Source organism: Natator depressus, chromosome 6 (assembly GCF_965152275.1).
Source record: "Natator depressus isolate rNatDep1 chromosome 6, rNatDep2.hap1, whole genome shotgun sequence".
In the NCBI taxonomy this organism is placed as follows: domain Eukaryota; kingdom Metazoa; phylum Chordata; order Testudines; family Cheloniidae; genus Natator; species Natator depressus.
This window is the reverse complement of record NC_134239.1, coordinates 34,552,527-34,669,929: the sequence shown is the minus strand read 5'-3', so window position 1 is coordinate 34,669,929 and position 117,403 is coordinate 34,552,527. Positions and strand designations below refer to the sequence as shown.

Below are 117,403 nucleotides of genomic sequence, written 5' to 3'. Positions count from 1 at the left end.
CACCTGCAAGAAGGCCCTAGCAATGAGTTTGCCTTCCTCCACCAAGGCAGTAAATTCAGCACAGGAGTCTGGTAGTAGCAGCTCAGCAAACTTGGCCATCACTCCACAGGTGTTAAAGGAGTATCTGCGAATGATGGCTTGTTGGTTTGCAATGCAGAACTGCAAACCACCAGTGGAGTAAACTTACCTGCTGAACAAGTCTACCTTTCTCACCTCCTGGCTTTTAGGGGAGGGTCCCTGAAACCCCTAGCTCTCTCTTTGGTTTGCCACATCCATCACCAAGGAGTCAGGTGGAGGAGGAGTATAGAGATCCTCATACCCCTTTGAGGGGACAAAATAGCATCTTATACCTTTTTCACTGTAGGGGGCAAAGAGGCCGGAGTCTGCCACAACATTTTTGTGGTCTCATTTATAGTTTTAATGAGTGGCAGTGCAATATGCAAGGGCCCATAGGGAGCGAGGATGTCCACCATGGGATCAGCATCCTCTACCACTTCCTCTGCCTGGATCCCCAGGTTCTGGGCCACCCCGTACAACAACTGTTGCAGGACCCTGCTATCCTCCAAGGCCAGGGCCGTTTAAGTGCCCACAATGGCCTCATCTGGGGAGGACAAGAGCACCGACACACAGCCTTGGTCACTGCCCTCAGCGCCACGGTGGTCATGTTGTTCATGGGGCCAGCGTAGAGATTGCCAGTGCTGAGGTCAGAGCAGTAGGCGGAGGCACATGTGTCATCACCGGAGATAGTCCTGGAGCCAGCTGCTGTGCAGGGGCAAAGGATGCAGAAACAACTGACACCGACCTGGATCTCGATGCCTGGCTCAGATCCTGGGCCTGATGGTAAGGCCAGGGAGCCCAAAAGGGCCACTGAGCTGGTGGCCGCCATTGAGATAGGTGGCCACGATGCCAGAGAAGGCTGGAGGTGTTGCCTGGAAGTAGACATTCTGCTGCTGGATCTATTTGAGTGATAGGACTCCGCCTCAGACTCCAAAAAAGGCCACAGAGGAGCAGTACTGTTTGGTGCAGATGAGCAGTGCCAAGCTTCTAAGTACTGGTGCGGTTCCCCCATGTGGGCAGCTGGCACTGGGGAGTGGTGCACCAGAGATGAGGAGTGGCATGACATCATCGCTGGCTTGCCCCTAGATGGAATAGGCGGTTGGGTTATCACCAGTACCTCATCCCTCCTTGTAGAAGGCAAATAAAGTCCTGCGCTGTCTCAAAGGTCTCTGGAGTGGAGTTAGTGTCCCGGCCATGACGGTCCGGAGAATGGTTTCCTTAATGGTTCTCGGCCGAAACCTTTTACAAATGAGAGTCATCTTTTTGGCCAGCACTTCAAGCAAGAAGCATGCAGGTCACTCTTGGGCATAAGTTTTCACAGTCTTCACAAGATTTGAACCCCTGAGACCAGGGCATAACAACCTTTTGCAGACCCCTTAGGCATTGTCTGCAGAACCCCAGGTTGAAAACCACTGCCCTAGACGATTCTAAGACCATGTCTACATTATAGGGACTATAGTGGCGTGCCAGCATAACCTCTATAGCATAGACACAGACGACAAAAACAAAAGAGGTTTGTCTGTTCCTGCAGGAACTCCACCTCCCTGAGTGACATTCTTCTGTTGACCTAGCTGCATCTACACAGGGGATTAGGTCATCATAGTTATGTCACTCAGGGGTGTGGATTTTTTACACCCCTTGGTGCTGTAGCTATGTCAACCTAAGTTTTAAGTGTAGACCACCAGACCTAAGTTATATCTCAGACTGAATTAGCCCCCAGATCAGGAAAGTAGAAAGGTAGCTTCGGATTGTCTCTTCCCCCCTGCCAGCTGGAGTCAAGAATGAGGGTTCTGTATTTTAACCTGGACTTCTCTCATACCAATCTTTCCACTTGCCTTTGATTTACTCCTGCCACTCATACCTCACTCTCCTCTTGAGCAGTGGCTGTAGATCAAGTGTAGTTAAAGGAATATTCCTGGGGGGGGAAAATCCATAAAACATTTAGTTTGTATGCAAGTCCACATAAATGGTGTAATCTTATATTACCCGTTACCTCCTATCCACATTAGAAACTGACCCCCTTGTCATTGAGTCCCCCAACCTGGTACTGAAAAAAGTTTAACTGCTGTTGTAAACAGGACAAAACCATTTCAACATGCTATATAAAGTCTCCTGTCTCAAGCCCATAAATGCTGTTTAGTGTTTCCTTTAGAGAGAAAAAGAAAAACCTTATTCTAGTTCAGCCCAAATCCTCTGCAGTCTTTCGTTAACCAAATGTACTGCTTTGACCAGCAGGTGTTGCTGCAGGCTTTTTGTGTGTGTGTGTGTGCATGCGTGCGTGCGTTAGTTAGGTTTTGTGTTGCTGATTGAACTGGCTCATGGTTATTATATGTTATGAGTGACCATGTACCTGCATATCTTCCTTTATTTCCTTGTGTTTGGGATTGCTAGTCTGGGGTGCAAGAGAGAATAATGCGAAAAAGTCACAGTGGTCTCTAGTTCTTTTGTCCCACATACAATATTTGTGGTTTCAGTTTCGTAGGAGGATTAGAGTGACGGTCAATTTAAAAAAACATTCCTATCTGAAAAATTGTACGTGGTGCTGTATCCTTCTGTGCCATACCTTAAGGGGAAGCAAGGCTGGTGCTGACCTTCTGTGTGTAGCCTTCTTTGGTGCCGTGGGTGCCGTCTGAGCAGTTCTGCAGGTGGCGCAGATGAGCTTGGTGCTGGAGGGGGAGCCATCACAGGTGGTCGAGGTACCGTGCCCTTCGTAGGTGTAGTCAGTACCGTGGAGGAGGCCACTTTGGGCCTGCTCCTTGACTCCTTGCTTTTGCCGGCAGAGGTCCCTGAACGGATGGTGCTGGAAGTGACCAGTGCGTCAAAGGTACTCACTCTGGAAGAGGCTGGCACCGTGGGCAGCAATCTTGCTGGAGACCGTTTCTTTTTTAACAGTTATCGGCTTGGTAGAGGCGTGGTCCATTTCTTCCATTTTGTAGAGGAATTGGCACTTAGTCTGTCCATGGAGAAAATGCCTAAGAAGGCCCATGTTGCCGGTGGATTCTCCATTAGAATAAGTTTTAAATTGTTGCAGTGAGCGCACTTCTGCAGTATGTGTGACACACCTAAGCATCGGACACGTAAGGATTGGCCATCAGAAACTGGCATTACATCCTTACATGAAGTACATCTTTTAAAGCCTGGGGAACGAAAAATAGCTATTAAAAAACCCCTACGTTTAACTAACACTAACTATACTAATTAAAGTAACAAATGACTAATAACTAAGCTACCGTCTAATTTTATTTGAAGGTTTGTAGAGATACTGCTAACGGACTTCATCTCAAGCGTAGGATGGTTGAGAAGGAACTGAAGGGGTCAGGGCGTGCGCATGCTAGAGGAGGCACCCGTGGCATTGCAAGACTGCTACTGCACACATGTGCCGACCAGACCCTGCTACCAAAATCCTCCCATCTACAGCGCCGGGATGCACGGACACCTGAAGCAGAGCACCCACAGGGACAGAACTCGCAGAAGAACAAAGCCTGTGATTAGTCAATTTCATTATTTCCTCTGGACGGGTCATTCACAAAGTAATACTGAACCAAAAAACCCCACCATCACATTTTAAATATAGGAAAGTTTTCTTAAAAAACCCACAAAAATTGGCACAGAGACTCAAGACCAGCCGAAATACTTGACACCTTTCTTAATTGATGTTTTGAAGTAGTCTAGATTGAGGGTGTCCCTTTTAAGGCAGGATACTTGGAACCCAGGCCCTGTAATTGGTGGTGGCTGCCCATGGCAGCAAACACCAAGAGACATGGTGCACAGCTGATGGGCGCTAACTGGCTACCCACTGATGCCACAATACCCACTGAGATCGATCCATATAGGTCCTGGCCACTCCTTTTTAGGACATTCAACAAAACACGGTAACTATTGTGGGAGGGTTCTGTCATTTTTGTAGGAGAAAGAGGATTTAGAAAGGTTTGGTTGATTCCAACCCAGTATAATCTTTTGCTTGAAAATTCTAATTTACTTAATTTACAATTGTTTAAATGAACATACTTTTTTGGGAGGGGACTCATATGTAGCACAATGAAATTCTGTTTTTGCAGTAAAGATACAACAAAAAGAACTTAATTCTCCTCCACATGTAATTAACCCCGCCCCCAAACAAACAATAAAATACCACAGTGCTTCTTTACAGAGCTTTACACAAAGACAGCTTCATTTGTTAAAGACACACAATGATGTAATCCAGGATATGTATGCTGATATTTTTCTACTTAGCAGGTCCTACTCTTAAGTTCAAGTAAAATGAATATGTTTGTGCCTTTTTATGACAAAAGTTGTCAAAGGCTTGTCAACTTATTGTTCTTTGCATTAGAAAGTCAAGATTTCTGTAATCTGATTTTCCTACAAGGGTAGACAAATAAATAAATACAAGCATTTGCTGCCCGGACTGTGGAATCTGACTGTATAAAAATAATTAGCTCTCAGATTTAAGAACTCTTTCTTGTTAATACCCATTTAACTCAAACACCCTAATAGATGGGATTGTTAAAGATTGTCACCCGTGACTCCTTAAAATTAAGGCAGTTTCAGAGTTGTCCAGAAAGGCTTATCGTCCTATGCTAAAGTCTATTACCTGATCCTTAACCATACACATACAAAATACCCTCTTCTCTCCGCTCCTCACCACACACCCCTTGGGATTGAGACTCCTGTCTCACAAAGAATCCCATCCTACCTTTCATTCAACTATTCTCTTACCCTTCCCTCTCCTCCCCACCCAATTAACCTGAATGATTCTCATTCATTCTTCCCCCAATCAATCAATCCTCATCCTTACCCCACTAGATCTACTACCTAAGAAGCAGCTCTTTCAAAATTGAAGTAATTACCTCAGCACTTGTTGCTCAGACCAGCTTCACAGCTGCAAAAGTCACCTCAGCCTCTCTCCATCCATCCTGGCTGCACTGCTTACAGACACCATTTCTCAAATTATAGTGGGCTGCAGAGAGGTGGATAGCATTGCTGTACTCCTCCCCTGTGATAAGCATCCATAGCCATAGGCTTTCCGTAAGTGAGGTAGGACCATTGAAGTAGGTAGTAGCCATGATATACTACAGTATAGATATTTTATTTCCACAACTTTAAAGCCAAACAAATATTAGACACTATTAAGCTCAACCTTTGACTTTTAATATTCCAATTAAATACTAATACAAATAAGTGAAACACAAACGGGGAACATTGTTTAAATCAAAGTTAATGAGTAGAGACATGCCAGTAACAAACAAATTCCATTTTTGGCAATATCTGTCAGCTTTTAACTAGTAACAGAAAAAGTGATTACACAGCCAAATTGTATTCAGTTCAGAACTTATACTGGAATAGATTCAATTCAGTCTTCTGGCATCCCAGACTGCAGTTTAGTATGGTATACTATGAGCAAGATCAAACTGTTATGTACATGAACATTGAACAGCCAAAATACGTACACTAAACAGCACAAGTATGTACAGGTACTCCAACAAAAATATGCAATAGCCATACAAACATGAAACTGAAGGGAGGGAGAAGAGGAAAACCCCAACATTCAGAGAACTTTATTAAAAAATTACAAAAACATTAATAGCTGAGACATTAACAATTGCACTACACTAATACAAAGTTCAAATATAAAATTGGTGCATTTAGTTCACAATGCACTAGCTTTAAAGAAAAATGCTGCTTTCACTAAAGGCAGCTTAGATATTTTTCACATAATTGTTTTAACAGAAAGCCTATTAACACAACAATGATTGTTTTAATGCTACAGTTTACAGCAAGGACAAAAAACTAAAATAGCAGCAGTTTCACATGGCATATACTTCCACAGGCTTATTTATCCATGGTTTAAGTTATGCCGACAAAGTGCTCCCAGTTGAACAGACAAGTAAAATTCACAATAAAAAGTTTCCTGACACCAGGTATATTGAATGGCCTTAAACCAGTCTCCTCAGCGTTCCTTCCCTGTTCCAAGGACAGTCTAATTTCAATAAAGCCCTTTTAAGATTATTAGGGAAAATATATTTTGTTACAATGTAGTAACACTAAAAAGCAGCACACCACTATAGTGGTTAACCCTGGGATGATGTAACATTTAACAGTGTAACTGAAAGGCTTATGGATTAACATCCAACATTTTCAATAGACCAGATATTAGAGTCCATATCTCAATTGTTAATACAGCTAATTTGCTGTATTTTGCAATTAAAAATCCTAAAAGTTATTTCTGTAAAACTAGAGACACTGATTGAAGACTGGGCAAGAAACCAGAAATTGAATTCTTCCTTCAACTCCTGAAAAATTCAATCCATTAAGAAGATTTCATAGTCTCTCCTCAGGTTTTTTTGGAATGGATATTTCAGTATATAGTAAGACTAACTGAGCGGTTCATTTTCTTTCCGATGAGTCGAGATGTTCTATTCTGTGTTGTAGATCTAGTTGCCATTCGGTCGGTGAACAGTGCCCTCTCTTCTGCTGCAGCTTTTGCCATTTGTGCCTTCTTCAGTTCTCTGAAAGAGAAGAATCAAGAAATTTCCATCCAATATAAGACTCTTGATCAGTCTCAGGCCACAACCTATCTGGATTTGCATAGGCAGCATTATAAAGCAATTTGCAGAACCGCCCAGTTGGTGTCTCCATTCATTTCAGGAGATAACAGGGAAAGTTCAAGATCCAATTTTTGCATCATGTTTAAATTTTCTTACTTGGAGGGAGAAACAGGAAGGAAGTTCCAGAACCATGTATATTGTTGATGCTCAAATAAAATACCCACGGATTTTTTAAAATTTATATGCAACTGTAAATCAGTAGCTATTAAAACCTTTAAAAACACATTTCTGTAAATGCCAACACTCCAATATAGCTATGACAGCAAGTACCACTACATACACAGAAGCTAAACAATAGAGTTAATTAACATAAAGGCCTTTTATTAACCTAATGAGATGTGTCAGTTCAACTGCTTGTTGGTCACCAATGATAACTAAGAGATGGAACAAATTACTTAATCTTACCATGGAAAAGGGTAACCAAAAGAAACCCATAATACTGATGGTTAATTGGATTGGTAGAATAAAGAATGTATCTAATTCTTCCTTGTATCCCAGTTAAAATAATACAGACTAATAGTTAATTGCCAGTACAAGGTGACCTTAAAATGTCCACAACTAGCCAACTTTTAGAGTGCTAAGTGTAGAGACTTCATCCTCAAGACTAGCTACCCTTGTTAAGCTATCTTTGTGGTCTGAAGTTTTCCAAAGTTTTTTCTTTTCAACAGACTGCCCCCCAAAAGAATGGCATCAGTGACAAACAGCCCAAAAATGCCACCAATGTCCTTTTCCTTCTATAGGCCAATATAGGCACTATACCTGAATCTCTAGTTTGCTTAACATGTCCAACTTGAGTTGGCTGAAAGACTGAGTTGAGGAGAAAGCAGAAACTGCCATGCTGGATAAGACTGGTAGTCTGTCTCGTATCTCATCTCTGACACTGGCCAGTACCAAATGCTTTGGAAGAAGTTACAAAAATGTGTGTGTGTGTGTATATACCCCACACACCCCACCCCCATCCACCCAAGTAGGTAGTTGTAGAATAACCTGACCACAGGGAAAATTCTCTCTAAAATTACATTAGTTAGAGGTTGGTCCATGCCATGAAGGATGAAAATTTCCAACTTCCTAAAAAGGTAACTGGTGTTTTTCCACTATCCATATAAAACGTCCAACACTTTTGAATCCTGCTATGTTCTCAGCCTAAATGAGTTCCACAGGCTAATTGTGCATTGTGTGGAAGTACTTATCAGTTTTGAGGCATATCCCCATATTATATTGCAAGAAAAAAATAGCAGCAGCTCTCCATCTACTTTCTCTATTTCCTTTGTTTAATCATTATCTTTCATATAAAATTATAATGTCCATAGTCATTACTTTCAACCATCGCTGAATCTCCTCTATTTCTGCTGTATCCTCTTTAGACAGGGTGGCAAAAACTCAAATGCTCTAGCTCAGCAATTCTCAAACAGTGGGTCACGACCTTGTCTTAACTGGGTCGCCAGAGCAGGTGTTGGATTTGCTGTAGCCCAAGGCCAAAGCCTGAAGCCTTCAGCCCTGCGTGGTGCTGTTCAGGCTTCGGCTTCAGCTCTGGGCAGTGGGGCTGAGGTTACATGCTCCCTGCCCCCGCGGCCAATGGGAAGCTCTGGGGGCAGAGCCTGGGGGCAGCAGCGTGTGGAGGCCCCCTGGCCTGCCCCGCCTTGGAGGCAGGTAAGTGCCGCCCACCCCGCTCCCCTCCCAGAGCCTGCGCCCCCACCCCCAAACTTCCTCTCAGAGCCTGCACCCCCTTCCCACACCCCCTCAACCTCCTCCCCGAGCCTGCACCCCTGCCCCAGGGCCCACACCCAGCACCCAAACTCCCTCCCAGATCCCCTCCTGCACCCAAACTCCCTCCCAGAGCCCAACCTCTCACCCCTTCTGTACCCAAACTCCCTGCCAGAGCCTGCATCCCAATACCCTACCCCAGACCTCCTCCCCCACGCAAACTCCCTCCCAGAGCCTTAGGCAGTTGGAGGGTGGAGCTTCAGGGGGTGGAGTTTTTGGGGGCAGGTTCTGGGCAGCATGAGTGACATTACTGGCCCGCTGGGAGGATTTGAGGACTGGCATTGGCCCTAAGGTAAATTGAGTTTGAGACCCCTGCTTTAAAAGAATATCAAGGACACCATAGGACTTTAAACTTTTAAAAAAAAAGTTGCATCCAGGAAGGGTGAGGGAAGGATGTGAAAGACAACTAATATTCCCCATTACTGATAATACTTTGAGAATTTTGGAACATGCTTCAAATGCTCCCCTGAAGCCATACTTTGAATCTGGAGAAGTGAACCCCTTCCCCTCTTTAAGGGAGAGGCCAGGGACAAGAGGGTTTGGGTGCGTCCCTCAAATGGGTTCCCTCCACTTAAGCCTGCTTTTGTATAGTACAAAGTAATATCCACAAGGTGACGATTGAGTGTTTTGAGTCATGGAAGAAGTAATTAAGAGTTGGACCACAAACATTTTGCCAAGTATTTTTCCTGATCAGATTTCAAAAAAGTTTGCCTTGTGAGGGAATTCCTCTAAAGTAGTCATCTATGTTCTAGTTAAGCTTCCCTCCATTTCAGAATGATGGACATGACATGCTTGTTCCTAGATCCAGAAGTCCTTCCCAGCAACCGCTGACTCGGTGAAAGCTTGCCTCCTCTCCCCACTTGCCTGTCTGCATGAAAGTCTCAGTGCTCAGAATTTGTCTTTCAGCAAAAGCCTGCAGACTGCTAGACTGACTGCAGAAAGGAGGAAGTAAGTGTCATTCATCAGGAGACTGTATGAGTGTAACCAACCAAAAGAGCAAGTCTGCCTCTAGCTGTACCAGCTATAGCAGAGGCTAGAGGAACAACTGCAAGAGGGACTGGTGGAAGGCATGAAAAATGGAAGGCATGGGAAAAAGTGACTAAGGGCATCTATATTAATCGCTGTGTTTCTGCGCATCATTTGCAACACACCACCTTAAGATTTCTAGCCTTTAGAGGTTCAGATGTCGACAGTCACCATAATTCTTCCATCTCTTGTCTATAATTTAGAGACTGACTTAACAGCCAGCTCAAAGGGATTAAGGGGGTTAATACTCTTCCTAAAGGGAATCTCAGTTTCTAAGTCACACTTACACACACACCCACCCCTTACTAAAACCCTTTGATTATTACAATTGAAAAACTTGCCCAATGTGCTATGCACTATTTATGCTATTTACAATTTCATCAGCAAAAAATAAAACCAAATGTAAAAGACACTTCATTATATCAAAATATTGCAAAGGAAATTTTTCTTTAAAAAACAATTAGTTTTTTAGGATGTTATGCAAACATTGCTATTGTTCTTAGGTTTCTATGATATATTTGGCCCCTTAAGAGTCTCCTTAAAGGCTCTAAGACAGAGGTGGGCAAACTATGGCAGATGTGGCCCACGGGACTGTCCTGCCCAGCCTTTGAGCTCCGGGCTGGGGAGGCTAGGCCTCAGCCCTCCCCTGCTGTCCCCCCTCCCCCGCAGCCTCAGCTCACCATGCCACCAGCGCTCTGGGTGGCAGGGCTGGCTCTGGCCAGGCAGTGCGGCTGCGAGCTCCTGTTGTTCTGAACTGCATGGTAAGGGGCGGGAGGTCCCAGGGGGCAGTTAGGGGACAGGGAGCAGGGGTCGGTTGAATGGGTCAAGAGTTCTGAGGGGGGCAGTCAGGGGGCAGGAAGTGGCAGATAGGGGCAGGGGCCAGGCTGTTTGGGGAGGCACAGCCTCCCCTACCCTCCATACATTTTTGGAGCCCCAATGTAGCCCTCAGGCCAAAAAAAGGTTTGCCCACCCCTGCTTTAAGAGTAGACTTAGGTTTATTGCAAGTATAGTTACTGTGCTCTTATGTCCTATCTTTAGTAATCTTAAAATTTGAAATAAGGGTATAAATTTCATCACCCTAAAACACAAATTGTCACAAATATAATTATGCCTGATAATCAAGGAACCTTTGCACTCACTTTTGCAAGAGTGAATTTTTGAACTTCTCAGCATTCAGCTCTATCCGAAGTTGCTCTGCACTCTTTTTGGCAGCAGATAGTAGCACTGAATGCTTGCCCAGAGCCACTGCTGTAGGTCTTCTCTCTGGATCTGGACTAATCATAACCTTGAAGAAAAGGGATTCATGTTTAAAAACACTAACTACTTACAGTATCAGAATAAGCAAGGAGCCATTTGCATACAACAATTCTTACTTTTAATAACTCCAATAATTCTTGAGAAAGAACTTGTGGTATTCTAGGCAGTTTTCCTTGTCGAATTTCATGCCATTGGTCTCCATTAGTCGGAAGTGGTTCAGCACCAGCAGCACACACAACAGTTAGAGCAAGAGCAAAAATATCAGCTTTCGGCAAGTGAGTATAGTTCTGCAAAGAAAAAGTTAAACTTTCTGTGAATATCCACACCAGAACAGAAACTGGACATACGACTAATTTGGAAATAGAGACATCCCAAGCATCTATCCTCTCACATTCCAAAAGGTGAGCCATTTAGAAAAAAAACCTCACGTTTTACAAAACTGAAATAGTTATTTCTACTTGTGGGTGATTAAATAAAAAAACTGCAAAGACATCATGCAGACTTAAACCTTATTTTAGCTTCAATTAGCAAAACAATGCTGTTACCTCTTGTAAAACTTCATTTGCAAGAAAACGGCTATCTCCTTCCTCTACTTGTGGACTAGATACTCTAGTTACATGACCAAGATCACCTAAAAGGAATAGTTAAGGGGAAAAGTTATTATTCAGAAACCAAATGAATTGTATCATCTGATCTTTAAGCGTGCAGCATTTGCCTTACCTATTTTAAATACAACTTTGTCAGAAGACCAGTCATCATCATCACCTTCCTCTGATGTCATACTTGGAACTGATGTCCTAGATATGAAGATATTACCTGCAAAGAAGAAGAACTGTAAGGAACAACTCCAGATCTAAATTTTACCTCATCTGATTTCTCAGACAACTGTATTTATAAAGAAACTGGGTTCATTATATACCATTTCCTAGAGTAAGACAAACTAGAGAGCAGAAACCACCAAATGGGACAGAAGCGAATTTTTTGGCAAGTCAACAAACTTGGTTCCACAGAAATGATGCAGGATAAACTTAAAAGCACTTTAATTATGCTAGCCAATTTTAAAATTGATCTCTTTGATGGTCTGTGTACCACCACAAAGAATTTACAGTTATTGAGGTGTGGCTGACTGCTTATTTTTCTGCAACAGACTAAACCATCTAAAGAAATTGTAAATATAATTTCAATAGAGTACAATAGTTTACATACTTACTAGGCTTTATATCCATGTGTACCAGTGACATTGAATGAATATACTTTAAGCCACGAGCCACCTGAAGTAGAAGATCTTTCAGCTCGGGTTCAGTAAAATAGCGCATATTTCTGTAGTTTTCACTTATGGCATCAGCTAAACTGCCACCTAAAACAAAGCCAAAATATGTCAACTACCTTCTTCCACAAGTGTTTTACGTAAAACGAAGAAGGTTTCCCATACAGCAGAGATTCCCAAAACGTGGTTCGTGGACCACCAAACATTGCTGGTGGTCTAGAGCAGGGGTTCTCAAACTGGGGGTCGGGACCCCTCAGGGGGTCACAAGGTTCTTACATGGGGGGGGGGGGTCACAAGCTGTCAGCCTCCACCCCAAACCCCGCTTTGCCACCAGCATTTATAATGGTGTTAAATATATAAAAAAAGTGTTTTTAATTTATAAGAAGGGGTCACACTCAGAGGCTATGTGAAAGGGGTCACCAGTACAAAAGTTTGAGAAACACTGGTCTAAAGAGAGCTGGATGGTCCCATGGTATACCTCTTTCCTCTTATTCCCAGCTTCTACACTGAAATACACGTAAAGTAATTGTAAGCAATCACTGTAGTTGCCATGGGATCCCAAGTGAGGAAACTGCCCCAAACAGCCACGAACTAGAGGCCATGCCACCCATATAATCTGTATTAGAATGTTTTCTTCAGCGTAAGAGCTCTGGAAGATATGGCCATGTTAATATTGTGGTAAAAACAGAGAGGGAAACAGTTATCTGCAAAAGGAAAACCAAAAGGCACTGAATATCTAACCCTAAAGCACAAAGATTTAGATTTAGTCTGTGCTGGTGAGTTGACACACACAAGAACAGTATTAAATTCAAATAAGGAGAACTGAGTATGTCCTCCTTAAGCATGACCTTTCTTGAACGCTGTCCACTTTTTCTTTGCATGAAGTCACTTAATCTAATTTTTTGTTTTAAACCCATTTAAGGGACTTTGGTAAGACACCACAGAATTTTCCTGAGAAAAAGTTCTTTAAGTTGGCTTTTTCACATTTAGGAAGTCAGCTCATGGCACTGAGCCAACGTAATTGTTTTATTGTGCTTCAGCATGTATGGGCCTAGTAGTATAATAGCAGTATATGTCCAAAGTAAATTAAAAAAAATGTTTTCCCCATAAGGAATACATTAATTTGCTTAGAAAAAATGGTTATGCTCTGCAATATTTACTTTGTCAACCAGGGAGTAGTCAAGCAGCCCCATGGCTCACCAACTGTTATGTGCAAGGGGAGGAACCTTTTGCTATGTCCTCTCTTTTAGAGAGTTTTGTTTTATTGGAGTATTTTTTTTGATCAAATTTAGTGATTCAGGTTTTTAGATATATAAAATAGTCCTACCAAAGGGACTGCACATGTGTATAACTCCATCTCTTTCACATTTAGAAAAGAGTATCTCCTACAACCAGTGCCATCCACCCCAGGCTAATGCCCCTGAGAGACCTGCCAGTTCAAACCCTACAGGCAACTTTTGCTATGAACCGTAGGTCTTCTAGTTGACTGATAACAGGTTTTTCTTACCATTACAATATTCATTCTGTATAAGCATGTGATCATCTTCTGCCCAGGCAGAGTAGTATCTGACTACATGAGAATGCTGCCCCAAAACTGCATGTGCATAGACCTCTCTTAAAGCATTCTGCCTATTATAAATAAATTTAAAAAAACAAAACAAAAACACAAATATTTAGTGATAGTCTAAATTTATTTCAGAATATCTAAATTTAGGTCTGCTAGAAGTTGCTATTATATGTTACATACACACACACGCCCCCCCCCATGTGATCTTTATACAGTGGTCACATGGCTACTGCCTTAAAGACACGTTAACACGGAGCCTGAAAAAGGGTATTCATCTGTCAATACTGCTTTGTTATCAAGCAACTGATCTAACACCACTCACCACTGAAAAGAAGAAACAATTCACCTTGCCATTATAAACTTAAGGCTGATGTCTTTTAATGAATGTACAGATTTAATTGGGCGGTATCTGAAGTTACATTTGCATTGACGTCAGTGACTGAGTATTTAAGTTTTAAAATAATTTATATTATACTATAAAAAGATTAACCATGGTAAAATACTAAAATACAAGCTTTTGTTGTAGATCAGGTTGTATGGTTCCACTTCAAGAACAACCAAGCCTTCACCACTGGTAGAGACTAGAGAGGCTGGAAGAAGTGGCTGCAAATTCACTATGCTTTTAAAACACCATTGACATAATTTCTAAAGGCCTGCCATTGAACAGTTTCAGAAAAGGCTCCTGATGATACAATCTTTTGGTCCAAAGTTTAAAAGGGAACTAAACATTTATCGGTTAGATGAAAGAATTAAGATTGTGAACAAACAGTACCATAAATTTATGTTTTAAAGACTTCAGTATTTTGGATTTAAGCATTCCCTTGGAGTGGTGTAAACTAAATAGCATTGTGCAAGTGCACAAGAACCAGAAAAAGAAACTAGCCTACTTTACTTTATCCCTCACTCAAAACTGGACACAGAGCAATACTTAACATTTTGCACTTCTGTGAAGCCTTCCCAGCAGGGGTCACAAAGGGCTTTACAGACATCAGTGTAACATATATAGCATTAATGGAAGGAAGTATTATCCCTACTTTATAGATGACTAGAGTGATTTACTTAAGATCATACAGGATGCCTGTGGCAGAGCTGGGAATAGAACCCAAGTCTCTCTTCCCACTTCACATAAACCACAATACTACCCTTTAACTTCAGAAAGACTGATGAAAAGTTAGTTTTAGATTTCTATTTTAAGGTGTTAGTTGTAAAGCAGATAAACACATGCAAACTTATATTCATCCTGAAAGTCTCATTTTAATGTGTACACCGGAACCCTTCATGTGTGAGAAGCAAAAAAGTAAAAAGGCAACCAAGAGTTAGTATCTAGCTTTTAGTAAAATCACACACATACTCACTCATCAACTGAGCCAGCTAAGGGCTTCTTGGACCGTTTTATAGCATAGATACAGCCATCAAGTCTTTTTACACATTTAAACACGGAACCAAATTCTCCAGACCCAATCTTCTCCAATTCATGAAATTCTGTTTCATACCGTGACTTCATATTACTTTCTGTTATTGTGATCCGCTGCAGCGATTAAAAAAGAAAAAAGACAGACTTAGGTTTGCAAATACACACTACTAATTAAACACAAAGCTATAAGCGTGTTACCTTGGCAGGTCTGATAGTTTCATCTTCAAGCTCTCCGTCACTTGCTTCCATGTCCTCCCCACAAGAGCTGAAATATATTTATTTATTGAAAAAATAAGTCTTGATGATCTTAAAGACAGACAATAAGAATTCCAATTTTTACATTCTATCAAAGCCAAGCTAATGGAATACCAAACCAAAAAGTCTGGAATGTGAAATCACACAAGGTAATACCCACCTAAAAAATGTAGCTTTCTTGCTTATATTTGTCTGTTGTTTCTAGAAGATTAACAACTGCTGCAGCTGATGCCCACTGCTAAATGTCCATCCTATCACCCCCCCTTTCTGCTTTCTATCTAGCAGAATCAAGACAACCATTACTACTACTTGACTCATTGTACAGTTCCTGGTTTCCCATCCTAACTCAAATCCGTGTCTGGACAACATGGTTCACCTGTTAATTCTTCTCCTAATCCAAGGATTCTCTAAACCGATTTTACCTTCCATCTGACAAATCCCACTGCAGATTATGGTCATGCACATCACACTGTACCCCAGCGCAACCCAGAAAATATATTTCTGGGTGTCATTCACCTTGAAGATACCTATTGCTATTAAATTCAGAATGTAAAATTTTGCATCTGTTGATTTTAGGGAAAAAACTAACGAGATTTCCTAGGAAATTTAGCAATACAATATTTTTTTTTTTTTACAACTAAAAATAGTTTAAAATAAGCTTGATAAAGAAGTATGAGTTACTCACTCATTCCAATGTGTTCTCTTTCTTCTACGACACTGTCCAGCTGAAGTCTGAAGGAACAGTGAGTCTGGAGTAAAGGGATTAATGTTCACATGAGGTGTCCGTCTCATAACAGCATCCTGCTTTTCGGACTTCCCAACATTCATGAAGAGGGATCCTACACGGAGTTTAACTGAGCTGGAGCCCATTCCTTGAGCTTTGGAAAGCAAACTCTACAAAAAAACAAAAAGGCTCATCAGTACTTTAGATACTCATAACTAGGACCCTACCAAATTCACCACCACAAAAAACACATCACAGGCTGTGAAATCTGGTCTCCCCCCATGAAATCTGGTCTTTTATTCTATACAGATTTCACAGGGAAGACTGGCATTTCTCAAACTGGGGGTCACGTCACAGTATTGCCACCTTTACTTCTGCGCTGCCTTCAGGGCTGGGTGACTGGAGAGCGGCATATGCTGGCCGCCCACCCAGCTCTGATGGCAGTGCTGCAGCCAGCAGCAGTGCAGAAGTAAAAGTGGCAATACCATACCATAATACCCTTATGTCTGCACTGCTGCTGGCGGCAGCATTGCCTTCAAAGCTGGGGTCCCAGTCAGCAGCCGCAGAGCTTCCTGAAGCTGGGGGATGTTCCTGGAGATGGGTCTGACCCAGCCCCGGGAGCAGCCCATGCAGGGGAAGAGGAAGTCCCTTCTTTCACCAACCCAACCAGAACCAGCAGCTGGAGCCTGGCATACAGTAGGAGCCCTTGGCCAGGGCACCACCATCCCTGCCCATCCCTGACTCCAGGCACATCGCTCTGGCGCTCAGGAGTTAAAAGGACCTTGGGCCTGCTGTGTGTGGAGGCGGGTGTATGACCACAGAAACCTCCCCAACAACCACAGCACCCATAAGTCTGGCCCTGCCCTCCCCCCACCCCAAGGCCCTCCCATACCATGCCAACTCTCTTCTGCATTGCTAGTGGTAGCAGTGCTGCCTTCAGAGCTGGGCGCCTGGCCAGCAGCCACTGTTCACCGGCCACCCAGCTCTGAAGACAGTGCCGCCGCCAGCAATAGCACAAAAGGGTGGCAAAAATGCAACCCACTATAACCACCTTTCGACTCCCCTATGACTCCCTTTTGGGTCAGGACCCCCCCGGTTATAACAAATCTGAAATTTCACAGTAAATATCTTAAGCCCTGATTTTTATTTTTTTAAATCCTATGACCGAAGTTGACCAAGATTGACTGCGAATTTGGTAGGGCCCTACTCATAACTGGGCACGTTTAGCTATGTTTTCCAGAAAGTTGTTATTAATGATGACTACTGTTTAATTAGCATAAGAGCTGCTTAATAGGAATGAATTTGTCCAATGTAAATCATATGGATATGAATTTTTAAGCTTTAGTACTGACATAGTGTTTATCTTTATTCTGGCAATTGCTAACATTTTAATCATTTTTAAGGCTGGCAACTAAAAGTGACCACATTTTAGTCAGGATAAGACCATACAGAAGGATGGAACAATTAACACGATTCTCTTTCAACAGAAAAAACCATGAAGCATGACTATATAGAAACATGCTAAACTCTGAGCCACTAAACACTAAATTACCACACATTATTGGCTCAGCTACACAGCAGCACAATAAAGCCCTGTTATGACTTGCCTATAAAATTCTCATGTTCTTCTGCCTTCTATAAAAAAGTTAGTCCCTATACATCTAAGATTAGCAGTACTAGTGCTCAGTTCTATACTGATGGGGCACTAGAAATGCACAAAATATATGGGTGTCCTCTAAATATTCAGAATTGAAAAGTTCATATTATACACAAATACCGTAACAGAATTTACTTCAATCCAAGAGAGGTTTTCACTATGAAGAAAGGTCACCTATTGAAAATGAAGTAAAACCAATCTCTCCATAACCCCAACTCTAATATTTTTGGAAGCTGAGGGCAATCTACCAGTCAAATATATTAATCAAGCCTCCTTTGCAGGGGAGAGGTGGGAAGATGAAAGACTGGAGAACAGGTTATAGCCAAGTTGCCAAGGCTTCAACCAGCGCCTGTCATGACCTGCAATCCCTAGAATTGACCTGGGCAGGCACATGCATGCTCTCTCTCTCATTCTGAGTTTTCAAACACGTTAGAGTTCAATGGCATATATCACCCACTAACCATGTTTCCTGTTGTATTGGATACAAGCAAGCATTGACACTTAAGTCACACTTACATGCTATGTAATCGTATTAATTACATGATTGATCAATCTACTGTTACCATTAGAGACATTTTCAGATTAAAAGTGTTTTTTCCCCAAGTGTACTTTTATCAATAATTAATAAATCAAGTAAGACTATTTACTTTTAATTACTTATATACATTAGTTTTTAGCACAGAAAATTAGAAGACTAGCCAATTTCATACTTATATAGTATGTTTCCAAATAAATAGTTTTCAGATTTCCATGTATTGAAGCAGCAACAGCTGGTTTGGAAGTCTGGCATGGGAATAATTGTTTTAAAAGTTTGAAACAGCTTACATATTCTTTTGAAATTGATCATATTTCAGCAGTCCAGTGTCCCCCTAGCCATTTGTAGTTTATAAATTCTAGGTCTTCCCCTTTCACCCCCCACAAGCAAAGTTTCGCTCATGTGTCAAATACCCACAAAACAGAAACAATGGAAACAAACTACATGGTGCTGTCTAACAAACATGGAGACAAGCTGATAGAACATTTAAATGCATCAACAGATAAAATTCAGATAACCATGATAGAAAGATTCAGTGTCACTTCAATATATATGTCCACTGCAGTGTTTAGAAGTACTGGAAATATGCCTTTTACTCTTAGAACTTGTTTTACAAAAACTACTTTTTAAAAAAATCCACATTGGATTAAACTGGATCCATTTAACAGCTCATACATATTTATAATGACAAAGTCAGTTACTGAACTACAATTCTAAGATCAAAAAGTGAGACTGGAAAACTCTTCTGATGTTTAATAAAATAGTGGCAAACCAACAGGCAAGGCTGATCACCTACTTTAAAATATGAATTTTAAAAAGTACCAAACAGACCAGATTAATCTGTTACATAATCTTAACGGACAATTTGTGGGCAGGACCTGGAAAAGACGCCAACTTTTTTTTTTTTTGTTACAGGCAAACCAAGTATGTTATGTAAGGATTGCTCTAGAATGGGCAGTGGCACTGGAAACATAGATGACAACTTTGTTTTTAATCCCAGACAGAGGAATGACATGGGGCATTATGTTTTGTTCGTTTATTTTTGTTTAGGTTCCCTGTCAAATTGCATCAGCTATCCTCTGCTGGTGCAGTTCTATATTTAAGGAGCCAGATGTTGCTGGAAGAGTTTGTAAAACACCATTTTCTGTTCTAATTCACTCCTTACGCTTAAAAGGAAACAAATCTATCATTATCCTTACCCCAACTGTATTATACGGAGTGACTGTAGCCATGTCGGTCTCAGCATATTACAGAGAAAGGTGGGTGAGGTGTCTTATTGAACCAACTTTTGCTGGCGAGAGAGACCAAGCTTTCCAGCTACACGGAACTCCTCTTCAGGTCTGGGAAAGGTACTCTGAACATCACAGCTAAATGCAAGGTGATGGAAAGCAACGTTCCCTCGAATTTTTGACAGGCCGTGTGTGCAAAAAATTTCTTCTGTGCAAATTGCTGTGCTTCTGTGCATATTTTTGTGCGCGCGAGTTTTGCCATGTGCGTGCGCACAGCTTAGAGGGAACAGTGGTGGAAAGGATTGTTTAGCTTTAAGTAGTTAGCACATATTCAAGGTAGAATAATTCTTCAGAACAATCTTTTCCACCTTGCATTTAGCTCAGAGTACCTTTCCCAGACCTGAAGAGGAGTTCTGTGAGGCTAGAAAACTTCTCTCACTCACCAACAGAAGTTGGTCCAATAAAGGATATTACTTTGCCCACCTGGTCTCTGTTGTGAGTATTGTTAGTTCTTATTACAAATCTACCAAACAAGACCAACAAGTTTGAAATAAGTGGAAGTGTAACGCAAATGTATTAATACTTCTAACCCACCACCCTCCTGACATCCAACATGTTGTGCCTGCCAACAACATTGCTCTTCCAGTAAATAGAGTTCTAGTGCCCTAGAGCAGTGCTTCTCAAGCTATCTGATGTGGGGGACTGGCATTTTTTCCCCCAATGTGCGCACAGACTGGCAGCCGACGGCTCGTGGACTGGCACCGGTCCGCGGACCACCACTTTGAGTAGCACTGCCCTAGAGTATTTTCTCTCAGGGAGGTGGGCTGGTTCTAGCCCGTATTAGGCAGGGATCTTTACTGTAATACAAGGTCCAAATTTCTTGGTCAAGGTATAGTCAAGATCCAGGCTCGAGAGAAGAAGTACTTGTGGCACCTTAGAGACTAAGGAATTTATTTGAGCATAAGCTTTCGTGAGCTACAGCTCACTTCATCGGATGCATTCCAATGAAGTGAGCTGTAGCTCACGAAAACTTATGCTCAAATAAATTGGTTAGTCTCTAAGGTGCCACAAGTACTCCTTTTCTTTTTGCGAATACAGACTAACACGGCTGAAATCAGACTCTAGAGAAACAATTTTTCACACCACCACCACAACGATAATAAGTGAATAAAGAGGTTTCACAACCCATTCAAAAGCATCTGGAAGTCATGCCCATGATCCGCCTACTACAGGGGTGGGCAAACTTTTTGGCCCGAAGGCCACATCTGGGTATGGAAATTGTATGGTGGGCCATGAATGGTCACGAAATTGCGGTAGGGGAGGGGGTGAGGGCTCCGGCTAGAGGTGCAGGCTCTGGGGTAGGGCCAAAAATGAGTTCAGGGTGTGGGAGAGGATTCCAGGCTAGAGAAGAGAGTTGGGGTGTATTGGGGGGCAGGTTGGGGGGGAGATGCAGCTGACGGGTTGGGTGTGAAGTAGGGTGCTCTGGGGTGGGACCGAGGGGTTCAGAGGACAGATGGGGGTTCAGGGCTGGAGCAGGGGATTGGGGTGTAGCAGGGGTGCAGACTCTGGGTGGCGCTTACTTCAAGCAGCTCCCAGAAGCAGCAGCATGTCCCCTCTCCATCTCCTGTGCAGAGGGAGCAGCCAGGCAGCTCTGGGCGCCGCCTCTACAGCCTGCCCATTAGCTGCAGTTCCAGGCAAATGGGAGCTGCAGGGGCAGCGTGCAGAGCCCCTGGATGCCCCTATGTGTAGGGGACAAGGGGGAACATGCCAGCTGCTTCCAGGAGCCGTGCAGGACCGGATCAGGGCAAGCCCTGGACCCTACTCCACGGTGGGAGCTCAAGGGACAGATTAAAATGTCTGAAGATCCGGATGCATCCCCCGGGGCCATAGTTTACCCACCCCTGGCCTACTGACTACCCCTCCTGTACAAAGAGCCACAAAGCCAGGCCCCTCACTACCCTTCCACCATATCGCACAGATACCACAAGCAATGGAGTGGATACTGCAGCTCTGGCCCACAGCAAGGGGCGTGCGGGACCCCATGTGCCCAGTGCTTTGACGAGCTGGGGGACCAGGCGAGACCCAGCACCGCAGGCAGCTCCTCCGGGAATCCTGTGCACAGACCGCGCCACGCCCTGTGTTGGAGCACGGGGCACACACGTGCTACAAGTTACAACCAGCCGCCCTTTAAGGGACCAAGAACCAAAGGGGAGCTGTGCCACGAGCAGCCCCAGCCGCTCCGCAGGGCACCATCCCCACCCCGAGCCCGGCCCCTCACCTTGGGCGTGTGCGGTGTGTCGAAGAGGCGCAGCTTGCGGAAGGTCTTGTGGGGCGGGGTGCCGGGGCACTCGAGCAGGGGGGAGCGGGGCTCCTCGCTGCGGACCCGGTACCCGCCTGCAGTGAAATGCGTCGGCGACTCCCCGCAACACCGGCGGCCCTTGAGTGGCGGCGAGGGCGAGCCGGCCATGAAGTAGGCTCCAGGCGACTTGACCGGGGACGAGCCGAAGCCCTCCTCCTCCCATGAGTCCTCCTCCTCCCCAGGCAGCGCGGACCCCGCCGGCTCCATCTCCTCCTCTTCCAGCGGCGGCGGCTCGCCCCGCGCCGGAGTGCGGGCTGCCGAGAGCGGCGAGTCCGCCTCCTGGAAGGCTGAGTCCTCGCCGGTGCTGTTGCCGCTGCTGCCCCCTTCCTCCTCCTCGTCCTCCTCCTCGCAGTCGCTGCTGCCGGCCGGGAACAGCAGCTTCTGCCGGATCGGGGCGGCCGCCCGCCGGACCGAGACGCGCCGCGCCGCGGCCTGCTGCAAGCTCACGAAGCTCATGGCGGGACCAGGGCTCCGGGCCGCTCCCGGCTCCGAACGGGCCCCGCTCACGGGGAGACGCGGCCGCTCCCACACCGACCGCTCCCCAGCTCTGCCACTATCGGCGCAGAGTAGGCGCCACCCCAGGCTCCTCCGGGCCCCGCACCACTGCGGGCTCCGCGCGGACCCACTCGCTAGCGCTGCCCAGGGTAGCCCAGCTCTTGCCGTTCAGACTCCGCGGCTTTCCCGCGACCGTTAGTCTCGTGGCCCCCACGCCAACCAATCACACACGCCCACTCAGTTTGAAAACAAGGAAGACGGAGGCCGGGCCACGCAGAACATACGTCATACGTTCGTTTGGCGCGAATGGGGCGCTGGAAAGGGTGGGGCTGGAGACGTCTCCTTCCGTTGGGGGGGGGGGTGTGGAGGCGCCGACGGCGGTAGCCAGGTGCCTCCGTTCTGGCGAGCGGCAGAGCTGGGCGGCCGCAGGGGGCGGCGATGGCTTTGGGGTAGAGCGAACAGCGGAATGACCCGAACAGGGCGCTAGGACAAGTATGAGCTCTGACCCCGGCAGTGAGTCGCCAGAGCTGCTCCTCCGACCGCACTATCCGGGGGGCGGGCCCCTCGCCCCGGGGGGCGCCGTTCTCTCCAGGCTCGTGTAGGAAGGGTGGAGAGGGGCTTGCTGCCAGTGCGAGCGCGGGGTGGCCAGGCAGGCTGCCAGGCTCCTCCCGCGCCGCTGGGATACGGCTCCAGTTCTCCATCGCACAGCCCCGCGCATCGAGCGGGAACTGCCCCTTTCGCTGTACAACACGCCGCGGGCAGGGAGTGGAAAGCCGCTCTGCTGTGGCGCTGGAGGCAGGGCACAGCCCCGGCCGGCGGCCTGCACCCCACTAGCCCCGCTGCACAGGCAGTTCATTGCGGTGGCGCTACTGTGAGCAGAGGCGTGACGTGCTGCTGGTCAGTGCGCTCCTGCCCCGGCGCCCTGCAGAAAGGAATCCGTTTGCCCTGCAGTGAGTTGAGCCCGTCGCGGTTGCAAGGAGGAGACGAGCTGCCCACACCCTGGCGGGAATCGCCTCCAGCCAGCCAAACCTGCGTGTCTCACGCGAGGGCAAACAAAAAATATATTGCTCGCTCCCCTTTTCTAGAGAGCGCTTCCAAGTGAGCTGCTCGGCTCTCCGCACACGTGGCAGGATCGGAAGTCGAAGAAGGCCGACAGACACCCCCAGCCCCAAGTAAAATGCCACTTTGCTGATAGCCGTTAGCGGCGGGGAGTTTCATCTCTGCCTCGTTAAGAACAAAGACAGTGTATGAGCCCCTTTAATTCTTCTTTTAAAGTCTGTCACTGCACGACTGCTTGTAAAGACTGGCAGCGTTGAGAAGGCTAAAATCTAAGCAGACTTTTTTTTTTAAAAAAAAGCTTCTCTTATCTTCTGTTAATACCAGAAGAAACGGAAGATTGACGCTAGATCATCTTTTCTACTAACGCTCGAAATCGACAAATCCAATATACTGGTTCCCTCTACCCCAGATATGCATATTTGGTTGACGTATACATTGGTAACTTTTGTGATGGTGATTTCAGGTCCAGCAGTAATGTGATATATTTTTTTTTTTTTTTTTTTTTTTTAGTTTCAGCACAGAGTAAGTATGTTTATTGTTTTACAGCAAAATGCCCCACATTAAAAAGAACATAATTGCTAGATCTTCAGCTGTGCAAAATGGTACAGAGTGCTTAAGTACAAGTGGAACAGACATCTGTTAAACAAATACTAAATTTTATGGTCCTATAAGACAAGATGTGAAACTACAGCATGATCTGAGAGCAAGTGATATGTAACAATCTCAGCTTTTTTTAAAAAAAAATTGTTTGCAGTAAAAACATTACAAATGATTTGTAAACTTTTCTCATGATATTTGAGACCTGATTCATGAATTTGAACATTTGAGGTTGGCAATACAGCAGAGCCACTCAACCCATTTCCACTTGTGGCGTAAGTAAACCTTTGAATTAAGGATGGCCTATCAGGGAGGGAAAATGGTAGGCTTGTGCCCTGTTTTGCTCTTTTAGGGTGCATCATGAAGGGCTAGTGGCTCTTAGCCCAATTTTAAAAAAAATCCATTTTTTTTTAAAATTTAAGCTTAACTATTTAAAGAAATGCAAATTACTTTGACTTATAAATATTGCAAACCTCTCAGAACACTGGGACATCAGGCACAGTATTCTGATTGGTTGACTTGCAGCCCTTGTTTAGTAAGAACTTCTTACTCATAAACCAGAGAATCACCTCACAATGAACGTGTTATATACTCTGCATTCCGTTTGACACAGACTGACCTCTCTATGACCGTTTTGACTTTGGCCTCCACTTCATCTCTATCAGCCCTTGCTGGACTGATAATGCAATCAAGTATCGGTCCTTTATCACTTAATGAAATTATATTAACTAAAACTAATCTTTTGAGCAAAGCTGTACTGACCAACTTCGTTTTCCAGTCAGAGAAAGCTAGAATAATCCAGAGCTGGCTTAGTCTAGGTCCCATGACCTATCATCAACTTCTCCTTATTTTCAAGACAATACACATATCTTCCCCCCCATCCTTCAGGTTAAAGAGTCATTCTGTGGCTGATGCTAATGGCTAGAGTAGCTGTGACAGTCCCAGTGCCCCTGCATCCTTTTGGTAAGGTGAAAAGCATACAGAATTTATCTAGCAGATCTTTTGGCCCTTATCCAGTTCCACATGATAGCATGTAGACAGCCCCCATTAGAATTGATGTCTGTCTGTGTTTTTTACCCCTCAAGTGGCATCCCCAAATCCTGCTTTCGTTATCCCTGGAAGAGCAAAATCAAACCTATTCTGCTGCATGAGGGACCTCTACACCCAGAGAAATAGGGGAAGGATTTGCTTCTAAAAGTTTAGGAGACAATGAATTAAACACACCAGACCCAGCCTACAGAGAAAAGGGAAATTAAAATGTGTACTTATCCAGATGCTCCAGTTGTTTGCTGTTTGATATGATTCCAGGCAATGGTGGATCCTAGTAACAGAAACCTTAACTTAAAACCATAAACTTTAAACACTTTTCTACCTCTCATTTTCACTCCCAAAGAGCCATTTCACTGGTACATTGGAGCTGGCTCCTTTAACAACTCTTACTCATCCTGTTTCCCCTTCCCCCTGCCACACCAACTGGGGGTGCCATTGTTACTTTGTCATATAAGTGGGAGCATAACAGAGAGAGCAGGAAGGCTTTGCTCCGACTTCTCCATCTGGAAGCCACCACCATTTCACCTGGCTGCCCTGTGAAAGGAAAGTAAACAGCTGTCTAATCTCCTAGGTAAGAACCATGGCCACTGCAAGAACGGGATTGTCTGCAGGCTCTGCTGCCTCACAAGCTCTCGAAAGCCAGATAACACTTGGCAACTTTACTGGATCCATTCACAGAAATGGGACAGCCATTGTCACCTCTCCTGGGACTGTCACTCTTGGACCCTCTTCACACACACGCACAGGATTAAATACATCTCTTACCACCGCTCTTTTCAGCAATTAGGAAATTCAACTACATTACTTGTAAGTAGTTTTCTATTTTACCAATTATAATAATTTCACCTTTCACTAGGCTAGGAGCTGGTGATATAGAGCGAGGTGGTCTGAGGAAGATATCTTAGGCCTTGTCTACACTGGCACTTCACAGCACTGCAGCTTTCTCGCTCGGATTGTGAAAGACCGCCCCTGAGTGCTGCAAGTTTCAGCGCTGTAAAGTAGCAGTGTAGACAGTGCACCAGCAAGCTATTCCCCTTGCAGAGCTGGTTTTTTTACAGTGCTGGGAGAGCTCTCTCCCAGCGCTGGTGCCATGACTACCACAGCACCGCTTTAACGTTGCTAATGAAGCGTTGCTTTAAAGCAGCAGCACCGCTTTAACGTTGCTAGTGAAGACATACCCTTATGGTGTGAGTTCCTCCAACTGTATGTGAGCTTCTTTGGTTACTTTCAGCACTGCTCTCCCTAACAGCAAGAGACCTCCACCACAAACCAACCAGCTTCCCTCCCTCCTTCCCCATGCACATTCTCTTACATGTAGTCCAGTCCCACCCATTTCAGTTTCAGCTCAGTAGGCCCCCTATCAGACTCCTGCCCCTGCTCTGCTTGGCTTCCCACTTTGACATCCCCGCATTGCCTGCCATTTCCTGTGTCAGGCCCCTCTCCCACTGCAGCCCCTCCTGGTTTGGCCTGACCTGAGGATGTGGGCTTGATAAGCAGACAGTCTTGGTGATCAGCTCTAAGTTATGTGCAGCAAGCGCTGCTGCCTTCCTGGCAGCTTCCCCCTCAGCAGAGGCGGCCAGCAAGTGGAAGGTGGGAAGACTTACTATAGCACAAACTACTGGCTGGATTGGGGCTTTGCAGGAAGCCATTTCAGCAGTAGGGAGCAGGCCCAAAGAGGCACCATATACAAGCACATTTGAATGCCCCTAGGATGCACCTACGCACAGTGAAAAATTTAAAAGCCTGAGATTTCCATCATGCCTGCACCCTGCAGTTCTGTCCCCAAGGTTTCCCTTTATTATGTGACCAAAAAATAGCATAAAGAAAACGTGTCTTTTTAAAACCAGGAATATAGTATATTCCCTGACTTTAAATGATAGGACAACAGCAGATCTCAAAGGCTCAAGAACTCTTTTTTTCTAAACAGGACCTATCCTTCTATGCTATGTATCTATCCATATCCAGGTTCTCATTGGGCGCCTATCAGCGTAGGATCTGAGCCCCTATTCCTTTTCTATTCAGTATCACCTGTGATTGTGGAGGCCTGAGATCCCACAAAAGTCAGTGGTGAGGCCACTGTATCCTAGAGCCAGCACTGGTCAATGTACATGGCTTCTTTCTTCCTTCTCTTTTCTTACATCTTTCTTCTATTTCTTCTTTTCCTTTAATTGCTGTTTCTTCTCTCTAGAGATGTTCTGAACCTCTCTCCCCTTTGGGCCAAAACAACTGCCACTAACTGCCGACTCCAAGAACAGAGGCTTCCCATTGGAGCATCAGTTTGTCAATCAACCAGCTCAGGAAGTGGGACTCTCTTTCCCATGCAGAGCTGCACAGGTCAAACAAAATGTGTGATTTTTTTCTCCCGTTTAGATAAATGGGTGCAACTTTGTGCGGATCACCATTATATCAGTTTTAGAGCATCTTAAAGCAGTTCATCTTATGCCATTTTGTAACTGACATAAACTAAACCAATTTAAGACACATAAACCAATTTAAGTGTGTCCATGTTAGGGAGGGAGTTGCTTCAATTTAATTAAATAGTTTTAGAAACCGATTTAGTTAAATGGTGCACAAAATGTGTGTAGACAAAGCCTCCTTTGCCAGTAGAGCAGATAAATTCACTAGAATATGAGAGGGTAATTATTCCTTTTGTAAATCATAAACAGGAACACTTCCATAAAATATCAAACCTTTACATACTTCTCATGTTCTTCAGTGTGCTGAGAGCTGAAGTACTCCTTTTATTTACCAAAAGGTACAGTACAGGTGGTGTTAAACCACAGAGAGCCTCCAGAGGACAATCTTTGGGCTATGGAAACTTTGGGCTAATATGAAGGTAAACTATCAACGACAACAAAATGAAAATTGCCTGATAACATATATATATTTAAAGTACTATTAAAAGGGAAAATCCTGTGCTAGGAAGTGAGGTAGCATTGTCTCCATTCATTAGGCCATTAGTTTAATCTGTTCTTGATAGGTGGGGGGTATTGCGTGCTGATATTTGTGTTTAAAACAGCCTACCTTCCTGCCTACAGCTCCTATGCCACACCCTCCTGTAGATAGCATAGGGGCCTGATGATCCCTGGCTGCTGGAGTATCCTTTTAGGGCTGCTGGCACTGGTGCAAATTGGAGCATGCTAATGGTCCCAAGACTGGGGGAGTTCAAAGTTGGTTTACAGCCACCTGTGTACCGTCCCCCACTCCTAACTTGTATCAAGTGTTCCTCAGCCAGATCCCAGGATCCAACCCAACATATTTACATTCCCTTATGCCTGTAGATCAGTGAATGATTTTATTAATTTTTTTTAAAGCAATCACTTTTTCATTTGTTTCTTTGCCAAGCAAAGAATCTCATCTTCTCATTTTCACTGACAATGTTTTTTTCTTTTTTTCTTTCTTTTTTTTTTTGGGGGGGGGGGTTGTTTGGTGTAAATTGTGAGAAATGTAATCACTTTCCAAAGTCCAGTTTCACTAAGACTAGAATCATTTTATCAAATTAAAAAAATACACTGCAAATCAACACAATTCCCCTTGCTTCACTTTCTCATCCTGTTTCTGCCCATCCTGTTGGTATTACCTTCTCAAAGTAAATGGAAGTTTTAAAAAATAATCTATATTAACTGCTAAGAAACCTTTAGCAGTATTGGATTAAACAGCTTTTAAATCATCACAATACTGGATAAAACAAAGATTGATATAAACAATAACATCTTAGTAAATTCTTCTCCACATGCTTCCTAGATCATGGCTTTGCTGTCATTACTAAGAAGTTTGCTCATCCACTTTAAAAGTTCAGCCACAAGCATGATCTTATGTTCTAAGATTTTCCCCCACAGAGAATGCAGAAAAACCTGTAACTGCAAAGAAAGAAGTGAAGAGTTCGTCAAATGGGTGTAAAACACAAGCTCTTTGGATTTTTGGATGTCAGAGTGAAAAAACAACAACAACAATATGCTTAAATAGAACAGCATTGTTTCTCCATATGATGATACCTTTGTTAAACTGAAGAATCCCATAAAAAGTCTCGTATTTTTCTTTCCCATTCTTTATTCATGCTCCAGTCAATAAAGACTGTTCTTGCCACAAATAGCCAGTGCATTGTATTAAAATAGTGCAAAATTACACTGTAATAACTTTGAACAAGATATTCAAATTCACTTTACAGAAAAGGTCTGATCATCATGACTCACAAGGGCCAAAGGAAAGGGCAAGTCATGTAGGCTCTTTTTTGAGGGAAAAATAAGAAATAGGAGGTGCAGTGCAGTTCTTTGTGCAGAGGCCAAACACCTAGCCCATAAGCCAGATCTTACCTGCATGACATTTTCAGATTCTGCAGAATTTAAGTTTTTGATTAAAATAAGAAATAAGTTTATAGCCCTCACAGTTGCAAAGTTCCCCTTCCAAATTTGGCCCAAGTGTAACCAATGCAGTGTTGCCTTCCTGAGTCTGCAGGCAGTCTGGAATAATGGCTTGTAGAGGTATAAATGGTCTCAAACCCCATCAGTTCCACTGAGGTATTTTTAATTTAAAACCTAATTACAATACTTTAATGTAAGCATTAACTATTTAATTGCTGAATAGTAGAGGGAATGTGGTGAATAATTGGCAATTGCTGCAGGAAAAACAGAGGGGAGACCCCAAAAAATATGGATGGGTGAGAGGGAAAAGATAAAGAATGGTGAGAAAGGGAGAGAAATAAAGGGGGGAAATAGCAGTGGTCCTAAAAGAAAGCTTATTTTTCCACTGAGTGAGGCTGAATGAGACAATGATGTACTAATCAAATACTGATAATGGAAGGTTCGTTACTACATGTTAGTCATATATAGAGACACTGTACTTTGTGCAGACCTCCCCTTCCAGTGAGACTCAGGAGACTATGTAGTCCTAAATTTATATACCTTGGCCCATGAATCATAATTCAGAATGGAATTTGGCCTTCTCCACAGAATAAATTTTGACACTCTTGCCCTAGTGGATACATTCCACATCAAAAAAGCTACTGCCACTGTTTGCACCCCTGTTGACAGCCTCAGCAAAGGCACCATAGAGTGAATGGCCTAAACTAGTGGTTTTCAAACTTTTTTTCTGGCGACCCAGTTGAAGAAAATTGTTGATGCCCACGACTCAATGGAGCTGGGGATGAGGGGTTTGGGGTGTGGAAGGGGGTCAGGGCTCTGGGCAGGGGTGCAGACTCTGGGGTGGTACCAGGAATAAGGGGTTTGGGGTGTAGGAGGGGGCTCTGGGTTTGGGGGGGGCTCAGGGCTGGGGCAGAGGGTTGGGGTGCGGGAGGGGTCAGGGCTGGGGGTGCAGGCTCTAGGGTGGGGCAAGGGATGAGAGGTTTGGGGTGCAGGAAGGGGCTCTGGGTTGGGGGGGGCTCAGGGCTGGGTCAGGGGATTGGGGCATGGGCTTACATGGGGCAGCTCCCAGTCAGCGGCGCAGTGGGGGTGCTAAGGTAGGCTTCCTGCTTGTCCTGGCACTGTGGACCACACTGCGCCCCAGAAGCGGCAAGCAGCAGGTTTGGCTCCTAGGCGGAGGTGTACAAATGGCTCTGTGTGACTCTTGCCCGCAGGCACGCCCCCTGCCCCCATTGGCCGGCGGAGCCGGTGTTCAGGGTGGGAGCAGTGTATAGAGCCCCATGGCCCCACCGCCTAGGAGCTGGACCTGCTGCTGGCTGCTTCTGGGACGCAGCCTGGTGTCAGAACAGGTAGGAACTAGCCTGCCTTAGCCAGGCAGCACCGCCGATGGGACTCTTGTCAAGGTTTTTTGCACTTACAAGGTCAGCCACTGTTCCTAAAACCACTTATGGCTAAATTAGAGGAGCTCAACCAAGGTTTGGATGGTGTCCAGTCCACAGCAGCCACCATGGACTTAAAACTGGTTAAACTGGTGAGAAAAATAAACAGTTTCCAAAAAAGAACAGCTGGAGAGCCAAATTGCACAAGTGAGAATCAGAAGCAAGTAGAGTAAAGCAGGACAACTCTCAACCCTGATGACTAATGTAATGAAAGAAAATAAAACAAAATGCTATGCTTTACAGTGGTTATGCTTGAAAAGCAAGTTAAGATGCATAATCTAAACAGCTGCCTGACATTTTACACATTGCTATAAGCGATGACCCTGTTTTCATTGAGCAATAGACTATCCTGTCATAACTACACAGCCTTGACTAAGACTGTTAGTGCTAGAATTACTGATGTTTCAGATAAAATCTGAACCCTGCAAGCTGTGCAGAAAAGCACATACTGTGTAATAGCAGCAAAATTCTTATTTTTCCAGATCTTGATCATAGATTGCTCTAATTTATTCCAAGTATTGGCCCAACCCTGCAATCAAACAACTATTAAGATAGCTTAAAAAAATCCTCACCTCTTCCTCTGTCTTGCACCAAACACAGCTCACTTGCACCAGAGGATCTAGCCTTCTGACTCACAAGTTCTTGGTGTTGAAACTTAAAATACTTCAGACAGAATTCCACACATTTGGAATGTGCTGAGTATAGAGAAGGCTTCTAACTTTCACAGAAATCCTTAATATCACTCAGTACTGTAGCACAAAATAGTTACAAGGTTGTTGAGATTTTCTAGTAGTTTTATAAAGCCTTTATTTCTTACCTTTATGCATCTTAGGATCTGATCCTGTAACTCTTACTCATATGAGGAATCAACATGAAGTCAAGATAAAAGTTAATGAGTCAGAATAATTTAAAATAATTATTGCTCTGACTAACATCAACAGATACTATGACTATAATATAGAGTTAAGATGTTCCATTCCTTTTTAAAATGAATACAGTAATAATGATTTAACATAAAATGGAAATCAGCATTTTGTATTAGTAATTAAAAAATATTAAACAATTTCCCAACACAAGATAAACAAATCTAAGCAATCACAGTAATTATTTCGCTAGCTGTTAGTAATAATTTTTCTTAGTGTATGTAAAACCCTAAATAATTCCTCTATCTTCTTGGGGTTTTCACTATTATTATGTTTGTCCCCCTTTAGCCATCTCTTATACATACTATACAGATTGAGGGCCAGATTTTTAAACATATAGGTACAGATAGGTGTCTAGCAGGATTTTCAAAAGTGCCTAGGCACCTAACTCCCATTGAAATCAATAGGAGTTAGGCACCAATAGGAGTTAGGCACTGCTGAAAATCCCTCAACCACATATCTGCATCTTTAGATGCCCAAATACCTTTACAAATTTGGCCCTTAGGTCTTCTCATCTTTCCTCACAAGTCAGTCCCTTCCCCAATAACTTTGTTGCAATTCTCTGAACTCCCTCCAATTCGTCAACACCTTTTGGTTAAGGAGGGGACCAGAAATGAATGCAATAGTCCAGACAGGTGTAGTCACACCAAAAAGGGTCCTGTTTCCTCCCTCCTTCAGGACATAACACTTCTGCATATGCAGCTCAGAACTGCATCAGTCTTTTAGGCTGCCATATCATATGCAAACTCATCACATTGCTTGGTCGTTATCACTTCTAGATATTCTTTTTAAAATTACTGTTCCAAGTTTCTCCTTCCCATTGAATATCTGTGCTTCAGATTATTTTTCCTTAGATGTACTAATCTGAATCTCATTTTATTTTCTGGGTATGCTTCTAACATAAGTACCTTTGTATTATGTCCCCATCCTGAGTGGCATTCGCAATTCTTCCCATTTAATATCTGTGAATTTTGTTAGCACGCTGTTTACCATCTATTCTAGATCTTTAATCCTGGGTCATGCTGTTCTGGGCACTAATATTCAAAACAAGAAACAAAAATCAATATCCTGTATAATAAAGAAAGTACAAATTATATTTTTAAATTCTAAATTGTAGAGGGATGAAATCCAAAATACATACAACAGAGGGCCATATCATATCATTTATTATTGAATATTTTATATTTATCTTATAGTAGTACCCAGAAGCTGCAACAGAGTTTATGGTTCCATTGTACTAGACATAGTAAAAACACATAGGAAAACACAGGGCCAGATCCTCAGCTGATATAAATTGTCGTAGCTCCATTGACTTCAACTGAGCTATGACAATTTACACAAATTGAGAATCTGAATCGTGGTCCCTGCTCCAAAGAGCTTAAAATCTTATGCTTAGTGTCTACACACAAAAGTTGTACTACTTTAACTATACCAGTATAGTTAATACAGTACAACTCCCCTATTGTGGATGCAGTTATACCAGTATTAAAGTGCTTATACTGGCATAGTTTATTTCTGAATAGGAGGATGCTCCTGAGAAGGACTTATACATACTGAACAAACAGCTATACCAGTACAAAAACTGTGTGTAGACTAGGCCTTAGCTAGCCCTTCTAATCCTGCAAACACTTATGCATGTGAGTACCTTTACACATGTGAGTGGGACAATGAATTTAGTGGGACAATTCACATGCCTAAAGATGCATATTAGTCAAGGGCATAAGAGTTTGCATGATTGGGCCCTAAGAAGGAAAGCAATATACAAAGAATTGGGAGCGGGGGGCGCGGCGGGAGAGGGATACAATCAAATATATACATTTTATATACATTTTGACATTTTAAAAACAATTATACATGAAGTAAATGCCAGTTAATCCCAATGTCCTGTCCCAATGACCCGTGATGCATTGCTTCGCATCGCAGCAATCCCTGTGCTTCCATCTGCATTTGGCACCATCTTTCAACGGTTTGTGTACTGCACGCTCTCCTTCTTTGGGCTGCAGGAATGGATCCCACACTGTTGACCAATATGCTGCTCGCTCTCGCTAACACGTCACGAGTGGCAGTGGAGTTATTCCTTAAACTACAAAGGCAAGAGGAGTGCAACATTGATGTAGCTATGACACAAGATTGCTTGTGGCATTCACGGAGGTGCTGACCACAGTGGAACGCTGCTTTTGGGCTCGGGAGATTACTGTGGGTGCACTTCTGGGATGATGAGCAGTGGCTGCAGAACTTTCGGATGAGGAAAGCCACATTCATGGGACTGCGTGATGAGCTCGCCCCAGCCCTGCGGCACAAGGACACGATAATGAGAGCTGCCCTGTCATTGGAGAAGTGCGTGGTGATTGCACTGTGGAAGCTGGCTACTCCAGACTGCTACCAATCGGTCACTAACCAGTTCGGAGTGGGAAAGTCGACTGCTGGACTCGTGTTGATGGAAGTGTGCAGGGCCATTAATTGCATCCTGCTCTGACAGACCGTAACTCTGGGCAACGTGCATGACATTGTGGATGGCTTTGCAGAAATGGGCTTCCCTAACTGCGGAGTGGGGATAGATGGTATGCATATTCCAATTCCAATGCATATTCCACCATACCACCTAGCCACTGAGTACGTTAATCGCAAGGGGTGTTTCTCAATGGTTCTCCAGCCGTTTGTGGATCACCGTGGGCATTTCACAGACATTAACACAGGCTGGTCCAGAAAGGTGCATGACGCATGCATCTTTGGGAATACTGGCCTGTTCAGGAAGCTGCAAGCAGGGACTTTCTTCCCAGACCAGATCATCACCATAGGGGAAGTTGAAATGGCCATTGTGATCCTGGGAGAGCCTGCCTACCCCTTAATGCAGTGGCTTATGAAGCCATACACGGAGCACCTTCACAGTAGTAAGGAGCGGTTCAACAACCAGCTCAGCAAGTGCAGAATGACTGTTGAATGTGCTTTTGGCCGTTTAAAGGCCCGCTGGTGCTGCCTATATGGGAGGCTGGACCTGGTTGATGACAATATTCCTATGCTTACAGCCGCGTGCTGTACATTCCGTAATATTTGTGAAGGGATGGGTGAAAGCTTCACTCAGGGCTGGACCGCTGAGGCTCAGCATCTGGAGGCTGAATTTGAACAGCCAGAGACCAGGGCTATTAGAGGGACGCAGTGCAGGGCCACAATGATCAGGAATGCCTTGAGGCAGCAATTTGAGGCTGAAAGCCACTAACATTTGTTGCTGTGCTCGGGAGTGCAGTGCTTGTAATGCTAGGAGGTGATTGTTATTGGTACAGACAATGCACTATGAAGGTGAAGAAAATTGCCTGTTGCTTTGCAGGTGTAAGCAGTGTCAGGATGAGCTCCACCCTGACATCTGGTGGTGAGGTGTGGCAAGTTGTGGAAAAGAACTTCAGGGGCCGATCTCATTTGCATAGGCACACCCACCCTGCCTAGAATGAGGCCATAGCTGCCCAAATGGTCACTTTGGCTGCTGTGGGATCCCCAGTGTCTCTGTTATTGGGGCAGGAAGAATAAATTGTTATTACCCTGATTATGGGAACTGTGCTTGGAACTGTACTTGGCCTTTTGTTATGATGGAGGGACTCACCATCAACTAAGTAGCACTTGCTAGGCAAGGGTCATGGGTTCTAAAACTCTGTGAATTGAGAGAGGCTGGGGATAAGTATTAATACTTGGTAGCATGGGCCCCTTGGTGAGGGCCTTACATGCTAATTGCACTTCCTCCTCTCTCCACTGTGGAATATCAGAGCTAATTTTGATTTCATTAGAAGTCTAGTTACAGGCTGCGGAGCTCACTTTGGGCTAATAGTGCACCAGCCCTGAGGCTCCCCTACTACAAGCTGAATTCACCAAAGAGCTGAACTGACTAAGAGCTGAAATCACTGAGCGTGGTGTTAAGTAGTGGGGGAGCCTGAAGATATATTGTGGAGCAGTTTGCGGGACGGCTGGTGGAGCAGTTTGTGGGACGGCGGGAGCTGCTGGCGGGCTGCGGAGCGGAGCGAAGGAGTTCATGGGGTGGCTGGCGGAGCGGAGCTGAGCGAAGGAGTTCGTGGGGCGGCTGGCGGAGCGGAGCGGAGGCTTATGGAGCTGTGGGGCGGTCAGCTTCAGATCATGTAACGTGCCTCTGACCCCCGTCCCATCTCCACCCAGGTTGGGAGGTAAAGCTCCGCAGATAAACTTTTGAACTCTGGGGCTGCCCTGACCAGGGACAGAGACTTTTGGGTCATTGGACTTTTGGGACTTTGGGTGATTTGGGGTTGCAGGACTCAAGAACCAAAGGGAAAGGGGCATGCCCCAATTTGCTTGGGGTGGGTTTTTTTTGCTCATGGGTTGTGTTATGAATCCTGTCGGTGGTGTTTCCCCAACATAATGCCACATTGTTTCTCTGTTATTAAAAGGTTTTTTTTTGCTACACTCAGACTATGTGCTTGTGAGAGGGGAAGTATTGCCTCTTGGAGGCGCCCAGCGGGGGTGGTATATATTTGTCCCAGGTCACTGGGTGGGGGCTCAAGCCGGTTTGCATTGTGTTATTGGAATGGATCCCCTAGATATTGAACCCGGCCCTTGTTGCTGCCAACTCTGACGGGCAGAAGGGTTACACAGGGCTCAGTTTTCTTTCAATTAATGGAATAAAGATTGCTTTCAAACCAACACAATTCTTTTATTAAAAAACAACAACCAGAGGAGAGAGACAAACAAAAAAACACATCAGCACTGACAGGGCTGGGAAGGGAGGGTCCTAGGAGGAGGTGGGGTCCCAGGACAGTTAAAGATTTGTGTATGTCCAGGTATCATGTCCAACCTTCTCCTCTGGAGTACAGTGCAGCAGGTACAGTACTTCAGTAGGGCTAAACTGCAGAGGGATGGGAGTTGAGTGCAGTGGGTATTGGGAGTCCGCAGGGCTGGACTGTGACAAGACAGGAATTGAATGCAGCGGGTACAGATTGGAGCCAGGAGGTTGATAAGACTGTGTTGGCGGTGTCTGGGGGCGGCGCATGGGAAAGAGTTTTGCAACAGCGACTGCAGGAGAGGGCGGGCGCGGAGCTGCTTGGTTTGCAGTGTTAGTATCTCCTGTAACGTGTCCACTTGCCGCTCCATGGCTTTGTTCTAGCACGCTGCATTCTCTCTTCGGTCCCTCTTCTCGCTGTCCTGTCACTCCTTCAATTCTTGTTTTTTCGGCTGTGGAGTGCATCTTGACATCACACAGAAAGTCCTCCTTAGTTCTTGGTGACCACTTTCTAATTCTGGGCAGCCATTCAGCCAGCGATAACAAAGAGGGAGGCTGGGTTCCCAAGGTCATCTCTGTGAAGCCAAAATGCAACATTTTACAGAAGCTGTATTTAAGTAGATACAGACCACTGATTTAAAACACAGCTACTATTCACATACCTGTCACTAACTGGCTGACCCCAGGCAAGTGCACATGAGCCACAAGGCCCCCAAAATGGGGGGAAATCAGTGTTCCCGGACCCTACTGTACACTGGGCACGTGGCTCTTGAGTACAGCCAGCACTGTGGGGGGGAGGGGCCTTATAATCATTCCTGTCCCCACATTTTCCACAGGCTGTGTTCATATGGAAGATATCTGCTGCTGAGGGTGAGCAGGGAATCAAGAGAGGGTCTTCTCCAAGACTGTGGCTTCTGCCCTGGCCCTTATGCGGCTCACTTGTGTGCAGCAATGGTCCCCCTGCCTCCCCAGTGATGGCACAGTGGCGTGGGAAAGTTACCCTTAATGGGGCAAGAAAACAAAGCAGCTCTACCAAAGAACCTGCGTCAGCAGATTGCCCAGTATCTCCATGAGAGTTTCCTGGAGATTTCTGAGGCAGATTCCTGTGAAGTGAGGAAGTCAATCAACACCTTGTTCCACCGCTCAAACTAGGGATGTGGTGGTACGCGCATCATACAGACACAAGCCTGCTTTCTGCAACCCTACTCCCCCAACAACTTGCTTCAGCAATTTCCAAAATCAATTCCACATACCAGGAGCCTCCTCTCCAGTTTGCACTTCACCAAGATCCGACAGCTGTGACTGGCTAGTCTCCTCTGGGGTAGAGAAGAGCTGTTGGCTGAATGCATCTCTGACCTCCGAGTCGTCCTCTGCCTCTGGATCCCCCTCCCCCAGCACATCTTCGTCCAAGATTTCCTCCTCCTGGCTCAGTCCACTTTCGACTGGCACATGAGCCACCAAAATATCCATGGTGGCCTTTGCAGTGGAGTCGCCACAGAGTATTGCGTCCAGCCCTTTGTAGAACAGGCAGCTCGTGGGTGCAGCACTGAAGCAGTGGTTTGCCTCCCGCGCTTTGTGATAGGTGTTCTGCAGCTCCTTCACTTTGACCCTGCACTGCAGTGTGTCCTGGTCATGGCCCTTTCTGTCATGCATCATGAAATCTGTCCATAGGTATCATAATTCCTACGGCTGGAGCACAGCTGGGACTGGACAGCCTCCTCTCCCCAAATGCCGATGAGGTCCAGCAGCTTGGCATTGCTCCAAGCAGGGGATCGCCTGGTGTGTGGAGCAGGCATGGCCACCTGGAAAGATGCGCTGAGGCCACTGCATGCATCACCAAGCAAACAGGAAGGGGACTTTCAAAGTTTCAAAGGAATGTATGGGGTGGGAATGATGGTTGGTCACCTGAGGGTAGGGCAGTACAGTTCAAACCAATGACCAGAGAGGCGAGAACAGGCATTGTAGGACACCTCCTGGAGGCCAACTGCAGTGCTGTAATCAACCAGGGTGTCTACACTGGCACCATGGCACTATACCCCCGGTGCAGAAAGCTGTACGCCTCTTGTCAGGACGGTTTTTTTTACAGCACTGCAACTGTGCAGTTTCTGCGCACTAAGTGGCTTGGCAGTGTGTACACCTCGGAAGTTACAACGCAGGAAGCTACTTTACTGTGCAGAAAATTTTCAGTGTAGACAAGGCCTGAAATACTCTGGTGACGTGAGGGCCATAAAATTACCTAGACAGACCAATAACATTAGGTAGCCAATAAGAGAAGTTTGATGGATTCTTAAATCTCAATCATTCCTTCTCAGCCAGAAGGTCAGTGAGGAATTTACAGGAAGGAAATAGTGAAATCCTCATGGCTCTGACAGAGATGAAAAAGACTCCTTTCCTCTGGGTAAAAAGCATTCAATTGTTCCAGTGGAGCTGTAAATATTTTGTCATTCCTTTGAGAAAAATATTTAAATAATCTCAACAGAACAGAAGCAAATCGGTACACAAAACTCTTTTCACTTCAGAACCTGAAATGGGATTTAAGAGAGTCACACTTTCATTAGAGAAGAACATACAGAGAGAATTTAGGACCAAATGCTTATGGAAATGTATATTTCTTATATATCCTTGTACCTTTATTGGGTTAATAAAAGTATCCTCTGAATGTACCTTTCGGTTGAAGAAGTCTTATAATCATACCCCTGAAGGTTTAAGTGTCAGGCAGTTATCATTTTTAAGGTCTAATTGAATTAATGTCAGATGCTCCCTTCCCTTTGAAAAAGTGAACTTTGCTGGAAGAACCAAGAACAAGGAGCAATGTCACAACTGGGGGAAAACCTAAGATAAATTCTTAAATCAAGACGCGACAGGAGGAAATGGTTGTTTGTATTGCTTAAGTGCAGTATAATTTACTGTAATAAAGGTGTGACACATCAGAGTTCTGGTAAGAGACTGCTCTTTATTTTCTGGCTCCTGATATATGCCATGGGACAGAGTTACAAAACGATTATATCCTTATCACATAGCAGGGGTTATTACCCATTGACTATCGTTACATTTACTACCATCTTTAAACATTATGTGAAACTGCAGGAAATGTAAAATTTGTCAACGTTTTGTACCCCATTATTATTTGTGCTAACTTGGACCTCAGGTTTTACGCATTTGCAAACCCAATGCAAATAATTATCTAACTGCATTTAGTTTATACACTTATTTTATACATTTTTCCAAGACAGTGAAGGGTCAAACTGAGTACATTTTTTAAATGCTAACAATTGCAAAGTAGTATCTGAACCAGACATACTGGTCAGGTACAACCCACCACTCACCTTCTGTCTGGTAACTATTCCCATTCCCTAACCAGGTAAATAACAAGTCTCCTCTCCCGCAACTACCAATGAAATATTTCAGAGTTGCATTTTTTTTAAAATAGTTGTAAAGGGTTTTACAAAGTATTTCAGTCCTGTCACCCATTTGGGGCAATGTCTAACGGTAGAACTAGAGTACAATTATATCAGAGAACTCTCCTGCATCACAGCTAGTACTATGTGGTTGAGCTATGATAGACTATGTAACCCACAGGCCAAATCTCAGGGCCAGCATGAGTGAGCTCCATGGCTGTTGAAGATGCCAGATGCTGAAGAAAGAATCTAATGCTTTCCTTACCGGTGGCTACATAGCAATTCAACCCACCTGTGTCCTTGAGGATGTGGTTGGGGAAGCACTGAGCATGCTCAGTGCCTCAACACTCACTGGCCAAAAGACATCTGTCTCTGGCACATGGGCACCATTAGTGGAATGCGCCTGTGGACAAGCACTCAAAGGAGAAGATATGGATTCTTCCATGTTGACTGGCAAGCAGCCTCCGAAGAACTTTAAAGGGTGTTTCACATCCCTTACAGGTCTCCAAATCAGAGTGCCAGCCAGTAAATAACAAAGGGCCACTAAGCCAAAGAAACGCTCCCTCCAATGCAGTTGGGGGGTGAGGCATGGGGAGAACTACTTTCCAGGGTGAACCATTTCCATTTTAACCTTTTGTAATATATGCACTATATTCCCAGCCCTTTCTTTCCCCACACCCCTACAAGAGAAACAACTGAGGGCTGCAGCAGCCACTGTGGCCCCAGTGGGATTCAGAGGATCCAGGAGTCACAGAGGGTTGCTCAGTTCCCAAATGCCCGAACAGCTCTTCCCCCTGCCTCTGCCCCTTCACACTGTGCCTGAATAGCTCTAGCATCAATGGTGCCAAGAGTAACTATGCAGCAAGAAGGGACTACTGCTCCTTTTACAAGAGTGTAACCAGGCCTGAAGTTTGGCCTCATAAGAGCAAAAAGAAGGTAGCCCAGCCCCAGCCTATACATGTATGCTTCTGAGTTCCCTCCTCAAGGCAGGGACACTCTTTGTTATGTGTACAGTGCCAGCCCCATTGGGCCAGCCGGGCTGGAGCACCAACCGTAGCCACCATCCCCATCTGGGGGAAGCAGGACTCTTAAGGGAGAGAGATGCTAGGCTGCTGTGAAGAGCAGCTTAGCCCATGGTGATGAAAAGGATCTTGGGACCTTAGAGGAGAAAATGTGATTGTGTGTTGGGAGGTGGGGAAATTGATTGATTTTGAAGAACAGGGAAGGGGATATATTTTAGGGCAGGAGTTGGTATTCTAGGGGCAGAACTGATTGTGTGGGGTGGGGATTCAAATCTGAAAGTGAGAAGAAATAACATGTAGGGAATACTTGGATATGAGGGTGATTGTTGGGGAGTGAATTGAACAGTAAGTTATTTTGCTTGTGGGGGAGCCATTCGTAAACTGCCTCCCTATCCTCGGCCTGTATTAAAGAGTTCACTTCACTATGAGGAGGAAGGGACCTCCAAGGAAAGGGAATATGGCATAAGGGACAAGGCAAGATATTCCTACTCCTAACTGCCCAATTTTAAAATGCCACTCCTACCTCCCACCTGATTCCCTCATTCCCATATGCCCTATTCCTTCTCACTGCTCCAGCTGCACTTCCCAGACTCTCCTACGGAATTTCTTCTTGCCAATCCCTCCCTCTAGCAACTCAATTCCGTATCTGATCTGCCCCATACCAAAGAATCTTCCAATTCCAACATCATCTGATATCTTCTCCTAGTAAAGACAGTTCACCAAAAACATTCTTCTGGCTCTTAGAGTAAAAGTAGAGATAAAAAGAACATTCATCCCTTCACTATGAACTGAATATCATCCCATTACACATGCAGACTTGATTCCCATGCAGGCCCCAAAAGTAAAATGTATGTAAACACCATTTCTCCTTCCCTCTCTAACTTGTATAGGCAGCCTACCTCTTTCCCTCTCCAGTTTATTCTGTACACTGAACTATGATTTTTTTTTTTAATAACTGGTAACAAACAATACTAAAGCACACCTAAGAACTTTCAAGTTTCATAAAAGCTATGAAGATACTTCCTATGACGTACAAGAGAGATTTCTTAAAGGATAATACTTTAAACAGCCTTCTGAATAGTGATAGATTAATAGGCCGTGCAACAGACTGAATAGTAGAAGTAGGAAAGCAGTAATCAAATTTGGGTTGTAGATAATGTACAGAAAATAGAGCTGAAGCTATTCCTGTCATAGTCCTCTTCCTTCTTCAAAAAGATGTTAACAATGAAGATTAAAAACCAAAACAACAACAAAAAAATCTCTGGGAGTTTATGCCAAATGCCATATCTTTAACTTATGTATAAAGGGACAATTTTAAAATGCTTGTGACAAACTAGTCTAACTGGCAGGCAGTTTATCCCTCCATGCCAGATAATATTTACTTCTATGTGATAATACGAGTTACACAGCACACTGAGGGAAGAGTGGGGATAAAATTTTCAAAAGCAGCTCAGTGATTTAGGTGCCTAAATCCCATTAAAAGTCAATAGGCACTTTTGAGAATACTGCCCTAATCTCAAGGATATGCTAGATCAATGAGAATATTCTTGTATTCCCAACCCTACTCCATATTACAATACTTGTTCATTACAAGTGGTTTTGGTCATATGTACGAGCAACCTGAAAAGATACAACCAGTTTAGAATCAGTAACCCAGAACTACATTAATTAATCACTGATTTGACAATTTGCACCTGGGTTCTTTGAGGTCAAATGCCAGAGTGAATAATGAGGCACAAGATTTTTATGTAACTTTTTTGTCACAATACTTACTAGAGACTGACTATTCCTTTACAGCTTTATCCTGCAAGTGCTGACTGCCTTCTGTGAGATGAGAGTTGAGGGCACTTAGAACCTCATATGACCAGCTCTTTGAATAGAATATTCATCTAAAACAAGCATAAATTCTTATCTTAAGACAAAGGTTCTTTTTTAGCATGTCTACTAACCAGACTAAATTAAAGGCACTTTTTGGTACATAAAAAGTTTAAAGGTTCCTTTTACTATCTCTTTCCAGATGCAACTACAATGAATCCTCTTTACAGAATGATGTATGATGAATAGCGGTGTACTTACAATACCAGGAATTAAATCTATTTCTAGTGACTTCTAGCCTGATTTTCTGAAGTTCTGAGCATCCATAAATCCCACGTAAATCAAGAGGAGCTGCAGGTGCTCAGCACCTTTGAACAATCAGACTGTAAATGCTTGTCTCCATATTATAACAAACATTTTTAAATTAAAAAATGTTTTATTATGGTCAGAGTTTACATTTTTGGTAGAATGTGTTAGCTAACCTGCCATCATAATCACTCTTGTAGTGTCTCAGAATTTTTTTAAATTAAAAATGTATACTAAATATTTAATACACTATGGTAGCTGCTGGTCAAAATTAGTATACCACAGAATAAAATTCATGATAAACTCACTTTGGAACGATTTATACAAAGCAGTAAATAAATAATTTGCACTTCAGTCTCATTAAAAAGTAAAACAGTACTTCACACCACAGTATCATCCTATCTAGATAATATAAACTTGTTATCCTTTATTGCATCATAATTTGAAGATAACATTTTAAGATTAAGTAAAATATGTAAAGAAACAGAAAAATTAGATTTACTTCCTTTAATATTGAACAACCAAAGTTTCTCTTTTGTACATAATCCATTTTTAAGATAATATAATTAGCACTTCCAGCATTAACAGTCTGTATTTACAATGAATGAGCTGGACAGGGAATCTAAATATGGAGAATCTTCACATCTGTATGAAATGCAAATCAAAATGCAAAGATTTACAGTAGGCTCAACTCCAAGATTCTTCTATTTATGGGAGACAATTAAAAATGCTTTACTTTCTTTATTACCTGTAAGGGTTCCTGAAATGATTTTGGTATAATGTTTTAAACATTTGAAATCTTCAATAATGCCTTCATTATTTTGCACATTATATTAAAAATTCATTCCAATACTTCTACATCAGCGTTTGCTTTTTTGTAGACTGGTTGAAATCTGACGAAAGGATAATGAGGAAATTTACTATGTAATCCTAATTTCATATTCCTGGATATATAATGGGTTGAGAAGATGGTGCTGGTCTATTCCACGGGTCATGTACACAAAAGTTATGCACATTTTAAAACGTTCTTCACTCTTGCATAAAATGTGTACAGAGTATAAATGAGCAGGAAAACATCAAAGTTTTTATGGATTGCAGCTGGCATGGATCTTTGTTGATTGAAAATAAAATATCATTTTCTCTATTGTTCTTGTAGCAGTGTTAGAAGTTAATCATCAATCCCTGGTGTTTCACCCTGTTGTATTCTGGAGGCTATTCTGATGGCTTCTTCCAAAGACTGCTGCTCTCCAAGCTGAAACAATGGTATGTGAAAAACATAAACTGATCAAAAACGTTGCATGAGATAGATCACTGTTTTCTTATGAGAGAAAGGGGGAAAAGCAAAAACTACACCAGTCAATCCTCCTTTCTGCAGTAATTGTGATAGCCAGTATGGTCACATTTTTCTGAATAATATGTACAAGCAGTTATCTAATCAGTTATCAAAATGAAAATACACCCGAGGAATTAAGCTCAGTTTGCTGAATGGCCTTCAGAGTCTTGGTGCACTGCAAACAAAATTTCACCACATGCATTAGAGATAATCTTTCAACTTGGCAGATATTAAAAGAAACTGCTAAGATAAGGTTTTCAGCAAGCAAGGCAGGTGCTAAATAATCACCTATTAATACTCACAAGCCAAAATGTATGATACCACTTTTCTTTAAGTTTTCAGCATATAAACAAGACTTTGGGAAGAATGGCATATATATATTTTTTTTAATACAAGTGGCAAAATTCAAGTTGATGGAATCAAAAAGTTGGAAAATAGTGATGACAGTGCTCAACACGGCAGCAGTTTAAAAAAAGAAGACTCTTGTGGCAGCAGCTACAGGACCTTCAGTATAACTGTATCACTGTTAGAAGCCATTCCATCAAACTCCGATTTTTTGTTGTTGGAAAGGTTCTCAAAGTATTCTATATCAGTGAACTCATGACTGAAAAAGTAATCTTTAAATTGTACTAACCTGCCCATTAGCCATTACCAAGTTGCACAGAGGTGAAGACAAAGTGAAGAGACAAGACAGACGACTAGATCTGGGAGGATAGTTCCCTAGTCCAAGTAAGTGTGTTTTTTATAGTCACCAGATGAGAAATTCTGGCCATACTGCAGTCAATGAGAGCAATGAGAGTTTCATTTGACTCCAACAGGACCAGGATTTCACCCTCGACATGTATCATTCTACTGGCCTCAACAATATTTAGATATCAATGGAACACATTTATTAGTATAGAGCAAACTATGGCCTGTGGGCCACATCCGACCCGCAGGACCATCCTGCCCGGCCCCTGAGCTCCCGGCCACAGAGGCTAGCCCCCGCACTCTGGCTCGCCGCTCCTGCCAGGCAGCGCAGCGCGTGGCTGCGAGTTCCTTCTGCTCTGAGCAGCATGATAAGGAGACGGGGAGTGGGGGGTTGGATAAGGGGCAGGGGGTGGTTGGATGGGGCGGAGGTTCTGGGAGGATGGTCAGGGGACGGGGGGGTTGGATAGGCATGGGACTCCCAGGGGGCCTGTCAGGGGTCGGGGCAGTCAGGGGACAGGGAGCGGGTGGGGGGGGGTCCTGGGAGGGGGCGGTCAGGGAACAATGGGCAGGGGGGAGTTGGATGGGACGGTGGTTCTGAGGGGGGCAGTCAGGGGGCAGGAAGTGGGAGGGGGCGGATAGGGGGCGGGGGCAAGGCTGTTTGGGGAGGCACAGCCTTCCCTACCCAGCCCTCCATACAATTTCGCAATCCTGATGTGGCCCTCGGGCCAAAAAGTTTGCCCGCCCCTGGTATAGAGGGATGGTGGAGGAATTATTCTAAAGTGGTAACTATAGAATTTTCTACCTTTGCTATACATTTGAAACTTTTATTAATATAGATTTTCCTCTGCATCTAAAGACTATCAGAAATTATGCATTACTTTGATAAAGACTATGAAATTAGTGAAAGTAAGATGTTCAGAAAGAACATGATACAACAGAAGAAATAAATGGATTTGCCTATAAAAAGGCCAGTAAATAAATACTACCAGAAGTCTGCAAACCTGACACTTTTGCCTCACAATGTGATAAATTTTCTTTTTCTCTGGCAGCACATGGTCAGTTTGTTACCTGGCAGGAGCTGAAAAATGTACACACTCCTGAATCCTAATTAACTTCTGAATATTGCAGATTCAGAATATTTATTCCATCCAGTAAACATGGCATTGAGAGTGATTTTCACTGTATCCCAAATACTGGCAGTTTGGAATATCTGATAGACTATGTTCCTAAGAGACACTGGCAGGCTACTTATGCACTTTAATGTTCTTGATAAGCAGTTAAGGAAATCAGTAAGCCTGGGCATTGTTTCAAGTTTCTGTGTAGAAAGAAATAATATGTTTTCAGGTATTAAAGTGTTCAGTTAATCCTGCTTTCCATATGCCTTGCCAGTTCTAGAAATAGGAAAACTAACAAAATTTAGGAGATCATAGTATTATTATTCTCCAGTAAGTATTTAAGAGTAATTTTTCAAAACTAATTTACAGCATATGAGACATATTTTATGGGGTACATTTTCAGCCTGGTATGTGGGAATTTAGACATGTAAATCCTATATTATACTCCTTTTTGGGGGAGTTGTTATACCTTAAATTTAAACTAGTTCCATCTAACTAGTATTTCCGGAAATGTAAGTCTAGTATTCATTAAACAGGCTTTCCTAGACTGATTTGCCAGTGTATTTCAATTCTGACCCAGAGTGATAACTTCTGTGAGTGAAAGGACCATTTGTTTTCCTTGCCCATTCAATCACTGGACACTCTGCTGAGGGTGCCAAGATGAGCTAATTACACTATTGCTTTTTGTTATTTGTATAACTAATTTCAGAGGGACCATTAAAATGCCCTCACATAGTACCCAATTTTAATCAATACCAATTTAGGTAAAATTAGAACCAATGTCCTAGAACTGAAAGGTTCTGTAATTCATTACCATTCAAATTATGTTCCTTTCCTCGTGAACCAAAGTGACAATGACATCCTCTCATACTCAGACCTCCAACGGAAATAAAAGGAAATAACCTGTAATAAGAGCTCTTTGAAAGCTGTATGCATCTGAGAACACAAAATATAGTTCTCATGGGTGTGTCACCTTCTGAGTAATCGTGAGTTTGGAAGCTTTTAATCTCTCTGTTAGCTTTATCAAATATATATAGTTTTGAGTGGTCAAAACACTTCTGAAGAGTTACTGATTGTGACCCAAGGAGCCTCTCAAATACCAATTGGCAGAGGGCACACCATACCATAGCTCTTATCAGGCCTGACACACTCATTGCCCCAACTCACTGTTGTCATAACCTGTATCTTTACCATGTAAGATGATGTCATATGCAAATTAGTCACATGCTGGTCCTTAATATTATTGTGTACGTACTGGCAGTGTGTAAAGAATTATAGACGTGGGCTGGAAATTTGTTCCTAAAATGTGTTTGGTAGGTAGTGCCTGAGCCCAGCCCATCTTAGACAAAGGAACGTTGTTTCGCCCAGTTTGACCACGTCTCCAATGTAAATTAACCAAGGTGAGATCAAAGACAATGAAAAAGGCATTTACGTGTAAGGTAAACAAAGTCATCAGGTGAGCAATTGGCAGAAGATGACCACTTAACAATCATGACAGGGGATTGTGGCTGCACCACCAAGACGCCTTCCTGCCTCTTGAAACAAGGTCAATGAACTTTGGGAAGATATAAGCAGAAGCAAAAAGCCATCTTGTTATCCATCATAGGACGGAGACAAAGGGCCAGAGCTCTTGTAATCTGAGAAAGTTGGATCCTTCAACCAAGGGGGATGAAGTGTCTGGGAACTGACTCTAGATGAGGAACCTGCTTAAATAGAAATTTAAAAAGTTTTAGTCACTACAAAGCGTGTTTTGTTTTGTTTTACTTGTAACCATCTCTGTGCCTTCTATTCTTACTTATTATCACTTAAATATCTGTTTTTTATTAATAAACTTCTTCTTGTTTATTATGAAACCATCTCAGTGCTGTATATTAAACTGAAGAGTAAAATCTTCAGCCAAACTACCAGACTGATGTGCGTGTTCTGTCTCTTTGGAAGCAATGACCATAATAACTTCTGTGAGGGACCAGTGAAGCTCTGGACACTACAATGGGGACGGTTTTGGAGAGACTCGGGACTAGAAAGGCTGCTGGAGTAACCAGGCTGGTGGAAGCCAGGGTGAGCCCACTGTGCTGTGAGCAGGCTGCTGATGTCAGGGCTCTGAGCCAAAGCTGAGCAGTACAGAAGCACCCAGTGTTAAAAGCAGGCGGTAACACAACCCATTGCTGGTCTGGGTGATCCCCCAAAGCATCCCACTGATACACTCAGGTAAATATCACAAAATATATTCTGCACGAGCAACATAAAACTGGTGCATACTTATTCAGTATTACTAAAATATTTTTTACCGATATTTATCTTAATCTGGAGATTTTCAGGTACTTTCTCTTCCTTTTACCTCATCTACTTTTTGATACCTATTACTGAAATAACAAATACCCTTATTTTCTTCTGACTCTGCTTTTACCCAAACTGTACTTGTTATGTGGATAAAACAGAAGATGCGATTTCTGGGGATGTCAATCCTGCACAAATCTAGATACTGATTTCAATGGGTGGTTTCACTATTGGTATTTTAAGCCATAAATAACACAGAATCAGTCTGCCAGGGAAATCATTTCAATCCCTTTATCTAGTCCTGGCAATGTAAATTGGGGAGTTTGGAATTTCTGACCATCCCAAAATATAATCTTGAAGGATGGATAGCAGGGCTTCTCACTGAAGGCCTGTGCCTCTGGAATAGTCTCTCCATCAATATACAGGAAAATGTATTAATATGGCACTTTTCCAAGTAAGGCTCAATATGCCTTGGTATTTTTAACTAATTTTACAATTTGATAAGTGCTATTTTTATGTTTGAAAGAAGGAAATAAGGATGTTTGTTATTTCTGCATCCATGCTAGTATTTTTTATTTATTTATTTAAGTATTGGGCCAGACTGCCCTTTATTTTGGGGTGGGAGGGTGGAGATAAGTTTGTTAGTTATTTCATTAGGTGCCCAGAGACCATTGTACACAGGGCACACACTAAATAAAAATGCATTATTATCTTACCTGCACTGCAATTTGCGTTCCATTGGATGTAGCCAACAATGTAACAGGCCTGGTTTCTGTAGTCACTAAGTGATGCCCATGTTGCTGATGTCCCATTTCTGATGAGGCACTATGGAATGCTAAGTCTTGAGCCACTATAGCAACCTTTAAGGCAAAAGAAAAAAAATCTGAAATTTAAAATTTGTTTCAATAATCTCAGTTGAATGTTAACTTCAGGGCCTATCTAGGACAATTTACTATTCTAACTTGATTCAACAATGCAATCTAAGAGACAGACAAATATGATCAACTTTTTTTTAAACCAACACCGCCATCATCATGTTCATGCTCTTCTTCAATCTTATCTGTCATGACCTCTCAAAAGATGCATCTGAAGAAATGGGGTTTTTACCCATGAAAGCTTATGCTCAAATAAATCTGTTAGTCTTTAAGGTGCCACCGGACTCCTTGTTGTTTTTGTGGATACAGACTAACATGGCTACCCCTGATTCTCAAAAGATGGATATCCTCAAGGATCAGAACTTAGAATTAAGGGAGATGCTATGAGCTAGTCATCAGATGTTACCTATTTCAGTCCTGAGAAATAGAAGACTGAATTCACATTTAAATTTAACTCTCTCCTTTGGCAGCCTAATTAGGTACCACAGAAAAGCTCAAATTCTTTTATATTTTCAAAATTTAAATAGAGAAGATTGCATAATTTGCACATGGGCTTAGAATATTTGCTTAATTTGTGATTTATAGATCCATAGTTCTATAATAATTAATAAATATTCTCATTTGCAAACACACCTTTAAAACAGATGTAACAGGGGATCATTTTACAACATTTGAATACATTCTGAAAAACAGGGATTAAGGAATTTCATAACTAAATTTCTATATATGTTTCTGAAAAAAAAAAATCTAATGTTTTGCAGATTAAAGGCAAAAAAGTGCAGCAAAATTTGCCAAAAAAACCAAGTATTTTTTACTCTGCTTAAGGAAATGTTGTCCCTTAATGGGATTTGCAGGAGACAAAGAGCCAGGACTAGTTCTGGATTTTATTCCCAGCTTTGTCACGGGTTTGCAGTATGACTTGGGCATGTCACAACCTTTCTGTGCTTTATTTTACGCATCTGTAAATTGGTTCTCTCATCACTAGGTCACAGGTTGTTTTGAGGTTCAACTAATTAATGTATGTAAAACTCAGAGCCTTCCATGTAAGGCAGTACAGAACAACGCATTACCATGTTATTATGAGAGGAATGATATAGTCATGTATGGAAATCTTTGCTCTAATCACATATGTTTGTGTGAAGCAGATAATACTTCAAGTGTCTTTGTGTATATATTTAAAAATATCTCAGAAAAAAAAGACACAGGTATGCAAAAAAACATTTTACCTGCTGTCCTTCAGTGCCCTCTGCAGTTACCATTGCAACAGAATGTGTTCCTGCAGAAGAAATGACTGCATCATGGGCAGGGACCGTGATGGTGGTGCCATCTTGTGTTACCATAGTGATAGTATTTCCAATGGCCTGCATGTCAGCCTGAGATATGTTGACCTAAAACACAATGTAATTTTTGAATTAAAACAAATTTATTTTAATTGCTGATTGAGTCTTAAATGAGTTTTAACTTTGGGTCATATGGCAATGTGTTTTCAGACAACAATCCAAGATTTGTAAATGTTTCCAAATAAGAGTTTAAATAAAGACAACACAAACTTAAAATGTAACAGTGTTTATAAAATACTCTTCTGCCATCTGGTAGCACAATTTCTTTGTCAACAAACAACAAGCCAGAACTATCCTTAAGAAGGCAGCCAATTCTCAGTAACATTGAAGAATTTACTTTATCCAGCTATCACATTTAAGCTAAACTGGCTATACACTCGAAAAGCCATCACCACTGTCCTGCTGTGCTTGTTCCTGCATTTCCTCCAAACTGCTCTTCTTCCCCAAGCCTTCTTGAACAAAGTGTCACCATCCCAGCTCTTTTACTGGTTGGAATCCATTATCCCACAATCTTTCAGATGCTTCCTAATTCATAATACATGTTTACAGAAATAAAACTAAACTACAATGGATAGGTAGCAGCAGCATATATCCTCTTTCAGCCAGAGAACTGCTTAGAAGTTCTGTTTTAATTAGATCATGTCCAAATTAACCTCAGACATTACAAACTGTCCATGGAAGTGTCTTGCATAAGGAACAGTATAACTAAAAGTTTCACTAGAAGTGTTGGAGATGTGAACTCAACATAATACCATTTGTTTGGTCTTAATAGAAGCATCAAACACGCCTGCATTTTCATTTGGCTTAGAAAATGCTGGTAAAACATCACTGTAATTTTTCTTAAGAATTCAAAGACGTAAGTATTTATTTTATGTTCTCAGTCTCACATGCATTACCAAACAGAACAGAAATCCAAAAATAAAAATCAAGTTGGGGTGTAAGAACAAGTGCAAAGAATTTCTGGATTAGGGCTGCCACACTCCTTCACCTTTGGTCATAAAAAAAAAATACACTACAGTAATGGTCTCAAACACTACAACATTCAAACACTACTGATCTTTGCACTGGTCTACACTATGAGTTTAGGTCGAATTTAGCAGCGTTAGATTGATTTAACCCTGCACTCATCCACACGACGAAGCCATTTTTGTCGACTTAAAGGGCTCTTAAAATCGATTTCTGTACTCCTCCCCGACGAGGGGATTAGCGATGAAATTGACATCACCGGGGTAGTGTGGATGCAATTCGACGGTATTGGCCTCCGGGAGCTATTCCAGAGTGCTCCATTGCACCACTCTGGACAGCACTTTCAACTCAGATACACTAGCCAGGTACACAGGAAAAGCACCAGGAACTTCTGAATTTCATTTCCTGTTTGGCCAGTGTGGCGAGCTCATCAGCAGAGGTGACCATGCAGTCCCAGAATTGCAAAAGAGCTCCAGCATGCAGGGCCACCCAGAGGATTCAGGGGGTCTGGGGTCTTCGGCGGTGGGGGTCCTTCCGCTCTGGGTCTTCGGGGCACTTCGCTGAAGACATGGAGCAGAAGGACCCCCGCCGCCGAACTGCCGCCGAAGACCCGGAGCGGAAGAAGCGGCAGCGGGTCCTTCACTCTGGGTGTGTTCGGCGGCACTGAAGGACCTGTTGCCGAAGTGCTGCCAAAAATTCTCCTGGGGACCCCTGAAAACTCTCCTGGTGGCCCCTGTGGGGCCCGGAGCAAATTGCCCCACTTGCCCCACTCTCTGGGCGGCTCTGCCAGCATGGACCAAACAGGAGGTAGTGGATCTGATCGCTGTATGGGGAGACAAATCCATGCTATCAGAACTCCGTTCCAAAAGACGAAATGCCAAAATATTTGAAAAAAATTTCCAAGGGCATGATGGACAGAGGCTATAACAGGGATCTGCAGCAGTGCCACGTGAAAATTAAGGAGCTCTGGCAAGCCTACCAAAAAACCAAAGAGGCAAGGATCCTCCCTGATACTAGTCACGTGGTGGGAGGAGGGGTGAAGCGATCCTCCCAAAGAATTGGGTGTGTGTGGGGGGGTTAGTTGGGTTTGTGCTGCACATGAACCTGAAAACCGCAGCCCCTCCTTTTAAATGGCCAACCCAACGGGTGCTTGGTATGGGAAAGGAGGACACTGCTGTTTGAAACCATTCCCACATGTTATGAAGGTTGAAGAAGCCGAAAGACTGTGGCTTACCATGGCTGCCTGCAAGCCGAATTCTGTTGCTCGGCCCTGTGTGTGTGATCTCTCACACCAAACTGGCAGACCCTCAATACAAGAGGCAAAATGTGACCTTGTACCAAAAGCACATGTGCTATGTAATGTTAACAGCTTGGTTCACCGTGAAAGAGTCTACCCTTTGTTCTCTAAAAATGTGTCTTTTTAAATACTACTCTCCCTTTTTTTCCTCCCGCAGCTGCAAATGTTTCAACGCTCCCCCATCATCTCCGTCCCAGAGGCTAGCGCAGATAAGAAGGCGAAAAAACTGCACTTGCGATGAAATGTTCCCTGAGCTCATGCAGTCCTCCCGCACTGAAAGAGCTCAGCAGAATGGGTGGAGGCAACCAAAGGCAGAGTCCAGGAAAGCAGAAAATGAATGTGAGGACAGGAGGGACGAGCAAGATGAGAGGTGGCGGCAACATGATGAGAGGAGGCAGAATGCAATGCTAAGGCTACTGGAGGATCAAACTAATATGCTCCAGCGTCTGGTGGAGCTGCAGGAAAGGCAGCAGGAGCAGAGACCACCGCTGCAGCCCCTGTGTAACTGCCTGCCCTCCTCCCCAAGTTCCATATCCTCCTCACTCAGACGCCCAAGAACATGGGGTGGCAGCTCTGGGCACCCAACCACTCCACCCCAGAGGACTGCCCAAGCAACAGAAGGCTGGCATTCAATAAGTTTTGAAGCGCAGTGTGGCCTTGTCTTTCCCTCCTTCCCCACCCCTCCCGGGCTACCTTGGCAGTTATCCCCCTATTTGTGTGATGAATTAATAAAGAATGCATGATTTTGAAACAACAATGACTTTATTGCCTCTGTCTGCGGTGATCGAAGGGAGGAGGGCGGTTGGCTTACAGGGAAGTAGAGTGAACCAAGGGGGTGGGTTTTCATCAAGGAGAAACAAACAGAACTGTCACACTGTAGCCTGGCCAGTCATTAAACTGGTTTTCAAAACTTCTCTGATGCACAGCGTGCCCTGCTGTGCTCTTCTAATCGCTCTGGTGTCTGGCTGCGCGTAATCAGTGGCCAGGTGATTTGCCTCAACTTCCCACCCCGCCATAAACATCTCCCCCTTACTCTCACAGATATTGTGGAGCACACAGCAAGCAGCAATAACAATGGGAATATTGGTTTCGCTTAGGTCTAACCAAGTCAGTAAACTGCGCCAGCGCGCTTTTAAACATCCAAATGCACATTCTACCACCATTCTGCACTTGCTCAGCCTATAGTCGAACAGCTCCTGACTACTGTCTAGGGTGCCTGTGTATGGCTTGATGAGCCATGGAATTAAGGGGTAGGCTGGGTCCTCAAGGATAACTATAGGCATTTCAACATCCCCAACAGTTATTTTCTGGTCTGGTCTGCAGTTATTTCCTGCAGCTGTTCAAACAGACCAGAGTTCCTGAAGATGCGAGCATCATGTACGTTTCCCGGCCATCCCATGTTGATGTTGGTGAAAAATCCCTTGTGATCCTCCAGTGCTTGCAGCACCATTGAAAAGTACCCGTTGCGGTTTATGTACTGGCTGCCAAGGTGGTCTGGTCCCAAGATAGGGATATGCGTTAGGGAATTCCATTGCAGCAAAGCCATCCACTATGACCTGCACTATGACCTGCACATTTCCCCAAGTCATTACCCCTGATAGCAGCAGCTCAGTGATTGTGTTGGCTACTTGGATCACAGCAGCCCCCACAGTAGATTTGCCCACTCCAAATTGATTCCCAACTGACCGGTAGCTGTCTGGCATTGCAAGCTTCCACAGAGCTATCGCCACTCGCTTGTGAACTGTGAGGGCTGCTCTCATCTTGGTATTCTGGCGCTTCAGGGCAGGGGAAAGCAAGTCACAAAGTTCCATGAAAGTGCCCTTATGCATGCGAAAGTTTTGCAGCCACTGGGAATCATCCCAGACCTGCAACACTATGCGGTCCCACCAGTCTGTGCTTGTTTCCCGGGCCCAGAATCGGCGTTCCATGGCATGAGCCTGCCCCATTGCCACCAGGATGTCCAAATTGCTGGGGACTGTACTTTGAGAGAAGTCTGTGTCCATGTCCTCATCACTCGCGTCACTGTGCTGCCGTCACCTCCTCGCCTGCTTTTGCAGGTTCTGATTCTGCACATACTGCAGGATAATGCGCGAGGTGTTACAATGCTCATAACTGCTGCGGTGATCTGAGTGGGCTCCATGCTTGCTGTGGCATGGCGTCTGCAGGAGAGCAGAGTTGCAGCAGAAGTGGTCGCTGACGACGGTAGTGAGGATGCACTCCACCGACTTAATGCGCTTAGTGTGGATATATGCAATCGACTATATAAAATCGATTTCTAAAAATTGACTTCTATAATATTGACCTAATTTCGTAGTGTAGACATACCTCCCCATCTGAATCAAAGGGTATTTTTCAGATCTAAATACATATATCAACTCCTTGCCCTGCTGAAATATAAAAAGCAAGGATTTTCCCAGATATGTCTTGGTGGTGGGTGCAGGCCCCAAACAAGAAATAAACAGATGAACTTCTTATGGCAAGGTCCTCTCTCAACTAAGTTCCTTATTTACCACTTAAATGAAAACAAACTTTCTGCAGAGATCTTTGTGCTGAGGGCAGTGCACTTCTTGTTCCCTCTTGGCAGTGACTGAAGATGGCTAGTGATGGGAACTGTCCAGCAGCACTAGAACTGGCAAGCCCCTGCATTCAGAGGGAAGATTCAGAAGGTCAGGGAGTCTGGACAGATATAGGTGAGTAAAGCCTGGACCTGTGAGATCATAACAGCTTATTAAGGAATTTCAGGAAGCCTCAGAAATCAGGCTCTATGCAAAGAAGTTCTTATTATGGGGTGTGTCTGTGGCAGTGGGGGTGAGCAAAATGAGCCTGCAAAGCTTTTAAGGCCTTCCAACCCTGAGAGAGGGAACTGATCAATTAAACAGTAATAAGTCACCAGGACCAGATGGCATTAACTTAAGAGTTCTGAAAGAACTCAGATATGAAATTGCAGAACTACTAACCGTGGTATGTAACCTCTCTCTTAAATCAGCCTCTGTATCAGATGACTGCAGAGTAGTTAACGTAACATTTATTTTTTTTAGAAGGCTCCAGACGCGATCCTGGCAATTACAGGGCAGTGAGCCTACCTTCAGTACCAGGCAAATTGGTTGAAACTATAGTAAAGAACAGAATTCTCAGACATATAGATAAACACAATATCCTGGGGAAGAGTCAATACGGTTTTTGTAAAGGGAAAATGTGCCTCACAAGTACATTAGAATTGTTTGAGGGAGTCAACAAGCATGTGGATAAGAGTGATCTAGTCAATATAGTATACTTGGACTTTCAGAAAGCCTTTGATAAGGTCTCTCCCCAAAGGCTCTTAAACAAAGTAAGCAGTCATGGTATAAGAGGGAAGATCCCCAGTAACTGGTTAAAAGACAAAGGGATACGGACTAACACGGCTACCCCCGATACTTGGTTAAAAGACAGGAAACAAAGGGTAGGAATAAAGGGTCAGTTTTCACAGTGGAGAGAGAGAGGTAAATAGTGGGATCCCCAAAGATCTGTACTGGGACCTGTGCTGTTCAACAGATTCTGGAAAAAGGGATGAACAGTGAGATGGAAAAACTTCCAGATGATACAAAGTTACTCAAGGTAGTTAAGTCCAAAGCTGACTGAGAAGAGTTGCAAAGGGATCTCACTAAATAGGGTGACTGGGCAACAAAATGGCAGATGAAATAAAATATTGGTAAATGCAAAGTATTGCACACTAGAAAACGTAATCCCAACTATACATACAAAATGATGGGTTCTAAATTAACTGTTACCATGCAAGAAAGAGATCTTGGGGTCACTATGGATAGTTCTCCGAATACATTTGTTCAACATGCAGTGGCAGTCAAAAAAGCAAACAGATTGTTAGGAACCATTAGGAAGGGAATAGTTAAGAAGACAGCAAATATCATAATGCTACTATATAAATCCATGAGACACCCAAACCTTGAATACTGTGTGCAGCTCTGACTGCCCCATCTCAAAAAGGACATATTAGAATTGGAAAAGGAACAACAAAAATGACTGGGGTATGGAACAGCTTCCATATGAGGAGAGATTAAAAAGACTGGGACTATTCATTTTGGGAAAAGAGATGACTACAGGTGGATAAAATCTTGAATGGTATGGAGAAAGTGAATAGGGAAGTGATTTTTGTAATCCCTTCACATAACACAGAAACTAACAGTCACCTGGTCAAATAATAGACAGCAGGTTTAAAACAGAACAGATGTAAGGAAGCATTTCTTCACACAACGCACATTCAACCTGTGGAATTTGTTGCTGTGGGATGCTGTGAAGGCCAAACAGCCTTTGTATGCATACTCTACTCAGAACAAACAAACAAGGCCTAACCTGGGTATTCCAAAGGAAGCCCATTCCTAAACTTATATTTATTCTGACCCAGCTTTTGAAACCTGGCCCTAATACATACAAACATCCATTATTCAGGGATTTTAACTCTAATGTAAGTAAGCATAATGGAATATCTGAAGATAAATAACAGTTTTAATTCTGAATGTCCTCTTGTTAGCAAATTCTTCACTATGGTGAATACTTACATGCTGGGTCCCATCCTGGGAAATTAATGCAACTTGTTGACCCAGTCCTGACTGAGTAACTGTAGCAACTTGTGCGGAAACGACATCCTCCCCATCTACACCTGTCACATAGGTTATCTGGGAGCCTTTTAGAACATCTTCACCTTGATCTATTTCATAAAAGGAAGACAGGAGGATATGTTACATACTGCAAATACTAATAGTAATAAGAGTAAACCTAAAAACAGAAAAAGAAACTTTCTGGATAAAAAGTTTTAAATTCTGGGTTGTAACAAGGGGGTAGAGAGAGAGAGAGAAGGAAATGAAACTGATACTGAAATCAAATCAAAATGCCCCAAATGACTGTTTTACTAGGTCTGGGGCATACTTTTTAAATGGGGAATAATGCATATAAATCCTGTGCATTGAAAAGAAAATAGACATTTTGGTATTTAAGGCACATTTACTTAGTTTATAAGCAAAGAGAATATTAAAAAGGGTGACAAACAATACTGTGATTCATTTAATTAAACGTTAACCTTTACATACTAAGGTTTGATGTAAACACAGTCGGCAGCCCATTAAAAAAAGTATTCATTAACGAACACACAACCTCAGAGAAGTAGAGTGGCATCATTGTGTGAGGACTGATATAACAGTATATTATCTTAACAAATGTTTAACCTTGGCAAATAGAAATCTTCCATTCTAATCTTTCCTTTGTAAGTAGCAATCAGAATGGGGCAATTTACTTAAGAGGGGTTTCACTGCAGTCTCCCATATACAAATAGTAAAACTGCTTTTCCAGTCAGGATAGATCACTTATTTACATCTACCCTGTATCCAACCCCAACCCCAGCTAAAATAAGAATGTAAAAAATTATGTTTGTTTTCTTGCAATAAGAAAATGCATTTTTTCATACTCCAATCAGTCTGACTTTTTACTCTGACTGGATTTAAGTGTCTAAAGTACCGTAAAGACCGTTTTCTAGATAGTGCTCCTACATACAGAAAAACTGCTTGCGAACAGTAAATGGACATCTTGTATGGGCTGTGCTGGGGGCAGATCCATAGAGAATAGCACTGTCGGCATCCTCAACAGCCCCACTACCCATAGGGCAGACCAGAAAGGCTGTTGTAACTTTAGGGCAGACCACTTTGGTCTCAGGAGTAGCTCAAAATCAAGAGGGTGCAAAGATAGTGTGAAGCCACTTTTTTCCCTCCCTTCTCCAGCACTGCGCCTTTAAGATCACAGCACAGACTCTCATGCATGGTGTTTTATATACTTAGAAGAATCCTTTAGGATGTAATATAAACATTTTGTCCATCCTCAGGCCTTCTTCAATATGATATTCATAGATGGTGTGATCTAGTGGTTAGAGCACAGGAAGGCTGTTTCTGTTTTATTCTCAGCTCTGCCACTGACTTGTTTTATGACCAAGTCAATTACTCTCTCAGTGCCCGTTTACTTATCTACCTACTGTGCCTCACACAAGTATTTTGAGGTTTACTTAGTGTTTGTAAAGCACTTTAGTACTCTCAGATAAAAGATGCTAGTTAGTGCAAAGTATTAATGAAGAAAATATCACACCTGTCTTTTAATTCCCCTGACTCTGTGGAATACTGATAGTCATAGGTGTGTGCTGGATGTAATCTTTTATTTTGCTACTATGGGAGGAAGATCAGAGACTAGGAACACCAAACACAAACCTGGAGGCGGCTCAAAGAAAGCTTCCTGCTCTTCTTCAATTGGCTCTGTGTCATTGTGCGCTGTTCGCTTGTGCATAGCAAGTGTGGAAATCTGCTTGTATGTCTTCCCACAGTGATTGCAGTTGTATGGTTTGGAATGAGTATGTACAACATGGTGTTTGTATAAACTGGAATATTCTGTGAAACGTTTGTCACAGCCAGGAACCGTGCAGACGTAGGGCTTCTCACCTACAGGGAAAGACAAAAGGGATTAAGAAAATTATAACCAGGATATGCAGGAAAACCCTGACAATAAATATCCTGCCACTTTCACAGATATTTAATGGCACAATTTTACTACCACCCAGGTCAGTCAGGCATTCTCCAGCTTCCTTCCCTAATGCAGCAACAATGGTCACAATGCAATGCATGACTGTCCTCTTTAATACCAATGTGCTGCCACAATAAGCTGGCCTTACCAGGCGATCTGAGGAGGCCATTCAGATCAAGAAGGACTATGCATGCTGGATCTCCTACTTTTCATGTGCCAGATATTCATACTAAAGATGAGGGCAGCTGCAATCTGCTCCACTATATGAAAACAACATATGGCCTTCCAAGCTCCTGGCAAGATGCCAATACAGCCCTCCATTTGGCACTTATTCACAATTCTGCCCTAACTCTTTACATTAGCTGCCCTTCTGACTTCATAGGAAGATCTACACTTATCCTCAAAGATTAAATGTTATTTGGTCTGGTAAGTTAGAGTTCCAAACCTCAGTCTCTTTAGCTCTACAGAAATTTTATGGGATTTATATATTAAAATGATTAAGGCTAAACAGAAATGACATTCTTCACGTAAAATCAATATAACACAAACTCAAACCCAAAAACCAGTTCAAGTAGTATACAAAATCTTCAACTCCAAGAGATTTATTCATCCCTGCTAACAACGAAAAACAGGAGGATACAAAAAATCATGGCTACAGGGCTGTAGGACCCTGCACATGGATGCAGTGTTACTTCTGCTGATTCATCCTAGCAGCTAGACCAAGTGGATCCTGTTAGGTCCAGAAGAGGAGGTTACTCACCTGTGCAGTAACTGACATTCTTCAAGATGAGTGTCCCTGTGGTTGCTCCACTCCAGGTGTTGGTGCGCCCCTGCGCCTTCGCTCCAAGATTTTTACAGCAGTACTCACATGGGCCGCACATGCGCACTGCCTACTTAATTTGCCGACTGTCTCTCAATAGCGCGTGCGCGGCCCAGGCTCCTCAGTTCCTTTTCTACAACGGAGGCCGCTCCAAACTCCAAAGTAGAGGGGAGGAGGGCGGGTAGTGGAGCACCCAGGGACACTCATCTTGAAGAACGTCAGTTACTGCACAGGTGAGTAACCTCCTCTTCTTTGAGAGATGTCCCTGTGCTCCACTCCAGGTGGCTGAAAAGCAGTATCTCTTAAGGAGGTAGGGACTTCGGATCTGGTAAGAAAGCTGTAGACAGAACAGCTCGGCCCATTTGAATGTTGGTCTGGGGACCCTGAGTAAGAGTATAATGTTAAGCAAAGGTATGCTCTGAAGTCCAGGTGGCGGCTTTGCAAATATCTGTGAGGGGATTGTTACATAAGAATACCACAGACATTGGCACAGATCTGGTGGAGTGTGCTCTAACAGAAGTTGGAGGATTCATCTTCTTTAGTTTGTAGCATAACAGTCTGCTATCCAATTGAATATTCTCTGGGTAGAGATGGATTTACCTGTGGATCGTTCTGAAATTGAAATGAAAAGTTTAGGGGAAGCCCTAAAGGGCTTAGTCTTATCGAAATAAAAGGACAATGATCTGCACATGTCGAGTGTGTGCATTGCTGATTCAAAAGTGTTCGCATGCAATTTAGGAAAGAAAGTTGATAGACTGATAGGTTCATTGAGGTGGATGGCGCATCACGGATGTGAGGACCAAGTGCAGGTCCCAGGGTTGAGTGGGTGGTCTAATGTCCGGCTATAGCGTCTGGAGACCCTTGAGGAACCGCTTTGTGATGGGGTGGGTAAAGTAAGTAGTGTCTCCAGTCTTATTGTGAAACGCCGTAATTGCTGCTAAATGTACCTTTATGGAGCTAAAGGAGAGCCCAGATTGTCTTTTAGAACTTAAACTGTCTAGCATTAGTGAAAGAGGGGTGGAAGCACGAGCTGTTTGCTTGGTGGAGCACCAGTGAGTGAACCTCGTCCATTTATGGAGATAGTAGAACAAAATCCACACATACCACCTATGTAACAGTACTCTTTGTACCTGTTCAGAGCAGTCTAGTTCCTCATTAGAGAACCACTGAGGAGCCATGCTTTGAGGTGCAGCATTGTTACGCTGGCGTGGTGTAGTTGACCCCTGTGTTGTGGTAATAGGTTCGGGGGGGGGGGGTGTGGAATCGGCAGACAAACTGACATCTCGTTAAAAATAGGTACCATGCCTGTCTGGGCCATGTAGGGGCTATTAGTATGACCCTGGCCCTCTCCGCTCGTATTTTTTGTAATACCCTGTGAAAAAGTGGTATCAGGGAGAATGTGTATAGGAAATTGTCACTCCATTTGATGATCAATGCGTCTCCCCCTGAGTGCTTTCCTAGGCCCACTCTGGAATAGAATTCTGGGCATTTCTTGTTGGTCGTGGTTGCAAAGAGATCCAGTTGCGGGTAGCCCCGTATTTTGAATATGTTGTGTAGGATAGTATTGTTTATCTCCCATTCATGATCTGCGGGAAAAGATCTGCTGAGCTCGTCTGCAGTGGTGTTTAGTAAACCAGATATGTAGAAGGCTGAAATTTGGATACTGTGTTGAAGGCACCAATTCCAAAGTTTCATAGCCTCCATGCAGAGTGAGTGGGATCGAGCTACCCCTTGTCTGTTTATATAAACATGCAGACGATGTTGTCAGTCATGAGCCTGATATGTTGGTTCTGGATGTATGGGAGAAATTGGAGGCAGGTGTTGTGGACTGCCTGGAGCTCTAAAGGATTTATGTGTAGTGAGGCTTCTCTAGGGGACCAGAATCCCTGAGTGGTGTGGTGTGCCATGTGTGCTCCCCAGCTCGTGAGGGAAGCATCCATGGTAATTATAACGGAGGGGGACTCCTGCACGAATGGGACTCCAGAGCAGAGGTTGTGTGGACAAGTCCACCATGTGAGTGAGTCCTTGACTTTGGTAGGTATGGATAGAAGTATGTTTAGGCTGTGCACATTCGGTCTGTAGACAGTGGTCATCCAACTCTGCAGGCATCGCATGTAGAGGCATGCATTCTTGACCACAAAAGTGCAAGAGGCCAGATGGCTGAGAAGTTGCACACGGTCCCGAACAGTGACTTGTGGGCTGTCTTGCAACTTGGCAACAAGATTCTTTATGGTACTGAATCCGTCGGATGGGAGATTATGCAAATCCGGTTACGAAACCAAGATGAGTGCCTATGAACTCTAGTCGTTGAGTAGGAGTTAATGTGGATTTGTTTTTGTTTATTTGTAGGCCAAGACCCTGGAAGCAGTTGATGGTCATCTGCATGGCGTGGAAGGCCTCCTCAAGAGTCTGCACCTTCAGCAGGCAATCGTCCAGGTAAGAAAAAATTAGGATTCCTTTTTTCGGTAGGTGTGCTCTTGCCACTGTGAGAATCTTGGAAAAAGACACGGGGTGCTGTTGAGAGGCCAAAGGGCAGAACCTAGTGATTTGAGCCCATGACAAATCTGAGAAAACGCCTGTGGGCAGGGTGTATAGTTTCATGAAAATAAGCATCCTGCAGGTCAAGGGCTGAAAACCAATCTTCCTACTCCAGCGCTGGAATTATGGTTGTGAGGGTAACCATTTTGAATTTTTTCTTTTTCGACGAACTTGTTGAGTCACTTGAGGTTGAGAATGGGTCACCATCCCCCACTTTTCTTTTCTGTCAAAAATTAGTGGGAATAAAAACCCTTTCCCCTGTACTGATTGGGCACTGTCTCCACTGCTCCTATTTGTAGAAGATTTTGCACCTCTTGGTAGAACAAGTGGTCGTGAGAGGGGTCCCTAAAGAAGGACGGGGTGGAAGGTGGGTGGGGGGTATGGACAGGAAAGGGATGGAATAGCCCTATCGGATGACTTCTAGGGCCCATCTGTCCATAACTCGCTAGTTGTGGTAGAATGGAAGCAAAACGGTGACCAAAAGGTTGGATGAGAAGTATAAATGCTGGAGTGGGTGGGAGGTCTTCTATACCCTCGACCAAGGCTTCAAATCTGCTTATTAGGTGGAGGGAATTGGGACGGTGCCAGTGGTGTGGGGCATCGTCGCTGATGCCTGGGTCTCTGGGAATGTTGTTTCTGGTGGTTGTATGGCCTCTGTTGTTGTATGTAGGCCACGTATCATGTGCATTGGGTAAGGCTAATACCTGTATTGTCTTCTTCTAGTTGCTATTGTATGGATGCCTAGGGATCTGAGCGTCCCTCTGGAATCCTTCATGGTATGCAGCACCACGTTGGTTTTTCCTGAAAACAACTTCTCGCCATCGAAGGGGAGATTCCCCATGGTGTTTTGTATCTCGCGTGGGAAAGAAGAAGAGGTAAACCATGAAGCTTGACGCATCACTACGGCAGTCGTGGTGGACCTGGAAGCTGTGTCTGCAGCATCGAGGGCAGCCTGCAATGCTGTGCGGGAAATAATTTGTCTTTCAGAGGCTACTGCTATGAATTGTTGTCTCTTGTCCTCTGAGATGTCATTAATAAAGTCCATGAGTTTCCTGTAATTTCTGTGATCATATTTGGCCAGTAGGGCTGTGTAGTTTGGCACTCTAAATTATAGTGTGGATGAAGCATAAACTTTGCGGCCGAGTAGGTCCATTCTTTTGCTATCATCAGATGGAGTGGACCGAAAATGCTGCTGTTTGTTCAATTGGTTGGCTGCTTCTACTACCAGTGAATTTGGTGCTGAGTGCATGAAAAGGAATTCTGAGCCCCTGGAGGGAACATAGAATTTCCGGACTGCCCTTTTGTAGGTAGGGTGTATGGTGGCTGGGGTTTGCCAGATATTCCTGACAAGGTCCATAATGGCTCCATTAATAGGTAGGGCGATCTTGGAGGAGGTCAAAGCTTGTAATAGGTCGATTAGCTCATGCTGAGTCTGACACCTCCTCCAGAGTGATCTTGAGCTCATTAGCCACTCTTTTGAAGAGGTCCTGAAAATGAGTAAAATCATCTGCTGTTGTTGGTAGTGGGGGCATAATAGCCCTTGTCCGGTGAGGTGGAAGAATTATTATTATTTAGGAGAGGATTCAGGTGCCTCCTCGTCTGCATGCACCATTGCTGGTTGCTCCCATCCGTCCATCACAGAAGCGTGCATGAGTACAGGAGGAGATCTAGTGTCGCCTCTGCGTGGGCTGTGCCGGCTACTGTGGTGCCTGCTGTAGGACCCCCATGGGTTCCAGTAATGCCATTGTCTGGGGAAGGGCATGGGTGGTCCCATCCACAGGTGTCCATACCAGGGTTGTAAGACCCTAGAATATGAGGACCTCAGTCTCCTTAGTCCTATGTTAGCAGGAGTGTGAATGAGAGTGGAATGGTGTGGTGAAAAAAACTCCCTCCACTTCATCATCCTTATCACTAGAAAAGTGAGAGGAAACAGGGGACAGCTGTCGGTGCCATGCCGACGGTTCCAGTGAGAGATCGTTACCAAGTAACGAGGAATCTGGAGTTGGCGAAATTAGCAAATCGCTGGAATGAATAAATTGTGGTGCAGAGGTAGAAGGAGCCGGAATATATTGTACTGGGTGCAGCGGCGGTGCCGCATGGTCGGCCAGTGCCGATTGGTGCGGCGCCATATGCGGAGTCATAGGTGGTTGAGGTGTCGGCGCTGGGACAGCAACTGTACTTCTGTGTGGCACGGGCAGCCTCAGCTGAGTTGGCACCGAGTCCTTTGCAGTGCTGTGCGGTGCCGTATTAGAAGAGGCAGGCAACTTTAAGCCCATAGCCTTGGCACCGGAACGGTGCATACCAGCAGCAGCTGGGGTACATACGGTGCCAGAGATCCCCGGAGTATTGTATGTGCTGAGCCGTGTTCGGCACTGACGAGACAGACCTGGTAGGAGACCATTTGGATGCTGGCTGGTCTCTGTGAGGTGATGAAGCTGGCCAGTTTTTTGTTGTTTTCTTGTCCTTAGTGGACTTAGGAGGGCTGTGTCTCGAGTAGGACTCTTGATCTGGGTCAAAGGCAGGTCTGAGGGACTTCATTAGAATTAACTTGAGCCTCAGGTCTCTATCCTTTCATGCCCTAGCCTTCAGTTTACTGAAGTGGGCACGTTTTGGGGGGATGTGGGACTCCCCCAAACAGTAAACACATTGAAAATGGCCATCAGAGATAGGGATGGCCTCTCTGCACATAGTGCATCTCTTAAAACCTGGCGAGCCAGGCTCAGTATAAACTGTCTAACTGACAGAAAAAACTGGGAAGGAATTTTTTTATTTTATTTTTTTAAGAGAAGAAGGGAGAAATGTAACTTATCTGACTAAAAAAAGCTAGGTAAACTGTATAAACAACTAACTATCTTAAGCAAAAAATAATTGAGCGAGACTGCTGAGCTCCGTCTCAGGCCACAGATGGTAGAGAAGGAACTGAGGAGCCCGGGCTGCGTACACACTATTGAGGTGCAGTTGGTGCATGAGGTAGGCACCGCGCGTGCGTGGCCCGCGTGAGTGCTGCTGTAAAAATCTCCGAGTGAAGGCGCAGCGGTGCACCAACACCTGGAGTGGAGCACCCGCAGGGACATCTCTCGAAGAGCAGCAGAAGATTTTGATTCTTTCCACCAGGGAGGGGGAACTAAGGGCAGGGACAGAGTACCCCAAGAGAGAAAAATTCTAGGAACAGCCAACATCAGGCTGAGGTTTGTGCTTTACATTACTTAACAATAAAGGTGAAACTTGGGGACTAAGGGTTTGATCCAAAGCCCTTTAAAGTCTTTCCATTGTCTTCAAATGGCTTTGGATTAGGCCCTAGGTACAACTGTGTTGAGAGCAGGATGAGAAAGTCACACCTCCTCTTAAGCAGAAGTTTGGTCATTTGGTGGTGTCTCCTAGGGCAAACAAGTCAATCCAGGGGTCCCCCATTGATGGAATAATGGCTCCATGATAGACCCTACAGTGACCATTTGTGGCTGGTCAAAGGAGAGAAAAGGGTTAAATAAAATAACAAAAACCATGACACATCACTATAAAAAACTTTCTACCCCAGTTCTGATGTGCAGCAACAACTGCGGAGAAAAATCACAGCAGCTAAAAAGGAAATTGCTCTTCAAACAAAATGTCACTCACGTACCTGTATGTATTCTCACATGGTTCTTGTAATTGGTTGCACTGGCAAATGCTCTCCCACATCCTGGTTCTGTACAGTAATAGGGTCTTTCACCAGTATGTGTCCTGATGTGAACTTTTCTAATATTGGATGTTGTGAATGACCTTCCACAGCCTTCAAAGGGACATTTGAATGGTCTTTCACCTGGAACAAATATAGAAATGTATATAGATAAAGTTATAAACCACTACAAAAATAAGTAACTGGATTGAGATTAAATTTCGGATTCTGAAGTACCTGATTAATGATTTTTCATGCATTTCTTAGATCATACTTTAGCCCAGTCTTACTGTGAAAGAAAACCTCACATAGAAAACATTTCAAGACAGATCAACTGGTGCAAGAAAAGAATGGTTACTTCCCGTCCAGTAACTGTGGTTTTTCAAGATACTGTAATCAGGGTGGATCCCGCTTTTGGTTCACACGTGCCTTATGCATGCAGAGCTGGAATTTCTTTGAACAACAGTGTCCTTTGGGACAATGCATATATCCTGTGCCACCTCATGTTCCCATACAAGGGCATAAAGGGCAGGAGAGCCATCAGCCTCTATCAGTTCCCCCACAATTCAAAGCCAATGTTGTGGAGGACTCTGAAAACCAGGGATGTAAGGTAAGTTATGGGATCCACACTGACTACTACATCTCAAAGAGCCACAATTACTGTAGGTATTCTTTTTAGAGAATGTGTCAGTGTCCTCTGGATGTGGGAATGAGGAGTTCCAGTTACATTAGTCGAACAATGACTGTAGCACTGCCTCCTGAACTTGGCATCTGCCCTGGCTGCCATGTCAAGGCAATAATGTTTAACAACAACAAAACAAAACAGTGGGTTGCTCCACACTGCAGCCATACAGATCTCAGAAACTGGAATGTTCCTGAAGTAGGTGGTAGATTCAGGCTATGCCCTAGTGCAGTAGTTCTCAAACAGGGGTCCGGAGCCTCGAGCAGGTTTCAGGTGGCCTCCAAGCAGGGCCAACATTAGACGTACTGAGGCCCAGGGCAGAAAGCCTAAGTCTCACTGCATGGGGCTGAAGCCCAGGTCCCCGAGGCCTGCCACCCAGGGTTGAAGATGAAGCCTGAGCAATGTAGTTTCATGAGGGCCCCTGTGGATTGGGGCCCCAGGCAATTGCTCAATTGCTACCCCCTAATGCCGCCCTGTCTTTTATATGTAGAAATCCAGTTATTGTGGCACAGGTGGGCCGTGGAATTTTTGTAGCATGTTGGGAAGACCTCAGAAAGAGAAAGGTTAAGAACTGCTGCCCTAGTGGAGTGTGCGTCAGTGAGGCCTGCCAACCAGTTGACAGCAAGGGGAAATGCACTTTGAAATCCACTTGGAGATTCTCTGTGATCAGATGGTTTGGCCCTTAAATGGGCTGGAAATGGCCACTAAGAGGTGGGAAGACAGCTGGGAAGTATTGGTCTTTTAAGGCCCTGGCAACATCCAGAATGTGGCTTCAGGAAGAAGACTAGCAAGGCAATTGATTGGTTCAGGTGAAGGATTGAGACTACCTTAAGGATAAACCTGGGATGTGGTCTCAACACCACCTTGTCCCTACAGAATGATGTGTAGGCCACACAACCCATGAGGGCTTGGAGGCTCTCTGACTCTCTGGGGTTGAAGTGACGGCAACCAGAAAGACCACCCTGATGGCACAGTGTACTGAGTAATCCAACAGTGGTTAAAAGGGTGGTTTTGTGAGTTGCAGGAGGATGACAGAGATTCCACAAAGGAGTAGGGTCTCTAACTGGAGGGTAGGCATGAAGGAGGCCTTTAAGGAATTTCAATACCTTTGGATGCGAGAAGATAGACTGTGATTTTACCAAGGTGTACATACTGATATTGCTGGTAGGTGGACTTTGAAAGAGTTAAATGTCCAGCCTGTTTTAGTAGCTATGTATAGTCAAGGAACTTTGGTATCTGTACCTCTACTGGGTCCATATTATTTTAGAATACCCATATGGAAAATCTTTTCCATTAGGAGGAAGTAAATCTTCCTGCTACAAGGTTTCGTGCTTTGGATGAGAATTTTCTTAACCTTCAGAGACCAATCTCTTGTCTGTAGTGCTCACCCAGCCAATATCCAAGCCATCACTACAACCACTGCAGATCTGTGTGCAAGTTCTGATCTTGATTCTAAGATGATATGTCCAGACAGGCTCAGAGGAATGAGGAGGCTACATGGACATTTGTAACTTGTTTGACAGCCAAAACTGCCTTAGCCAGTCAGGGGCTATCAGGATGACCGCAAATTTGTCTCACCTGATCTTGGATATTATCCTGGGGATTAGGGGAATCAGTGGAAAAGCATATAGCATCCCTCAAGACCACCAAAAGGAAGAAAAAGCAGCTGTAATGAGCCAAGACTCTCACCTTCTCTTAAGCAGAAGTTTGGTCATTTGGTGTTGTCTTCTGTGTCAAACCAGTTTATTGTGGGGGTCCCCCATTGATGGAATAATGGCACCATGATAGACCCTACAGTGACCATTTGTGGCTGGTCACTGCATGCCTGGTTAAGAAGTCTGCCAGATCATTGCCGACCCTGGGTAGGTATATAGCAAGCAAGGTAATCTTGTGTTGGGGACACAACATTCAGAGTCAGATGGCTTCCTGGCAGAAATGGGATGATCAGGCACCTCATTGTTTGGTATGTATATAGTGCATAGTGGACATGCTGTCAGTTAGGATTTGCATTGTGGTGTTCTGCAGAACAGGCAGGAATGCTCTACAGGCTAGTCTGATAGCTCTCAGCTCCAGGACATTCATATATAAAATTTACGTCACCCAGAGACCATGTCCCTTGCACCTGCAAATGGCTCAGGTGGGCACCCAGGCTGTTCCTGCAGTGTATGTGGCAAATGTCAGCTGGGAAGGGAACAAAGAAGGGAACCCCTTTCCACATGTTCACTGGGTCTTAGCACCAAGGGATCTCTTGTAGGACCTGAGGCAGGACAGTGGCCCTCCTGTTCATGTGATGCCTGGAGAGGGAGTACATGGACCTCAGCCACAGTTATAATGGTTGGCGGTGAAGACTGGCAAACAGTGTCATCTACATGCACACAAACCTGTGGCCAAAGAGTCCCAGACATGTGTGCACCACCATTTGGGGGTTCAATTTTAGGTTGTTTGCCACCCACTGGAGAGACTGGAATTGGTTTTCTGATAGGCAGGCTCTGGCTGATGTGGAACTGATCAAAGCACCTATAAACTCTATCATCTGCGATGGTGCAAGGGATGATTTCTTCACATGGAGTCTTAGTTGAGAGAGCAGGGAAAAGATGTATCCCAAAGTTGTTGCAATCCCCTGTTGGGAACGGACTCTGATGAGCCAATCATCAAAGTACAGGTAGACATGGATTCCCTGCCTCCTTAAATGTGTTGCCACTACTGCAAAGTATTTCGTGAAGACTCTTACCGCAAAGAAGAATCTGAAGAGGAGGATCCTCTCTGATTAATGGTTGGGCCTCACTGTGTATCTTAGATTCTTTTGAGGGGCAGATGGATAGCTATATGGAAGTACGCATACTGCAAGTACAGACCTCTGAACCAGTCTTGAGCTCAGAGAGATGGAACCAATTGTTACTATGTTGAGCCTGAGGCAACAAATGTATTCATTGAGTCCCCTCAATGGCATGAAGACCTCCTTTCTTCTTTGGAATGAGGAAATACTAGGAATAGAACTCTCTTCCCTTGAACTCTACTGATGTTTTGGTGGTGATACAGAGCATTGGCATTGCTCTGCCCGCAGAGCCGATTCCTCCTGGTACTTTGGCATATGTGGTCTGGCAAGAGATGCTGATAAGCAGAGTGACCTCTTCCTCAAGTTTGGCAAAGACTGGCTGGTGGACCCCACTAACCTTATTTAGGCCATGGAAGCATAACATACAAGTACAGTTTGTTCACCACGTGCTGGCTAGTCCAGTGCCTTTCCTTATGAATCCGCGGTGGTGCAGGCTTGCAGGGAAAGCTGACAGACCTTTCCATGGTGTTGACTAGTGACCACCCTGGAGAAGATTTGCTACTTGAAGATAGGGAGAACGTTTGCTCTGCCGATGGTGAGGAATAGATTTCCTCTGGGGTGCTGCCAAAGCGTATGGTGCTCTCAGTTCCAGAGTCTGACCTGGCACTAGCAGGTGCTTTGGCACCAATGACTGTTCCAGTTCTCCCCAAGTTTATTCTATGTTTGACGTCAACACCAACGGGGGCACCACTGGAGCCAAGATCAGGGCTGGCAAGGTCTTTTGCACTTTAGGATACTCCTTCTCTCTAGCCCTTGAAACTGAGCAAGGCCTGGTGGATTTCCCTCTGAAGGATATGCAATGTCTGTCCTTATGTCCAAGGTCTACTTGGAGCAGTCCCTTTTGGTGTCCCATTCAGAGTGGTCTCTTTTGGGGTCAACAATGAAGGTGTTAGTGCCCAATTCAATGTAAGGGATGTTGGGATTGGCTTTAGTGCTGGTGCCTGGCCCTTTCTCAGCTCCATTTTCTCTGCACTGGTATTCAGTGTAGCTTGTCTGGTAGATAGGGTGCTGGATAAATACTGGCTTGTCCATTAGCAGGATACCTTGGAGCTCATCTCCTCAAGGTTCAAGGAGACCTTCACGGATCGTTCCGGAAGACTGAGTTTCAGCTTCACGTCTTGTGACTTATGCAACTCAGCAGAGAATGACAGGCACACTGAGCCTCTGTCATTATGCGTGATTCTCCTAGACAGATAAGGCCCTTACTTTTAAGGAAATTAGTCAATTGCAGGATGGACACGGCTTAAAGCCTGCAATTTTTGAGACTGCCATGTTAAGAAGTATTGTACAGGGAGTACTTGGGAGGTGAGGAAGGAATCTAGCGGTTAGTCAAGATAGGCCTAAATTATCACTGCAGTCGAAAAATCAAGGTAATCAGAAGACTTCTGAAGATATTAGATATTATATTTAGAGGATCTTCAAGAAGGTTTAGCCAAAGCTAAAATTAGCAGGTCAGACACTGCCAGGTTCCATCTTTTTGCTATGGGTGGTAAGAAGGAACTGAGGGAGGATCGCAGCCACACTGCCCTTTATGCCCTCATATGAGGGCATGAGGAGGCACAGAGGGCATGCATGGCCCCCGACAGACACTATTATTCAAAGAAACCCTGGTTTCTCACACACCTGGTGCATGAATACATACAGTAGGATACACACTGATACATACTTGAAGAATATAATTTTTCTATTATTAAGGACTGTATAAATGCATGATGACACAATGATGTGCAAATATTGTGAAAGACACAAAGAAGACCAGCATTTTATAGAAATAAATTCATCAACAGTGCTCACTTTATTTCATAAAATTAATTTTAACTTCTAATATGTAAACTTTTACATGCAGCATAAGCTGATTTTGAAGAGTTGAATCACAAAGCAATTCATTCTCTTAGTCAATCATAATTAAAGCATTTAAAAATTTTGTTCTTTTTTATAATTATTTTGTATTTAATAACTAAAACTGTGTCCTAAATATTACAGGAAGGAAAGAAATAAATTTATACTAAAATATGTAAGAGGCTGGCAGTCTTTGCCTGAAACACTCCACCCTGTCAGCAGGTATTGGGAAAATAGTTAATTTGGTTCTGCTGAATTACTGAGGGAGGTGATTTGTAACCTCATCTATATTGAAAAAGTGAGGATTTAGAATGTGGGCTGACCCCTAGAAGAAGCCAAGTCTGGGAGAAGGCTAGAGCAGAGTTTTATTTTGATTTTTACTGTCTTTGGTCCTGATCCTGTACTCATATCCACTTGGGTGGATCCAAATGACCACTAGGAGTCACATAGGCCCGGGGTCTTACCCAAGTGGATGAAAATTGCAGAATCAGGGCCTTTGTTAATAAAGTTAACATCTCACAAAGAGGTTAGGGTTTGATTGTACACATTTTTCCAAACATTCTTTTGATAAACAGTATACGGACAACATAATATCCTGCTGTAAGGATTGCAGAGAACTGCAGCTATGCCCTCAACAGTTAAATATTGATGTGTTTTGTGTCCATTTTACAAGATTTATTTGGAACTGTTTTATATTATTTTTTAACCAATATGGTACCATGACATTAACTATTTTAATTTATTTTTGTTATTATGGAGCTCCACTGGTGTGCCCAATAGAACCACATAAACCCCTAATAAAATGTTTTTAACATTTTAGGGCTTGATCCTGCCATCTAAGTATTGTGGGTGTTCCAAGAAAATGACCCTACATTTTTACGGAATCCTTCATCTTGAAACAACCAAAAATGCTTTATAAATTTAGCACCAAATCCTGCCAACCTTACTCAGCCACTGGGACTACTTGTGTAAAAAGGGACTTCTCGCATAAGGACTGCAGACCTGGGTCCTTAAAATAAGTATACAAACTATAAGCATGGATAATCCATCACTAATGTGTAGCCACCTCAATGGGTAAATACAGTAGCTACATAACAGCACATAGCACTACTATACATCAGTTTAGAACAGGAAGTCAATAATGTTCTACTGAACAGGGGCGGTTTAGGTATGCAGAATTCAATTACTCTAGCATGTACCTGCACAGCAGAGAATGGGGTTCAGTCTTTCATTTGGAATATATATTTTTTGTATTTTTAATTAGAGACATACTACCAACTGCTTACTGGTATTTTTAAAAATTTGTTAGTATTTTCTTAAAATTGCTCTGCCTATAATCCTTCTCCATTTTACAACCAGCATCAAAGTGATAGATTTAGAATACAAAAATATTTAGAATCTTTGGCCCTTAAAACACATGGAGTCTCTTCCACAGCTCATGATCATATTGGGAAAAAGTATTTCATGTAAATCCATTCTGTGGCTTGAACACAAACATCAGGAACATACTGAATTAACAAATCTTCTGCTGAGACTAGCTGAATCATTGTTACTAAATATTTAGCTGAAACTGGGGCAATCATACGGCCTTTCAATAAAATTGTCAAATTGTGTAAATATTTAGATTAAAGGTGCTTACCAATTTGTATCATTTATTCACAAGCTTTTAATGACTCCTACCCATTCAATGCTCTTTAACATGTAAATATGCATTTAGACAATTTAAAAAAAACCCAACACATTATCAAATGTAAGTGTATTATACAATTTGTACATTTATAAGCTGAAATTGACAAAGTGCCAAAAATGTTTTAGTGATTTAACATATAATTGGATTTTTTTTAAAATTAAAGCTTTTTCATAGTTAAAACTCTTTAATAAAAACGATTACTCTGCATGGGCAGAAACAACTTTTTAAAGATAAATATCCCTGACATTTTAGTTTACTTCTTCAAAATACCAAAGCAAATTCATTACAGACATGGCTGCCTTTATTATTTTTTTTAAACAAATCTATTTTGTGTAATAGAACTTCAAACACAGCACCTTAGAATAGGTTTCAGAGTGGTAGCCGTGTTAGTCTGTATCAGCAAAAACAACGAGGAGCCCTTGTGGCACCTTAGAAACTAACAAATTTATGCAGGCATAAGCTTTCATGGGATAAAACCCACTTCATCAGATGCATGGAGTGAAAAATACAGTAAGCAGTATATGTATTACAGCACGTGAAAAGATGGGAGTTGCCTTACCAAGTGGGGGGTTAGTGCTAATTCACCCCTTCTTGTCAACTGTTGAGAATAGGCCACCTCCACCAGGATTGAATTGGCCTCGTTAGCACTGTCCCCCCACCCCTCCCGCCACTTGGTAAGGCAACTCCCATCTTTTCATGTGCTATAATATATATATACTCCTTATTGTATTTTTCACTCCATGTATCTGGTGAAGTGGGTTTTAGCCCATGAAAGCTTATGCCCAAATACATTTGTTAGTCTCTAAGGTGCCACAAGGACTCCTCATTGTTTTTTCACCTTAGAATAGTAAATAGTTTCAAATTCATCCATGGTATAACTGCATCAAAAAATTACACATGAATGATAAATTCGACACCCCACATTTTCTAATTTACACTCATCTATCTTAATAACAGCCACATTGATTTGTTTTTTTAAAATCATGTAATAAATTATTTATATTGGTAGCCTCCCCACATGCTCAGGAAAGGCTGGGGTGGGGGGAGGCAGGAAGGGAGGGGCAGGGATCATTATTGTAAGACAGAAATAAAAAAAGGAGCCCTGAGACAGACGTTAACTCCCAGGAAACTTCAGAGCAGTTAGCTGTTTGGCAGAGGAAACTGTAAGTAATTCTTTAAAACAGCAGTTCTAGAAAAGTTTGTCAGTTTCCTGCCAAAAGGATGTATGTGTGTGTTTTAAATGTGCATGTCGCAATGTAGTGTTGCCATGGTTTCTACAATCCTTCCTTGAACACCGCACATTAGATTACAGGTAGAAAAGAGCGGAGTTGGAGCCAGACCTGCCCAGCAACAGTGTTTCCTTAAAGTCAGTTTTTTTAGTGTAAGTGTAAAGAATGTTTGCAGGAATGTCACACAACTGGTTTGTGAACCCAGCCCTTTGTGTTTCTAATTTAACTGTTACAAAACAGACCAGTTTCCAGGTGGCTGGAAGATGGCTATTTCAAAAGGCGGAGAGCAGGGTCTGCTGGTTAGCTAGTCTACCTCAGTCTAGTTTAAAGAGGGTTACAATAACAAACAAAGCAGGTCAGAACTGTTTTCTAGAACAAGTCCTGCTCTCCTCCCCAGTACCAGAAACCATTATTAATTCCTGGATATATGCCCTTCCAGATGACCATCTCTCAACTATTAGTTTTCAACCAGGCCAGGAAGGTCAGGGAAGGTCCCTGTGTAAGTGGAGAAACCATTCTGGCAGCAATAAGTGGGCCTGGGGTAAAACTGGCAATGAGGAAGAGGGAGAATCAGGTTGAGGTAGTTTGGGGCGTGAGTTGCAATAAGACTGGTACAGCAACCCCCTATCCTTTCATGTATTTATACCTGCTTCTGTATTTTCATTCCATGCATTCAATGAAGTGGGTTCTAGCCCATGAAAGCTTATGCCCAAATAAATCTGTTAGTCTCTAAGGTGCCACAAGGACTCCTCGTTGGTTTTAGTAAGACTTCAGTAACTCAGACAGAGGTTATGGGTGTATTATAGCAGTGGGTGGGTGAGGTTCTGTGGTCTGTGATTTGCAAAGGTCAGAATAGATTATCACAGTGGTCCCTCTTGACATTAAAGTCTACGAGTCTCATCAGGGAGAAGGAAAAGAAAAGGCTCAGCATTTATAGGGAGGGTTCCTGTCTATATAGGTTTTTATACCGCACTCATTAAACACCTTTCAGTAGTGCATTAAGCCACATAACTACATATCTGTCATGTTGTTTGTTCTCTCATCCTCTCCACAGAGGGAGAAGCCCTTGCAGTGAAGTGTCTTGTTTAGATAATGTGTGTCTTTATTTATTTTTAATAAAAATATACCTGGTGCTATGTGTTTATATTAGAGAAGGCAAAGTCAAAGAAATGCGCCTTGGACTTGGAGTGGATTGATTAGATTTGTGATCTTCTTTAGTTTCTAGGGGAGTTCATTCCAGTGTCTTGGATCACCCCGGGAGAAAATTCTGTCTCACACACAGAAGAGCTTTACTCTTACTGTTGAGAGTTCCACTGGGCCAGAGGAGCAGAATTGTCCATCATGATCTTCATCCCAGAGCTTTAGAAGATCTTTTGGGTAACCTGGAACCAGGCCATGGAATGCTTTGAAGACCTTGAACTTGATTCAAGATTCTATGTGAAGCCAATAGAGAGAGTCAAGGACAGGTATGAGATGTTCCAGGTAGCCTGTGATTTTGACGAGATGCGCTATAGCATTCTGTACTAACTGGAGTTTCCCAAGTGCTGAAGGCTTCATGCCTAGATATATTGCATTGCTGTACTCCAGACGAGAGGGGAAGGCATGAATAACTGAGGCTAGGTCTTAGTCGGCCAGGATGGGATGGAGTTTCCTAGCCAGACAGAGACGGTAGAAAGCATTACTCGTGGATGCTGCTATGTCAGAATTCAGCAACACTGAGGAATCGAAGAGTACTCCTACACTACAGACTAAACTGACCAATTGTAGATGTGCATCTTCAACCCATGGAGACTACACCGGGGTTATAAGCTTTTCAAAATACTCCCCTCTGCCTTGCTCAGGTTCAGCTTCAGCCAACTGTTCTTCGTCCAAGAACTGATCTCATCCAACCACTGGGCCATCTTGGTAGAAGTAGTGTGGTTGTATGTGGTAAAGGATAGGTAGAAATGTGTATCATCTGCATATTGTTGGCACTTGAGTCTATGTCATCTAACCAGTTCACCTACTAGTTGCATGTAGATGTCAAAAAGTACCAGAGAGTAAACTGATCCTTGTGAAACTCCACAAGTGAGGGTCTAGTGATGGAGCTGCAGTTTCTTATCACTACTCACTGGAAACATCCTTCCAGGGATGACTCAAGCCATTTTTGTGCCTTATCCTGGACCCATGTCACCCCTCTAAGGCGAGACAGCAGAATGTCATGGTCAACAGTGTCAAATACTGCAGAGAGGTCCAGCAGGATGAGAATGGATGCCTATCCATTGAAAGGAGGAGATTATCCATCCGTGCCAATAAAGCAGTTTCGGTTCTGTGCCCTGCCCTGAATACAGACTGTGCTGGGTCAGAATGTTAGGGTCAGTTAAATGAGCATGGTCAGCCTTTTGCTAGCTCTTCTCTGAACTTGCTTAATTATGGGAGGTTTGATGCAGGATGGTAACTGACTAGGACTTGAGTATCCAGGGTAGGTTTCTTCAGGTGTTGGTCAAACTATTGGGTGTTTGAAGGAGCAAGGGAAGATTCCTTCTCTAAATGAGGCATTGGCTATTTCAGTCAGGAGCGGCACCAGTTGTTCACAACTCTCTTTCACAAGCAAGAAGGGCATGGGTCAGAGTCACGAGTCTTGCATCGAGTCTCCTTTAGGGTATACAAAACTTCTTCATTGAATGTACTGAACTCTGGAAATGCAGGTGGGATGTTGGTTGGTGATCGGAGGTGGAGCAGATGCATGCTGTTTGAGACGGCTTCTCAGAATGATCTTTTCAGCAAAGTGGCACTCTTTGCAGTATTTGGTGCTTGGCTCTGTTGCAGGTTGGCTTTCAGGACTGATGAAGAGGTTTACCACAATGGATAGCTCTTTGGGGTGGGATTTAGCAGCTTCAACAGAGGTCTTGGCCTGTAACACAGCCACAGCATAAGCTTTGAGGAATTTTTTTTTTCATGCTATCTGAATCAGGCTTTGTTTTCCACTATCGGCACTCAAGTTTCCACCCCTTCTCTCTTCATCCAGAACAGAGAGTGTCAGAAAACCAAGATCTGTATGGGTGATGGGGAGAAGGGGACCAACTGGGAGCCAGCACAGCAGTGGCTGAGGCCACTATGGAATGGCAATGACTCACCAGGTCCTCAACTCCTCATTCTGCATGTGGGGTACTGTTGTCCTTTAGAAAGCTCTGGAATTTGTTGGAGTCCATGAGTCTTCATGGTTGAATCAGGGTCACTGGTCTTTCTTGTTGTGTGGGCAATGGAAAGTCTGAGACCACTGCCCTAATCATACAACAATCAGTCCAAAATAATGACTAGGTTGTGATGTTCTCTATCCTAACATAGAGCCTGAAGATCAGGTCCAGGATGTGACTGGATTTCTCGATGGAACCAGAGATGACCTGTGAACACCTTTGGGAGGGAAGTGAGGAGATGAGTTTCTGGGCTTTTGTATCTGTGGCCTTGTTTAAATCTCCCAGGATGACAAGTCTGGAGTATCTCTCCACCATCTCTGGCAAAGTATCAGTGAACTCTCTTGTGAACCCTTTAGTGGTCTGTAAGTGAGTATAAAATCTAGGTTATCTTTGGCTCTGGTTTCTACTGTGAGATGAATGAATTCAGATGAAGTGGTCTTACCTGAGGCACCTCTCTTGCATTTCAGGTTTGCAGAAAAAATGAATGCAGTACTACCTGCCTTCTTGTGCTATCTAGGTCTGTGGCATATTGAGAAACCTGGGGGAGTGAAGTGCACCAACACAAGGCTTGTGGAGTCATCCTTCCCGGTTTTGGTGATGCAGACTATGTCAGGTGCCTCATCACTCAAGAGGGCATGTGTTTTTTGTTGTTAGCAGCAGATCTTGCATTGATCAATATCAGCTTTAGTTCGTAATGCCAACCAGGGCTGAGGGCCTCTGGCATGGTCTACGGAAGAGAACTGCACTGTGCAACTTGCACTGGTTCAGTGCATCCACATTAGTCATCCTGTTTTGGGTGCATCACTCGGTTTATCCACAAACAGAACTCACTGCAACTATTGCTGAGCCTGTGGACTGTTGCATCTATTCATAATTCCTGGTGCAGCATCCAATATCTGTGGCAGAGGTTCCCAAACTATGGTCCCTTGACCATTGATGGACTGTGAAAGACTTGCTGGTGGTCTGTGAAGAGCTGGCTGGTTACATGGTGCTGGCTCAACTCCTTAGTTGCAGCTGCTAAATTGCATTAAAATACGTAACATTCTTTACTAATGTGACTTTTCTATGTAAGCAAATGCTGTAATTGTCAAATATATGTGATTGCAAGAATGAGAGGAGGGACAATCCACAGGACAATTTTTCTATTAAGATGAGGTCCATCCTATGAAAAATTTAGAGAGCCCTAATCTACGGTATCTAAATGTGTATTTGTCTGCACTGTGTAATGACTGCATTAATATGGTTCAGTTCTCAACAAAGATCTACACAAGAGCTGGGAGGAGAAGGTGATGAACACTTGTATGCCCTCATACAGATATCATTGTGAAGAATCACAAGTATCTCCTGGCCCACTGGTAGATTGACTTTGGATCTGGAAGCCCAGAAAGATGTAGTGATTTTATTCTTTCAACAGTTTTTATAATTGTTGTTTGCCTGTGGTTTTGATTCTCTTTTCTGGATCTGAAGTACAACTAAAGGTTTCCTTCCCTCTCTCTTTGTTTAGCCTCTAAAATCCAGAGATGTGAGCGGTAAAGGCCAGGGTCTGAAGGAAGGATGTCCTCCATGTGGTCCAACAAGCTCCCCACTATTCCATCCCATCTAATAAACTGGGGGCTCACTCTTCTATCACTCTTCAAGTGTATTTGGTTGGAGGAAGAAGAACAAGGAGGTGCTGGAGCACTATCATGAGGTATTTAATGGCACTAGAGGTTGAGTAGGGGTTAGGTGGTCATCCTGGCTGTGTATTTTTAAATTTATGTCCCTTTTTCAGATCTCAGGAGTGAAGGTGACATTCCATAGATGTACAGACTGTCATAGATTCATAGATATTTAGGTCAGAAGGGACGATTATGATCATGTAGTCTGACCTCCTGCACAACGCAGGCCAAAGAATTTCACCCACCCACTCCTGCAAAAAACCTCTCACTTATGTCTGTGCTATTGAAGTCCTCAAATCGTGGTTTAAAGACTTCAAGGAGCAGAGAATCCTCCAGCAAGTGACCCGTGCCCCATGCTACAGAGGAAGGCGAAAAACCTCCAGCGCCTCTTCCAATCTGCCCTGGAGGAAAATTCCTTCCCGACCCCAAATATGGGCATCAGCTAAACCCTGAGCATATGGGCAAGATTCATCAGCCAGATACTACAGAAAATTCTTTCCTGGGTAACTCAGATCCCACCCCATCTAATATCCCATCACAGGCCATTGGGCCTATTTACCATGAATATTTAATTACCAAAACCATGTTATCCCATCATACCATCTCCTCCATAAACTTACCGAGTTTAATCTTAATCTTAATACAACGACTATTATAGTAAGTGGATGGTGTGTGTAAAGTGCTTCCATGCTGCTGCTAATAAGGGATTTTTGTTCTTTTTATTTTTTAAGTGATCCACCACTGCATGGAAGACACCAAAAGATTTTGTTTTTTATACAACTGAAAAGTTTTAATAAGAAGTATTTTTGCTGTTTTTCTGCATGATCTTGTTGTGTCCTTCCCTGCTGCTCTAAGGGCATGGGGAAAACAGAAAGAGCCAAGACAAGCTGAGTACCACAGTTCTTGGACCTGCACACAGCTGGTTGGCAAGGTATTTGACAGCTAGCTCTGAAATGACAAAACTGTCACTGGAGGATGAGTAGCAGCACTGAGAGTTGGCACTGGGAGGAGTAATTGCTCTGTTGCAGCTGCAATTCTAGTAACTTTTATCCACAATGGCACTGCAAAGGTGCAGACGGACTCAGTCAGTGTAGGATTCAATGGTGATGCACCTGGTTCAAAGATAGTGCAACTGCAATAGCAGTGTGAAGGCCTATGCACAGTTCCCAAAAAAACTGTATGTTGAGATGAGGAGCATTACTATTGTGCTAAGGACTTGCAATGGTGTTTGTAATGCTAAAATACTGTTTTGTCATGTAGGCTTCAAAGGGGACTTTTGAGAGCAGTTGTGCGCTAAGGCAGAGTATACTTATTCTGATTTCACAAATACAAGTCACTCAAAGCGAAGGGTTAAATTCCTTCTATAGTGTCTCTAACTAAATAGATTTTAATTTAAAACAAAGAACCAAGAAAGCAGAGAGAAAGAGCGACCATTGTAAAGACTCCTTGTACCTGTGTGGGTTCTGATATGTTTCTGCAGGTCTCCAGAAGTCTTGAATGACTTGGTGCAGTTCTCCTCTGTACACCGATAGGGCTTCTCTCCAGTATGGGTTCGGACATGGCTTTTTAACCCATAACCTGAAGACAATTTAAAAAAAAAACAAACCAAAATCTTAGATGTTACAATACTGCCATAGAAATATATCTAATACTCCGAATGTATCTGGTCACAAAAACTGTGCTCGTCAGTCCAGTTATGAAGTCCTCTGATCAATCAGTAACAAAAATCAGTTCTTCTATTCATCTCACTCTCCAAACATATCACTGGTCACATAACCAGAGCAACAAAGCACTGCTTGCATTTTAGAAATCCTCTTTCACATTACTTATGAAAAAAGTACTTTTTCTAATTTTTCTCCTTTTCCTTACAATGGGACAAATTCTGGTGATTATACCAAAGTGGTCAAACCTTTGCTCAAGCTTCTGTAAAAAAAAAAAAAAAAAAAAAAAAAAAAAAAAAAAAAAGTCCAAACAATCTGTGCTTTCTCTCTCTTAGCAGCTATTCCCATCATAATAGTTGCAGACAGAGCCCAGTCCTGCTCCCACTGAATTCAGACACACAGCTGGCACGTGGCTCCCATTTATTTATTGGCTTCTTATTTTACAAATGACTATTCTGAGTATAAAATTGCACCCATCAGTCAAGCCTCCGGGTGCTATTTCATTTTTTTAGAAACACATTATGCAATAACCATAGACAATCTCCCCTTCTAAGGCTAATATCAAGAGCAATAATCCTGTGATAAATAACAATACTGAGAAATTTAAGGGCCTGATCCAGAGGCCACTGAACTCAATGGGAAGACTTCCCCCCCTTGAGGAGGCTCATTCACTTCAGTGGGCTTTGGATTAGGCCCTAAGTGGACTGCCTTGTGCTGTGCCCTGAAGGGACAACAAAATGGAGGTTTTGGTGAAGTGAGAAGGTGGGGGCTAGTTTCTGAGCAGAGGATCCTCCACTGAGAGCATCCTATCTCTAGTCCCCTAGAAAAATGCAGAACCAAAGAACCCAGAAAAAGTTGCTGAAGACAGACTAACATGCATCTTCCCTGGCCCCATAGTGATACACACATTTCTACTAAACAAAGGCCATGGATTTTCAGAATGTGGTTCCTGATTTAACTTTACAATGTTCTGTTGCTATATCTCAGTAACAGTTGACGTTTTGATTAAAAAACACTATTTGAAAACATGAAGTGCATCTACCAAGTTAGCCAATCCCCTAACTTGTGTTCTTTCTTACTTCTACAACACAAACACAGCCTCAGAATCCAACTCAGAAAAGCTACTACTATTAAATCCAGGTCATTTAATCCTTGAAGATGCATTTAAACATCTGCAGGGTTTGCCAGGCTCAACTGGTACAATAACTGATCAAAAATACACTTAGACATTAATAGGAAAATAAAAGGTTATGTATTTGTCCTTCTGTCTGTTGCAATGGTATACAGCAGGAGTGGCCAAACTGCGTCTCGCAAGCCACATGCGGCTCTTGCATAGTTAAAGTGCAGCTCGCAGAACCCCGCACATTCTCCGCCTACCAGACTGGCAGGGAGAGTTCAGGGCTTCTGCCCTGCAGTGGGGCAAAGGGCTTCTGGCTGAGATGACAGGTGGCTGCTGAGAGTGGGGGGACAAAATTTAAAGGTTCGGCCTCCCCAACAGCTTGAGTCACCATCCCCAGGCACATGCCCCCCTCTTACCCTCAGCAGCCCCTCCCTGCAGCTCCCAGGTGTTAGCTCCCCATGGAGAGGCAGCTGCAAACAGCTGGGAGCTACAGGGACAAGCAGCAGCAAAAGCAGTGGCACTCCCTGCAGTTCCTAGCTGTTTGCTGCTGCCTCTCCGCATGGTCGCAGCTCCCAATTTGCCAGCTCCAGCAGCTGCCATGCAGGGAGGAGGCCTGGCGACACCATAAGACCGAGTGGGGTCAGCAAACCCCGGCAAAAATCAGGTGTAGGACGGGGAGGGAATGTGACCCCACGTGCCCTACCCCACGCATCACCTCTGGCTTCTGCCCCACCTCAGGGCTTCAGCCCCACGGAGCACACCTGCCAGGGCTCAGGGCTTCAGCAGGAGTGGGACTTCAGCCCCAAGCAATGAGAGGCACCTCCCATGGGGCTAAAAGCCCGAAACCCCTTCCTCCTGGCAAGGCTAAAGCCCTGAGCCCCAACAGGTGCTTCATACGGAACTGAAGCCCCGAGTTCCGACAGGTGCGCCCCAGCTCTCGAACTTCTGAAGATTGTCATTTGTGGCTGAGAGGGTCAGTAAATTTGGCCACCCTTGTACTATAATCTTAAAATTGCTTTACAAACACTGTGCAACTAAATTTATGTGAAGTCACTGAAGTACAGTTGTTTCTGTGTTGGCCTTTCAGCCCAGTATTGCTTATATTAGTATGCCTACAAAGAAACCAGGCTTTTTATATTACAATGGAAGGCGTTCTTCATGCAATCTTCTTAATCTTTCAAGTTTCAGGGTTTTTTAACCCTATCTCTTTGTTTCTGTGTATTACAATCATGTTCAAAAACCAAGAAAAGAATATTTTAAAACAGCCACTGCTTGTTTTACTATCCTCCATATTTTACTTACTCATCTCATCACTCCATTTTACAAGATCAAATGAAATGTCATGCATAAATGGACTAGTCTGTATGAGCTGTTAAATTCACTTACTTTATGAGAAATGTCACTGCTTGATGCGACGGTGAAAAAGAACCAGATCAAGCACACTGCTTGACACAGAGTATCACCGATCAAAAATTTTTTTTCAACAGGGGATCAGAGGCTCAGATATCCTTGTCTGCAGCCAGCAAGTTGAGCCTTTTTATTTTCACCTTATTTAACTCATGAAACTTATTCCACATGAATAGATTTTTCTGTCCATAGTGTAGAAACTGACAATAGGATGCTAGATTACACATTTTCTTCTGTATCTCTTTGTTTCATTACATTTCTGCTTCAATAACGCTCAAAATACTCTTTTCCATAAGCCTCATTCCATCTTTAGCTGAAAATATGCCCACTTCTCATAAATGGACTGAAATCTAGCCTTTCTGCATAGCAGTTTAAAAACTGCATTAACAAAAACATGTCTTATTAGGAGACAGACAGGCCCTAGCAAACAGGAGAAAACACTCCCCAAAACATTACCTGTTGCAAATGCTTTGCCACAACCAGGATGTTCACACTGATATGGTCGATCTCCTGTGTGTGACCTTTCATGCACCTGTTAAAAAGACATCCACCACATTGATATAATACAGTATTTTGTCTGCTTTCTCGAATATAAAAACTATTTCATTGTCAAAAATTATATGTTTAGTCTCTCTTCTTGGAAGTCACTGCTTAAGAAGTGTTCTTTTTTTCAACAGTAATAATGATTTTTTAAAAATAGGATAATAATGTGTTCTGGAAAAGTAGTAATGTCTCTGTTTTCAGGATCTGACCTGATGCCCTGATCAGTTTTATTGAAACAGGTGATTTGTCCTATTTTTGTAAAGAAGCAGAAGAGCCAACTGAAAGGGTCACCAAACAGCTAAACTGGCAAAATTGACAGTAGTCTGGCTGTGTGCATGTGTGTCTCAAGGGCTACACTCCACCCCAATAGGGTTGCCAGGCATCCACTTTTCGACTGGAATGCCTGGTCGAAAAGGGACTCTGGCAGCTCCGGTCAGCACCGTTGACCAGGCCATTAAAAGTCCAGTCAGCGGCACAACAGGACTAAGGCAGGCTCCCTGCATTCCCTGACTCTACGCATCTCCCAGAAGCAGCTGGCATGTCTGGCTCCTAGGCGCAGGGTCAGCCACAGGAGCTCCGTGGGCCGCCCCCACCCCGAGCGCTGGCTCTGCAGCTCCAACTGGCCACGTCGCCTGGCTGGTGCCTGCACCCCAACCCCCTGCCCCAGGTCAGAACCCAATCCCACACCCAAACTCCCTCCCGGAGCCTGCACCCCGCATCCCCTCCCACACCCCAGCCCTAAGCCCCCTCCTGCACCCCAAACCCCTCATCCCCAGCCGTACCCCCTCCTGCACCCCAATGCCCTGCCCCAGCCCTAAGCCCCCTCCTGCACCCTGAAACCTCATTTCTGGCCCCACCCCAGAGCCCGCACCCCCAGCTGGAGCCCTCACCCCCTCCCGTATCCCAACCTCAGGCCCCAACCCAGTGAAAGTGAAGGAGGGTGTGGGAGAGGGAGCGACAGAGGGAGGGAGTATGGAGTGAGCGGGGGGCGGGGTCTAGGAGAAGGGGTATGGGCAGAGCTTCGGGGCAAGGGTGTTTGGTTTTGTGCGATTATAAAGTTGGCAACCCTTCACTCCAATCTTCCCTCAATCCCTATGAGGCCTCCCAGTGATCCTTCCCCTGCTGCATGAGACATTTAGCCAGTACTCCACCACTGGATTAGATCCACATGGAGTGAGAGACTGATTCTAGACTGCACTATCATTGGAAAGGTTGCACCCTCCCCCATCTGCAAGTGACTAACCTAGCTGGCATCTGTACTTCTCTACATGTTCCATGTACCAGAGCTAAGCACGGGATTGAAAAAGGGAACCAGGGAGCGAGTAGAAAAACAAGAGCTGTTCCAACTTTTCAACTTTGAATATTTCATCGCTCTAAAGAATTAAAGATCACAATACAGCAATATGAGAAATCACATGATAGAGCAGAGCTTCCCATTGTATATAAACATAGAAATTAAAATTTAATTGTAGCATCTCCAGGCTACTGCTGATGGTGGCTATCTTGATGAAAAAAGTGACATACTTTGTGATACTTGCAATATAGGAACCTTACACATCTACATTCATTCTGCTTTGAAAATCCAAAGATTGACAACCTTTACATTCCATCTTTTTTCCTGCTGGTCTTCCCAGTTCTCAGCTGTGATGCATTTGTTTAATTCATGTTTTCTGGCAGCGTTTCCCAACGTGTGGCGTGTATTTTGCTGGCCCACTGATAACAGTCCATTACCTGTTAAACTTTCTAAAAAGGGCCTCATCTCAGAACACTAAGCATGACCGTTTGGAGAAACTGGGGCATCTAGAACATCCTATTGATGGAGATTTCAGCGTACTCAACTTAGGATAAAAAGAATGCTCTTGTATCTGACTTCTTGTATGTTTCCATTACCTTTGTCCATGTAATTGTGTAACCAAAGAATGCCTGCAAGCCACTGACCCTCATTCTGTAATTACCTTAAGATGGTGAGCTGTTGTGTACAATTTTCCACAGCCATCATATTCACAGCGAAAAGCCTTCTCTCCACTTGGCTGAGATTTAGCTGTCACTCTTGTTCCATGTCCTTGCAAGACAATCTAGGATAAAACAAATATGACAACATGGAAATCATTTAAGACGTTTATAACCAATTAGACAAAAATCAGATTTTCAAAATAAGAAATAACAAGAGTTAATCCTAGTTGATGTCTTTTGACTCAGTCCACCCTGCCATTTGCTGTGTTTGCTGATTCTCCTCCTGAAGCCTGTCTTCCTTCCAACCTGCTCTACCTAATGTCCCTTAAGTTTCATTTCCTTCTCCCGTTCTTGTCTTCATGCCTTCTTCAATGCAGCTCCTGCAATTGGAATTTCCTCTCAAACTGGTCTACCAAGCAACTTTATTTCTCTTTATTCAAATCTTTCCTTAAAACACAATTCTTCTGTGAGGCTTTTTAATAATAACCCCCCAAATAATTAATATAGACTTAAAAACAAACGATTTTTAAAAAAAAAGCATTTCTGGCTTGAAGATTAGACCTTGAGCCTCTATGCCTGCATATTTGGACTGTGTAATCTACGTTTTGGTTAGATTATCGATTCCTCAGGGTAGGAACGGTCTTTTTACAGGTTTATATGGGGCTGAGAATACTACCAGGGCTCAATAAATAAGAAACAATTATTCAAAAGTTAAGAGTAACATTGCACTTCAGTCTGCAAAATTTTGGCCAACGGAATTTTGTTGTGAAAGGAGGAAACAAAACACAGAAGCCTGTAAAGTTAATTTATTTTCAGCTAATAAATGACAATGGCATAAATGAATAATCAAAAAACAGTGAAAAAGAAAGTTAACATGAAAAGCGAGTCCAGAAAGAATGTAAATAATCTAGTGGAAGTGAATGGGTTAGACTATAACACTTGTCCAAACTCATAGGAAAGGTGCTAAAGGAAGTGCTTCTCTGAACACATTCAGATGCCGTGCTTCCTACTTTCTACTCTGAAAGTGCCTGCTATCTCTAAATTACAATACAATGTATATGCAACTACAGACACGTGTAACTTTTATTTTTAATATTAATCAGCAATAGAAGCAACTCCCAATTTACCTTTTTAAAATAAAATATTTAATATCAGGTCAGGACAGTCCAATTAGGATTTACTTTTTTTAAAAAAAAGGTTTACTTCACCAAATATTAACTCATATGGTTTATTTTTTAAATTATTAGTATTTCAGTGAAAACACTGGCTCTAAATATTCCCCGGCAATATTTGCAACCCAATGGAACAATGCACTGCACTGGTACATAAAAACTAGAACATAAAATAGATTTGAAATCCATTATAAACAAAAGCAAAACTAACTAATCTGTTTTCCTTGTCCAAATTGAAAATGCAAAAAGTAAACAAATCAGGTTAATTGGAAAGAGTAAATTATATTGTTAAAATTATTTCATTTTAATCATTTAAGGTACTAATATTAACAAACGTAAGGGAATATTTTTGTTAAATATTATTTTTATTCTGACAGTGTCCCTTTAAAGTCTAAAATAAGTGTGTCCTTGGGAAAAGTATTACTGAAATACACAGCTGGGTTTAAGTTTCCGTTTTCAAAATGCTGGTGATAATGACCTATTTTATCTTTACCATCATGAAATAAGATTCTCTGCTTGCAACACAGATTACAAGTAACAGAACACACGGGACATCAAAATTAATCCAATCTTTTGAGCCAATAACTCACTAATTTTAAGTACTAAACTTGATACCACCAGAAAAATAGCTATATAATAACCAATCTAATGGCTCAAAAAGGTGCCTCATTGGACAACTAATGCCCATGATTACCTTTATTGTTTAGCTGAGGATTTCAATGTATCATTCCTCTAATAAACATGCAGACACCAACCTGAATCTAGATGAAATCATGGTCAAGTGACTAGTGATTTTGGGGTGCCTCAACTAGAGACACCTCAAAGAGGCCTGATTTTTAGACTGGATACTCAGCACTTTCTGAAAATCAGGTCTCATTCTGGGTCGGAGTATGCTGCGCCCTGGCTCTCCTCAGCTGCCATATGTTTCTTTGGGAATCAAAGCCAACCTGTACAAAGTTACAGCAGACTCCAAGTTGCTGTGTGTTGAGGCTGGGTCGGAGAATCAATTTTCTTCTTAATGTAGTTGCCATTGAGGGCCACAGGTTAGACACCACACCCACAGACCATCTGAAAATATTGGTGCCAGGAAACTACCAGGCTGAGCACTCACAAATTTTTACTAATACTAAGTATAACTAAAATTAATGAGGGGCCTTCAGAAAGTGAAAAATAAATTGTTTTCAGCATTTTGTCTCTCAAGCAAGTTTGCTATTGGAAACCTGCTAGTCTGCTACCCTGCTATGGCCTCCTCGCTGAAGAAATTCTGGTGATGAAATGGGAAAGCATCATTCAGCTGACCGTACACGGCTACTAATGATCAAACGGAACTGTAGCATACTAATTTGTCCTTAACTGTTGAAACAGAGGGCCCATACCAGCATCCATGAAATCCTGAACGGCAGAGTTTAGAGTGACTGATAGCATGATTTAATCTAGGCTGTCTCCCCTAAGTTACAGAGTAAAATTTCTTTCTGTGAAGGAATTTTCATACCTTGGGGATAAAATTACTTAAAATTTGGTCCCAGCTCTCTGACACCATTGTGGCATGTGAGATGTGGGCTTCCAGTGCCTTTGGTATGCAGACAACGTCCAGTTTTAAATCTTTACCTTGTCTGACTTGGCTTTCCAAAGAGCTTATAACCAGAATATTTGGAAGACATCATCAAATATTAAGAAAAGGAGTAGTTTTCCTGTCTTTCATGGGTGGAGACACAAATTTCACTTTGTTAGGAAATTCTCCACCCCATCTAAATCATGTCCTCATTAGCCAGGTGAGCAGGAATTACAGAGATTTTCTCTGATGTAGGAAGAAAGACTTCTTATTGTTTTTTTTAATTACCTTTTTTGTTTGTGGAACTTTAAAGTAAAGAAGCAACTCTGTTCTTTCCTTGGCTTATTCTATTTCTTTACAAAAAGACCCTGTGAAGAGAAAGACCGTCATCCCCACTTATGTTTAAGAGATTCAGACTCCTGACCCTTCTCCGGGCCTAGCTTCAGAAATTGCATCCAAGTTTTCCCACTAGAACCTCTCACGGAAGACTTCCCTTTTGGAAAGATTTTTAAGCTTTAAGTGGTACTATGAACTCAATGAAACAATCTTATTTTCAAAAGGAATAGAAATTTTACTTTGCTCCTTAAAGGGTTGATTTGGATCAAGGCCTCCTTTGCTGCTCCCTTGCCCAAATCTGTGAGACAAGTGGGGGGCACTTGGTAGAAGAATGAAATGCTACCAAGGAGACCGAAGAGAGCGTCTGGAGGCATATACCCAGTATGTCTCTCTAAGGAAAAGAACAGCCACTTCATCACCTTTTGTGAGATAACTGGAAGCTGAAAAACTAGATGTAGAATTGCTTAACCCAGAGGTTCTCAAACTTCATTGCACCGCGACCCCTTTCTGACAACAAAATTTACTACACGACCCCAGGAGGGGGGACCAAAGCTTGACCCCATCCTGGGTGGGGGGGCCAAAGTCCAAGCCTCACCACCCCAGGCAGGGGGACCAAAGCTGAAGCCCAAGGGCTACAGCCCCAGGCAGGGGGCCTGTAACTGAGCCCCACAGCCCAGGGCTGATGTCCTCAGGCTTCAGCTTTAGCCCCGGAAGGTGGGGCTCAGGCTTTGGCCCCGGCCCCAGCAAGTCTAAGCCAGCTGTGACAATCCCATTAAAACAGGGTTGCAACCACTTTGGGGTCCCGACCCACAGTTTGAGAACTGCTGTCTTAACCCCTTGCTGCTGTGTCCTCAAACCAAGAGTCAGCCTATAAACCCAAATCAGAATAGAGAATTTTTTTTAATCTAGTAGTTTTCAGGAGAAAAACTCTGAAGACGATAGTGGGTGGGGGGAAAGGAGGTTACTTAACTGTAACTGGAGGGTCTTCCAGATACGTGGTCCCTATTTGTATTCTACATGTGGGTACGCATGCGCACCATGCTCTCCTGACTCTGGAGATTTTTAGGAAGCAGTGTCCATTGGTCCCCACATGTGCTGCTGTTCTCTTCATGCTCTGAACTGAGGGCATAAGGGGCAGTGCAGACTGGCGCCTCTCCAGTTCCTTCTCCTACTACAAATCTAGTAATATCCGCAGCAGAGGGAAAGAAAGGCAGGTAATGGAATACAAATATGGAATATACATCTAAAAAACCCTCGAGTAACCTCCTTTTCTTCTTTGAGTGATGGCCCCTGTATGTATTCCACCTGAGAGATGAGTAAGCAGTAGTCATACCGGAAGTGGGTGCAGGGTCACAGAAGTGATGGCTGAATGTAATATTGCTGTCTCCACAGCTGAATCTGTAGTTGAAGACTGGCCGAAGCGTAATGTCTTGTAAAGATGTGGAAGGAGCTTCAGGTAATTGGTCTACATATCTCTTGTAGAGGTACATCTCTTACAGATAAAGAAGAGATTGCTTGCACTCTGGTGGAATGACCCTCACCCTCTCTTGGGGAGGTATGTGAGCTAGTTTCGTAGCAAAGGAGAATGCAGCCAGAGATCCATTTAGAAAGACTCTGAGCATGTATATATCTTGACCTCTCTGCTGTGGTAACAAAAAGTCTAGATGTCTTTCTATGTGCTTTTGTAAATAAAAGGCCAGTGCTCTTTGGACATCAAGAGAATGAAGACATCTCTCCTCAGCAAACACATGTGGTTTTGGGAAAGAAAAAAAAATGGTAAGGGGATGGTTTGACTCTCGTGAAATTCTGAAATTACGTTAGTGATGAATTTCAGGTGGGGGTGAAAAAAAAAAAAAGACCTTTTCTTTATGAAAGATAGTATATGGTGGGTCTGCCATGCGTCCTCCCAGCTCACTGACTCTTCTGGCTGATGTGATGGTGACTACAAAGGCAACTTTCATTGAGAGATGGGTCATGGTCCATGTGGCTAAAGGTTCAGGAGGAGGTCTGGTGAGAGATGAAAGAATGACATTGAGGTCCCAATGAGGTCTTGGCTTCACCAGTCGTGGGAAGGATCTAAGAAGTCCCTTAAGGAATCTATTTGTCATGGGATGAATGAAGAGGATACAGTCGTTGATAGGAGGATGAAAAGCACTGATTGCTGCTAAATGACTCTGTAAGGAGCTAACAGAGAGACCCAATGCCTTAAGGATAAGTAGATATTCTAGAATAGCAAGGATCCCAGTGCTAGGGAATTCTGCACAACTAGTAGTTATGCTGCAGAAAGAGTTACTTGATGTCTGATATATCAGTTCCAGAGGTTGACTGTCTCTGCACACAGAGGAAAGGATATTGTTCCTCCCTGCTTTTTTATATTTAGAAGACAGTTAACATACTGTCTGACATTATCTGGATATGTCATGACTGAATGAGTGGGAGGAAAGTGTTGCAGACCCAACAGACCACTGTTAACTCCAATAAACTGATATGCAACCTGAACTCCCGAAGGGTCCAGTTGCCTTGTGCAGTATGATTGTTCATATGACCTCCCACATGTAAGAGGGAACTATCTGTAATGATACTCACCTCAGGTGTAGGTGTGAGGAAAGGAGTCCCCACTTGAACTTTCTCCGGCTTTGTCCACCGGACAAGAGAGGCTAGAATCTTGGATGGAACTGTTAATTGGGACTGATGTTGATTTTTTCTGGTGAGTAGACGGACTGAAGCAAGGTATGCAGATAATGGAGATGGAGCCTGGCAAATGGCATCAGGTGTGCACATGAGGAAAAGGCAAGTCTAACTGAAGTCCATGGGTGACCTGTTTTATGAGATTGCCCATGGCATGGAATCTTTCGACTGGTAGCTAGGATTTTGCTCTCATTGAGTCTAAGGTTGCTCCTAAGAAGTTTGAGGACCTTGTGGGTGGTCAAAGAGGACTTTTTGTGATTGGTAAAAATTCCCAGGGAATGTAGCATACAGAGGAGGAACTGGGTTGGCAACTGGGCCTCCTTGTATGATCTGCCTGTCAAAAGCCAGTGAGCCACAAAAGCCACAATTGAGGGATCCATACTCTTTCTGGTCACTTTCCTCCTGCTAAGGAGGTTTACTCTGGCAAAATCTACAGAACACAGGTGTGAGGACTGTCCTGACCTTGAAGGAGAGGAGGGATCTCTTTTCTGGGGGGCATCCTTGGAAGAAGATGATTTGTCTCTATGCTTGTAAGAGTTTCCTTTACTCTCATGAGAAGCCTTCTCCTTTGTCTTGGAAGTCTTAGCCTCGACTGCTGAGCTCCTGCACTGTCTGTTGACTGAGGCTGATGTACAGGGGGGTCTCCCCGACCCAGATCTGAGTGGAGTCTCCTGGCTTTCTCCATCAGATGTTTTCTAAGTCTTAGTTCTTCATCATCATGAGTTCTGGGAGGGAAGGAGCAGCAAATCCTGTACTTCACTGAGATGTGAGCCTCACCTAGGCAGTAATAGCAGAGTTGGTGTATATTGCTCACTAAAAAGTAGCGGGGACAAGAAACGTAATTTTTGAACTCCAGGACTCTGGACATAATCCTAACTCCTCAGGAAGGATTTCCTGGGGACAGTGAAAAACAACTAACTAACCACACTAGTACTTAAAACTAAAAGAGTTAAATACTAAACTATTTAAAAATATATTTACAGGTAGACACAATTGAAGAAGAAACTGGACGAAGGTTCCAACTCAGGCCATGTGGCAGTAACAAGGAACTGGAGAGATGCCAGTTCCCTTATACCCTCGGTTCACAGTGAGAACAACAACTGCGTGTGTGTGGACCAATGGACACTGCTTATTAAAAATATCTGAACTAAAGATGCATCAGGCAAGGTATTTCCAATAGAGACAGGGAAGTGTATCATTATACAAGGCACTGGTGATACCTCATCTGGAATACCATGTGCAATTCTGGTCCCCCATGTTTAAGAAAGAAGAATTCAAACTGGATCAGGTGCAGAGAAGGACTACTAGGATGATCCAAGGAATGGAAACCCTACCTTATGAGAGGAGACTCAAAGAGTTTGGCTTGTTTAGCCTAACCAATAAAAGGCTGAGATATGATTGCTCTCTATAAATTCATCAGAGGGATAAATATCAGGGAATTATTTAACTTCAGTGTCAATGCTGATGCAAGAACCAAGGGATATAAACTGGCCATCAGTAAGTTTAGGCTTGAATTTAGATGAAGGTTTTTAACTATCAGAAAAGCGAAGTAACAGCCTTCCAAGGGGAATAGAAGGGGTAAAAACCTAACTGCCTTCAAGACTGAGCTTGATAAATGTATCGAGGGTATCGTATGATGAGACTGCCTACAACAGCATGTAGCTGATCTGCCACTGCTAGTAGCAAATATCTCCAGTGGCTGGTGATGAGACACTAGATGGGAAAGGCTCTGAGTTACTACAGATAATTCTTTCCCAGGTGTCTGGCTGGTAGGTTTTGCCCACATGTTCAGAGTCTAACTGATCATCATGTTTGGGGTCAGGAAGGAATTTTCCCCCAGGTCAGAAAGGCAGAGATCAAGGGGGAAGGGGGGGCTGCCTTTCTCTGCAGCATGGGGCACAGGTCACTTGCAGGTTTAAACTAGTGTAAATGGTGGATTCTCTGTAACTTGAAGTCTTTAAATCATGATTTGAGGACTTCAGTAGCTCAGCCAGAGGTTATGGGTCTGTTACAGGAGTGGATGGGAGAGGTTCTATGGCCTGCAATGTGCAGGAGTTCAGTCTAGATCAGGGGCTCCGAAACTATGGGCCACAGCCAAAAGCTGGGCTGTGATACAGTCCCAGGTGGCCTGCCATGGGCAGAGTTGGGGGGGCATTGTCTCCCCAAACTGTATACATTGGCGGAGTGGCAGCTGGTGATGGTGGTTAATTGTAAATGTTTTTTAAATCCCGTGAATTATTCTTCTATAAAGGGAGAAATGGAGCCTGCCATCTGCACAGGTTTGGAGTTAGAGAACTCCTGATAGGCAGCCCAAGGACCTGGCTCAGAGCTAAATATTTGGCGCATGAGTGCTGGAACAATTTGTAGAGTGGGGGTACTGACAGCCATTGAACAAACTGTAAACCCTGCATATAATGGAAACCACTTCAAGCCAGGGCATGCTGCGGTACCCCCACACCGCTAGTTCCAGCACCTATGATTCGGCGTGCTTCCAGCTGTTATGAGGAAGGTGAACACTTGCACTGTAAAGACTGTTGGGCATAGAAGAGAAAGAGAAAATAAAAATCCAATGGATCCAATTATATTCTATAGTGTTACATACCTGCATTTTTTTCTCTTGTTCATTTTCACCTATCATTCCTGAGCTACTAACACTTTCATTTCCATCAATAGACACCTGAAAATAATATGAAAGACAAAAAATTAAAATTATATACCAGTTGCTTTTCTTCAGTGAATAATGCAAAAGTGAAAGGACTCAGCTGCTGAGGGCGCACACTCATTCATAGCTCTGTTACTCCATCATCTTGAAACATGGCTACCATATGGTATATTAGCTCTTAAAAAATGTAAAATCCTCCCCATGTTATAACAAAAGCCTTGTATAACTACCAAAGTGCTGAACTTCTTAAGGTTGTATTCAATTAAGGAGGGAGAGCAAGGACCAAATTTGTCCCGGATTTAACTACAGTGACTTCAAGAGCTAGTTTGGTCACCAATGACTTCAATTAAGCTAAAATCAGGGATGAATTTGGTTCTAAATCCTTCTTCTAACCAAACAATTTCTAGCATTGTTCTGTGCATGGAGTTCCTGAAACTATTAATAAAGGGGACATGATGGCAAATTTAAAAGTACAGAGCCAGATCATGCCCTTACAATGGCCCCTTTGAGCTGTTCCAACAGCACAAATAGACAGTAAAACCAGCTTAACTAGACAGCAAAGGATTCCTCCAATGTGGGAGAATCCACCATAACCATTTCTACACTATCCCCAAAGCTCCTGGCTCAGAAGCATTCTTACCCTAACCCTTTCAACAGCAAGCTCATGACTTCATCTCATCTCAACCACTGCAATTCCTTTTTCTATAATCCTCCTACATCCAATGCCTTGTAAACTTCAGGGAGTTCTTACTCTCCATTACCTTCACTGGTTTCCAAACCACCTTTTAAATGATTCAAAATAACCCTTGTGGTTTTCCATATATTTGCTTCTACTATACCCCTCTGATTTTCTATCCACTTATACATTTGCTATCTCACTCTGCACTTTCAGTATTTAACTTCATGATCCCTACCTTCAACTCTACACAGTTTGAAGTTACATCTTTTATTTGTGATGCCTTGTCTATTAGGAATTCATCCTTCTCCATCTTCCACACTTCTAACTAATTCCTCTAATTAATTCTCATCATATATTTCTTAGTTTACGAGATCTCTGTGTAAAATGTATTGTGATGCTATATATTAAAGAAACTACATACAGATAAAATGTATTATAATGTACCTTAGCTGCATACTGCTCCAAAGCACTGATGGTATCTGGATCAATTGTAGCATCTCCCGTATGAAGGCCTGCTACTGTGCCATCAGCTTGAATAGCTAAGATGGTATCTGACTGTGGCATTTGAACTGTATGGTGAATGTAAGCAGTGGTTCCATCTTCCAGCTGGACTGCCTGTAATGCACTCTGGTCATAACTGTCTAAGAAATAATATTAAAAACACTGTTAAGACAGGGAATGAATATCAGAGTCTGCATTTCTCCAATATAAAGGCATCACATATGTGAAATTATCAATACACGTTAAAATGCTACTGATGAGTACAATAGTTTAGAAAATGGCTATCAATACCACAGGTTGAATTTGTTGTAAATGATTACTTACCCCCAAAATACTTCTATTTCTGTCCGCTTATAAACAGCATTACAATTAGCCTAGCTCTTACTTACAAAGTATTACACCATACGCTTTGAAATTTCTACTCCCTAGTGATCAATTAATTGTTGATACTGTCTGTTTTAGGATTTGTATATCTGCTTCCTTTACAGTAAGAACCCAAGCATCCTTTCAACGGCTAAAGCAATGTTTTGCCATTACTTTAATTTTACATAAAGGTTTAAACACTTTGCATATGGCATTGTTTACAGAAACGAGTAATCTGTGGGAACCTAATAAGCAACCACAACAATAATTTCAATATTAAGATCATATAAAGATGTAGGGCTTGAAACATTTACCCAATATCTACTAGCCTGAGGAGTAAGTCTTCCAATCAGGGTGAAAATACCTGTGCTGTCACTCCCCTCAAAGCCTTTGTGACACACAGTCCCATTGGTGATTCACTACTCTGTGTCAGCAACTCTTGTTAGGCCTGACATACTCACTACACCTAACATTGCTGTGATGACATATACCCAAACATCATCATGTAATACATCACTGGAAAACTAATAACTCACTGATTATTAATATTCTTGTCTGATGTACAGAGTTATAAATATGTGCCTGAATTATGTTTTTAAAAGGCGTTTGGCAATCAATGCATAAGCACTGTCTGCCATAGATAAAGAAATGTGTATTTGCTTATCTGACCTGCCTGGTCGCCAGGCAGAGACAATGAAGGCACATTTATATAAAAGGTAAAAAAGGCCATCAAACTAACGAGTGGGGAGATAGCTTCTTAAATATAAAGACAGCAGGGTCTGAACCTCAAATATAAGCAGTTGAATCAGCTGATTGTATACAATATTACTGTATTATACAAATGTATTGAGTAAGAGCTTTTATGAAAGCCTGTGACACACTAGTGATTAATATCAATGTAAAATGTATGCATTAACACTATATAACAAATTATAGATACTCACTGTTCTTATGCTTTAAAGTCTGTGACCACACACAGGGAGAAACAGGTTTTCTCCCAGATAGGAGGGAAGGCAGCTACCTATTTGTCTCCAATGTAAATTAAGCAGTGTGGAATAAAAACAATGGAAGCTCAATTTACATACAAATCAGCAGGGGAATGGAAACTGTACCCCTGGAAAGCCTTCCTGCTTTGTGAAGCAGGGCCAATGAAATTTAGGAAGATAGCATGGTGTCTAAATCCCAGCAGGACTTACTTTCCAAAGAATACATTTCAAAGGTTAACTGGACTATAAAAGGAAAGGGGGAAAGAACCCCATAGGTCCATCACTTGGCGGATTCAAGGGGCCTGAGCTCTTGAAATCACAGAATCTTGAGTCCTTCAAGCAAGAGGGCTGAAGTCTCTGGGAACTGAATATTGGTGACAAACCTGCTTAGGCAAGGATTAAAAGTTAACTTTAGCAAGTACCTGTCCCTGAAGTGTATTTTTACTTTTGTTTGTTTGTAACCATTTCTGTCTTTATTTCTTATACTTGGTATCATTAAACCTATGACTTTTTGTTTAATAAACTTGTTTGACTTTTACTTTAAATCAATTCTATGGTGTGACTGAAATAAGAGCATTTGTCAAACTGCAGTGAAATTAATGAACTGCTGTTTATTCTCTTTACAGCAGCAACAAACTTAACTTCTGTGAGTGTTCCAGAAGAGAGCTGGACACTGCAGGGAGATGTCTCGGGGAAATTTAGGAGTTGGGGTTCACTTTTACTTGTAAGGCAAAGTATGGACTGGCAGAGTCCTGAGGAGTTTGCTGGCAAGGCAGACAAGCTGGTGTGGCAGGAGAATTGTCACACGGCTTAGCAGTAGCAAAACTCTCACTTGCTGAGGCTCAGAAGAGTAACGCAGTAACTCACAATTCTGGGAGCCTCAGCAAATTATCACACGGAGACACTTTTGGGTAAATTTGGGACTGGGCGGGTATTTGGGTAACTGGGTGGTGGAAGCCAGGGTGTGACCTGCATGTTTGTAACACTGGCTATTGGTGTCAGGGCTGTGAGCCACAGCACCACAGCACTGAAAGCACGCAGAGGTACAGGGCAGGTTGTGTCATAACCCCTCATTGGTCTGGGTTAAAATATCACACCCGCACTGCAATTTAAATGAATAAAAGTACTGCATACTATGTACTATATGTAAATCACACAATTAACTAACTTTCACCTTATGAAGTGTACCAGATTCAGGGTTTTTAGTAGCAAAGTGAAACTAGCAAGACTCTGCTATTGTTTATGGTTTTCCCAAGATACACCAGAGTGAAAACTGACCAGAGGCACAGCTATCTTCCTATCCGCACACTCAAGAAGCCAGCAAAACATCAGTATATACTCAGTCCATATTTTTTTCTTCACAACCATAAGGTCTAGAAATAGTCACTCTCCTGTGTCAGATTTGGAAAGTATATGGATACAGAAAGGTACGACTTCTAATGTGATAATGAAGGAGAGGGAAGATCATATATTGTCCAAGTCCTTTAGTGAAGTACACCAGTACTGGTACGACATTATTTTCCCCTTCTTTCGAAGGCCAATCTAAGGCTCAATTTAAAATAAAATAAATGTGCATACTTGACTGTCAGCTATGGTGTTCTTTGTGTGTTACATTGATAGGTCTTCCAAGAAGTATCAAATCTCACTCACAGAGTATTTAAAGGATTCAGAGTAACAGCCGTGTTAGTCTGTATTCGCAAAAAGAAAAGGAGTACTTGTGGCACCTTAGAGACTAACCAATTTATGTGAGCATAAGCTTTCGTGAAGTGAGCTGTAGCTCACGAAAGCTTATGCTCAAATAAATTGGTTAGTCTCTAAGGTGCCACAAGTACTCCTTTTCTTTTAGAGTATTTAAAATATCCCTAGAGCTCAAGAATCTAATTCAAGTGATGTCTGCTTTTTTCACGTTTCCTTTTTTCATTTCCAGGTCCAGTCTTTCTTGAAATTCATACAAGGGTTTAAATTCTCTAGAAGTAGCATGACTGTTTCTATGTTAAGATTCTAGGATAGCACACAGAAATGCCCAGCAATCTTCTGATCCAGCCATTTACTACTACATTCTGAATGAGGAAATAGAACCACTCTCAACTCAGCTGTTTTCAGATGTTCCTATTTAAATGCAACAAGTTATTTACAATAAGAATACTTGTAAATATGGTCATAATCTAAACATATTGTCAGAAGTGGTACTCTAGAAGAGAAATTACAATTAAATTGTTTCGTAATATAATGAATCACACATCAAAATGCAGTTTACCTTTTGAAGCGTGATGAATAAATGCAGTAGTTCCATCTTCCAGCTGAACTGCCTGTCCATCTTCCAGGCGCAGACTGTCCCCTGTTCGGGGAAGGGAGGGTGGAGAGCATAACTTTAGGCATCACCAATCATAAATGTATTTGATTTAATGTTTTAACAGATTAGAAACCACAGTCACTAAAAATATTAACCTTCAAATAATAAAAGTATATGTATTGGACATCTGAAATTATTGTAACAATGTTTTATTGATTCTAACAATACTATATTATACCAGTGCAGTCAATATTTAAAAACATACTCATGGATGTAATATACTTACTACTTTTTGGCATGGATACATGTTGAACATAGGCAGCAGAGCCATCTTCTAGTTGAATCACCTGGCCATCCATTAATTTACCATCTGGAATACATTATATTTATGTAAAATATCCTATATGACATGTCACATTTTAAACCATACCACTGAAACTCTCTGGAATAAAGTATTTCATAGAACAAAAATACAGTTTAACAAGTATTAACCACAGTATTACGATGTGTAAAGTGCTTTGAGATCCTGGGATAAAAAACACTAAATTGGGACCAGATCTCCATTGTACTGGGTACTATACAAACAAGCAAATAAATACATTGAATACTCTGAAGCACTTGGCATTGGCCACTTTCAGAAGACAGGATACTGGACTAGATGGACCTTTGCTCTGATCCAGTATGGCCGTGCTTATGTACAGTGAAGAATTATTGATTTTTAGTCAGGCACATACCTTTAGAATTGTGCTGTATGTAAGCAGTGGAGCCATCAGCAAGCGTAACTGCCTGCAAACTTACACCTTCCATGTTTTCTAAATTGTCACCATCTATTGGGGGAAAAAGTTTATTTACAGTATTGCCAACTCCATACGCTCTAAAATTGTGAGTCAAGCCCCAAAAAATCATGGGATGGACTTAACAGCTTTGTATTAGCCTTTTGATTTTGAACCTTTAGGATACACTGAGGTCACATTGTTAAGTTTTTATCCATAAGCATGAGAACTAAAATGTTTTATTTTAAATAAAAGCTGAAATTCTCATGAAATAAAATGGCCTGAGAACTGGGGCTTTAAGAAAAACACCTAATATCGAAGACTCACAACAAAATCATGAGGAATGGCAGTATTACATGCACGTAATGTTAATCATTGTTCTGTGCACCATCAGTCATTAGCACATAAAAGACCATTTTGAATAAAATATAGTAATTAGACAAAAGCTTTTATTCTTTTATAAATATTAAGCATGGCCAAGAAAGCATCAACATGTTAATATCAATCCTAAAACACCATTCTTTCTGTAAAACTGAATCTATTTTGTATATCATTTACATATAAATTGGAATTACATAATCCAAAATAGTAATGCTGTATTTTAATTTGATTGGAATCAGATTTTATACTACAAACACAACTGTTATTTTAATTAAGCAATAATTTCATTTCAGAATTAAATCAAATTTCAGATTAATCAAATACACTATCTAAAAACAATTTGGTCTTTTTATTATTTTCTCCATTTGCAATACACAACATCACTCCAAAGCTTAGACGTTCAACAGGGTACAAAGTCTGCTCTTTCTGAATGCAAAACTACAAACTCCATGATGATGTGGAGATACTTTAACCTGAATGCTCACCTTGCACAGCTACTGCTTCTGTCAAACAGAGAGTCACATGCTGAGCCTCCATCCCTCCTCCAGAAAACTCAGTCATTCCCTGAGAGTCTCGATTTATCTGGGCTAATAACATTGTTTATCTAGAAACAAACAGCAAGTTTACAAAACATAAAGACTCAGAACCATAAGAAGTAACATCAAGAAATTATGTGAAATTGTATTCCATTTTCTGGATGAGACACAAATCCTAGAGGTTAAAAACAATCCTACTTTAACCAGAATTTCACTTAGCATGTTACGGATAGTTTGTCTTACCTACCTCACAGAGATGATACAATTATTTATTAGTGTCTGGAAAGTGCTTAGAAGATGAAAAAAAAGTGCTATATGAAATGGCCAACTATTATTTTCATTAACTTTATCAAAGTAATTGCTAGATTTTAGGTGGGTCTAACTCTATTTATACTTCAATTAAACTTCAGTAATTATACCGCTAATTAAGGCTTACTAAGCTTTAAAAAGTATTTGGGCCAGTTTACACTGTACTATAATCTCTTTTCAGACTTAAAAACAACAACTTTAACAAATCACACATGGCCATATGGAGAACCCCTTCTGAGTCCTATTAAAGTCAGTGGGACTACCCATGAAAGTAACTGCTCAACAGTAAGACTAAGAGGTTCACACTCTGGCCCATGCTGAAGAAAGGCCTGAATATTGGGAAGTCAGACTGAATGATCCAGCTGTTTACTTTCTGGCTCTATTATTCAGGATTCTATTAAAAGAATGACCTGCTCGAAAGTAACTATGTTTTATGTTATAAAACTGTCACTATGAAAAGAGAAATTGACTGGCAAATGGAGACTGCAATTGAGCACTTACCTGGTAAAATCAGGTAACCTTATCCCTTTTCAATGAGAAATGTATTTTATCCAAGTTTCAACACAAGGGACTACAGAACACTGTTGGATCCTAAAGTCTGCAAGTACGGTTTCAAAAATCATATATTCCACAATTAGCCAGCAGTTACGGATTAAATGGACAACAGTGACTTCTAAGAGCTCTGATGTTGGTTCCATCACCACAGAAATCAAAAACTGGACTGGACAGACCATATATTTCACTTGCACCTGCCAGCTGAGTTCTTCAGTGCTCTTTAAGTAACATCACATAGGGACTCAACCAGGAATTCTTGAAATTGATTTGTATGGGCACTGCAGAGGCTCATTTCTCCCTTCTGACATATTGCACACAGAGCTTCAGATTTAGGAAAAATCATAGAGAAAACCTACACTAATTTATTAAGCTTCTGAAGCGCTTAGCTAGTTGGCTTTAAAGTGATATTTCTATTTCATCTCTTCCAATCAGACAGCTTCTCTTAAAGTAACAGAAACATAGATCATTTAGAAAAACATGCAAAAGGATTACATTTGCATATAACTGACAGGCAGATTTCTCATCTCATCATCTGGTTCTCTCATAAAGAAAAACTCCAGTGCAGAAAAATCACCTGGATCAGATATTATTCACACCAGGTTTCTGAAGGGAAAAAAATGTGCAATAGCAGATATTTTAAAAGTGGTAGGATCATGGATAGGGCATGGGACTGGGTCACTGGAGATTTAGGTTCAATTCCTGTCTCTGCCACTGGCCGGCTGGGTGACCATGGACAAGTCACTTCCCTTCCTGTGCTTCAGTTTCCCCTTTTGTAAAATATAGAGATAGTGATACTGACCTCCTTTATAAAGAGCTTTGAGATTTAAAGACAAAAAGCCCTATCTAAAAGTTGGGTATTATTATTAATGATGATGGTCTAAGTTCTTAGCACTTACATAGTGCTTTACATACTCAGAGTGTTCTCTAGTCATTAACAAATTAATTTTCAAGACACCTCTCTCAAATAGGTTGCTTAGTAACTATCCTCATTCTACAGATGGGAGGACAGAGGCAAGGAAGTTACTGATCTTGCCCATGACTACATTCTGAATCTGGCAGGGATTAGAATGAAGGAGGTCCTGGCCACCAGCCCAGTGCTCAGTCCACTGAACTGTGTTGCCTCTCTTATATTCATACAATACATCCTTTAAAAGACCTAATGTAGCTAAAAACTGGAAAGCTACTAATATGGTATCTGTCTTTTAAAAAAAAAGTCAAGGGAGATCATGAGAATAGAGTTGGATTACAGACAGAAGAACAGAACACTTAAATAAGAAGTATAGCCTGACAGGGTCAAATCATCATGTCTGTTGTATGAGAAAACGGCTGCTTTTATTTGCAGAAAAAAATAAATTTCAGTAATCTAGTCACAATTATTTACTTGAATTTTCAAAATATTTTATAAAATCCCTCCACTAGAGGACAAGGAGAAAAACTGCAGTGGATTAAAAAAAAACAAAAAAAGAGTCAGTGGACTTCTGACTACTCAGTACAGACAGAGGTTAACATCAAAGATAATCTAACGGTTGTTACAGAGGCCACCACTGTTTTACTCAATTAGAGACACAAAAAACCTATGTGAAAAAACCACTATTAGGGTTGCAAAGTCAAGCACTCAAAAGTTAGAAAATGCCAGAGTTAGGGTGGTCTCTGCATCCTTAATTCAGGTTCCTTGTGCCTAGGCATTATTATAATGTTCTAATTACATAATCACGTATTATTTTTTCCATGACCCCTGCCTCATGCACTGCACGGGATGGACGATCTTCAGTTGAAGAGTAGCTATTCAATATTTTAGTTTATCCTCATTTTTTAATGTGTGGCCTTTAAGCCTTATTTACTACCTACTATGCTCAGAAGACAGAATTAACTTCCTTGTGGGCTTTTTTATGGCATTCTTCACTTAGTAACAGGGTACGTCTACACAGAAAACAATAAAACACTGCGGCAGCAGTGAGTCTTAGAGCCCAGGTCAGCTGATGCAGGTTCCCTGGGCTCTTACTGTAGGACTAAAAATAGCAATATAAATATTTGTGCTCAATTTGGAGCCTGGTCAGACGCTCCTTCCCCACCAGGTTTCTGAGCCCGGTCTCCAGCCTGAGCCTGCTATTTTTAGCCCCGAGGTGTGAGCCTGCGTCAGTGGAACCAGGCTCTGAGACTCACTATTGTGAGTTTATTTGGGGGGTTGGTTTTTTTTGTTGTGTTGATGTATTCACAACACCCCTGTCAGGAGCGTATTACCGATGGGGAACTGTCACAGAGAGATTAAGGACAAAAGTACCCAGTAATTGTGGGTGTCCAAACAGATGTCTAGGACCTGATTTTTCAGAGTACTTAGCATTATATAGTACCTTATTTGGTCAAATCAGTAGGAACTGTGCTTTCAGTTACAGCTGTGAGTGCTCAGCATTTCTACAAATCAGACCCCAGGTCTCAAGCTGGGAACCCAGAAAATGAGAATGACACAATTAGTGACCACTTGTGAAAAGTTTGGTTTAAGTCATCTCACTAGCATTGCACCAAGAACTCTGAGGCAGACGCAGGGATAAAATCCAATTATTCAGGACAGCATTGAACTTGCCAGGGCCTTAACCATGAGACCATCCTTGCTCTTCCTGCAACTCCCTGCCTCATTCACTACATACCTTCCAATTTCTGAAACAAATAAGACAGGAGGCCTGAAGTCAACAGCCTCCTTCACTGTACAACCCTGATTCATCCCTAGAGCACCATCTGTTCTAGGCACTGAATGAGTCAGAGGGTCATCTGGAAAAAAAAAAGAGTACACTAGAACCTCAGAGTTATGAACACATCAGGAATGATGATTGTTTGTAATGAAATGTTTGTAAGTCTGAACAAAACGTGATGGTTGTTCTTTCAAAAGTTTACAAGTGAACATTGACTTAATACAGCTTTGAAACTTTTATTATGCAGAAGAAAAATGCAATTATTAACCACCTTAATTTAAATGAAACAAGCACAGAAAGTTTCCTTACCTTGTCAAATCTTTTTTTTACTAGTTTATGTTTAACACAGCACTATATTATCTTTTTTTGTCTCAGCTGCTGCCTGACTGCATACTTCTGTTTCAAATTAGGTGTGTGGTTGACCAGTCAGTTCATAAACTCTGGTGTTCTACTGTATGTGATCATGTAATTAAAGACTGTATCATAATGCATATGCACAAGTAGGCCAAATTAAGGTGGCAAAGGCAACCTTAATTCTGGCATTTTGTAATGTTTGTTGGCTGGACTTTGTAACCTTAATAATATTCTTTTAACATAGCTGTGTGTGTGTAATTTGTAATTTGCTTTTCTAAAAAGCAAGTTGGAAAAAAACCCCAAACTCCCAGAAATGTTATCATGTGGCATCATACTGACACCCAAGATTCATGAGCAGGGCTGGAATCTTTAGATTCTCCACACAGACCTCTGCTACTCGAGCCAACTTATAACAGTAGTAGATTATCATTCTCTATGTGGACCAACACTAGAGGCAGATGAAACGTACGTTTTGCCAGTGGGTTTCACAGATATTTGCTGACAGCAGAGAAATGGGGAGACTGAGGAATCTGAGGTACCATTTCACACTCTGGAGGAAAACGGGTTCTAGTGGACACAAACTCGTTTCCCCCCAGTCTTCAGACTTTCTGCCCAGCCCCCTCCAACCTGCCCGAGTCCTGGCTCCCTGTCACGGTCACAGACTCCCTATCTACCCACTCTCCATTCTTCAGGCTTCTCATCCCAGTCTTCTTGCCCAGCCAATCCCAGTCTCCCCCTCTGGGTTCTCCGTCTGAGGCCTCATCTTCCCTCACAACTCTCAGTCCCAGTCACCTGCTCCCAGCTCTTTGCCTGAACTGTTTCTTCCCCACCCCAATGGCTCCCAACTAGTCTCCCTCACTGGGTTCCTCACCTCATCCCCTCCTTGTCTCAGTCTCTTTGCCCAGCCAGTCCCAGTTCTCCCCATCACGCACACCCCAGGTCCTTGTCAGATCTGTCTCTCTTCTCCCCCTCACTGGTTCCTCCTCCAGTCTGTCCCAGTCTCCTCCCCTCACCCCAGCTCCTTATCCAATCTCAGTGTTGTCCCCATAACTCCATCAGATGTCCATTTCCCCGCACCCCTGGTTCCCTCACTGGCACCCAGTCCCAATCTCCACTGTTCCAGTGCCCTGCCCCATTGCAGCCCAGAGCCTGTGAGAGAAGCCATTACAGAGAAAGCCTTTCTGAGACTCTAGCTTTGGGCTAAAGCAAGCTTAGTTGCAGTTGTTGCTATGAACTTATTTTTACTGCAAAAGACACGTTCCTCACACAAAGGCAACCCCTTCCAAATTTCAAGCCCCTGCTACGCTGCATGCTACTTGATCATTTTAAAGAAAAGGCCTCACAAAATTTTAGTAGGGGAAAAACAATGTATTTTTCCCTTCTTTCATTCTTGGAAACAGCTGACCCATTTTGTCTGACATTTTCCCAAAAAATTCAGCCTGAGACACCTTACATGGAAAATGTTGGTTAAAGTTTGATTAATCAACTGAAAACACGATCTTATAATACAATGTGTCTGGGAACCTTAACAAGAGGCAGTAAAACCAGCCCTGCCTATAATGATTTGGAGGCAGAACTGGCTAGTGAATGAGTCTGGGTTCAGTGTAGAAAACCTACAGAGAAATGTAAAATTCAAATGGACTTTAAACACTGGCAACTGATGGCAGACAAAATTTACCTTCCATAAATGTAGACCAATGAACATTTTATAAAAAAAAAACAAAAACAAAAACAAAAAACGAGCTTTGAACATGCATAAGTTGGAGGAAAGAATTATTGGATCTATCATGAATAATGCAGAGTGCAGCAGCAGTCAAACAAGATGCCTATGTAACATGCTTCTGTACTCAAACAAGCAGCAGAATATTTTGGGTTCTTTTCCTTTACTTGGAGAAGGGATGAAATGTTTAAATCGGATGGTTCAATGGGAGCTGGAAGCAGCAGCTGGCATTGGGAGTGTCAGCTGAGCACTGGGCAGCAGAGATCAGGAATAGCAGCTGGAATTTAGGCAGCTGGGAGCAACCGTGTTAGTTACGAAATGGGCATCTGGGAATGGGAGTGGTAATTGGGTTATGAGCACCTGGGAAATCAGCAGCTAGGAACTTGGCTGAAGGGAGGTAGGCAGTTGAGAACTGGAATGACGGATGGCAAAGAGGCAGTTGGGAATGGGAAGGTCAGTTGAGAAATGGGAAGCTGGAATCTTACGTGGAATCACAGGGAAGTTAGACAAAGAAAACTGAAGAAAAGGGTAATAACAACAGCAGGATCCCCATAAAGAGAGGGGAAACATGGCAGTCACTGAGGAGAAACTAACAAGAAGTACAGTAAAATTTGTAACAACAGCAATGTCGGGGACGGAAAAGTGAGCTGATGAGAGAGCAAGAGGAAACTAAAAGACCAAGGAAGAAACTGAGGGTAGAGGGGGAAAAAAGACTGAGAAAAATCAACCTGGAAAGGTAGGTTAGCTGCTACTTATTCTCTGTCCTTGTAGATGGTATTGTGAAGGGTACGGAATAATAAATATTAATTTTATTTATAAACACACCTCTGGTGCTGTACAATAATTTAATATATTTTAAAAAATCTTATGAAAACTACTAAAACAGGACTATAAAACTACAACCAGAATGATAAAAGACACATAGCCTTATAACACAGAACAGAAATAAAGGAACAATACCAGCTTTCATTGATGGGGCTTGTGAAACGGAGATCCTATAGTTGGTAAAATTGCAGATCACGCGTAAAGGATCACTGCATGTATTTAGAACACTAAGACGCAGAACCTCTAAAGTATTCAGGCTCCTAACGTGCCTAAATACCTTTGAGGTGCTGCCCCTGTCTAGACAAAGCCTAAATATGTTTGACTAGAGTGTTCAGTCATGTTGTAACACTTGTATACAGGTTCTTACACTTGTAAACACTAAAGCAGACACTTAACAAATGTTTATTCCAGGGCACAACTCATTTTGTGAAGTGTCTACATTAGCATTTACAGTTACAATGGTTAACATGTTGGTTATAAGTTAATTGGCAATTAATATGTATTAGTGATGGCCTGCTGTTTTGCGGCTCATTTATGGTAAGTATGAGTGAGGGTGGTGAGTTTGTATGTTGATTTGTGCAGGTAGCAAATAGTATGTGTATGCTGCAGTGAGGGGCTGTGTTTGGTGGTTGCATTGATTTGTGTCTGGGTAGTAGTGCTGGGGGATTCTGTGTTGATTTGTGTGAATGGAGAATGAGTGGTACGTGCTGCAGTGAGGGGCTGTGTGTTTTGGGGATTATTGTGTATGCTGTTTGTGTTGTGCTTTGAGGTTTGTGATGGCAGCATGTGGAGTGCACAAGAGTGGCAGTTCGACCAAGGAATCCACCATGTGTGCAGTCTCCTTGATACAACTTGGAGCATGCAAATTAGCTGCTGAGTAAGGGTAGTGACTGGCTGAATTACCTCTGCTATTACAATGGTCTAGGACTCTTGACATGACATAGGTAGCTTCAAACCACACAGGTGTAACTCAAAGTTAAAATGGCTAAGAATTTAAAATTGGATGGTAACAGACTGACAGTCTGTAACCCTATGTTCACCCCTGTTTCAAGACTATGATAAATTTTGTACAAACTCCGCCTTGTAAGGGATCACTTGAAAACTCTGAATTTGCTGATCATTACTGTCCTGGTAAAATATGTGTGGCAACACTGTATGTAAAGTTACAAGATTCTACTGTATGATGTTACTACGGGCTTGTCTACACTGGCACTTTACAGCGCTGCAACTTTCTCGCTTGGGGTGTGAAAAATACACCCCCCTGAGTGCTGCAAGTTTCAGAGCTGTAACATGGCAGTGTAGACAGTGCTACAATGCTGGTAGCTAAACCCCTCGCAGAGGTGGTTTTTTACAGCGCTGGTGCTGAGACTACACAGCCACGCTAAAGCGCTCCTGCCATGGCTAGTGAAGACGTGCCCTAAGACATACTTCAAATCTGTGAAAGCCGCCACAAACCAGTTCCTCAAAGACAAAAAAACCCTCAGCCAGGTGACAACAAAGTCAAACCATCACCTTGTTAAGTGGCCATTCTTTGGCAGGAAAACGGGTGAATGAGAAATTTACATCTTGTCAAAGAAACACCAGAAGGTTCCCATCCCCACAGACTTTCTGTCTCCTGAACCCCCGCTGGAGATGATTCTCAAAAAGGAGGAAAGTAGAAGAATGGAGAACCGATACCTCAAGTTAGTCCACCCTTTCTCTCAACCCATGGCAGTCACAACACCTGAGGAACAAAGAAACAGCTTTGGACTGAGGGAGGGATCCTGTCTGAAACGAATTCAGCCAGTAAGACTGCTGAAACATGTGGTGAGAGAGACCTTTTGCTTTGAATTCACTTAAGTTTGTTAAATTAGGTATTAGTTGTGTTTGACCTTTTATTTCTTTGTAACCAAATTCTGAATTTTAGGCCTCATTATTTGTAATCACTTAAAATCTATCTTTCTGTAGTTAATAAACTTGTTTTATTGTTTTATGTGAACTGTGTGATTGGACTGAAGTGTTTGGGAAACTATTTGAGATAACAGGATTTGTCCACATCATTTTCTATTATTAAAATTGCAGACTTTATATAATCTTGTGTTGTCCAGGAGAGGGCTGGGCACATTTCTGGGGGAAGTTTGGAACTGGGAATTTGCTGGTGTTACTCTGCAGTGTAATTAAAGAGTGACTGGCCATAGCACTCATACAGTGTAACTGGAAGTAATTTACATGGTGGAGGCTGTGCATGAGCAGATCAGGAGTGGTTGCTCCCACAGTGAAGCAATGTAAAAGGCACCCCAGCCTGGAGAATTGAGGGGACATAGCTGATCAACTGTCCAGATTGTACCCTTGGTAACGTTACACAGACGGCAAAACCCAGTAATGTTTTAATCTGGTGATATTCTGAATAAAAGGAGCCCTCAAACATGCTTGTAGCGGTTTCCATTGTTTTACACTGACTCTACAGACAGAAAATAGGCTTCAGAGTGACACACACAGTGCTAGTCCTGAAATCATACTATATAGATCATAAGACTCCAGACCTTAATGCAGAAGGTCAGGACTGACAATTGCTTGGAGAACTCAATGATGCCTAAAAGTCTGGAATAGAGGCTGCCTGAATAAAAGTTATAAATTATACATAATATGTCAAAACAATATTATAGTTACCCATTGAAAAATTAAGAAATGCTAGAATTAAGGTTGTCTGTGCAATTTTATTTCAGTTCCCTGGTATATGTATATATTATGATAGCCTTGGCCAACTTTGCATAGAAAGTCCGTGGCAAAGCAAGGAATAGAATCCAGCTCTCACAGGTCCCAATCTAGTGCTCTGAACATAATAAATACTCCTTCTCTTCTTGCAACTCTTTGCCTCATTAGATGTCTAACCCGTGCACTAAATGTGGCATGCGTCCTGTAAAACATACAGAATATTGATTATGTAAAGACTATAACACATATGCACAATGAAGACAAATTAAGTTTGCACACACATCCTTAATTCTGGTAGTTCCTCATTTCCAAGTCCTTGACTTTGCAAACTTAACTTTCTGTCAATATAATTTGTGTATGTAATTTCCTAGGGTTTTATAAAGCAAACCGAAAAGAAACAGAAGTTATCAGGTGGAACTAGACTGATCCCTTGCATGGATCATTAATAGGCTTGTAATGCATGATTTTCAAATCCACAGCAGAAACCTCCACCAGTTGAGCTAAAGGAGAAACTGGTAGCAGTACTTGGCTGCTAACCTCTATGTAGACCAGCAGTTAGAGGGAGGGCAGACATGCATTTTGAAAAGTGTCTTACACAACTACTTGCTAGACAGCAAAGGAATGCTGGGAATAAAGAATTATGGGTATCTATTTCTGGCTCTGGAGGACACTATGGTTTCAGACAATACTGCCATGCATCTAGATATGGTACATTCATTCTCAAACTCAGTGTAGCTAAATGGATGAAAGTTGGGTCTGCCACGTCAGAGACTCTGGCCAAATTCTAGATCACATTTCGGCCTTTGTATGGCACTTCAGCTTTTTTGCACAACAAGTTGAGGCTTGTTAGTTATAACTAAGTTCTTCTCTGGGGTAATACAATGCTGCTAGTTTTGAGATTCGCAAATAAGATATAAGTACAAGACTGAGGTTATCATTGCCATAGGTGCACCTTTAACTTCAGTGTAGTTACACCTGCTTATGAGAGCAGTGATAATAACTCATAACCCTTTGTGCTTTCTTACTATTCTAGCAAATAGTATTAACCCCAAACAGAAGTGGAGAAAAACATGTTCAGTTTAATGTTTGAATCATCTTTAATAATGAACATAGCCAATCCTTGCATTTTATACAAAAGAATCTTATTAACCAGCTTGGTTACACAACAATTGACATTTTAAAAGTTTTATTTTCCCTGATATTATTGTTCTAGATTGTAAATTGTATGGGCACTAACGATCTTTCTGTCCTGGGTTTGCACAACATCTAGCACTGTGTGGTTCTGGTCCATGACTAGGGCTCCTGGGTGCTACAGTAATACAAATAATAATACATTCTGGTGAAATTTTGCACTCTGGTGGTGCCCAGAGTGCCCTTTAGAGTGTGTGACATTTAAAAGAGACTGTGGGAAGGTCAGAAAACAATACTGAGAATGTGCTGAAGATTCAGGATGACCCAGGTTAAGTTGGCCTACTCAGCACTATTCATGAATACGTGCACTTAACTTAGCAAAAGATGGTTAAAGACTTAAGTGAAATTATTTTGGTGATCTTGATACAGTTCAAAATGGGTAAGCTGTACATTACAAAAATAACCATCCTAACTGGAATCAACTGGCAAGCTTGTTAGCATAAAATTGTACTGTTGGTAACTGAATGAATAGGACAGCATTGAAGAACCAAAAATGCAGCACGTTCACAAGAGCAGTGCTGTTTAGTCAGCTAGCACGACCACACTTGCACTGTACTTCACCATTACAGATGCACAGTTTCTGGACAACTATTCTACAGATGCCAAAATAGCTTCCTGAAGCAGTGACTTCTGGGAGATTTTTAAAGGCTTTCTAAAAGTTAGATTTCAAAAACCTCCTGGGGAAACAACACGATGTTGAGGTCCCTGGAGAGTGTGGCTTCAAGCATCCTTGACCACCGTGCTGTAGAGTTCAGAAGGTATAATAGGCACTTACATAGTAGACTGTGGGATAATTAATAGAAAGACCATTTTCATGGTTAAGATAATTATGCCAGTGATCCTACACAAACTGCATTGCACTGGTGGATTTGGCATGAGAGACAACCACTTCTTGGTCAGCCCAGCTCAAAGCCAGTCTAATTCAAAAGGTGGAGCAAGCATCAGTGCACTACTGGGAATAAATGTGTGAATACAAGATATGTTACAGGCAGATTAGGGGTGATTAGCACACCAAATTTCTCCAGCATAGACAAGGCCAACAAGCACAGTGAATCATTCTTTGACTAAGAAGGACCATCTCTAGAGTTAAAAAGCAAAGAGATTGGTGGGACAAGGTGGGAAGCTTACACTGCCATGGCATGGTGCACCTATCCTGGGAAGAGGATTGTCTCTGGAGCTGTCAGCTGGCCAATAAATTCACAGATAGTTTTTAAACATACTCAATAAATAAGTCGGTAGAGAAAATATTGTAAATGCCTGTAGAATAAATATGAAATTAAAGAGTCAGCTTAAGTTTGATTAAAGAAACGTGTGTTGTAAAGAAAAGTCCTGACGACCAAGTAGAAGGAAGGCCTTGAAAGTAATAAGGTATAAAGCCAGAAGGAATGAAGTAGGAAGGATGTTTGGTCCAATGAATAACTGAGGAGGTAAGGGAAATTTTCTAAGAGGGCTTCTGACCAAAAGCAGTTTTGAATAAGACAAAGAGAATCTGACTTAGAAGGAGCCAACATGCACTTTCTAGCCCACATACCAGTGTCATTTTAAAAGTAAGGCCTATGCAAACCCAGGTGCAACATAAAAGCTATTGCTCCGCAGCAAGGAGGAGAGGCCTTGGGGAGAAAGGAGGTTGTAAATCTTTTCTGGACTAAGACTGGAAATAAGGGTGAACTGGTTGTTAGCTACAGTAGTAATTGGCTATGACATTATTTGCTGAAGCGCATGAAAGTTATGAATGTGAGGGTTCTTTGTCAGCCCTACCTGCTCATGCTGAAGCATGCCAGGATGAAACAGTTTTCCCTAGGTCTGGCCTGAATACTGAGAGGCTGAGCTGAAGGAGGAAATGAGACAGGCTAAGTAAGAAGACTGGTACTGGCTTGGTAGAAAGACTGGAACTGGGTACTAGGGAGAAAAGACTGGAAGTAGCTAGGCAGAGATATTAGACTGAAAGGGGAGAGACTGGGTGCCAGCAGAGAGGGGAAGAGACTAGGAGTGGCTAGAGAGAAAGGCTAGGACTGGCTGGACAAGAGAAACTGGGAGCCAATGATAACTAACATTGGGCAAGTTACCTAAACCAAACTTTTCACAAGTTGTCACTAATTATGTGTTCCTCATTGTCTGGGTGTTCAGTCTGAAACCCTGCAGTCTGACATGCAAAAGTGCTGAGCACCCACAATTACAACTCAAGTCAATACAAGCATGTCTACAGTGCAATTAAATGTGTGGTTGGTACACGCCAACTGACTCAGACTTATGGGACTCACACTAAGAGTCTGCTTAAATGCAATGTAGATGTTTGGACTTGGGCTGGAGCGTAGACATAACCGGAGAGCTGTATTTTGGACATAGAGCTATGTAATGTTGAGTACTCTGAAAAATCAGGTCCAAGACACACCCAAAATTAGTGAATACTTTTGACCTTAATCTCTTTGAGCCTCAGTTTCCCATCTATAAAACAGATATATTACCACTTTACCTCACCAGCATATTGTGAAAATAAATTAATGTTTATGAAGTATTTGGATTCTAGAGATACACATGTGTGCAATAAATTGAACATAAGTAGACCCAATGAAACCTACAAGATTATTCATGTGATAAAGTAATACACATGCTTAAGTGTTCACTGAATTGAGGTTTTATCAACTAAACCAGAATAATAATTCTGTAGATAGTCTGTTAAAAGTAAAATGTTATTCCACAACTATCGGAAAGGCAACTTATGTGGACTGCAATAAAGTCTAGGGATGGTGCTCATCAGTAAAATAATTTTAATATATTATACTTAATCTATATGGTATCCTGTAATTAACACAACCATACAGCATTTCACTGCATCATCTTAAGTAAATAGTTTTATTTTCTTTACTGATTAAGCTGAAAAACTCTGCTGTGAAAATAATACTCAAATTCTTATTGTTCTAGAAAATGTGAAAGTCTTGGAGGATTAAGCCCTCACAAAATTAAATTATTAAAATGAAATCGAAAAAGCTAAGCCATTAAAGCATACTTGTTTTATTGTACCTTAGAAATTCTAAGAATACATCTTGATAACCAAAGGCACATTTATGCAGATATACCAAATGCTTATTCCTTTACTTCAAGGATACTATTAAAGATAAATAAATTTAACTGTCTATTATCTACCTGAAATGACATGACATGTTATTTCTAGTACAGAAAAAAAGTCCTCTAATTCAATGGGAAATTTATAACGCTGGAACCAAAATTTTGAGAAGTATCCTAGAAAAGTATTTTATTTACAATTTAAAAAAAAACAAATTCCTATAAAAGGAATCATTTGAGAAGTATGTCATACTTCGCAAGTTACTAAGATTTAAAATTTGCATTATCTTAACATTTAAGCCATAATAGATTTTGTATATAGAACACTGATAACAGCTAGGTTTTCTTAAAAAGCCTCAATTTTTACAAGATGACCCATCTTAACAAAATCATAAAGCAGCTTAATGGTGAAAATATATTGTAATCTACTGCAAAAGTAATGTGTTTTTTCTATAGTTGGATCTTCTAACTGTATATATGCAGCTACAAATTCTGGGAAGAAGAATGTGCTAAGAAAAGAGAGGTGATGGTATTTAAAAAAAAAAAAAACATAGCTGTATGTTATTTTTATGAACAGAGAAAGCTAAAGTAAAATAGACTATCAGATACAATGCAAGGACCTCACCTTGTGTTAAGTATCAGAGGGGTAGTCGTGCTTACTGCTTTTACAGACCCAGACTAAGAGTCCTGTGGCACCTTATAGACTAACACACATATTGGAGCTTAAGCTTTTGCGTGTGAATACCCACTTCGTCGCATGCAATACAGCCGAAGAAGTGGGTACTCACCCACGGAAGTTTATGCTCTAATACGTCTGTTAGTCTATAAAGGTGCCACAGGACTCTTTGCATCTTGTGTTAGTGAAGCTGTACCTATACTTATGACACTATAAATACTATTGATAGAACAGCATTTTCTCCAGAATGAGCTGCTTCCCAACTCTCCAATGCGGGAGACACGTTCACTGGGGTGATTCCCTTTAATGCTGTTTTGTAAGTCTTTCCCTCTTAAACATGGAGTACTGTTTGTGTCATTGACATATTTGAGAACTCCCTCCTTCACTGTCACTGCACCACACACCTCCTAAAAGTGACTTAAAGCTTCCAAATTGGCTCCAGGTGCAAGTCATTTTTAAGAAGGGGAAACAGAAGCACACCGAATAAACCCCCTTTACATATGGTAGCAATTAACTCCCACCCACCCCAACACACACACCATACCAGCAAAATTTTATTTGCAGAAGGTAACTTTTGCATAAGGCAATTAGAAGTCCAAGGGACGAGGGAGACTCCATCCCTTAGACACGGCAACAGTAAAACCAAAACCCAGGCGTCTGCAACACACCCCTTTAGCATGAACACCACTACCGGGCCTGCGTCGCAATACAAACAAACTCCGAGGCGTGTGTTTGATGGGCGCCCCCGCAACTGCGGCTAGAGGCGGCGCTGGCTGGACGCCTGCCCCCGAGGCACAGCGGCGCGCAAGGGGAAGCAGCTGCTGCTGCAGCGTGCGCAAGGGAGCCGACACCCGCCCGGACACAGCGCCGGGCAGGGGAGCGCCCCCGCTCCCCAAGTGACGCACCATGCTAGAGGCGCCTTCCCTCCGAGGCGGGAGCTAGGACAAAGCCCCCGGGGAGCGGCGGCGCGTACCCCCCTGTCCCGCGGAGCGCGGGCGGACCGGAGGGGAGCCGCGCCGGCCTAGCCACCTCCCCGTGCCCCCGCCGCGTGTTTCTCATGGAGCTCGGGAGCGGCGTCGGCCCCGAGTAGCATCCAGAGGCGGCAGCGCCAGCGGGGAGGAAGCTGGCGCAGCTGAGGCAGCGGCTGTGGAAAGCCCGATGGGGGAGGGGAGGAAAACGTACAAGGCGGGAGGGCGGCAGAACCGCGGTTTTATTAATGTCAGTCGGCGCTGCCCCCGCTCGCGGGCTGCCCCGCTCCGGTTCCCCCGCGCGGCGCGAAGGGGCCGGGCTGGGCCCGGCGGGTCGGCGCAGCGGGCCCAGCCGGAGATGGCGGTGGGTAGAATAAGGCACACTGGGTAAAAACACATTTATATACTAACCTCGCCGAGAAATTTTCCAACAATTCCTCCGTCCGACCACCATGCACCAGGACAGGAAACGGCCGCCTCAGCGCCCGCCCGCTCCAGCACCGCCCAGAGCTGTGCGGGCGGGCCCCGCAACCAGCACTCGCCGAGCCGCCATTGGACAGCCGGCACCACAAACCACCGCCCACACACTCCATTGGTCGCCGGAGGCCCAGCGCCAACCCCGATTGGCTACGCGCCGCGGGCCCTGTTCCCCGCGCCGCGGACTCTCGCTATGCAGGGTTCGGGGCCGTGACCGCCGCCATTTTGTATCACGGCCAGCGAGGTGCCTGTGCGTCAGAGAGGGAGCGAGAGAGCGGGGCGCCATTTCCCCGCACGGTCCGAGGAAGAAGACGATAGTTAGCAGCGCTTCAGGGACTCCGAGCGCTGGGCTCGCTCTGGCAGGTGGAAGCCTGCGGTTTCTCTTATTCACCCCGCCGGGCGGACGCGCTCGTAGAGAGGAGGCTAGTAGGTTTCCTCTGCCAGCCCCACGGACCACCAGGTGCTGTAATGGGGGCACAAGCCTGCTCCGTCCCAAGGCCTGGGCTTCTCCCGCCTCAGGAGCGGATCACTGCCGCCTGCAGTGTGGCGCATCAGCTGTCGCTCCACACACAGCGGAGAGAGCCCTAGGCTGGCCCTTCCCGCCGGCTCAGTCCCCGTCCCCCCGGACATCCAGCCTAGACCCCGTCCGCTCAGCGGCTCAGCACCTTGCCCCCCGCTAGGGTGACCAGGGGACAGTCCCGATTTGGGGGGCTTTTTCTTATATAGGCACCTATTACCCCCCGATTCCCTGTCCTGATTTTTTACACTTGCTATTTGGTCATCCCCCCCGCACACAC

The 117,403-nt window shown here is 43.0% G+C and overlaps 2 protein-coding genes and 1 long non-coding RNA gene across 3 annotated transcripts; 1 reads left to right on the top strand and 2 right to left on the bottom strand.

Annotated features, from left to right (window-relative positions):
- Nucleotides 1–5,264: 5,264 nt before the first annotated feature.
- Nucleotides 5,265–22,434, bottom strand: WEE1 (WEE1 G2 checkpoint kinase). The gene is made up of 11 exons (XM_074956936.1): nucleotides 21,636–22,434; nucleotides 15,898–16,106; nucleotides 15,156–15,222; nucleotides 14,899–15,071; nucleotides 13,484–13,605; nucleotides 11,920–12,066; nucleotides 11,430–11,525; nucleotides 11,255–11,340; nucleotides 10,826–10,996; nucleotides 10,592–10,737; nucleotides 5,265–6,563 (listed from the first exon to the last, which is right to left on the bottom strand). Exons 1-11 carry the CDS (start codon nucleotides 22,170–22,172, stop codon nucleotides 6,413–6,415), a joined length of 1,905 nt encoding a protein of 634 aa, XP_074813037.1. The 5' UTR covers nucleotides 22,173–22,434; the 3' UTR covers nucleotides 5,265–6,412.
- Nucleotides 22,435–22,590: 156 nt separating this feature from the next.
- On the top strand, nucleotides 22,591–27,211 carry LOC141989992 (uncharacterized). The gene is made up of 3 exons (XR_012640038.1): nucleotides 22,591–22,703; nucleotides 25,489–25,724; nucleotides 27,106–27,211. It is a non-coding gene; the product is annotated as an uncharacterized LOC141989992 (long non-coding RNA).
- Nucleotides 27,212–43,104: 15,893 nt separating this feature from the next.
- Nucleotides 43,105–116,643, bottom strand: ZNF143 (zinc finger protein 143). Its single transcript, XM_074955027.1, has 16 exons — nucleotides 116,541–116,643; nucleotides 101,037–101,155; nucleotides 100,132–100,224; nucleotides 99,684–99,767; nucleotides 99,362–99,442; nucleotides 95,699–95,895; nucleotides 94,516–94,590; nucleotides 86,168–86,287; nucleotides 84,126–84,201; nucleotides 80,934–81,059; nucleotides 66,336–66,515; nucleotides 59,049–59,276; nucleotides 57,360–57,508; nucleotides 50,430–50,591; nucleotides 49,045–49,188; nucleotides 43,105–44,165 (listed from the first exon to the last, which is right to left on the bottom strand). Exons 2-16 carry the CDS (start codon nucleotides 101,146–101,148, stop codon nucleotides 44,082–44,084), a joined length of 1,911 nt encoding a protein of 636 aa, XP_074811128.1. The 5' UTR covers nucleotides 101,149–101,155; nucleotides 116,541–116,643; the 3' UTR covers nucleotides 43,105–44,081.
- Between the last annotated feature and the right edge of the window lie 760 nt (nucleotides 116,644–117,403).

What these genes read in the sequence shown, in the direction of transcription:
- ZNF143 (XM_074955027.1), bottom strand. Translation starts at nt 101,148, where the DNA reads ATGTTATTAGCCCAGATAAATCGAGACTCTCAGGGAATGACTGAGTTT. An exon ending in TGTATCCATGCCAAAAAGTA is followed by an intron (nt 99,443 to 99,683) that starts GTAAGTATATTA and finishes TTCCCCGAACAG; the next exon opens with GGGACAGTCTGCGCCTGGAA. An exon ending in TGGCAAAGCATTTGCAACAG is followed by an intron (nt 81,060 to 84,125) that starts GTAATGTTTTGG and finishes AATTGTCTTCAG; the next exon opens with GTTATGGGTTAAAAAGCCAT.
- WEE1 (XM_074956936.1), bottom strand. Translation starts at nt 22,172, where the DNA reads ATGAGCTTCGTGAGCTTGCAGCAGGCCGCGGCGCGGCGCGTCTCGGTC. An exon ending in ACACATGGATATAAAGCCTA is followed by an intron (nt 11,526 to 11,919) that starts GTAAGTATGTAA and finishes TCTTCTTTGCAG; the next exon opens with GTAATATCTTCATATCTAGG. An exon ending in AATTATTGGAGTTATTAAAA is followed by an intron (nt 10,738 to 10,825) that starts GTAAGAATTGTT and finishes CTTTTCTTCAAG; the next exon opens with GTTATGATTAGTCCAGATCC.